This window comes from Crotalus tigris, unplaced genomic scaffold (assembly GCF_016545835.1).
Source record: "Crotalus tigris isolate CLP2741 ecotype Arizona unplaced genomic scaffold, ASM1654583v1 scf7180000024282.1769268, whole genome shotgun sequence".
NCBI lineage: Eukaryota > Metazoa > Chordata > Lepidosauria > Squamata > Viperidae > Crotalus > Crotalus tigris.
The window spans coordinates 29,055-146,601 of NW_024100454.1; the positions used below are offsets into that span (position 1 = coordinate 29,055).

The following is a 117,547-nucleotide window of genomic DNA, read 5'->3' on the forward strand; positions in this document are numbered from 1 at the left end:
CTTACTTTTGTACGCTGTCGTATATATCTTTCAAGGTAAAATACATGGAAAAATTCCATAGTGGGAAAATTGCACTTAGGGTTAGGTCACCATGAACTCATAGATCAAAATGGACATCGCCAAGAAACTCGGAATATTTGGGTACAGTTAGGAGCGTACTTAGTTTTGTAGGCTGCCCTATCTATCTTGCCTGGTAAAATACATGGGAAAATCCCATTGGAGGAAAAGTCCACTTAGGGTTAGGGTTAGGTCACCATGAACTCGTAGAGTAAAATGGACATCGCCAACAAACTCGGAATACTTGGGTATGGTTAGGGGGGCATTTACTTTTATAGGTTGCCCTATCTATCTTTCCTGGCAAAATACATGGGAAAATTACATAGTGAGAAAATTCCACTTAGGGTTAGGGTTAGGTCACCATGAACTCGTAGAGTAAAATGGACATCGCCAACAAACTGGGAATACTTGGGTATGGTTAGGGGGGCATTTACTTTTATAGGCTGCCCTATCTATCTTTCCTGATAAAATACATGGGAAAATTACATCGTGGGAACATTCCCACTTAGGGTTTATCACCATGACTCATAGAGGAAAATGGACATCGCCAAGAAACTCGGAATATTTGGGTACAGTTAGGAGCGTACTTACTTTTGTAGGGTGCCCTATCTATCTTGCCTGGTAAAATACATGGGAAAAATCCCATTTGAAAATTCCACTTAGGGTTAGGGTTAGGTCACCATGAACTCATACAGCAAAATGGACATCACCAACAAACTCGGAATACTTGGGTATGGTTAGGGGGGCATTTACTTTTATAGGTTGCCCTATCTATCTTTCCTGGCAAAATACATGGGAAAATTACATAGTGGGAAAATGCCACTTAGGGTTAGGTCACCATGAACACATTGAGGAAAATGGACATCGCCAAGAAACTCGGAACACTTCGGTATGGTTAGGAGCGTACTTACTTTTGTACGCTGCCCTATCTATCTTTCCAGGTAAAATACATGGGAAAATCCCATTGGAGGAAAATTCCACTTAGGGTTAGGGTTAGGTCACCATGAACTCATAGAACAAAATGGACATCCCCAACAAACTGGGAATACTTGGGTATGGTTAGGGGGGCATTTATTTTTATAGGCTGCCCTATCTATCTTTCCTGGTAAAATACATGGGAAAATTACATAGTGGGAAAATTCCACTTAGGGTTAGGTCACCATGAACTCATAGAGGAAAATGGACATCGCCAGGAAACTCGGAACACTTTGGAATGGTTAGGAGCATACTTACTTTTGTACGCTGCCGTATATAATTTTCCAGGTAAAATACATGGGAAAATTCCATAGTGGGAAAATTCCACTTAGGGTTAGGTCACCATGAACTCATAGATCAAAATGGACATCGCCAACAAACTCGGAATATTTGGATACAGTTAGGAGCGTACTTAATTTTTTAGGCTGCCCTATCTATCTTGCCAGGTAAAATACATGGGAAAATCCCATTGGAGGAAAATTCCACTTAGGGTTAGGGTTAGGTCACCATGAACTCGTACAGTAAAATGGACATCGCCAACAAACTGGGAATACTTGGGTATGGTTAGGGGGGCATTTATTTTTATAGGCTGCCCTATCTATCTTTCCTGGTAAAATACATGGGAAAATTACATAGTGGGAAAATTCCACTTAGGGTTAGGTCACCATGAACTCATAGATCAAAATGGACATCGCCAACAAACTCGGAACATTTGGTACAGTTAGGAGCGTACTTACTTTTGTAGGCTGCCCTATCTATCTTGCCAGGTAAAATACATGGGAAAATCCCATTGGAGGAAAATTCCACTTAGGGTTAGGGTTAGGTCACCATGAACTCGTACAGTAAAATGGACATCGCCAACAAACTGGGAATACTTGGGTATGGTTAGGGGGGCATTTATTTTTATAGGCTGCCCTATCTATCTTTCCTGGTAAAATACATGGGAAAATTACATAGTGGGAAAATTCCACTTAGGGTTAGGTCACCATGAACTCATTGAGCAAAATGGACATCGTCAACAAACCTGGAATATTTGGGTATGGTTAGGAGCGTACTTACTTTTGTAGGCTTCCCTATCTATCTTTCCAGGTAAAATACATGGGAAAATCCCATTGGTGGAAAATTCCACTTAGGGTTAGGGATAGGTCAGCATGAACTCATAGAGCAAAATGGATTTTCCACGTATTTTACCAGGCAAGATAGATAGGGTAGCCTACAAAATAAGTACGCTCCAAACCATACCCAAGTATTCCGAGTTTCTTGGCGATGTCCATTTTGCTCTATGAGTTTATGGTGACATAACCCTAACCCTACGTGGAATTTTCCACCAATGGGATTTTCCCATGTATTTTACCTGGAAAGATAGATAGAGAAGCCTACAAAAGTAAGTACGCTCCTAACCATACCCAAATATTCCAGGTTTGTTGGCGATGTCCATTTTGCTCAATGAGTTCATGGTGACCTAACCCTAAGTGGAATTTTCCCACTATGGAATTTTCCATTGTATTTTACCAGGAAAGATAGATAGGGCAGCCTATAGAGGTTAATGCCCCCCTAACCATACCCAAGTATTCCGAGTTTCTTGGCGATGTCCATTTTGCTCTATGAGTTTATGGTGACCTAACCCTAACCCTAAGTGGAATTTTCCACCAATGGGATTTTCCCATGTATTTTACCAGGAAAGATAGATAGGGCAGCCGACAAAAGTAAATGCCCCCCTTACAATACCCAAGCACTCCAAATTTGTTGGTGATGTCCATTTTGCTCTATGAGTTCATAGTGACCTAACCCTAACTGGAATTTTCCCACAATGTAATTTTCCCCTATATTTTACCTGGAAAGATATATAGGGCAGCGTACAAAAGTAAGTACGCTCCTAACCATACCGAAGTGTTCCGAGTTTCTTGGCGATGTCCATTTTACTATATAAGTTCATGGTGACCTAACCCTAACTAGAATTTTCCCACAATGGAATTTTCCCATGTATTTTTCCAGGAAAGATAGATATGGCCGCCTATAAAAGTAAATGCCCCACTAACCATACCAAGTATTCCGAGTTTGTTGGCGATGTCCATTTCGATCTATGAGTTCAAGGTGACCTAACCCTAACCCTAAGTGGAATTTTCCACCAATGGGATTTTCCCATGTATTTTACCAGGAAAGATAGATTGGGCAGGCTACAAAAGTCAGTGCTCTCCTAACCATACCCAAATATTCCAAGTTTCTTGGCGATGTCCATTTTCATCTATGAGTTCATGGTGACCTAACCCTAACCCTAAGTGGAATTTTCCTCCAATGGGATTTTCCCATGAATTTGACCAGGAAAGTATCCTACAAAAGTAAGTATGCTCCTAACCATAACCAAACACTCCGAGTTTGTTGGCGATGTCCATTTTGCTCTATGAGTTCAAGGTAACCTAACCCTAACCCTAAGTGGAGTTTTCCCACTACGTAATTTTCCCATGTATTTTACCAGGAAAGATTGATAGGGCAGCCTACAAAAGTAAGTACGCTCCTAACCATACCCAAATATTCCAACTTTGTTGGCGATGTCCATTTTGCTCTATGAATTCATGGTGACCTAATCCTAACCCTAAGTGGAATTTTCCCACAATGGAATTTTCCCATGTATTTTACCAGGAAAGATAGATAGGGCAGCCGACAAAAGTAAATGCCCCCCTTACCATACCCAAGCACTCCAAATTTGTTGGCGATGTCCATTTTGCTCTATGAGTTCATGGTGACCTAACCCTAACCCTAAGTGGAATTTTCCCACTATGGAATTTTCCCATGTATTTTACCAGGAAAGATAGATTGGGCAGACTACAAAAGTCAGTGCTCTCCTAACCATACCCAAATATTCCGAGTTTCTTGGCGATGTCCATTTTCCTCTATGAGTTCATGGTGACCTAACCCTAACCCTAAATGGAATTTTCCTCCAATGGGATTTTCCCTTGAATTTGACCAGGAAAGGTAGATAGATTAGCCTACAAAAGTAAGTACGCTCCTAACCATAACCAAGAACTCCGAGTGTGTTGGCGATGTCCATTTTGCTCTATGAGTTCATGGTGACCTAACCCTAACCCTAAGTGGAATTTTCCTCCAATGGGATTTTCCCATGAATTTGACCAGGAAAGATAGATAGAGTAGCCTACAAACGTAAGTACGCTCCGAACCATACTCAAGTATTCCGAGTTTCTTGGCGATGTCCATTTTCCTCTATGAGTTCATGGTGACCTAACCCTACGTGGAATTTTCCCACTATGGAATTTTCCCATGTATTTTATCAGGAAAGATAGATAGGGCAGCCGACAAAAGTCAATTCCCCCGTTACCATACCCAAGCATTCCAAATTTGTTGGCGATGTCCATTTTCCTCTATGAGTTCATGGTGATCTAACCCTAACCCTAATTAGAATTTTCCTCCAATGGGATTTTCCCATGTATTTTACCAGGAAAGATCGATAGGGCAGCCTAGGAAATTAAGTACGCTCCTTACCAAAACCAAACACTCCGGGTTTGTTGGCGATGTCCATTTTGCTGTATGAGTTCATGGTGACCTAACCCTAACCCTAAGTGGAGTTTTCCCACTATGTAATTTTCCAATGTATTTTACCAGGAAAGATCGATAGGGTAAGTACACTCCTAACTATACCCAAGTATTCCAAATTTCTTGGCGATGTCCATATTTCTCTATGAGTTCTTGGTGACCTAACCCTAAGTGGAATTCTCCTCCAAAGGGATTTTCCCATGTATTTTACCAGGAAAGAGTCTATCTATGGGAAAATTCCATAGTGGGAAAATTCCATTAAGGGTTAGGGTTAGGTCACCATGAACTCATAGAGCAAAATGGACATCGCCAACAAATTTGGAGGGTTTGGGTATGGAAAGGGGGGCATTTAATTTTGTACGCTGCCCTATCTATCTTTCCAGGTAAAATACAAGGGAAAATCCCATTGGAGGAAAATTCCACTTAGGGTTAGGGTTAGGTCACCATGAACTCATAGAGCAAAATGGACATCCCCAACAAACTCGGAATACTTGGGTATGGTTAGGGGGGCATTTACTTTTATAGGTTGCCCTATCTATCTTTCATGGTAAAATACATGGGAAAATTCCATAGTGAAAAAATTCCAGTTAAGGATAGGTCACCATGAACTCATAGAGGCAAATGGATATAGCCAAGAAACTCGGAACACTTTGGTATGGTTAGGAGCGTACTTACTTTTGTACGCTGCCGTATATATCTTTCCAGGTAAAATACATGGGAAAATTCCATAGTGGGAAAATTCCACTTAGGGTTAGGTCACCATGAACTCATAGATCAAAATGGACATCGCCAACAAACTCGAAATATTTGGGTACAGTTAGGAGCGTACTTACTTTTGTAGGCTGCCCTATCTATCTTGCCTGGTAAAATACATGGGAAAATCCCATTGGAGGAAAATTTCACTTAGGGTTAGGGTTAGGTCACCATGAACTCATAAAGCAAAATGGACATCACCAAGAAACTCGGAATATTTGGGTATGATTAGGGGGGCATTTACTTTTATAGGCTGCCCTATCTATCTTTCCTGGTAAAATACATGGGAAAATAACATAGTGGGAAAATTCCACTTAGGGTTAGGTCACCATGAACTCATAGAGGAAAATGGACATCGCCAGGAAACTCGGAACACTTCGTTATGGTTAGGAGCGTACTTACTTTTGTACGCTGCCCTACCTATCTTTCCAGGTAAAATACATGGGAAAATGCCATTGGAGGAAAATTCCACTTAGGGTTAGGGTTAGGTCACAATGAACTCATAGAGCAAAATGGACATCCCCAACAAACTCGGAATACTTGGGTATGGTTAGGGGGGCATTTACTTTTATAGGTTGCCCTATCTATCTTTCCTGGTAAAATACATGGGAAAATTCCATAGTGGGAAAATTCCAGTTAGGGTTAGGTCACCATGAACTCATAGAGGCAAATGGACATCGCCAGGAAACTCGGAACACTTTGGTATGGTTAGGAGCATACTTACTTTTGAACGCTGCGCTATCTATCTTTCCAGGTAAAATACATGGGAAAATGCCATTGGAGGAAAATTCCACTTAGGGTTAGGGTTAGGTCACCATGAACTCATACAGCAAAATGGACATCACCAACAAACTCGGAATACTTGGGTATGGTTAGGGGGGCATTTACTTTTATAGGTTGCCCTATCTATCTTTCCTGGCAAAATACATGGGAAAATTACATAGTGGGAAAATGCCACTTAGGGTTAGGTCACCATGAACTCATAGAGGCAAATGGACATCGCCAAGAAACTCGGAACACTTTGGTATGGTTAGGAGCGTACTTACTTTTGTACGCTGCCGTATATATCTTTCCAGGTAAAATACATGGGAAAATTCCATAGTGGGAAAATTCCACTTAGGGTTAGGTCACCATGAACTCATAGATCAAAATGGACATCGCCAACAAACTCGAAATATTTGGGTACAGTTAGGAGCGTACTTACTTTTGTAGGCTGCCCTTTCTATCTTGCCTGGTAAAATACATGGGAAAATGCCATTGGAGGAAAATTCCACTTAGGGTTAGGGTTAGGTCACCATGAACTCGTAGAGTAAAATGGACATCGCCAACAAACTCGGAATACTTGGGTATGGTTAGGGGGGGCATTAACCTTTATAGGCTGCCCTATCCTGGTAAAATACATGGGAAAATTATATAGTGGGAAAATTCCACTTAGGGTTAGGTCATCATGAACTCATAGAGGAAAATGGACATCGCCAAGAAACATGGAACACTTTGGTATGGTTAGGAGCGTACTTACTTTTATACGCTGCCCTATCTATCTTTCCACGTAAAATACATGGGAAAATTACATAGTGGGAAAATTCCACTTAGGGTTAGGTCACCATGAACTCATAGAGCAAAATGGACATCACCAACAAACTCGGAATATTTGGGTATGGTTAGGAGCATACTTACTTTTGTACACTGCCCGATCTATCTTTACAGGTAAAATACATGGGAAAATTACATAGTGGGAAAATTCCACTTAGGGTTAGGGTTAGGTCACCATGAACTCATAGAGCAAAATGGACATCCCCAACAAACTCGGAATATTTGGGTATGGTTAGGAGCGTACTTACTTTTGTAGGCTGCCTTATCTATCTTTCCTGATAAAATACATGGGAAAATTACATAGTGGGAAAATTCCACTTAGGGTTAGGTCACCATGAACTCATAGAGGAAAATGGACATCGCCAAGAAACTCGGAACACTTCAGTATGGTTAGGAGCGTACTTACTTTTGTACGCTGCCCTATCTATCTTTCCTGGTAAAATACATGGGAAAATGCCATTGGAGGAAAATTCCACTTAGGGTTAGGTCATCATGAACTCATAGAGGAAAATGGACATCGCCAAGAAACATGGAACACTTTGGTATGGTTAGGAGCGTACTTACTTTTATACGCTGCCCTATCTATCTTTCCACGTAAAATACATGGGAAAATTACATAGTGGGAAAATTGCACTTAGGGTTAGGTCACCATGAACTCATAGAGCAAAATGGACATCACCAACAAACTCGGAATATTTGGGTATGGTTAGGAGCGTACTTACTTTTGTACACTGCCCGATCTATCTTTCCAGGTAAAATACATGGGAAAATTACATAGTGGGAAAATTCCACTTAGGGTTAGGGTTAGGTCACCATGAACTCATAGAGCAAAATGGACATCCCCAACAAACTCGGAATATTTGGGTATGGTTAGGAGCGTACTTTCTTTTGTAGGCTGCCTTATCTATCTTTCCTGATAAAATACATGGGAAAATTACATAGTGGGAAAATTCTACTTAGGGTTAGGTCACCATGAACTCATAGAGGAAAATGGACATCGCCAAGAAACTCGGAACACTTCGGTATGGTTAGGAGCGTACTTACTTTTGTACGCTGCCCTATCTATCTTTCCTGGTAAAATACATGGGAAAATGCCATTGGAGGAAAATTCCACTTAGGGTTAGGTCATCATGAACTCATAGAGGAAAATGGACATCGCCAAGAAACATGGAACACTTTGGTATGGTTAGGAGCGTACTTACTTTTATACGCTGCCCTATCTATCTTTCCACGTAAAATACATGGGAAAATTACATAGTGGGAAAATTGCACTTAGGGTTAGGTCACCATGAACTCATAGAGCAAAATGGACATCCCCAACAAACTCGGAATACTTGGGTATGGTTAGGGGGGCATTTACTTTTATAGGTTGCCCTATCTATCTTTCCTGGTAAAATACATGCGAAAATTCCATAGTGAAAAAATTCCAGTTAGGGTTAGGTCACCATGAACTTACAGAGCAAAATGGACATCGAGAACAAATTTGGAGTGCTTGGGTATGGTTAGGGGGGCATTTTCTTTTGTAGGTTGCCCTATCTATCTTCCCTGGTAATATACATGGGAAAATCCCACTGGAGGAAAATTCCACTTAGGGTTAGGTCACCATGAACTCATAGAGCAAAATGGACATCGCCAAGAAACTTTGAATACTTAGGTATGGTTAGGAGCGTACTTACTTTTGTAGCCTGCCCTATCTATCTTTTCTGGTAAAATAGATGGGAAAATCCCATTGGAGTAATATTCCACGTACGGTTAGCGTTTGGTTACCATGCACTCATAGAGCAAAATGGACATCGCTAAGAAACTTGGAGTGCTTGGGTATGGTTAGGAGGGCACTTACTTTTCTAGGCTGCGTTAACTGTGTTTCCTGGTAAAATATATGGGAAAATCCAATTGGAAGAAAATTCCACTTAGAGTTAGGGTTAGGTCACCATGAACTGATAGAGCAAAATGGACATCGCCAAGAAACTTTGAATACTTTGGTATGGTTAGGAGCGTACTTACTTTTGTAGCCTGCCCTATCTATCTTTTCTGGTAAAATAGATGGGAAAATCCCATTGGAGTAATATTCCACGTACGGTTAGCGTTAGGTCACCATGAACTCATAGAGCAAAATGGACATCCCCAACAAACTCGGAATATTTGTGTATGGTTAGGAGCGTACTTACTTTTGTAGGCTGCCTTATCTATCTTTCCTGATAAAATACATGGGAAAATTACATAGTGGGAAAATTCCACTTAGGGTTAGGTCACCATGAACTCATAGAGGAAAATGGACATCGCCAAGAAACTCGGAACACTTCGGTATGGTTAGGAGCGTACTTACTTTTGTACGCTGCCCTATCTATCTTTCCTGGTAAAATACATGGGAAAATGCCATTGGAGGAAAATTCCACTTAGGTTTAGGTCATCATGAACTCATAGAGGAAAATGGACATCGCCAAGAAACATGGAACACTTTGGTATGGTTAGGAGCGTACTTACTTTTATACGCTGCCCTATCTATCTTAAAATACATGGGAAAATTACATAGTGGGAAAATTGCACTTAGGGTTAGGTCACCATGAACTCATAGAGCAAAATGGACATCCCCAACAAACTCGGAATATTTGGGTATGGTTAGGAGCGTACTTACTTTTGTAGGCTGCCTTATCTATCTTTCCTGATAAAATACATGGGAAAATTACATAGTGGGAAAATTCTACTTAGGGTTAGGTCACCATGAACTCATAGAGGAAAATGGACATCGCCAAGAAACTCGGAACACTTCAGTATGGTTAGGAGCGTACTTACTTTTGTACGCTGCCCTATCTATCTTTCCTGGTAAAATACATGGGAAAATGCCATTGGGGAAAATTCCACTTAGGGTTAGGTCATCATGAACTCATAGAGGAAAATGGACATCGCCAAGAAACATGGAACACTTTGGTATGGTTAGGAGCGTACTTACTTTTATACGCTGCCATATCTATCTTTCCACGTAAAATACATGGGAATATTACATAGTGGGAAAATTGCACTTAGGGTTAGGTCACCATGAACTCATAGAGCAAAATGGACATCACCAACAAACTCGGAATATTTGGGTATGGTTAGGAGCGTACTTACTTTTGTACACTGCCCGATCTATCTTTCCAGGTAAAATACATGGGAAAATTACATAGTGGGAAAATTCCACTTAGGGTTAGGGTTAGGTCACCATGAACTCATAGAGCAAAATGGACATCCCCAACAAACTCGGAATATTTGGGTATGGTTAGGAGCGTACTTACTTTTGTAGGCTGCCTTATCTATCTTTCCTGATAAAATACATGGGAAAATTACATAGTGGGAAAATTGCACTTAGGGTTAGGTCACCATGAACTCATAGAGGAAAATGGACATCGCCAAGAAACTCGGAACACTTCGGTATGGTTAGGAGCGTACTTACATTTGTACGCTGCCCTATCTATCTTTCCTGGTAAAATACATGGGAAAATGCCATTGGAGGAAAATTCCACTTAGGGTTAGGTCATCATGAACTCATAGAGGAAAATGGACATCGCCAAGAAACATGGAACACTTTGGTATGGTTAGGAGCATACTTACTTTTATACGCTGCCCTATCTATCTTTCCACGTAAAATACATGGGAAAATTACATAGTGGGAAAATTGCACTTAGGGTTAGGTCATCATGAACTCATAGAGCAAAATGGACATCCCCAACAAACTCGGAATACTTGGGTATGGTTAGGGGGGCATTTACTTTTATAGGTTGCCCTATCTATCTTTCCTGGTAAAATACATGCGAAAATTCCATAGTGAAAAAATTCCAGTTAGGGTTAGGTCACCATGAACTTACAGAGCAAAATGGACATCGAGAACAAATTTGGAGTGCTTGGGTATGGTTAGGGGGGCATTTTCTTTTGTAGGTTGCCCTATCTATCTTCCCTGGTAATATACATGGGAAAATCCCACTGGAGGAAAATTCCACTTAGGGTTAGGTCACCATGAACTCATAGAGCAAAATGGACATCGCCAAGAAACTTTGAATACTTAGGTATGGTTAGGAGCGTACTTACTTTTGTAGCCTGCCCTATCTATCTTTTCTGGTAAAATAGATGGGAAAATCCCATTGGAGTAATATTCCACGTACGGTTAGCGTTTGGTTACCATGCACTCATAGAGCAAAATGGACATCGCTAAGAAACTTGGAGTGCTTGGGTATGGTTAGGAGGGCACTTACTTTTCTAGGCTGCGTTAACTGTGTTTCCTGGTAAAATATATGGGAAAATCCAATTGGAAGAAAATTCCACTTAGAGTTAGGGTTAGGTCACCATGAACTGATAGAGCAAAATGGACATCGCCAAGAAACTTTGAATACTTTGGTATGGTTAGGAGCGTACTTACTTTTGTAGCCTGCCCTATCTATCTTTTCTGGTAAAATAGATGGGAAAATCCCATTGGAGTAATATTCCACGTACGGTTAGCGTTAGGTTACCATGCACTCATAGAGCAAAATGGACATCGCCAAGAAACTTGGAGTGCTTGGGTATGGTTAGGGGGGCATTTTCTTTTGTAGGTTGCCCTATCTATCTTTCCTGGTAATATACATGGGAAAATCCCATTGGAGGAAAATTCCACTTAGGGTTAGGTCACCATGAACTCATAGAGCAAAATGGACATCGCCAAGAAACTTTGAATACTTTGGTATGGTTAGGAGCGTACTTACTTTTGTAGCCTGCCCTATCTATCTTTTCTGGTAAAATAGATGGGAAAATCCCATTGGAGTAATATTCCACGTACGGTAGCGTTAGGTTACCATGCACTCATAGAGCAAAATGGACATCGCCAAGAAACTTGGAGTGCTTGGGTATGGTTAGGGGGGCATTTTCTTTTGTAGGTTGCCCTATCTATCTTTCCTGGTAATATACATGGGAAAATCCCATTGGAGGAAAATTCCACTTAGGGTTAGGTCACCATGAACTCATAGAGCAAAATGGACATCGCCAAGAAACTCGGAGTGCTTGGGTATGGTTAGGAGGGCACTTACTTTTCTAGGCTGCGGTAACTGTGTTTCCTGGTAAAATATATGGGAAAATCCAATTGGAGAAAAATTCCATTTAGGGTTAAGTTTAGGTCACCATGAACTCATAGAGCAAAATGGACATCGCCAAGAAACTCGGAGTACTTGGGTATGGTTAGGAGCATACTTACTTTTATAGGCTGCCCTATCTACAGTATCTTTCCTGGTAAAATACATGGAAAAATTCCATAGGAGGAAAATTCCACTTACGACTAGGGTTAGGTCACCATGTACTCATAGAGCGAAATGGACATCGCTAACAAACTCAGAGTGCTTGGGTATGGTTAGGAGGGCACTGACTTTTGTAGCCTGCCTTATCTATGTTTCCTGGTAAAATATATGAGAAAATCTCATTGGAAGAAAATTCCAGTTAGGGTTAGGTCACCATGAACTCATAGAGCAAAATGGACATCACCAAATACCTCAGAATTCTTCAGTCTGGTTAGGAGAGCACTTACTTTTCTAGTCTGCCCTATCTATGTTTTTTGATAAAATAGATGGGAAAATCCCATTGGAGGAAAATTCCACTTAAGTGTAACCTGTAAAGTGAGGCAAAATAAAATGGACAGAATAGAATACAATACAATAGAACATGGCTTAATAGTGGTAACTGCTAGAGGGATCTTGGAGTCCCAGTGGACAATCATTTAAATATGCTGCAGCTACCGAAAAGCCAATGCAATCCTAGGCTTCATTCACAGAAGGATAAAATCAATATCATGTGAAATTTTATTACCACTTTATAATGCCTTGATAAGACCACATTTGGAATATGCATCCTGTTTTGGTCACTACAATATAAAAAAGAGGTTGAGACTGTAGAAAAAGTGCAGAGAAGAGCAAGAGGCTAAAAGATATGAAGAACAGTTGCTGGAATTGGATATGTCTAGTTTAATGAAGAGAAGGATGAGGGGGGACATGATAGCAGTGTTCCAATATCTATACTTGATTATCTTCTACCAAGTATACCCATTCCTGAATAAGGTTTTAAATATCTGAAGATCTGAGATTTACCACCAAGCTCTTATACTAATCTTAACAGCTGGGGAACCACACAGTAGAAAATATGAGGGAAGTTGTCTTCAGAAGGGACTCCCCTGCTAATGTAAGTAATGGAAAGATTAGTGGAAGAGACAATCCTTCTGATAATAAGGCCCTAAAACTATTTACAATGTTAAAGGTCAATGCCATCACCTTAAATTGAGCCCAAGAGTCAATAATCAGCTAGTACAGGTCTTTTACTGTAAGCTTCACAGGATCCCTGTACTTACTGCTGTAAGCAGCCTGGCTGCTGCATTTTCCCCTAATGGCAATTTCCAGGTATTTTTCAAGTCTAACCCCACATAAATTGCACTGCAGTAATAAAGATGGCATAAATTTGACCAACACAGAAAGGATTGCAGCTGGTATTTCAACAAATATGATGCATTATACTGGTACCTCTGCAAATCTAATGGCAGTTGGAGGTCAGGGAACAATCTTCAATTGCAAACCTATCTTGTAGGAGAACAGCCTCTTGATTCAAGAGAGGCTTCACTTCTCTCCCCGAGAACCTATTTTCCTCCTTACCAACAGCACCTTCTTCTTCTCTAAAAGGCAAACTTAACAGACATGTAATATAGGGAGGACTTTATTCCCAGGAGCAGCAAATCAGCAGCAGAGTATGTTCTACATTCAAGATACTTCTATATCCAGTTGACAGAACATCTCCTTTTGGGCTGGTAATATGCTTTCAGTTTTCAAATCTGATCACATAATCCAGTGGAATGTACAAAGACACACTTGTCCCTCTTTTTTAAAATGTAATTTTCCATTTGCTTCACAAGCTGCTTATATACAGTAATCCTTAATGTCAACATCTCTTGGTTGTGTTCAATATTTCTTGTTTTCTTCAATAATGTATTTTTAAGGGGAAATCTGGAAAGGAATTCTGGAGTTGTATGGAGGTCCACTTTAAAACCATTTAGTGCCAGGTATCTTTCTTGAAATTATTCGCTTCATTATAATGTATTTGTTAGGAGAAGACAACCTAGTGTTCTCCAGAACTGTTGGATTTCAATTCCTGTCAGCCCCAGCCAGCATGGCTGATGAAAGGGGTTTATGCAAGTTGAAATAAAAAACTTCTAGAGGACATTGAATTGTTTATCCATGCTATTCTGCATCATTCACAAGTTAAATAGGTAGTGTGTAGACTGGAGGGTTGAAGGTATTTTTGTTGTTCTAGAACTTTTAGTAGCTTGGAGTAGCACACCGAAGAAATGAAATTTTGTATTCTCTACGGAGAAATACCGGTGATTGCCTAATGACATTTCCTAACAATTTTCTGTATTTTCAGAATTGCAGATTGAGATTAATAACATAGAGAATTTGCAAAGATGGTGCTATATGCAAATGTCTTTAAACAAAATACTATAACTCTTTTATTATTTTGCTAAAATAAACTCATGGTCCACCGTTTTGTTCTGTTTCTTCACTGGAGCTATGTAGGGAATGTACATTCATTCAAAACAGCAATGGATACTTGGAATCACAGTTAAAATAGTTTGAGAGTATGTTACTTTGCAAGACTGTTGAAGCTAAGCAGATTTCTGCCTAGACTGAAACTGGGTGGAAGATTACTTGAAGATTAAGATAAAGGTGAAATAAAAAACTTACCATGTCAACCCACAGAGTATAGGAATTTTAAAAGTAGAGTAATGAAGGGGCTCATTAATTCAGTCTTCTCACCTGGAGGCAATTCATGGTTCCTCAAATTATCATTCCTGTCTCTATCTCTTCTCTACTCTAATTTATCTTTGCAAAATAGACATCTTCAACCAGACAGTCTTATATATGTTGGAGTTACAGCTTTCAAAATTCCTTGCCAACGTTGCCAAAAGCTGAGTGGAAATTTGGAAATTTACAGTTCCAAAATAACTGAAGGATATCAGGCTGAGGAAGTTTGCTATAGAATTAATCAGCATTGAAACCAAAATAGTAATACAGAAGGAAACAATTCCAGTTGGAGACAATTGCTTTTTACCATAATTTACTGAAACATAGCTCATTAATGTTTTTCAAATCGATTGAAAGCTATCATGCTACTAAGTAAAGGTCAAACACATGGGCAGGGGCTTTTAAAAGCAGCAAATTCAAATATGCCTCTTAGTGGATAAGTAGATTAAGACATAAGAAGATATACCTGTTAAAGATACAAGATCGGTTCATCAATGATCACTGATTGTATTTTTACTGAATAAAAGGCACAATAAAAAAAATTCTCATCAACAAAGAGAAAATAAAGTAATTAAAGTTTTCGGTTCAGTTCTCAAAGGATAGATCAGCTGGGCATTTATCTTCATATTTACCTTTAACAGTAACCTGAGCACAGCAGGAAGCTCTTCCAGCAGCATTTTCTGCCAAACAAGTATATACTCCATCATCCTCTGGTAAAGCATCTTGAACCGTCAATTTTGCAATTCCATCTTCAAAGTCAGAACATGCATACTGAATTGGTTGATCTACAGAAAAGAGAAGGAAAACCCCCCAAAATTGTTGAAGTTCCCGATTTGCACCCACAAGTGTAATGGAAGAGTTTTAAACTAAATCTGTATTATGCACTATCGTTCACCATTTGATAAAGCATTTACAACAGCTCCAGCAATAAATTATTACAGACACGTAATAACTAGATTTTAAAACAAAAAAGCACAATGTTTTTATACATACATCAGACACTTTGGCAACTGACTAAAACTGAAAGTGATTCTTTCTGAGAATCTTATTGTCTCTTCAACACAATTTATTGTGGAAAAAAAGGATGACATTACCAGAACTCTAGCAAATGGCTACCTCCTATTTAGAACCAATGTGACAGAATAGAGAATTTAAACACTGTCTGCCATCTGTCACATGCTATAATCTCCCAGACATACTGTCAATATTTGCAGCTGATAACTTGAGGATGGAAAAAGAAATGGGAAAATCAGATAAGGCTCTTGTTAAGTCCTTCCAATAATGGCGAATGATGAAGACACATCTTGTAAGGAACAACTCTTTATTTCGTTTTCAGCCAAAACACCAACAACGAGCAAAGGCACACAGGCCTCTTTTTATATGACCAGATCCCCGGACACAATGGCAACAAAACAGGTGCTTTTCACGCCTTGCGCATGCGCGCAAAGCCGGCGCCACTCAGTCTGGTCCCAGGCAGCTTCTGCAATGCCCGGGACCATTGCAACGTCCCGAGCTGCATTTGCAGGCTCAGGACACAACAGCTCTGATACAGAATAAGGACAAAAAATTAAAAGGCTAATAAGACAAAAAAGGCTGATAAGAAAAAATGGAAATGGATAATTTTAGACGGAAGACAAGCAATTTTCTGGATGATTCAGAATCAAATGGATGCCTGTATGCAAAAGAGAGAGAGAGAGAGAGAGAGAGAGAGAGAGAGAGAGAGAGAGAGATGGCATGATGGTGAAAGAGACATTCTACCCAACATAGATGCCCAGAGAGGGAGAAAAGATTCCAAAGTCCAAGACAAAGTTCAAAATGCCAACTATGAGAGATTGCCAGCCAAGGTTTAACTGAAGCCCTATAGGGAATTTAGTAATGGATATAGGGAATTTAGTAATGGCTATAAGAGAATTTAGTAATGTCTATATTGATAGCAACAGCCTAAAATAGGCACATATAGTAATTTTAGGAGAAGCAATGCTATTCTGGGGAATGAAAGAACTAATATTGGAATGGAAAAGCAAATAGACCAAATATCAGTTTGATACACTCTACACTTCTAAAGTAAAAAGCAGCAAAAGTTGTGGGATAGGTTTTTGGCTTTAGTTGAATACCACTTGTCTAAGTTAATCTAGAGAAAGTACATTTTTTTTTACCTTTAAAATAATATGAATATAGACAAATTTTGAGCAGGTTTATAAGTCCCTTGTATGCTTTGTTTTGTATATTGGATCTTAAAAACCTCCTCATAACCAATATATATTTGGAGAGAGACCTAATTTTCTAATAGGCTTTCTGTAATATGATGGGAGCCGGGTCTTTTGAGTGATACTGGATAATTTTATAGCTGGCTGTTTACATAATGATCTCATGAATCTTTATCATTCTGGAAATCATTTATTTCAGCAGATATAGATACAATATGCTGATACAATTAAAATGTAATTTAATTTGAAAATTGGGGAGGGGGAAATCCTTTTCCTTCATGTAGGGAGCCATTTTTGCTTCACAGGAACTTTGAAAAGTCAATTCATTAGATAATGAACATAATACGTCTATCTATTTTCACAAGAAAGAAAGAAAGAAAGAAAGAAAGAAAGAAAGAAAGAAAGAAAGAAAGAAGAGAGGAGAAAGAAAGGATTAGAAAAAGGCAAAGTTGGGAATGTAGGAAAAGAATAACTTCAGACTTTCTTTGCTACAGATATAAAATACATTAACCTCTTACTTTAAGATTAACAACAGTACACAATATTTCTATAATCATGAATAGTTCTAATTGTCAAATCCTAAAATTAGATTTTCCTTTCAGTTTCAAGCAAAAAGTCCAAAAATAATCAAAGTTGTCAGTTTCACCATCTCAGCCAGTTCCATTAACTACTTTGATAGAATTTTCCTAAGGAATTTCTTGAGCTGAAAACACTAAGGGATGATTCTTTCTTTCCATAAACCCTCAACTTGGTTAACAAATTGTTCTTGACATTGTTTATCATGAGCTGCATGCTGTTTTTATTATTTGAAAATGTATATGGAATTATAAGCACAACTAAGGACATAATGTAAAAGTCAGTTTAAGTACAATGGCAACATAACTGAAAGAATTTGAACAAGGAAGGTGCTTCTATCACAAGTAATTTAACATTTACAAGTCAATATAAAATTGTTTCTTGAGATGTCAAGTTGTTGGTGGGTGAGTGAGGATGTGTGGTATGTTGGAGTGCCAATAATTTCTGTGTAGATTTTTTTTTTACGGTTGTTGTGACCCATCCAGGGTTATGTTTCATAAGATGGAGGGGGGGTGGGGATGAGAACTATATAAATAATTTAAATAAGTAAATAAATAATCTAAACATTCCTATATGTGACTGAATAAAATTGAATATATAGGATTACATTAGCAATCTTATATATTTCTTGGAGTTTATTTTGACTATCCTTTTTTTTTTTTTTTGGTTCCTTCAAGTCATTCTTGACCTCTGGCAACTGTCTAGCGGTTCTCTTGCCAACATTTTTGGAAGTGGTTTGCCACTGCTTTCTTACTACGGCTGAGAGACAGTGAAAGGTCAAAAGTCATTTAGATGGCTTCGAGCTGTAAGGGAGGACTAGAACTCGGAATGTCCTGTCTGATGTCTTTAGCCACTTCACCAAACTGGGTCTCTGATTATATACAGGCCTCTACTAAAGTCTATTCCTTCCTGTGGTTCCATGGATCCTGTCTTTGTTTACAAAATTCAAAGCTGTACAGGTATTTAGCATACCATTACCTTATATACTTTTAATCTTGTCTCCTAAACTAGAACATCTAATGGACACTGCCTGGCATAAGTTCAAAGAGATAGTTAAATACTATCTGTGTACTATGGAATCTTCTTTAAAAGTAACTCAAGGTTATTTGAGGCTTGAAAACCACTGGATTCATGTTTGACCCAATATGGAAGTATTCTAAATTGTAAATTCCCAACATCAAGCTACAGCCTTCCAACTGAACAATATCATTTTAGCACAGTATTGTCCTGAGTTGCCACTCACTATGAATGTTGGGTATTAGCAATCAAGAATCAGGAATGCAATTCTCACCTTTACTGTGTAATAGGCAACTATTCTTTCCTGCAATGTAATAATCAATTACTAAATGTTAATAGATTGTTTGAATTCACAAGGATAGTGTAATTACCCAACTTGATTCTTAAATAAAATTGTCCTTCGTGAGAAGCTGCATGAAATCTTAGCATTTGGCTATAGTTTATAAGCTAAACCAAGCCTGTACCAAATGATATATAAACAGCTCTGCATCATGATTAGAAGTGAGAGAGATGAAAGTTATTTGTGAGTGCTTTAACTTGGGAATGAAAGTAACATGTTTATGCCTTGCAGATAAAACACTATGTCCCCTTCATAATTACAAATTCCTAACACTTTCATTAGGCAAAACCATCTTCTCTAGGGTTAGAACTGAAGTGGATTGAAAATTATTTTTTTAAAAAAAATCTTGACTTTTCCTCCAGATCCTTTGAATGAACACAATTCTGAATATGCCATTAAAAAGCCACATTAACATTGCAGGAAAAAAAATCCTGAGATGCACTGAAGCATATAGAGATTGTCTTTGATTTACGACCATAATTGAGCCCAAAATTTGCATTGCTAAGCAAGACAGATAATGAGTTTTGTCCCATTTTACAATCTTTCTTGCCACAATTAAGTGAATCATTGTAGCTGTTAAGTTACTGTAGTAACATGGTTGTAAAGAATCTGGCTTTCCCACTGACTTTGCTTGTCAGAAGATCACAAAGGTGATGACATACTGTTGGACACTGCAGCCGTCATAAATATGACTTAGTTGCCAAGCATCTGAATTTTGGTCAAGTGATCATGCGGATGCTGTAACAGAAGTGTGAAAAATTGTCATAGGTCACTTTTTTCAATGCCATTTCACAGGTAATCCCCAAGGTACGAACGTTCATTTACCGAGTTTTCACAAAAATGAATTTATTCAGGAAGGGTACTTACATTATAGAAATTCAAAATGGTGACCAAAAAGAGGCTTCTGTAGCCATGTGACTTGGATTCAGTCACTGCTGCAAACGGTCACTGTTGAGTCCTTGGCGAAAAGCAGACGCGAGAAGCAGTTGTAGTTCTCAGGTTTCCATTTATTCTGTGTTCAGCTTATAAGTGAAGGCTTCAGCAACGCCCAAAAGCTCCTAGCCTCTTATATAGGCAGTTCCCGGGTCAATGTGTTACTTTTCCCGCACCAGCACCCGCGCATGCGCACAGGCGCTGGCGACAGCCTGTCTGGACCCGGGCAGCTTGCACCTGCCCGGGACTGCCTGCAAACGCCCCGAGCCCGTTTGCAAGGCTCGGGACATAACACCCCTTTCCCCCGGGCTAAGACTACTACCAACATACAATTATTTCTTGATGCAGTGTTCTACTCCCCAGTGCTCCTACTGTTTACTGGCTTTTGTTTGGCCAGCAATGTTATGTAATCCTCTAAGTATTTAGGAGATTTCCTTGCTCTCTGTGACCTTCTCAGCTCTGGGTTTCTGACAGGTGTTCCCTGACTGAGGGGAGACGTGAGCCTGTTCTCCTTATCATGCCTTGGTGCCTTCCAAGGACTGTGCCCAATGCCTGGCCTGCTTGCTCGCCCACCGGGCTCGTCAGGCCAGGGCTTCTGTCACTTTGTGACCTGGTTGACCTGCCTAGCTGTAGGCCCTCGGGCCCCTTGAAGTGATAGCCACTGCTGGGCATCTCTATAGAACCTCCTAGGTCCGTCCAAGACCTGTCAGGAGGCTGTCCAATCCCTAAGCCCCGTTCTGTGTCCGGACTCGTGTGGGTCTCTGTACCTTCCCAAAACTCAGTTACTCCCTGATGTGGGCTAGAGGTGTTGCGGTCGGGACTTGGTTCCTCGACCACCTCCCTGTAAGTTTGACCCCCTGTAGGACTTGGGGTAAGGTCAGGCCAACTCTGGGGATTATGTGCCAGCTCTCTTGCGGGGTATGATTTATTGGGATGCTCCCGGGTATCCTCCCTGACTGGAGTACTGTGCTGTGCAGGTGAATAGTGATTGTACCCCCGGGGTGACTCCCTGGCTGGAGTAGGCGTGAATGCCTGGTAGTTGGATAGGCTCTTAGAATTCCTGTTTGGGGCACTCGCGGAATCTTGGAATGGGCCGTTTGTGGCTCCATGATTGGAGGTGGGCAGCAGCTCGTGCCCCTCCCTTTGCTCTAAAGGGTCCCCCTCCCCCCTGGAAAAGACCCAGGAGTCTCATCTGAAAGGTCCCGCCTAGGGCGGAGTTGGTCGATGTGCCGACGCAGGACATGACCGTTGTCCAGGGCTACCTCGTAGGATAGAGGACCTGTGACCCTGGAAATAGAAGCGGGGACCCATGTATGACCAGGCCCGTAATTGTGAGTCCAAACCGGGGCACCTACAAGTAGTTGTCTAGGTGCCCTAGGATGTGAGGTGGATGAAGGCAGTCTGTCCGGATGCAACCGGTCAAGCTTCGTAGTAAGTTTGCGCCCCCAGCGAAGTTCAGCTGGGGTTCTCCCTGTAGAAGTGGACGGTGTGGTGCGGTAAGAAAGGAGAAAGTCAGCCAACCTGTGATGCCAGTCCCCATAGGTGAGTCTTTTCAAGGCGTCCTTTGTGATGCGGACCATGCGTTCAGCCATACCGTTGGTGGACGGGTGGAAGGGTGCAGACGTGGCATGACGAATCATGTTAGCCTGTAAGAAAGCTTGGAATTCGGAGGAAGTAAATTGAGGCCCGTTGTCAGACACAATGACATCTGGGAGCCCGTATGCAGCAAAAATCCCCCTCAGTACCTGAATAGTCTTTGCAGTGGTGGTGGATGAGACAGGTACAACCTCAAGCCATTTTGAATGACTATCAACGAGGACCAAGAAGAACTGGCCCTGAAAGGGCCCAGCGTAGTCAATGTGCACCCTAGACCATGGGGACTGTGTATCCTCCCATCTATGCACAGGAGCTTGGGGCATCTCTGGGCGAGAGCGCTGGCACAGGTGGCATGCATGCACCTTAGCCTCAATGTCCTTATCTAAACCAGGCCACCACAAGTGGCTGCGCGCAAGGGCCTTCATGCGAACAATGCCAGGATGACCCTCGTGGAGGGACTCTAAGATCCTAGTCCTCATTGAGGTGGGAATGACAACTCTGTTTCCCCAAAGCAGACAACCCTGAGAAGTGGACAACTCGTTCCTTTTGGACCAGAAACTCTGAAACTCAGGACTAGGGCAGTGCTCAGGCCATCCAGACAAAACCCAAGAAAGGACACGTGAAAGTGTGTGATCTGTGCCTGTTTCAGAGGCGACATCCCTTGCATTCAGAGGGGACTCGGGCAAGGCTTGGATGGATAGAATGTTGACAGCTGGTGCAGGGTCAGCTTCTACTACTGGCAGGGGCAATCTACTGAGGCCATCAGCATGGCCCATTTCTTTCCCAGGCTTGTGGAGTAAGGAAAAATCATATGCAGACAGAAAAATAGACCACCTAAGCATTCTAGGGGAAATGATTTGGGGAGTTTGTTTACGTGTGGTAAACAGTCCCAGCAGAGGCTTATGGTCAGTGAAGACCGTGAAATGCCTGCCATACAAGAAATCATGGAATTTTTTAATTCCAGCAACAACAGCCAGAGCCTCCCTGTCTATCTGAGCGTAGTTGCGCTCAGCAGAAGACAGTGTTCTGGAGTAATATGCAACAGGAACCTGAGTTCCATCAGATCTGAGGTGGCTCAGGACAGCTCCTACCCCGTAAGGGGAAGCATCACAAGCGAATGCACACAGGAAGGGACTCATTGAAGTGTGCAAGTACACTGTTAGAAGTGAGTAAGGCCTTGACCTCATTGAAACTAGCCTCATGTGTTTGTGACCATTGCCACACTGCTTGTTTGTCTCTGTGAAGAGGCTCAGCTACACTAGCTTTATGTGGAAGAAAGGAATTGTAGAAATTCAGGAGGCCCAGAAAGGCCTGAAGTTCGGCCTTAGACTTTGGCCTAGGTGCTTCTAAAATGGCAGTTAGTTTGGATTCAGCAGGATGAATCCCAGCAGCATCAATTTTGAATCCCAGAAATTCAGTAGAAGGCACCCCAATTTTGCATTTGTCTCTTTTGAGCTTGAGGCCTGTTTTCCTGAACCTTAACAGAACAGCCCTTAGCCTTTCAGCTAGAATGTGTGTGGAGTCTCCTGCAATTAAGACATCATCAAAGTAGGGGCAAACCCCCGGTATGCCCCGTAGTGTGTTTTCCATTACGCTTTGGAAAATCCCAGGAGCGACATTCACTCCAAACTGTAGCCTTTTTACCTTAAAGGCTCCCCTGTGGGTCACAATAGTCTGAGCTATAGCAGCATCATCATCAACAGGCAGCTGTTGATACGCTTGAGCTAGGTCAAGCTTTGCAAAAACGCGCCCCCCCCTTGAGGGAGGCCAGAATATGACTGACCACAGGAACAGGATAGGCATGTTGCTGCAATGCCTTATTAAGAGTGCATTTGTAGTCAGCACAAATGCGAATGTCCCCATTTGCCTTTAGAGGCGTGACAATGGGGGTCTCCCAAGGGCTGGAATCAACAGGTTCTAGGATTCCCTGTTGGATCAGTTTGTCTAACTCAGTGTCAATTTTACTCTTTAAAGCAAAAGGGACCCTTCTTGCTTTAATTCTAATAGGTGTGACAGTGGGGTCTAGTTTTAAGGACACAGGAGGTCCCTTGAATGTGCCCAGCTGGGGGCTGAAGACATCTGCAAATTCTTTGCAGACTTCCTGTAGGTCGAGTGTTTGTAAGCTGTTGAGCCCCGTGACGTGTATCCCCAAGGCTTCAAACCAATCGAGTCCTATGAGACTCGTTCGTTCACCCCCTACTACTAATATGTCTAGTGGACCTTCAAAATTCTTATACTGTACGTTAAGGGTGGCCTCCCCCTTAACACACACTCTCGAATTTTGAAAGTCTGTTAACACAATGTCTGAAGGCCTTAATTTAGCCTGAGTTCCACTGCCGGAACAAATCTTCCTAAATGTATGTAAGGATATGATTGAAAGGGCAGACCCCGTGTCTAGTTCCATAGTTAATGGAACCCCTTGTAGCTTCACCTTGAGTGACAGCTTTTTCTTGATGGGCTTGTGTGTGCCTGTCCTGAAGATGCTTCTTCGCGAAGCGCAAAAACCTACCCTATTCTGGCTGGGGACCCTGGTACCTTTCAGGCGCAGTTCTTCCTGAGGTTGTACTTTCGTTGGCCCAGACACACAGCTGCAATATGTCCTTGTTTCCCGCACGCCCGGCAGATAGCGGAGCGGAACTTGCAGTCGGTTCTCCTGTGGCGACCTCCACAGCCGATGCACTTGCGGGGAACTGCAGAGCTTCCTTTCTGATTCCCTTCCTTCGTGGGGTGGAGACGGTCGACTTCCTCGTCCGAATCCTCCTCGGAGTTCCCTTGGATGTCCTCTTGGTGCACGGATGCAACATCTGGACTGTTCCTGATCGGCCGCATGTTTTTGACGGCGCCGCCTGCTGCTTCTTCTGCGGTGACCTCTCTTAAGGCATCTTGGAAGGACAATTCTTCTTTGGCGAAAAGCCTCTGTTGTAGATCTCGATGCCTTAAGCCGCACATGAATCGGTCCCTCAGTCGTTCTTCGAGGTCCTTGAACTCGCAGTGCTTGGCCGGCCTTCCTCAATGCGGCGATGTATTCTTTGGCCGACTCTCCGGATCGTTGATCCCTCTGCTCGAAGGTGTGGCGCCATGCGATGACGGACATCTTGGGCTGGAAGTGCTCCTTCAATAGCTTCTTTAGATCTGCGTAGCTGACAGACTCTAATGGGACAGGTGCTGCAAGGTTCTCTGCGATTTCGAAGGCGTCTTGACCGCAGACACAAAGCAGGGTGGCAGCCTTCAAGCTATCTTCCCTCACTTGGTTCACCTTGAGGTAATTTTCCACCCTGGCTACGTAGGACTCCCACCGCTCTGGATGTGAGATGTCGAACTCTGAAAGCCTTCCAACCTTTGCCATTTCAGGAGACCGGTCTATCAGCCAGTCTACCCCCGAATGCGCACTGGATTGGCGGGTAGCTGCCGAGTCAACGCCGTTCCGTCGTTCCGCCGCTCAGGACTCACTTGGGTAAGCTTACACCTCTTTCTTTCCAGGCGATGTAAGGCATCCCACCTTCGTTGCCAGTGTTGAGTCCTTGGCGAAAAGCAGACGCGAGAAGCAGTTGTAGTTCTCAGGTTTCCTTTTATTCTGTGTTCAGCTTACAAGTGAAGGCTTCAGCAACGGCCAAAAGCTCCTAGCCTCTTATATAGGCAGTTCCCGGGTCAATGTGTTACTTTTCCTGCGCCAGCACCCGTGCATGCGCACAGGCGCTGGCGACAGCCTGTCTGGTCCCGGGCAGCTTGCACCTGCCCGGGACTGCCTGCAAACGCCCTGAGCCCGTTTGCAAGGCTCGGGACATAACAGTCACCATTTGAAGTCTCTGACTTGCCTGTGCTGTTTGGGTTACGAATGCAATTTCCTGAAGCCGGCAGGGTTGGGTGTTTGGTTTTTTTTTGTCCCTGGTCACGTGGCCAAACAAGAGCTGATGATTTTTGCAGCCTGCGCCAAGGGAGTGGAGTGCTAGAATTGCTTCTGTGAGTATTTTAAAATAAATTTTTGTTACTCTATAGTTTGCTTGTTTGCAAGCACGTTGGAAACTGCTCTTCTTTTTAGGTACTGTTCTTTGCAAACTATTATGTTTGTAAGTACAGTAGTTTGCAAAGATAAAATTTGCTGGTAGAAATGCTAGCCAGCATCTATAGAAAGCATTCTATAATGTTGTGTTTCCTTGCTTTTATTTTGAAGATTAGCATATATTACTGTAGTTTGTAGGTTTTAAATTTAAATTGCCTCCGGAAGTTGTGGGTGCTCCATCACTGAAAGCTTTTATCAGAAATACTCTCTTGTGAGAGCAGTGGGTTAGACCAGATGGCCTCAAGGTCACTTCCATCTCTGTTACTGTTGCAAACAACAGTTCTGTAAACCCTTCCCCCATCTCCCTCTGGGTGCCTGGCTGGAAACCTTTTAGCTAATTAGTAGCAAGTGGGGTTTTTTTAAAACAGACTAGCAACAAATGTTTTTTTTTAAGCAGTTGCAAATGGAGAGTTCTGCAGCCTGCTTGAGGGCAATTTAGTTCCAGAGCCGAAGGCTGCACCGAAAACAGCTGATAGACAGCCCAGCTGCCAGCAGCAGCAAAATTCTCTCAGTTCAGGCAGTGAGTTAGTTAGTTCCTCCTAACAAATAGGAGGAAATAGTAAGTCAAATCTTTGTTCATTTAACAATCCATTTGATTTGATCAATGAATTTGATTTTAAAAATTTGTAAAATTGAGTCTGATTCATTTGACGAATTTTTTGACTTCCAAGCCTAAAGGGTAGGCTCCATTAGGTTCGTTCCTCAAGGACTGCCTGTAATTTTGAATGTCACTCAACGGATGGTTTTAAATCTGTACTTTTTATAGAAATCCATATAGCTTCTTCAGTAATACTATTAATATGTTGGTGTTCACAGACAAAGAAATATATTGGGTTTAATTGCTTTAAATACAGATAGTCCTTGACTTACAACAGTTCATTTACTGACAACTTATGACCATTTTTCAAACTTATGATCGTTGCAGCATCCCCATGGTCATGTGATCAAAATTCAGACACTTGGCAATTGATTCATATTTATGATGGTCACAGTGTCCTGGGATCATGTGATCCCCTTTTGCAACTTTCTGACAAGCAAAGTCAATGGGGAAGCCAGATTCATTTAACCACCATGTTGCTAACTTACCCCACTGCAGTGATTCACTTAACAACTGTGGCAAGAAAAGTCATAAAATGGGGCAAAATTTACTTAACAAATACCTCACTTAACAATATAAATTTTGGGCTCAATTGTGGTTGTAAGTCAATATAATACCTGTATTACTCCGATCGTTCTAAACCAGTGGTTCTCAACCTGTGGGTCAGGACCCCATTTGGGGTCGAACGACCATTTCATGGGGGTCGCCAAACAAGGCTGTCCGCCATTTTCCCCCCCTTTTCTTTGGCCATGCCCCTGGTACCCAATGATGTATAAGTGGTTGGGGGTCACCACAACATGGGGGACTGTATTATGGCTCGCCGCATTAGAAAGGTTGAGAACCACTGTTCTAAACTCTGAATTCCATATATCCCTGCCATCTGTAAATCAGATTTTAAAAATGCATTTTGATGATAATAAATGCAAAGCAACAACGTAAAGTACAATAATTTATATTATCTATACTGTTGTCTAGAGTTCATATAGTAATCAATTCCCATTGTTTTTATTACAAAATAGAGGAAGAACCAGAATCGACTATGTAACAGCAAAAAACTAAGCCATGGTCAATATGCATAAATTAGTAGGCACAGTTTACCAGTGGCTTAAAAGACGCCAGAGAAGGCCTATACTATGGCAGTTCGAGTCCTAGCACCACATGAGAGTGAACTCCCATCATTTGCCTCTGTTCTTGTTTGAAAGCATGTAAATTCAAGTAGATAAATAGGTGGGAACAATGTTCTGTGTTTCAACATATGCTTTGCGCTGCAGAATGATGTCATGCTGGCCACAAGTCTTCAGACAGCACTGGCTCAGTGGTTTAAAGAAATGGAGATGAGCACTACCTCCTAAAGTTGACTATAACTTTAGCACTGCCTCCTAAAGCTGACTATGACTAGTGGAGTAAAACAACAGGGACATCTTTACCTTTACCTATCTGCAAAAAAGCAATGTGTATGAAGAGTTGCATGCAGGTAACCTCTAGCAGAAACTCCTGCTGAACAAATGGCTATGGAAAAACAAGTACAAATAGTTCCTAATTTTTCACTTTCATTCACAGAGAGCCTGAAGATGAATCGTACATGAAAGGGGATTTTCTTTCCTAACTTCAACAGAATCCCACTCTCATGAATACTGAATGCTTAAGAATTACTATTTTTGACCTTCAGAAAAAAATGAGAAGACTAGAAAAATGTAGCACAAACCTCATTTGGTTGGTAATTAATACATTGTTCAAAATGTAAGCTTATCGCTTGGAAGTCTATATTCTACTGCAATAAAGCCTATTTTCTGGAACCAGGAACATGAAATGTAGCCTTGTCACTAATGCTCCCTGCTGGACAGCTTTTAAAGACCAGCACAGCTGCTGCCTTTTCTCCCTTGTAGATCCGATTTCTCCCAGAAGAAAAAATTAAGATACAGGTAGTCCTGGTTTAGCAACCACAACTCAATTGTTAAGCAAAACGTTGCCCAGTGAAAACTGAGACTTTGCTTAGGAGCTTACTTCAGCTTTCCTTTCCTTTACAGTCCCGTGAGGATTGTAAATGTGAGGATTGGTTGCAAATAAGAAAGTTGTTGAATGAGGACTCCTTGTAACTGAGAATATTAAGGCAATGAAGGTAATTAATCTGTTCTGCTGAGTTCTTCAAAGCCATTCTTAAGTTCATTGACAGGTCAAAGAAAGTAGCCTTTTAGTGAGTCTCAGAACCTGAAAACCATAGAGGAGCATACGAAATCAATCAGTGGCCTGGGATGAAACTATTATGTGGCAAATTTTATTTTAGTTAAAATGTTGGTGAAACCAGACACTGTGGTTTGTAACAAATCATTTATGGCTTAGTAGGAAGTAAAAACTGCTCTGACTGCAGTTTATTCAATAAATTGTAATTTAGCAAACCAAGGGTTAGCGTGATACATAAACCCATATTTTACATGTTCCTGTCAAAAGACGAAGGATTGCAAACCTCTTCTCTCTGCTTGTCTGTTCCAGATCATACATAACAATGAAATAAATTGTCCATTTGTAAAATGTGAGGACAAATTTAGATAATTTGGAACTCATGTGCAGGGACAAATTTTCTGACTGTGACCTTACCGTTAAGGAGCCAGATGACCTGAGGAACAGGTATCCCCTCAACTGAGCACCGAAGGGTAAAATCTTGCCCTTCACTCACGTGGCAGGATTTCAAGACCCGGAGAAAATGGGGAGGTACTTCCTTCACTTTAGGCCCTACAGATCAAAGCAAAAGGCAGTTAATGAAACTCAGTGCTAACAGATGGTCTCAGAATAAGATATGCTAGACCAGTGTTTTCCAAACTTGACAATTTTAAGGCATGTGGACTTCAGCTCCCAGAATTCCACAGCCAGCGTTGCTGGCTGTGGAATTCTGGGAGTTGAAGTCCTCATGCCTTAAAATTGTCAAGTTTGGGAAACACTGTTCTAGACCAATGACAAAATTAATCCTTAAAGACAAAAAAATATGTTTTACTAATGTGGCAGGAACTTAGTGAGCAAAATTAACAAAATTTAATTGCTCCTAGTCAAGAACTTCAGAAATAATTCCTATGAACTGAATTCATTCTAAAAACGAGAATGCAAATTGATATCTATCAATTATTTATCATTCATATTTCTAAATTTGCTTACTTCTTGGTGAATCTAGGCAGCACACAAATTTAAAACCAAAGAAGTAGAACAGAAACAGACATCAAAAAAGGAAGACAATCATCATCCTAGTGAAATAGACATAAAACACATCACAAAAAAACCTCATATCCACCCTAGACCAGTGATGGCGAACCTTTTAGAGACTGAGTGCCCAAACTGCAACCCAAAACCCACTTATGCATCGTTGAGTGCCAGGTGAGTGTGGCCTTTTGGGTGGGTGTGGACAATTGGGTGGGCGTGGCTGCAATGGTAACGGCAGACTGGGTGGGACTAAAAAGTTCAATCAATCAATTCCAACTTTGCAAGATCTTTTTTTCCCATGAGAAGTTGAAATTGACTGATTAAACCCTTTTTTTTTTTTTTTGCACACGGTGGCGGAGGCCTAAAGTGAAAAGGTTTTATAAAACCCAGCTGAAGGCTTAGGACTGGGGCAATGGCGTGCGTGCCCACACAGAGGGCTCTGAGTGCCGCCTCTGGCACCCATGCCGTAGGTTCGCTACCACTGCCCTAGCCCAAAACTTGGGAAAGAGTCACATCTAAAAGAATGTAGTACTGGCATTATTTAGTGTGTTTTATACTACGAAAGACAGTATGTTTTTTTTCAAGATGAAGAAACTATTACGTACCTGGACCTAAGCATACTTTGCAACTAAAAGATGCTTACTTTTCACTGTTAATAGCCAACTGGTTGAAGCTTGGCCTCCAGGATTGAAAGCTTTGCAAGAGTAAAATCCACTATCTTCTGGCTGAGTTTTTTTCAGGCACAAACAATGGACCCCATCTTCTTCATATATCAGGATGCTGTCTCCTGTTTCCAGAAGGGCTCCTTCTTTGAACCATTCAACAGTTGCCTTGGGTTTCCCTGAAACTAGTTCATTACAGGTGGATTAAGCATGGGGATTGTGCTCTAAAATTTATAATTTCACAATGTCCCAGTATCTTTCTTGGCTACCATCAATTCCTAGCTTTGCCTTTTAATGAGCAACCATAGTTTTCACACTGCTAAAAAGTTACTCAACTTTTCAACAAATCAAGATTAGATTTGTATTGTTCATTTTTTATTGGCCAGTGACCAAAAATAAAATTCTTCCTGAAATTTTACAATCATAATTTACACTCACAATCTTACAGTAGTTGCAAAACTATAATATGACATGTTGTTTGGAGGAAGTTGAATTTGAAAATTTTTACAATAAATAATCAAGGCAGAATATTTTCTTGGCTCATCCAACTGATTTTAATCAGCAGACTTAAAAAATATTTAACTAGATCCACAGGACAGTACTGCAGAATGAAATATTTTTTCCAAATTTTCCTTCAGATTTTTTTTTAAAAATGGATGTAAATGAAAAAGCAATATCACATTATTATTCAGTTTTAATTTTCAAAGTTAAAACAAATTGTTATATAACATCAAAATCCACTAGACCAGTGGTTCTCAACCTGTGGGTCGGGACCCCATTTGGGGTCGAATGACCATTTCACGGGGGTCACCAAACCATGCTGTCCGCCATTTTTTTCCTTTTTCCCTAGCTGTCCTACTCCCTCTTATTGGTGGCCACACCCACTTGGGGGTCACCACAACATGGGGAACTGTATTATGGGGTCACGGCATTAGAAAGGTTGAGAATCACTGCACTAGACTGTGCTTGAATTTAATTAAGAGAGTTAATGATATAAAAACATTGAACTCATTGTTCTAAACAGTTGAAACATCTTCCTGTTGTGAATTTGCCATCTCTGTCTAGCGGTCATGTGGTAGCAGGATATTTTTGAATATTCCTCCATGTAAAACAACAAGGACAACATAACCGTAATTTTAAACCAACTCTCTGCTAACTCTCCTAGATTTCTATACAGGTAGTCCTTGAGTTATGACCACAATTGAGTCCAACATTTTTGTTGTTAAGTGAAACATTTGTTAAGTGAGTTTTGCCCCATTTTATGAGCTTTCTTGCCTGCATTTGGTAAGTTAGTAACCCAGTTGTTAAGCGAATCTGGCTTCCCCGTTGACTTTGCTTGTCAGAAGTTTGCAAAAGGGGATCACATGACCCCGGGACACTGCAACCATCATAAATATGAACCAGTTGCCAAGTGTCTGAATTTTGATCATGTGATCATGAGGATGCTGCAAAGGATGTAACTGTGAAAAACAGTCATAAGCAGTGGTGGGATTCAGCCAGTTCGCACCATTTTGGCCGAACCGGTAGCTAATCTTTTGTTGCCCAGGCTCAGAATGGACTTTCAGAAGTCACATTCACACAGAGAACATGGAAAGGGTGTAATGCACGTGATTTTCCCTGTGAAGCGTAAAGTAACACAATCCAGTCTATTCTATTCCCTCGTGCTTCTGCATACATACCCATGTGATAGTAATATGTCTTTTGGATTTCATTATCAAATTCTAAAACTGAAAGCAGGAGCATTATCTAGCCACTTTGACCTGTGTGATCTGATTGTAACATTTTTTTTTCAACTCTTCCATCGGTTTCCTCCAGAGGGGACAACAATATGCTGGGCATCAGAGCTGAACTTGTATACCTTTCTAGGCAGACTGAGTACTATGCCTCTTGCACTTCATCTACTTTTTGCAGAAGACAAAGCCTCATGATGGGAGGTGGTAATGCTGTACAATAGAAACTAATCACACTTACTTTATAGTTACAGTAAGTGTAGTTATTTGTCTATGCTTAAGGGAAGCAAGAGGCCAACCCATATTGCCCATGTTATGTAAAAGCTCTGGCTGGAAACATCTCAGGCCTTGTCAATGGTAAAAAACAAAACAAAAAACCACTTTTGATGAGATGGCCATCCATTTTCTGTTTAAAAACATCCCAGAAAGGAATCAGCAAGTGCTTTCTTACCTCTGCATCTAAATGTAACCTCTTCTCCTTCTAATGCTTCCTGGCTTTGAGGCCGACACTCAAACTGGGGAGGGATTTTCTGAATCTTTATTTCTGCTGCACTCTTCTTTAAGGCAACATGATTTTCCAATTCTTCAGAGGTCAGATTATTTGACTTGGTAGAAAAAGCAGCCTGCCAATCTGCTGCCAGTAATTGCTTTGTTTTTTCTCCATTTGCTTCCTGCTCAAAAGAAACTGCCTTCAATTCTGCCTTTGGTCCAGGCTGTATTTTCACAGAGCGAAGAGTTATAGTGCTTGATGTTTTCTGCAGAACCTGTTGGCTTTTCCTGTCTTCTTTAGCTGGGTCTCTGTTGGGTTCCTTCATTATTTGTTGCAACTGATTCTCTCTGGCTTCTTTGGGTGGAGCAAGCTGAATTTCTCTCTTCACCAATGGCCTTTCTTTGGATTCTAGCAAAACCTCTGTGGTGGTAGATTTGAGGTCTTTAACTACCCCATTGCTAGTGGGTTTTCTGAACTCTGAGGTTTCAATAGCTTTGGTAATAATGGTGGATTTTGTAGAGGCACTGGGTTTTGCTGATGTGCTAAAGGGAAAACATATTCTTAAGCCAAGAGAACAATTTGTAAAAGTAAATTTACTTCTTAAAAACCACTTGCTTAATGTTTGAATGTAGATTTTAGACAGATTATTTGATTTCTGTTCCATGACGTTGTTTCACATCAAAAGTGTATCATATTTTATGTAAAAGGAACAGATTTTTATTTTGACAGGCTACTTCAGTATAAACAAGAAGATCAGGGAATGATGAGGCAAGCCACCATTTATAAGGCCAATGTATATATTACGAGGCAAACCAAATAAAAATTCCACATTTATTCTTCAGTATCTTCAGTAAAAGGAATTTCAGAAAAAAGGCATGAAACATTCAGTTCATTATAAGTTTAATGGGTGATTTTTTTTAAGAAATGGGAACAGAAAACCTCTACAGCAGTATACCGCGCTTTTTTGCCTACTCAGGTAGAGCTGTTCTTGTAATTTTTTTTCTTTACTGACTTGTGTTCCCTAAAGCTTCAGATATGATGGCAGACATTTTAAGGTCATCCTGTGCCATGGTATTCAATGGCAGAGTCACTTCAAATTTTAAAGTAAGTGCTTCAAGATCATCTTGTCCAAGACCCCTTAGATAGCCACTCATCACTATTTCATCAGCCACAGTTGGGAGCTGTGTCTAGCCCTCTCAAAGAGTCACTGTTAACATCCCTTCCACTTCTCTAACATATTCAGTCAGGGAATAGGACCTCAGGTATTCTACTCCAAGCAAGTAATGTCTTATACAATTCAGATCCATCATATTCAGACACATTTTATTCAATTTCACCTATTCCTTCTGCTTTCAAATTTGGACTGTGCATATGTAAAAAAATAACTAGGAACAAGCATTATAAACTTTGCACAAAAGTGAGCACAGCACCTCTTAGCTATGCATTAAAAATGTGTATCTAGTAGACATCTGTATAAGCTTAGAAAATGCTGATGCTTTCAGAGTCATATTTTTTTTGCTGCTTTAATGGTTTGTTAAAGCAGCTGCAGCTTTTTTTCAGGCTTCCAAGAAAGCTCTGATGAGGATCAGAAAAGTGGTGTGCCTTTTTAGGTCTGAAGTACTACTTCTGAAACATGCATAGCTCTATTCCAAATGCATGGACAAATGGTTCACCATTGGCATCAGCTCCCTCACTGCAAAGTTTAAAAGATTTAAAAAAGAACCAAAATTTCAGAAGTCAACTAAATCATAAGATTTCAGTTTTCCCAGTAGAGATCTTAATAGATTGGCTCCTTTTCTATTTTTTGATTATTGTTAACTTTATTTTTTTTTTCTTGGGACTCTGATATTGGGCAAAATCACATAATGGTACTCACCGTCTGAAAGTGATGTAATCCTATACATGCCTTTTTAGATCTACTAATTACATAGTCCCCACCCATTCAAAATCTGAAATACTGTATTACAGGAGCCCCTCTACAACCATATGTCATGTTTGGATATTAAATATTCAATGACATAAATAATTTATTGTCATACAGCAGCAGGTAAGCTGAAGGCTTAAACAACAATAATAACATATCATTGGTTATCTGTATTGTTTTTAAAAGGTTAAAAACCAAGATAAAAGAGGAAGGAATGGAGAATACATACCAAAGAGGTTGAGAATATGCATCCCTTTTTAGAGAACCTGAAATGACAAAAGATTAAAAATAAAATCTAACATTTCAAGCTGAAGTACAAATTGCAGTTTGCCTTAAGGTGGAAGAATTATACTTCCTAATGCTTGGCCTCCTGTTAACTTGTCCCTGAACATAGATATCTGCAGGGAAGGAGAAAACTGCTCAAATGACAGCGCTTGTGTGACAAGGTCATCATGCAAATGGCACAACTTTAACACAAGTACAAAATAGCAGCATTTGTATGATGCCAAAATCATGTATACACAATCATTTTGCTACCATTGCAATTTATAGCAGATGTAGTTTCTAGCCACAAAAAGAGAAGAAGGCAATGATAAACTTAAGAACATGAAAGATAAAGGTATTTCTATTATATCTTCCTTCCTTCTTGTGAAATAATGAAAAAAAGAATATTGATTACTTTAAACATGGATTATATTTCAATAATGAATAATACTGTGAGGTTCAGGTGGAACTTATCTTTTGATCCCGAGTGAATTAAAGACTGATGGCATCTTTGAGGCATGATCAGAAAGCAGAAATTCATGTGATTTAGACATTTGATGTGAGCAAATCAAGGCTAGATGAAACAATTATACTTGGCAAGGTTCAGGTGTACAGAAGAATGGGAAGATGATTGGTAAGGCGGATGAATGAGATCAGGGAACAGAATGAAATATCTTTGAAGTGTTACCATGATTAAAAATGGCAGGGATTTGCTGGAAACAACACAATAGCCACTAATTAAATTGTTGGCATATAACTAACTAGAGAAGGAAATCAAGTGTCTCTGTAGATATATGTTATTTTATTTGATGTGCCTTGACCTTCTGCAATGTTGACTGCTGCCTTTCATCCTTAACCTCCTTAGTTAGGAATTACCTTCTTAGTTTTGATCAGATTTGAGAAGCTCAAACTCACATGAGATCATGATTCAAACCTTTTATCATTACAAAATAAATATTCTGGGTTTTTATTCCTATCACAGATTGGCCTGCTCTTCCCTTTCGATTCCCACTTCTTTCTATTCCAATTTTAATAATCAACACTCAGTTAGTTTACAGTTTGTGGAAGAGTGGGATTTGCTCTCATTTTATACAGTAGTGGTCTTGGTAATTCCTTGATTAGTCTGTTGTTTACTGTTAGCTTGATTGTCTGATTATGTAGCACCAGAAACAGGAATCAGTTTTGAAGTTAATAGGATTACATTGGGCCAGTCTTTTGTATAATCATTTTTATATAGTTAGGGTGAGGATTAATGGGAAAATCTTACTCTTTTATGAACCATAACTCCTTTAAGTATGTGCTAGTTTATGGGAGCAGAAGCAATTAAAAAGAATATCATCATCATCATCATCATCATCATCATCATCATCATCATCACCGATTTCACTCCCAAGATGTCTTCAATTTTTTAAATGTGACTAGGAAGAAGAGAAAGGAGCCTGGATAAAATAAAATGCAACTTTAAAAAAATTAAACCTGACCTGTATGTTTGGACCGTAATTTAGGAGTCACTCTGTAAAAACAGGAGGATGGAAAGAGTTTTGGAGAATAAAAGAAGAACTGGCCCAACTCTTGGAAAACATTTAGTTGGCATGTCTGCATTTTTTCCCTTTTAGTGTTTTAATCATACCTTGAACCATGAGTTCTGCAGTCACAGAAGCCTTCCCAGCATTATTCATCAAGGTACAAGTGTAAATTCCAGCATCAGCCAGCTGAACATTTTGGATTTCCAAAAACTGGATGCCCGCTTTCTCAAACATGTTAAAACGATCATTTTTCTGCACCTGGATTTCATCCTGCATGCATCAAGAAATAAAATGATATGTCTAGATGTATTCGTGAAAAGTGAAAAAAATATCATTTAATTTCATGCTTTATTATTTATTTCACAATGCAGTGCTTTCCTTGCACGTTCATATATTAAAATGCTGCTCAAAAATAAACCACTCCACTGTATACCAGAAACAAAGTAATATTCAAAATATGAGCATTATAGAATTAGTTTCTGAAAGCCAGGTCAGGATCTTCTAAATACTGGATCAAAAGATATTTTTATTTGAATAAAGACTCATCTGAGCCCCACATCCTTGAAGTTAATGTATAAATGTTTACTTCTCCTAGATTTTTGTTGGGCTTCTCAACATTAAAACAGGCAGAGGGAACAATGGAAAATATGTGGTTGAAAGGACTGAAATTTACATTACATTATAATGTTAAATATAATTTTTATAAAATGGGGTACCACTGGTGAATGTCAACAGAGAGATTGCTTAGAATATTTAAAGGCAATTCAAATTTATGTTGGAAATGTGAGCAACAAGGGACATTTTATCATGTTTGGTGGACATATAAAAAACTAGAAAGTTTGATACACTATTTCAGAGAATTACATACACTTTATGTAAAAAGCTAGAAAATACATACACTGGTTCAGAGGATTTTAAAGATTAATATACAATTGAAACTTGAGGTTTTTCTTTTGGGATTGATGGACAAAAGTTGAAAAAAAGGCAAAGAACTTTGTTTTTATATAAGATAACTGCAATGAGATTATTGTATGCAGGGCTTTTTTTCTCATAGAACGTCCAGAATGGAGTTCCAGCACCATTTTTGGATGGAACCTTATAGGGTAAGCAAGGTTGTATGACATGTGTGAATTCCGGCATCTTTTTTTTTTAATAGAAAAAAAGCACTGATTTTATGCAAAAAGATGGATAGAATGGTTGAAGATAATGGAATTTGCAGAGATGGCTCAATTGACTTTGAAAAGATAAAAGACAGTATATTTACTGCTGACTGAAAACCCCTTTGTGCATGAAACAGAATAAAATGAACTTATGATTTATACTTTTGATTAAACATAATGTAGAAAGAAGAGAACTATTACCCAGAGTAAAGAGGTAAATTCATAATTGTACTTAAAACTCCAGTAAAGATTAGAAACTATTTTTAGTTTTCTTGATTTGTTTTTTGTTCTCCTCTTCTTTTCACTTTATATTAGTTTTTATTAGTTTATATCTTTTTAAAAATTATTCAGTAAAATTATGTATTTTACAGACACCCACACACACAAGCCAGCACTGGAGGGCAATGAGTGTGTAATCACGATCTATAAGAATTCCATCTCGCTGACAAGATGTTCCATCCTAATTTCTGCCAATTTGGAGTGCATACTGCTATGCTACCTTTTCCTCTTCCTGAGCTAGATGGGTTACTCAGGGGCATCTCCACTGGACCAACCTAGGTTTCTTGACCAGGGGATATTAAAGACAACTATGATGTAATTAACCATAATCAACTAGAATCTTTTAAGCATTTTGTGATGATCACGGATTTATCTTAATAAGTTTCTGGCCTGTGATTGCAGTATGACATATGTTGGATTTCACTTTCTGTTCAGTGGAACTGGTGATTTGAAGTCTGAGGAGCCTTGCCCGGCTTCATTATCATGGACAAATTAGACACTCAAGAGTTTTATCCAGAGGTTTATCCATAAACTTCAGGTCCCATACTTGAATTCAGGTACCCGATGGATTTGAATGGTTTCTTGAATATGCTTAGGGAAATTTCTGTATCATTATTCGCAATGCCGTTAATGGAAGTGGGCTGGTAGTTGACCCTACCCTACTGTTCTTAAGCGTCCTCTTCCTTCTCACAGAGCCACATCAGCCCCTTCACATAATAGAGAATGAACAGTGATGAAGTGGATATCAGTTATAGCAGAGCACAGAAATTCTCAGGTATAGTCAAATTAAGTGAAGCAAGGCCGACCTGAAAAGTTCACTTCAATTGCAGTGGACATAGAAATAGTACTTTCTTCTCTAAAGCATCTATACTGAACTAGCCAGCACTGCTTTTCCTGACTGTATGATATTTTCCTACCAAGTTGTTGAAAAGAAGGCATTGGGATAATCGATATTGTGATCAATCTACAGTATTCTTTGTGGACAAGGTAATCAAATTTATTTACAGTGTGACATTGGAGCAGATCCCAGAGATGAAACTTTGGCATGTGCTTGTGTTTTTATATATTATTTATTTATTGGCTTGTAGATCCCAGGAATGTGGACAGGGTATGTGGAGAGACCAGAACTAACCAATGCAGGATGGCCTCATTAAAGGATGCCTCATCCTGGGGAGGATGTTCTCTTTTGCTTAGATGCAATAAGATCTTTACTCCTCATTTGAATCAGTGGAACTATAGGACCATTTCAAATGCTGGAAAAGGTAATCAAGAAAATGGTAACTTCACAGCTCCATATACACTCATTTTCCAAATGCATTCCAATGGAATTTTGGCCTGGTCCTCACTTGTATTGCTTCAAAACTATGACACGCATTCTCAAGGGACTTGCATTTGACTCCCAAGTCCCTCAGCATTCAAAAAATCTTTAGAGACAGATTTCTTTTACCAGTATTTTCACTTGCAAATGGTTCTGATAACTACTGTTAATTTTAATAAGTTTAATTTAGCTTCTCATTGCATAGAGATAAGAAATTATCTGATAATTTTATATCATCAGAAGTCAGAAATATTACAGACCACTAAAATTAGAACACTTTGAGATGGCAACATTGACTTGCTGGATTAGGGAAAAAAGTAACTTAGTTCTTCTTAGTAACTGAAGACTTTTTGTACTTGGTGCTGAAAATGGAAAAAAAATGAATTTGTATTTTATGGTTTGATGCTTAAAAAGGGTAGAATATGGAAAGACGGGATCCATGATGAGCCTTAGAAAGAAAGGGGATAAAATATAAATGCATTTGTAACTTTTGTGAAGATCAGAAGCTACTCCTTTATATCTTTCATTTTTCCCTTTCTTTTTTATTTACTTATGAGTTTTCTGTTACTTTATTTTTTCTTTAAATTGTTATCATTTTTATTTGCAAAAACCTTCTTAAGTAAAAATTAAAAATTGAATAAAGTTAGAACACATTGTATGCAAGTCTGTTTTTCAATGTTTCTAAAAGAATACATTCCCATATGCCAAACCACAATTTTACTACTGATGCAAATGGAAAAACTGAAGATTAAAGGATCTATTTTTTCCTAGATACATAGGAAAAGGAAAAATGAGTCATGATTTAAGATCCTCTGAATATACAAATATACTGTAAGCAACTTTAGAAAATCTGAATAGCTGTGAAAACAATTATACCTTGAACCAGATGACCTGAGGCTGAGGTCGCCCTGTTATCTTACAGGAAAATTTACCAGTCTGTCCTTCTCGTACAATAACCCGATTGGGTTTTGTAGCAAATTTGGGTGGACATTCGCCCCAGATGCTTGGCCGTTGTTCTATAGGTAGAAGAGTAGACTGACCCCTTGAATGAAATAATATTATCAGGGATAAATAAAGTAATTGAATATTATTACTGAATCATGCTTCTTAATGAATTTCAGAAAATTGCAGGCAATATGTAATATGGTGCTATTCTAGAAGTGAATTCCACATAGTATCCTGGAGTACAACATGTATCTTCAAGCATTAGAAAACAAAAGCTTGTTCCCCCCCTCCCCCCCATCATTATGAGGAGGCACACATGCCCACATTTGAACAAATAGTAGATTTAGACCTGGTACAATAAGAATATATTTGGTCTTCATGAAAACTCCAAATAATTAAGAAGTAAGGAAACTCTGTACTGTATATAAAACCATGTCAGTGCATGCATCACAGAAGTGCAAGTTCAACAGTTGTACAAGAATGATCTTTACAATACAATTTTTGCATTGAGAATTCTGAATTTAAATAACATTTTACCTCCTGATTTCATCCAATATACAGAAATACAAAACAACAACAACCACAAAATCCATGCTATTTGACAGATCTAACTGCAACGAACCAAATAAGCTTTCTTCTTGGTCTTTTTTTTTTTTCTGAATTCTTGCCCATTCTCTTATCATCATCTGAGTCCATCTCAACTGTGACAGCCTTTGGAAGATTTATGAAAATGTTGTACTAGCATAAATCAGGTAACTTTCTTAAAGCTACCATTAGATTAAGATGAAAAATATCAGAGTTATCCCCCCACCCCCAGGATAAAATGTAGGAAACTTTTCCATTTGAAAGGCTTGGAAAAAATACCTAACCTAGAAGCGTCTTTCTACCTGCAAAAGTATTAAAAGAAAGAAGCCATCATGATCAAAAGCGAAAGAAAAACAGTCCCTGTATTGATAATGTCCCAATAATATCCCAATTGGCTTTGACTTTCACAGAATATTCTCCCCACAAGTAAATAAATTCTAATTAAAGCAGACTCTAATACATCTGTTTTTGTAAGAACTGGAACTTATCTACTGCAGATGATTTGTGACAATTCATCTAAAAACATTAAAAATGCAGTTTAAACAAGGAGCCTGGAAATGACACAACTCTACAGAAAAATCAGAATCTGTTTTGCAAAACTGTAAGGCAACCACTCATTTTAAATAAATATTAAACAGGTTATACTTTTTGATACTAAGGTTCTATCAACTTTGACTAATGATGAAAGGGTTAATAAGGGTGTTGTAGGGGAGAGATAAATGGAATGTATTTTGTTCTAGGTACTATTTGGCTTGGTTAATTTTGGGAATAATTCCAGGCATATTTGCAAAGGAAGGGGGGATGTTCATGATGTTCTAGTCAACTGGTACATTTATAAACTTATGAACATTCCTTTTAAATTTTAAGAAATAAAAGTAATTTAAAAAGTAACACCAAGCAGCTTGTAAAAATCTTGTGATTTGGGAATGAGCAGCTGGGGAACAACATTAGTTTTTATACTTTCTCCATTTTTAAAGATGATTATTAGCATATTGCCATAAATATTTCAGAAGAAGACCTTTTTAAAGAAGATCAGAAAGTGGCCCTTGCTACATGCTGCTATTTATAAGATGAATTAAATTAATAACAGATTTTTGTAATGTTAACCAAGCTCTGCTTATATTTCAGAAATTCAAAGGTCAAATAACCAACACCAGTTCAGTGAGTTCATCATTTAAAACTGTGATAAAAGCCATGAAATAACGAACAGCAATAGAACATTAAATATACACTAAGCAATACTTATTTGGTCTTGCTCATACTAGTTCTCCACCAGTTCTGGTGGACTTTGATTTTTATAAATTCCCAGCCCAAAATATTGTTGGCTAAATTCCACACAATGTCAAGCACAGAAGGTAAGGATTAGGATTAAGAGAAGTCTGGCTCACTTTAATGGCAAATATCACAATCACAAATATTTAGTAGTAAATAATCAACAGTGATGAAAATGAAGCTGGGAATTTCAAGCAAATTTAAAGTCTGCACTGTACAAAACACTTACCCATATGCAAACAAGCTTCTCATCTTCTGCAACGTATTATACTACTAAAAGAAACTTAAACAGTGTAATACAGGGAAACTTAATAATGTGGATTAAGGTAAGGTGATAGTTAGTTAAATATACTAAAAGGAAAAGAAATGATAAAAGTTGGACCACGGATGACTTTTCTCTATTTCTTGCTGTTAAAAAAATAGGTTGATATTATAATCTGTATTTCCTAGTGAAATAATAGTTATGAATCATATTAGAAAATACATGAAATTATTCTTCATGGGGGAAAAGAATAAATAGCAATTCAGCTTCCTGAATATGAATCAGGATCAGACAGTAACCTGGAATGTGGGGTGTAACAACAGTGAATTATAAGCCCAGAAAGCAAGTTTCTATTGGCCACACTAGAGATGTCTAGACTAGATCTAAAAGCAAATTTAAAAAGAAATAAATTGGTGGAACAGATTGCTTACATTATAAATTTGGTTTAAAGTTTTGCCAGCTGAACAAAGTAAGCACAAAAGAGGCCAAATGGCTTACAATCCTTAACAATACTGAATACTGTAAAAAGTAAGATAAACTTGACAGAAATGTACATGAACCTAGGCAAATGAAGCTGAATTTTTTTTTTTAAGTTCAGAGAAACAAGATAATTTGCAAGTGGCTCAGGCAAAGGCCTTCCTGAGTCACAAGAGTATAAGAAGGAGAAGAAATACAACACAATCAGATTTGCAACAGTGATATGAACTCCATTAGGTGGGCCAGACAGAAAAATATACTGACATTGTCATAAGTATATGGTTCCATGAAATGTTTTGAATGCAGCAGAATTATTATGACTAAAGCCAAACAGAAAACCTTGCCTTTTTTAGGTATTTCAAAAGCTGTGCATGTTACAGAATAAATATCTGCTCTAAGTATATAAATGCCACCCAAACTCTTACCCAGAACTTTTGGAACTGGAAGGCAAGTTATATTTCTTCAAAACTTTTCCTAAAAGAAAACAGAAAAATGGTCAGATATAAAAATATTTTATTAGGACTGCAAGTCATTGGGACCCTTTATGGAATTTATGGATTTTTCTATCTCTATATATTGTAACAACATATTTGCCCATTCTTTTTTTAAAAAAAATTACATTATTTGCTTCTCCATTTGCCCATTCTCCACCTGAAAAACACATATAATCAAGTTTTCCTTACTTGTAGCTTACAACAGAGGTGGAGTAATTGCAGGGCAGATGTTTGCTGTGAAGTGCTTTGAGAAGCAGCCCAAGCTACAGCCTTATGCACCCAAATAAGAAACATCTACTGAAAATGTGGTTTTATCTCATTTGACCACACATACAAATAGAACTGCTTGTTTTTTGCTATTTCAAAAACTGCTCATAAGACTTCAGTAAGAAGTGTTTATTTAATTCCAAGCCTGAAGACATATTTGGTTCACCTGCCTGCATCTATTACCTTAATGTATTTAAGATATTTCCATAATACATTCTTATGCTGAAACATCACAACCAAAACTTTTAAGAAACTGTTTCAAGTCAGATGTCAGGATGGAAGGTACTATGTTGTGAGTATGCAGCACCATCTACTGGTTGTGAGCAAGTGAACTTTATGAACTTTAGGTAAATACAGTTGGTGTCTGCAAAATATGGGAGACAGCATAAAAGATTGAAAAACATTAATAAAATGTAATGCAAATGTTTGTAAATAATAATTTATGCTTATCTCAACAAACAATCATAGTGGTTAAGTCTGACATTTGAATCAAAATGTCCTCAGATCAAATTTTCCCTATATATTATGGATTTCTTCTAGAGATGCTTAGGCAAGCAATAAGAGGAAAACAGTGTTCTATCCTTAAAAGCAGGGGTCTTCAAACTTGCTGGCTGAGGAATTCTGGGAGTTGAAATCCACGAGTCATAAAAAGGCAAAACTTGAAGACCCCGGCTTAAAAGTAATTGTTATAAATTACCTAGGTTAACCTGCTTTGAAATACCAAAGTAGTCTTCCCACTTGATATCCTATAGATGAGAATTCTACATAAGAATAGCCCTGCTGGATCAGGTTAAGGTAGACCTTAGGCCAGACATGTCAAACTCACGACGTCACGTGACGTCGTGCAACATATCGGAGCTTTTTTGCCATTGCCGGCAATGGGGTGGGCATGGCTCCGGTATGATGAAACCGGCCTGCGGGCCGGCAGTTTGACACCCCTGCTTTAGGCATACCTCAACTCAGCATTTTGCTCCCAGTCAAATGCCTGTGGATGCTCAGAAGCAGGAGACACTGACATCTCTTGGGACAACTGGTCTTTGGAGGCATGCTTCTTCAAATCTTGGAGGGAAGATTGTGTATTTAGGATAGATGGTATTCAGTTGACTTGTCCTCCGTGAATTAATTCAGTTTCCTTTTAAAGCCTTCAAACTGTCAAATGCAATAGGTTCAAAAGTGTTATCTCTAGATTAGGATGGGGTAACCTATAGCTTTCCCGATATAGAAAATCTAAAGGTCCCAATAGCTCAAGACACTGCAGCCAATCGTGAGGGGTAGTAGTTTTCTGAAATCACAGGTTTATTGTTCCTAATTTATATTGGTGAGATCATTCTTACTACAATGTAGAAAAACAAATGGTAACAGGCACAGACTCATCCTCAGAGTGTTTTATGGCTGAAGGCCTTGTCTCTCAAACTCTCTGCAGCAAGTACACATTTCAGCTTGGGTATTTTCAATTGCTGTGCTCCTTTCTTCCATTGAGTTAGCCAGGGCATTAAAAAAATGGTAGCCAACTGGCATTTTGTCCTTTATTTTCCACATTTGCTTTTGCAATCAGGAAAAATAAATTTGGGATGGAACAAGGGGCATTGCACAGAAAAAAGAGCTTCTGGACTGGAATTTGTGCTAGACTGCTAACATTCTTACCTTCCACTGTCAATTCCACAGTCACCTGGCGAATCCCACCAGCATTTCTGGCCTGACACATATACAGACCACCATCTTCCTCCTTTACCCCTTTAATTATCAAACTGAAAATTCCTCGGATGCTGCAATCTGCTACACAGCGCTCTCCTGTGACAAGGTGCTCATTTCTGTACCATGTGATCTGAGGTTCAGGATTGCCTCTCACCTAAAATAGTTCCATATAGAAATAACCAGAGAGAAGAAATGGGGGGTTGAGGAAGAAAAAAAAAACAGAAAATGTTTTTACCTGAAACAAATGCAGAACACTTTGCAAGCCAGTGGAAAAAAATATTTTCTGAAGTAATGTCTGCTAAACACATACAAATCACCAAGAGCCAAAAGGAAAAAATATGAACAGAAAGAAGAGAATCTACGGATGCATCATGCTGTTAAACTAGCAATATTGATCCAAGAACTTCTTCTGCCTGTTGAGGTTTAAAAGCCAAAATTGAGAAATGTTGAGAAATAGTTTCAGATGATAAATCTATGACCCCATTTTTCAGTCTGGTACGGCAGACCTATAACAGTGTAAATTAAAACAACCATATGCAGGTTGAAAATCACAGCTTATAATTTCCTTTATCAGATGAATTGTCCTTGAAAAGTATTCAAAAACAGCATTGCTCAGACAATTCCATATCAACCAGCTGCAAAATAAAAAGTAAGCGGCAGTCAGTGTAGAAAGTCTAGTCAACAACATTTTTAATGGATGAAAATCAGAATCCCCAGATAAATTTTGTAAATTTAACTATTCTTTTCCCTTTTGGATAGTAATGAATACCATGGAAGGCTAAAACATAGTGGATTCTATTAAGCATTCACATTAATCTGTGCTTGAGGAAAAATTATATTTGAATTGATTTTCAAACATTCATTCAAAGGATATGTATTTTCAACAATGTAAACTGGGAAATAATTTATTTGATATACTGTGCATGTCAATGTTAGAATATGATGAAAGAAATATTAGGAGGCACTCATATTTATATAACTTTACTACTCTTATTAGGAGTACAGTTTTATTATTTGATCAGTGGAGATTAAAATTAAGGGGAGATTTGAAGATATTTTGGCTTTTGCATTATATTTTTCATTTTTTTTAATTGCCAGAATGACTTAATAATGTGGAACTCAGTACAAAGCTATCCAATGACCAAACAACAATACATAATTCCACATGTTCAATGAGAGACTCAAAGAAGCAATAAATATAGGCCTGTCATATGTATCCTATTACCCTGAACTGGACAGTAAGTTAAACAGCTCAAAAATACTTCTCACTATATTTATTCCATTAGTAAATTACTTTGATAGCTTCAAGTCCCATGCCAATGCACAGTTTTCACCTATATTTGTGTTCACTTACTAGTCAACTGAGTGTATCAAAACACAAATATCAAGTAAAATGCAAAGATACAAAGATAGAAAATGAAGTGCCTTCAAATGCAATAATCAGCTTTGCATTCTACTCAATCACTTTAATAAAATGAATTCTCAGCTTTAACTATAAATTTGGCAGACCTACAAGTAAACATAAGTTTACACCCTGGAAGAAATAAGGTAATCTATTGCCAGTATCCCAATAGGCTATTCAGTCAAGTAGTAATTTTACTATTAATGAAGCACGCCATTTGCAATGAAAGAGAATATGTGCAATATTTTTGTCTGACACTCCAGTTATTATTTATTAAATATATATAGCTACCCATCTCACTTGCATGTGACTACGGGTGGTGTGCACAGTTAATATACTTACACAATTTCTTTCTTGCTATGATACTTTCCCATATTTCACCAGAGTATCACATAACTCAAATCTCACTCTGATAGAAACTGTTCTTTGGTACATAGTTTTGTTTTTCCTATTTAAAATTCGTTCTTATTCTTTGCCAAATATTTTAAGGGACTAATATCTGCAAGTGACTTAATATTGATTTGGGCATTACAGGCAGAATATTATGTTTATCATTTTCTTGTCCAGATATTTAACTGAAGTTAAGTATCACACTGATAAACCATACTGCAAGATAACTTTGATAAGTATTTTTACCCAAGCAATGCTATGTGTCATACTAATCTATTTCTTTCAGATAACATTTTGGGTATTCTGTTCAGGATCTATTAAAATAACCCTCCAAAAATAATTAGAAGCTTGATCATAGTTTCTAAGACAAAGCACTATCTACCCAAAACTGCCAATTGTCCCATTCCAAAACTGCAGATGTTCACATAAACTTAAAATTAATTCTTGTAGATATTCTTGGCTCTGTAGAAACATCTGTCATTAATAATATATTCAATAATGGTTGGATGATGGATTTATTAACTAGGTAATATAGAGATTTAACTTTACCTATTTTTATATAAGATTTTAATTGTATGGTATACAGTATGTTCAAGTTGAATTAAGTCCATGCCACTTGATTAATCATGGCTTCAATGAGGAAATTCTATTGATATTGAAAAAGAGCCCTTTCTATATAAACATATGCAAATCAAGCACTGAGACATATTGAATTATCTTCCCTGAACTTCAAGTTTGAGCAAAGGATCATGCTCCCTTCACATATAATCGCCTCCAAGAGAAGTACAATAGCTATGAATATATTTAAGATTGTACTCTAAGGGCACATTCACACACAGAAAAGCATACTCAAGAAGCAACAGCTTTCAAGCATAATTACATTCTATCTGGTAAATGACAGCATTCAGGCCTTCTGTTTACAATCTGATCAAATGAAGAAAAAATTCAGATACATTTTAAATCCACAACTAAAACTATTTTTTTTATCTAACTCTGAGACCAGCAGGTGATTTTTCAGGATCTATATAAAATACATAGACCATGAATTTATGAAAGAAATTGGGTGCTATGGCTCATAAGCACATAGTTAAGAATAGCAGGTATTGTTAGGCAGAAAGTCAAACCATATAAAGTCAAATCACTGCTATTTTTCAAACTCTACAAACCTTTTAAATATCATTCCCAAAGAATACAATTGTCCCAGCAAAAAAGTACTGTACTACATTAGACCTAAAATTGCAGAAGATTCTTTATCATACTTATTGTTTACTTTATAATCTAAATAACAAAACCTTTATTTCAGAACTCAGCAGTTCAGAATTATGAAGCAAATCTTTCAAAATTAATCTCTCATTCACATGGATAGTGAATAGCCCTAAAAAAATCTTGTCCAACTTGGTGCCCTTGAGAAAACTGCAATTTAGCAGGTCTACAGGCTACTACAGAGGGTTTAGTAGATCGGGATTTTCAGTTCTTAGGATTTCAGCCTCAAGAAAATTATTGAAAAATTATCCATTTGGGTTTAGCAAAATTCTTAAATTTAACTGCAGAGTTCACCTGGCAGCCGCAAGAAGGGAAATTTATAGACTTTTCTCTAAAATAGGAATGGAATTAAATAAAGTATTCTAATCATGAAGTAAAATGTACATTCTTTAACTATAAATTCCAGATTTCAATCAAATTTCAGGAAGAACGACAAGTTATATAAAATGACACACCATAGCTGCCGCATGTTTGCCAAGAACAGAAAATGCTGACAAGGCATAGAGAGATTGCCACCAATGTTTTGTCTAGAATCCCAGATGACTTATTAACTAATAACAAAAAGATGAAATCAAATTCATTCTAAACTACTCATGCATTTCAAATAATCAAATGCAAGTTTCAACTATAATACAAACCAATCACATTTTGAAATTCCACATCTGGTGATGTTTAGGTTCTTATCCCATATGCAAACAGTACTAATGAATACATTATTTTGGAATTATCCCAATAATCTATTATGTAAAGACAATAGGCTTCATATTTAGAGCAACCCCCTCCCCACAATGATCCAAAACAGAAAAAAAGGCTAACAATCAAAAAAGCTTTCCAATCAGATGATTTTGACAATTTAACTGAAAACCTTATCTTATACTTAGTTACTTGCAGGCCTTTTCAGAACAGACCAGCACATAAATCCAATCAATCAATAAACAAACTGCATTGGATCAAATACTGTACTTCTATCCTTATCAACAATGTAATGCAGTGCTAAGGTGCTGTACTGGGAACAGGGAGTTGCAAACTTGAGCAAAATGCTCAGTGAGTGTATTTAGGCCAAACACACTTCTCACTTCCCTCTTGCTCTCCATCAATGTGCTACTGAGAACTCGTGAGGAAAATATGATATAATGCAGCAAATAAGTAAATTTCATGACCCTTATCTTTAGGAGCTGTGTTATCTATTTTTCATCCCACAATAAAAAGAAACAATCTTTCAAGCTACAGAGATTTATTAATCAATCTCCTCATCCTTTGATTTTAATCTTCCCAATAATAAGCAATGACAACTTTGCATTATTAAACAAGGCAATACCTGAGAGAAATGACAAGTGGATGTAGACAATAATTATTCTTGTAAAGGGCATTAGGGCGTACAATACTAAAACAATTAAAAGTAATTAAACAACATTATGGAAACTATGGCTTTTCCAAAACAAAAACAAAACAAACACAAAAAATGTTAGTAAGGTAAAGATGAGAAGCTCACACCAGTTTATTATATATACTTGCAACAGAAAACTATTCATGACTGATCTGTAAGAGATAAGTCCTAGTAATAAAAAAGCAGGCAGCAGCTGAAAACCATACTCTTGACAAATATCTTATCCTTGCAAAACTCCAGGACTATTGTACAGAAGTCAGTGCCATCATTTGTCATAACAACATAGTAACTTGAATTCTTTCAGGAATGTACCTTAGTACATACACTTTGAATTATTTCTGCTTAGATAAACTAGAGTTTCAGCATTATTCTCCAAAAGTTTTACCCCTTTTTTAATAGTCGAAAAATTACTACAAGATTAAAATAAATTACAATAAACACCACAGGCACCATATTAGAATGAAGTGGGATACAGTTTCAAGCAATACAATCCAGAAATATCTCTCCATTGTGATGTCTGGCCCACTTAAAAGGATACCACACATTCCTCAGAACTTCCTGATACTGTTTCTACTTCTATATATTGTATTAAAAATCTTCTAAAATGCCTTTATGACTGTTAAAAAATATACTGTGATGTCTCTGTGCTATTTTGTTAATAATGAGCCACTACTGAAATATAATCATTGGTATAATAGGTAGGGTTTCACTCTTTTAGTACTACTTGGTGGCTAACTAAATGGTAATGATTAAGTGGAGACTAACATTTTGCAGGTGAAATTGTATATAGCTGTATAAGTAGGTACTTGAGAGATACATGTGACTTCCACCTAGAATCATACATGCATTTAACCTCCCTGTAAAAGTTTGAGTTCAGTGTTAATGTATAGTTGCTGTAGCTGAGAACTACAACTCATTGTATTCTGCTTCCACACCTGCAGTTTCCAAAAACTTCCCAACCCTCATTAGTGGGATTTCCCAAAGTAATGTTTGTTCTTTTATATGAAGTACATGTATTACACACACATGCACACAACAGCCATTTCCACCACATGCTAATGAGCATTAATGAAACAGACTGTTGTAATTCTTCAGGGATGCACTACGTGCAGCATTTTATAAAAAATGGGGAGAAAACTATAGTTTGAATTGTTAGATGTATTCATAGAACATTGCAGCATATGTGATAATTCAGTTATAGTTACTAAACAATTACAGCCCAACTCTTATAGCACCTCACCATATTACAAAAACATTCATTGTTTATCAATATTCTTATTTATTATAACTCTTTAAAAGTTTCCCTTTACTTGGTAAGATTCTATTCTTACTTCAAATACATTTTTCCATTTAAAAAGAGTTCATTTTTCACACTTCATGCAGGATCCTGGAACTGTTGTGTTACTTTGCATTTGGCATTCTGTCATATTAGACTGGTAAGCCTACTGAGAAAGGATTTGCAAAGAAGGTGCTTTATGGCAACCACCTAACTGTGGTCTCATGACATTTCTCCATATCATATTCATGACTTTTTTTGGTTGTGCGTCTCTGAGTCAGTTTTTTACTCCTGGTGATTGCCTGGACAAATCCCTGTAGTTTTCTTGGCTAAGTTCTTTGGAATTGTTTTGCCAGATGACTTGTGGAAAATATGCAGTGCCTCAGAATGAATATAAAAATTGTGAAAAACAAATACAACCTGTCTTGATGTTCTGCGTCATGTGGCTGAGTTGCATTCAGGCAAGGCCAATCACCTTGACTCTATACTTCAATACAGTGTATTCAAAAAGAACATTCAGACGTCATGCAGGACCTTAGAACTATTGTGCTATCTTGAATTTGGCATTCTGTGGTATCAGACTGGTATGCTTACTGAGACAGGACTTGCAAGGAAGGTGCTCTATGTCAACTACCTATCTGTTGTCTCACAATGTTTCCTTATATTATATTCATGACCTTTTTTGAGTGTGCACCTTTGAGTCAGTTTTTGACTTCTGGCAACTGCCTGGATAAGTCCCTACAATTTTCTTGCCAAGAAAGTGATTTGTCCTTATCTATTTTCTAAAACTGAGAGAGATTGATTGCCAGTTCATCCAGCTGGCTTTGTGCCTAAGGTAGAACTAGAAGTCACAGTTTCCTGGTTTTGTTGTGATTCTGTGCCAGCCAATGGACCTGGCAGCTGAGTCTGGTGAATCAAAGGAGGAGGAGGAGGGACCTGGAGAGCCATCAGAGTCGGAGGAAGGCTCTGATGAGCTCCAGGACTTACAATCTGATGAAGAGCCTGGCCCCTCCACTCGTGCTCAGGCTGAGTCAGATTGTGAGGACTCATAGCTGGAAGACATCATAGACACTCGCAAATGCAGACAGGCAACAAGAGTAGGACAGAGGGAGGCAATGGGTCAGCTCCAAGGGCGAAGGAGAAGGCATTGAGAAGCCATGCCTTGGAGCTGCATAATAAAAAGGGAAGGTGTGGGTGGTGCTGGTTGCTGAAGGCAACCGTTTGCAAAGGACTCAAGTTTCATGGAATCATGTTCTATTTGCCTTGCTTGCGAACAATTCTGTTTGAATCATGCTCTGTTTGCCTTTAGACAATTCTCTGTTTGAATCGTGTTCTATTTGCCTTTGGACAATTCTCCATTTGCATCACGTTTTATTTGTCTTTGCTTTTGGGACATTTTGCAGATCTGTAAATAATAATAAAAGGGGTTTGTTTTTCCTGCATTTCCAGCCTACTTGTTAAAAGAGGGGTTTGTCTTTGTGAGTTAACAAGGACTCACATAGGCTGGGACAGAACAGGTTTCTAGCCAGATGCCTTCACCATTACCGCAAGATAGCTCTTGTGGCCTACATTTTGAGAAATGCAGAGGTAGCTTAAAACAGAAGTCTTTTGGTGTTGCACCAATAGGGGGATGGAGAAGGAAGTACAGGAAAGGAATGAAATACACACTTTTCTTTACATTTTCCAAGAGGGCGATGATATAGTATTAATAACCCAGACCAAGCTAAATCCAAAAAATGCTAGGGAATTCCTGGAAATTTATGTTAAAATATATTTTCATAATGCACCACCCAATAACTTCTTGTGAGAAGACAGCCATTAGATTTGATAAATGAATAAAATATAAATAAATAAAGCTTGGCATTCAGACAAATCAGCCATCAACAGACACAGAGATAACTCACATTTACACTTCATTCAAAAGAGACAAAAAAAGCTAAGAAAAAAAAAACAAAAGAACCAGAACACATCCTTTCCTGCAATCAATAACAGCCTGATAAGCAGGGGTTAACTCCAGGAAAACAATCAAATAGAAAACAATAATCAGGAAACTATTAAGGAGAAAAATCACATCCCTACCAACAGTGGCAGGGTAAGTTACTGTATATAAACTTGGAGAAAACCACCACACTCACTAATATTGATGTTGTTTCCTAATAAGGTAATAAAATGTCTACAGGCAAACAAGCAAGCTCAGAGAGCATCGAGGACTCCACAGCTCAACCCTGAGATAATATATTCTATTCTATTGGATAGTATTAAATAACTTTGTATGTGTGCCTTCAAGTCAGTTTTTTGAGTCCTAGCCACTGCCTGGACCATTCCCTGTAATATTCTTGGCAGCTTTTCAGTAGTGGTTTGCATTGCCTCCTTCCTAGGGCTAAAAGTGATTGCAGGATCCAATCTGGGTCGGTCACAAGGGCCAGCGGTTTAGTCTTCTGAGCTTTTAGACTCATGCTGAGCCCATCCTCAAAGAATTTCTCTCAAAAAGAGAAGTTCCCTGAGGATGGGCTCCAGTGCAAGAGTCCGAAAGCTTGGAAGATGAAACCTCTGATCCCAGTGACCGACCCAGACTGGATCCTGCAACATTATTCCGGGACACATATATTCACCTTCATTTCTGAAAGAGATTGATTGGTCCAAAGTGGCTGGCTCCATGCCTAAGGACTAGAACTCATCGTTTCCTATTTTCTAGCCATATGCCTTAATCACCACATCAAGCTGGCTCTCTAAAGAACCATCACCCCCGCCCCCCCCAAACTTGTACTTATATAGAATGACACTAGGAGTGAAAGGCAAGTCCCAATTCTAAAAACGTAACCATCCCTGCACATGGAAAATGCATTTTTAAACCACTGATGATATTCCCTTAATCAAGATTTAAATAAACCTTAATCAAGATTCTTTATATATTGGCACATCAGACTAGCCTCTTTAGTTTCTTGGGAAATGGGGAACATGGACATCCTAGCAGTCCATCTCTCAACCTAGATTTTATGTATAAGTTCCAAATCTGCTACACGACTTTTTCTTAAAATTACTTTCCTTCATTTTCCAAGAATGTAGAAACATCAATCTTAATTTCTGCTAACACATATTTTAGAAACGTTCAAAGAAGAATTCAGTTTCAATTCAAGATAAATCTGTCTTGAAATAGACAATTTAAACATAATATCTTTATTGGAATTTTGATGAGCCAACATAAAACTTCTAACAAATACATATCCAACTAAAAACCAGAAATACCATTCTCACTATGCCAGACCAAGTTTATGCTTAGCTTTGCAAGGCTGAAATTATTACAATTTTATTTAAGAGCTAGAAAGATTTTAAATGGAAATGGCAGCTGAACACAACTGAAGGAAATACTAGAGATTTCTTTTCTTTTTTTTTTTTTTGACTACAGCTTACCAGGGATACAGTTTGTGGTCTTTTTTAAAGTTGCCACTTGCAAAATAATCATAGCTGTTTGGAAAGCATGATTGCCATGAGCGTTCTGGAATTAGAAACAATATGATTTACTGAGCCATTTATTTATAGTTATCCAGTATCAAAACTTTCAGAACAACTCATAAAGTATAAAACAAGGAACTGTGCCCCTGAAAACAATAAGTTTACTTAGACAAAAGACAGTAATTGCCTATTACAGATCTTCATCTAAAAATTGAAAAAGTCAAATCAGTACCTATTTAACCAATGGCACCTGAAGTGGAGAAAAGGTTATATATGTGTGTATGGAGATAGATATAGATATAGATATTGATAGGGGTAGGTGTAGGGATAGGGGTAGGGATAGGGGTAGAGGTAAAGATAGAGACAGAGACAGAGAGATAGATAGTTTGGATCATACAATCACAGCTGCCATCTTAAAATTTTGATCCCCTCCCTGCAGACATTGTTAACTAAGAAATAGTGTACACATGTCACAGAGAGATGATCTCTAGCAAGTCTGCACAATATGCTGCCAAACAGGCTTGTTATGGCTTGCCATGGGTTGTGGGTTTTTTTTTTTAAAATAAACCACTGACTATGAATGTCACCACCACGAGAAAGGATGTGCTTCCTCCAAGTAGATTTTTGCAACCACTTTGAACAAAAAAAAAAAACATACTGTCAAGCAGCTCCAACACATACAAGTCCTAAACACACTGTCAGCTAGACAGTGCTAACCAGGATTTCCCTGCTTTTCTGAAATAGAAGCAGAAAAAGTTCATAGGTACCTTAGTGAGCCTGATGCTACAATGGGGGGAAAATCTCTATACTTCAATGTATGGAACAGAAAGGGGAAAAATCTACCATATAGGCATTATCTTCTTACCTCATACAAAGAGGCTGTTGACAGTCTCTGGAAAAGTCAAATATAATATGCAGCCTCAGTATAAGGTAAAATTCAGAGCAAGTTAATGTTTTCCATTTCCTGTTAGATATGAAAATAATGCCTGTGTGTAAAGCTGGTTTTGTTCAGCCTGACATCAAATTTATAGAATCAAGCCCATCATCTATGCCAGAAAGAAAAAGATAAATGATGAAAATGGACTGTTTCCAAGCAAAATGCCTCAATGAAATGTAATGTATGATACCATTTCATACTTGCATTCTACATGATAAAAATTAAACTTCAGCTGATCTAAAGATTTTTCCAACGTGCTTTCATTGGAGGAAAGTGATTTTATTTCTCAAATATCTGGGGTATATTTATTTCATTTTCCACAGTGAGCATGAACAATACAGAGAAGAATGCAATAGGTCAGTTTTATGAGCAGGCCTCTTCATATCGATCCTTGTCAAAACAAACCAAAGGACTCAATAAAATTCTAGCTAATAGGCAACTATACGATACATGCTTAATTTTGCTCAAATGAAATACAGTATCAGTACAAGGAAGCACAAATCAATGAATTATGTTGTGTGCTGTTAAAAGAATAATGGAGAACCCTTGGGGCTTGGCATGTTAAGAATTCTGAAAATGCCTAACCTGACTCTGCTAGTGTGTTACCCCTCCTCCCCCTGAACAAAAGAGAAACAATTCTCTATCCCACACACCCAACCCATCTAGGACACCTGAGCAGCAGCACTCAGCGGCAGCCCTGAGGCTGGGCCTGAAGTAGAGGCTGGACCTCAACTTCGATCCTAACATCACCGCAGCCACTCAAAAAGGTTGCCTTGCAGTCCCAGGATCTGCCACACACTGCTTATGTTCACATACTGCTATATTCAGATGCTGTTCTCTTTCTGTTGCTAGACCTCTGCAGCCTAACCAATGTTGTTCCAGGTCACATGAGGCCTTCATTCTTGAAGTGGCTTTGGAGAATGCGACTTTTGCAATTTCTGAAAAACACACAAAAGCATGCCCCATTCTTGCATTATTTTCAGAGGCTCCAGAAGCCCTGCAAAAGCCGTCCTTCTGCAACCTCCACACACAACCAAAATCATGCAAGAACAGGGTGTGCTTTCAAGAATAGCTGCTGCTGGGTGTTGTGAATGCTGGCGTGTTACCCAAAATGTTGTGGTGTGTCACCTTTGATACATGTGTCATAAGTTTGCCATCACAGTCTTAGAATGACTAATCACTGTTTTATCATTTATGCTAACATTGGGAGATAATGAGGTAAAATTGAAATCCTATTGTTTATTTTGTGCAGACATTAGAACTAGTTCAGAATCATTGCTCTCTGAATTGCATAAATTATAGAAAGTTTTGAAATAATGTATTTAGACTCCAAAATGGGTAATAGTATCCAAATAGAAAAAGAAAAATAGCTGAGAATAATTAGGTACACACTGGTTCCTGCATTTTCAGTATCAACAGATTCTATTCTCTTAAAAAACCCAGAACATCATATATGGAAGGCCTGCTGCTTGCTTTCCCCCCCCACAACATTGCTAAAGTATTTTAATTTGGAAGAAAGGAATAAATCAATATTTTTTTTAATGTGCAGAAACAATGTAATATCAAAAGTGTCAAACAGTCAATCTCCACAGGGGCTGGACCTCTGAATACTCTAAAATATCAGCAACTGGATTAAACTGCCTTTGATACATTTCTTGAACATTGGAGTTTTAACTGATAACTGTGGGTGGAGTCTTTTATTACTATTCTCTACAAGAATACTAAGGATAAATCATCAATTAATACTTTTTGCTGGTCTTTGCTGCACCCAGAAGTTACAGGAGTTTATAGGAAAAAGTAAAAAGGAAGGAAAATGCCACTACCTTGCTGCTATAGTCCTTTGGGATTGGGCGGCATATAAATATTTGTAAATAAATAAATAAATAAATAATAAATATTTGAAAAACAAAAGACACCCTGAATCTGATGTCTGGTGATCAGTCTGGAGAAGATTAAGCTTTCAAGACATGTACCAGTTTACAAACGCAAGATGCAAATTGGCCTCCCCAAATAACTGTTTAAAATGGTGTTTAGAATCTTATCATGAATACATTACAGTAAACACAGATGAATGTTAGATGTGAAGAAAAGGATTAGGCCTCAACACAGAAAGTGTGGACAAAGCAAGAAAACACTTCTGCACTATAAAATAGGAATTAGACCTCAGAGAAAACTAAGTTTGGAAATCAGGCAAAGCTTGAGCACGTACAAATTAAAATGCCAGTTGAATTCCTACTCTACATAGCCACTGCACTCAAAAGTCTGGGTAATAATAATGATGATGATGATGATGATGATGATGATGTTGGAAGGGACCTTGGAGGTCATCTAGTCCAACCCCCTGCTCAGGTAGGAAACCCTATACCATTTCGGACAATGGTTGTCCAGTCCCTTCTTAAAAACTTCCAGTGTTGGAGCATTCACCGTTTCTGGAGGTAGGTTAGAATCTTTCCTGCATCCTGAAATACTGCACCCAGATTTTGTTTTTTCCTTCTTCACAGTTAGGTACCATGTCCAGGAAAATTCAGAAAAACTAAAAGCCTCTAGCAAATCTCCTCTTGGTATTTAATTTTAACCATGATGTTAATTTTTTAGAGACAGAAAAGATTCATCTCAGGCCAATTGTAACACATTCAGACTTAGTACTATTTCTAGAAACTTGCATTTCAAGAAGTGCACTTTACACCCACCAATTTTACAATTTTTATACAAGAGGATATATAGGGAAAGGCTACTACATCCTATTCCATACATGTACCTTCAATTAATTTTTATGAATTCAAAGCACTTTTCTTTATAAACACAATGGTTCATTTTGCATTTTAGCACTCCCATAGCCAATTTTTATGTATAGCCTAGAAAGAAGCACTACATATTTTCAATTTAGCTTAAAACAAAAGTGAATTTGTTCAGAAAGATGTGGAGCTTTTCCCCAAATGTAATTAATTTTTTTCTACTTTACAGTCTTTGCTATGAATCTATGTCATTTTCTAAAGCTCCATCATTTTTTTCATCCAAAGTGCTTTACAAGCTTTTTATACATTTAGAAAAGAATAAAGCTTTTCTTACTGAAGTATTCTTATTAGATACTTTTAAAAATTAAAATACAAGATCATCATAATATCATCCTTATTTTCTGTCTTGAAATGCCAACGTTCTTGTTCTTTCTGATTAGATAAATTCCATCGGAAAAAGTTCTTTAAAGGAAATTTATAGTCTAGCCATTATTCGTAAAAATGTTTTTGATTCAAATATACCGGTACTTTAATATTAGTAATATTTATATTGTACAATGAAGGCAAATGACATTAGCAGCCAAAGAAATTTCTGCCTGTATCAAAAATCTATCTTAACTTATCTATTTATGGCTCTCCAGATAACTGAGAAAAAAGTGAGAGAACCATATACATCTTGTTAACATCTGATGGTGCTTAAACAAATCCAGAAAAGGTACCAAGTTTTTGTTTATTGAAATGTGAAGTTTGCTACCAAAATCCTAACACTTTTGAAATAAGGCCTTCAAGTTACATGGCTGAGGCCAAAATAATAGAGTTGTCTTACAATCCACTTTGCATAAATGAGAAAGGAAAAATAGATAACCTAAAACTAAACAAAACAGAAACCATGCCTTGCAAAAAAGTTAGAATCAGACAGAATCAAAATGAAATTTACATTAACTGAACTAATAATGATTAATTCACAATAAAAGAATCAGTTTAGTGTTAACGATTAAGGCACTGTGATAGAAATATATGTCCTGCCCATAGGCAAAAAGCCAGCTGGGTGATTTTGGGCCAGTCATTCTCTCAAATTCCTAAAAAGAAGGCAATGGCAAACCACTTTTCTTGCCAAGAAAACTTCAGAAACTAGTTCAGGAATTTGCAAGGAGTCAACATTAAACCAAAGGCAAATAATAATAACAATAATAACAACATCACTTTTAATACCTATAAAAGTACATATAGCATTCCCCTTGCACACACAGATGACTCTCATACATAAAATACACAGAAACACACTTTCTCCACTGTGTTCAGACTACTAGAGAACAGACTGCATTATTGTATAGTATAGCTCTGCTTACCTGTCCTTCAAACTTTGCAGTGCCTCCAACTGGCACCTGGATATTTCGTGGAGGTAGAATAAATGCTGGTGCTTCTGTTGAAGCTGGAGGTCTTAGAGGAGAGTGGTTTAAAGTCAAGGTGGCTTTGGAGATCTGAGTCGATACCAGTTTGACATCCCCCATGTTAAGACCTTCAGAAACATTTTTTTTAAAAAAAGAAGAGGATGCAAATATGAGCTTAACAAGCACTATTAGAAGTCACTTAAATCTGCAAACTATTACAGATGTGGTTAAAAGTATACCCCACTGAATCGGATGGGACTTTCTTCAGAGAAGAAACCCATGAACATAAATATTTACAAATAAAGTTCCATTTATTTAAGTGGAAACTGAAATCATTAAATTATGATTAGATAAAAGCCCAATAGTAAGATACAGGTAGTCTTTGAGATATGACCATAATGGAACCTGCCTATTACATTTTCATGTTACAATAGTCATTAAGTAAAGCATTTCATCTAATAAAGCCCCACCCCCTGCTTTCCCCAATGAATTGTTAAACTAATGCCCGGGTTGTTAAGTGGAGTATAAAGTGCCTCAGGGGTGGGAGAGGCCCTTGGAGGCCTAGTACAGTCAAAGACCCGCCTGACATGGTCCTTCCAAAGGCGCCGCCATGCCAATTCCTGCCCCTTGGCTCCCCACAGACCTTTTTCCACTCCCACTGGGTCTCTCCAGCCTTAGGCTCGATTCTCAGCCAACTGGGCCAAACAACCTCCCCTCATTTACTTTTTGAAGGGCTACAAGGCCTTCCACAGTCCTGGAATGAATGGCTTTTCTGTGCAGCCACATGATGCAGTTCCAGAAGTAGCTACCATTTTGTACTACCAACAAATGGCAGCCACATTCAGGTTGCCATTCCATGACCCTGGGACAAACTGCTTCATTCTGCTGTCTTAGCAAGATCTGCCTTAGCAAGGTCTGTACATCACTGCAGAAGATTTGCAGCATTGTACAGACCTCATTAAGCCAGAACAATGAAGCAATTTGTCTAGTGGGTGCCGTTTTGTTCCTGTCCATGAGTGAGTGGGAGAAAATGGCAGCCATGTTCACACTGTCACCATGTGGCCAGGGGATAACTGGAATCTTTTTTTTCTCCTTTTTGCACACAAAATTAGCAGTGTCTAAAATCCCAACCACAACTGCATATATACTAGCCTCACATTAACTGTATGTTTAGTTGCATTAAACACAACCTGCTATCAATTTACAATTTGCACTAAATTGAATATTGCATTATTTGAACTTGTATTAACTGTGACTTAGCTGTATACTCTTTGGCAATTCATGCTCTGATATTTATTAAAAGTAAATGCCCAGCAACTCTTTAAATGTTTGAGAAAATGCTTCATTTACTGTAACGTAAGAAAGAAAACCAGTGAACTTTTGATGAGATTAGATATGCTACAATTAACAGGAGGTTAAAGTTAATTATTTATCTTCCTTCATCAATACAAAAGTAAACAACAGAACATTCCTAACATGACTAACAGGTAATTCTAGGTAACTCTCGGCTGATTAAGAGAAGTGTTCGTTATAAGGAGTAAAATATTGTTTAATAGGGACATACTTCTTTATTCAAGCAATTGTTCCTTTTTAATTCTCTGATAAATTAAACCTGGATTACATTAATTGGGTCAAATGATGGGACTATCTTGTAAACTGGGCAATCCATGTTTATTTTACTAAACTGGAGAGGGGCTTCCATTAGTCACCATGTACGAAACCAATGCCAGCCTGCCAAATCACAGGATCAGAAGACTAGCTTTTTTGTGTGATTAATGTTACCTTCTGCATCTACCTGAATTAATGATACCTTCATACAGTTACACTGCTATAAGTCTTCAGGCTTTTCTCCATGCTGCTGGCATATAGGAATATTACATTTCTGTAATTAAAGATATTTCATGCAAACTATTACATAGGAGATATTAGGGGCAGGACAAACATAAAGTTGGATGTTAAAAAAATTGAATAGAACATCTGCCTTAGAGCCTATTGGCAAGGATGAAAAAGACAACAGGATTCAATTTCCAGTTTTCCATGACACCATTATATTCTAAGTAAGAGATTGCTTCCTTTCACTCATCTTACGTTAATTAAAAACAACAGCACAAAAGCAATGTGCATGCCTGAACAGGATACATCATCTATGAACCTATATCCCAGTAATAAATGCATAATGTCTTAAGACCCTGAATGGACAAAATATCTTAAAAGATAAAATACCTGAAATCAGTAATGCACTGCTTTATGAAGGATGGAAAATACAAATCCTCATAGTTTTACATGTAAGGGGATGAGAGTGAAGAAAACATGCCACATTAAGTTTTCCTGAAGTTCTGCCAACCCTAACAAGTCTATTACACCATTTATTACTCACAACTCACAACAGTCACTAGTATTACAAGTGTAATTACTCATCAGTGAAACAAGAATTAATTAAGGATGACTAATGGATTCAAGTCATTTATTCCAAAGCAGGTTTTATTTCATTACTTCATAAGAGGCCCAACGTTTATACTTTTTTGTCAAGAACAAAACATATGGATAGATATATTTAGCATAGCTAAATTAGATGTTATGTTAACAGCCCTCTGAATACTACTCCTGGGATTCCTCATCTTTTGGTTTAGAAAAAGCAGTCATGAGTGATCCTACTGAGTTTGGAACTCCATCACTGGAGAAAGAATAGTCAACCTCTCTCTGTCATTTTTTCCCCCATTATAAATGACTTTCTCAAAACTAGATATGTCTTAGGTATCAAAATGGTTTAAACTGATATTCTTGGGGTTTCATCACTTCCTTCCTCTCCCAGTTCAGTCCTCTTTCTCTTCTGAGTCTGGCCTGAGCCATTCAGATAATTTACCTGTTGAGATTCAGTCTCTTTCCAAGGCAGGGAAGGCACACTGTTTTAGCAATGGAGAGACATAAGGCATTTAACTCATGGTTTTCCAATATCAAGTTGTTTCCTAAATAAGGCTTGTTCTTCTGTCATACAAATACCAGCCTCAAAATTATTTTCTTATTAAAAAAAATTAATACTCCTGACATGTGTTTTTCTCTTTCCCTGTATAATCGTACCTGACATGCAAAAAATACTATTTTAGCTCTCTGTAGCTTTATCCCAAATTTCTTGATATTAAGTCTATTTAAAAATGATCTATGTGAGAGACGACTGACGTTAATCTTGGAAACTTGGTGTTTCCCTTTACTAAAGAGGTTGCCTAGTTTCATGCTCTAGTCTAGACTATGCCAATTGTCTAATGGGAAACTCCATTGACAGCTGAATAGGTTGCTGATATCTTATTTCAACATTAGCAACAAGTGAATATTGTTACTAGCTTGGGTAATGTTGTTATTCAAATGTTACAGAAAATGGGTCAAGTCCTCTGTTCCAGCTCCTCCAGCCTTCTTGTTTTATTCTCTAGGATTTCTACTAGAAAGTTTAGTGGAACTCAAGATTTTTTTCAAGGTTTTCGTCCTCCAATATAAGTTATACAATGTCCAGCAGGCAGCTGAATTTTCTATGGGTATTTTTTTGTCCATTTTTAAAATAGATTTTATTAAAGGTCTTGCAAAGAATATAAAAACTAACACAAACTAATGAAGGAAGGAAGGAAGGAAGGAAGGAAGGAAGGAAGGAAGGAAGGAAGGAAGGAAGGAAGGAAGGAAGGATGAAAAAGTGAAAAAAGAATCAAAAGACAGAGGGGAAAAAAGCTTCCAGTTTTTTCTGCAGAAAGTATAAGTACAATATTGGCTCTCACTCTGTTTACACAATGTCCATGGCTCATATTGGAATGGCTTTGTTTCTTATATTTTTGACAAATGAAGTTGTCTAACAGACCATTCCAATAACAAGCAACAATGATCCCTAGTGGACAACTGTGGCAATAATATCTGGAAATGTGTCTGGTAACAACAATGACACTTTTAGGAGCCTAGACCAGGGGTAAGCAACCTCGGCTCTTTTATGACTCATGGACTTCAACTCCCGGAATTCCTGAGCCAGCTGGCTCAGGAATTCTGGGAGTTGAAGTCCATGAGTCATAAAAGAGCCAAGGTTGCCTACCCCTGGCCTAGACCTAAGTCACATTAAGTTTGCATCATGGTTGTTGTATCATACAATACAATTCATGATTGTGTAAAACCACATGGTATTCATAGCAGTTACTTCATTAAGTCACTGATGCCCTAGTCCAGGGGTAGCTGGCTCAGGAATTCTGGGAGTTGAAGTCCATGAGTCATAAAAGAGCCAAGGTTGCCTAACCCTGCCCTAGTCACATCATAGCTTGACTACTGCAATATGATGCACACGGGGGTACCTTTGAAATCTACTTGGATGGTTTAGAATGCAGCACTGCAGGCAGTGATGGGCATACCTTAATATGACCATGTGACATCTGTGCTTTGAGAACTAAACTACTGGCTAGTATCTTCCAGGTATGACTTGAGGTACTGGTTAGCACTTATATAGCCCAACATGGCACAGGTCAAGGCTATGTAAGGGACCCTGATATCTGCCCAGTCACTATAAGCCAACAAAATTGATGTGTTCCAAATTCCTTCAATTAAGCAGTGCTATTTGTTGGGATGCCGAAAGTATGCCTTCTCTTTTGGGGCACCTACCTTTTGGACTGAGATCACCTTGAAATTTTATGTGTCTCCCACCTATGAATCTTGAAGACCTGGTTGTTCTCCCACATCTTGGATTAAGAGGGTTTTGTTTGATATGATTTTGTCTGTTTTTGTACAATATCTGAATCCCACTTTTTCTTTTGTATCATACTTTCACTATTTAGTATATTATGAGCTATACACTGTTTATTGTAAATTGTGTTATTGTGTTTGTGTAATTAAAGAGAAAGATGGGGTGCTACTATAATGAAGAAAACCACATAAATACATAAACAATACTTAAATTAATAGCAAATTTAAATATACTGGGTGAGATACTGAGCTACTGATAAGAATAATCTGCACCATCTTTTAAAACTCTGTTTAAAAGGTAGTTTAATTTCTCTTCTTTACTGTTCTTCTTTACTGTTCCTTGTTCATGGGATTTTCATTATCAGTTTAACAGCTTTGGGTGAGCATATGCAAGAAAGGAACTCCCTAGTTATATTCAGTATTCTTTTATTCTTAAAATATTGCTATAGAAAGTTTTGGAAACACTCAAAAATAAGTTACAAAGAATAGTATATATTTGTAATAGCCAATCTCAGTTCTAACAAACAATTTTTCTAGAGGAATCAGTAAAAATGGGAGCAACAATAAATCTGACTGCTGTTACTCTGTTTTTACTTTTAAATGGTCATATGTACAGTATTTCCTTTCCAGGATTTTATCTTGAATATTTCTAACACCCTTTCATATAATCTGGAGATCTGCTTTATAGGAAGTACAGCTCAGCATAATAAAATCTATGTTTTATTTATTTGTTTGTTTGTTTGTCTTTGTGCTTGTTTTATAATGGAGAAAGTTGTTTGTGTAAGTATGATTGGTGTTATATAGCACCATGCATCAATGTAGGGGTGGTTAGTACAAAGAAATAGTCATCACGGACCCAGATACATGAAATATCTGTATGAAATGGGTTGTACATAGGTTCTGGATATAAATACCTTGCCTTAATGGGAAGAAAGTATTTAATCTAGATTTTATTATTTTGGCTTCAGCAGAGAGTATCACCTATTTCTGAGCCAAATTCCAGAAATTAAACAAGATCACATTTGATTGGTACAATATATGGACTGAGGATTTCCAGAAAATTCCAAGGTTGTTGGTGAAACTCCTTTATCAGAGCAGACCTTCTGAAGACAATATTTTAACAATTTTGGTGAAAGCAGCATTGCAGGCAAACTGAATCTGTATGCTTTTCCCAACAGAAAAGATCACAGCAGCAGGCTATTGAATTGGAAAGGCTGAGGGACTGTGTGGGAAGATGTTTTTAAGTGATGCATGAAACACCAAGCAGGAGCTGGGAAGAAGAAGATAGAGCAAGCATTTCCTTTGGTGAGAAAACAAATCCCCATCAGCACAACCTATTTGTTGTAAACTTATTTTATTCCTAAAGAGAAAGAGAGAAAAATGCAAAAAGGTTTTCTAAAAACGATGAACCAAAACTTCTGAAAATGCAGCACAGAACAATACTTCCATAAATACAGTGTTGTGCAATTGATAAGAATGCATTCAGAATAAATTTTAGGATTAAGCTAGCTGGTAGACTTCCATCAATTAATTTATTTTGTGTAGCAAAATGCCATTATGTATTTCCATTCAATGTCTCTATTTCAATAAATTAAGTTGTATAAGATGTTTACTTTTAAAAACTTTATGGAACTAATTGTTACTCCTCCCTTTCCACCAACAAAATTTTAAATCTGTTTTATATTTTTCATTCTCCTTCCGGCTGCTAAACGTTATTTTCATGAATGGTCAGGATTTTAGTAAAGCACAACTTCCTAATGGGCTTTAAGCAACAAAAACTAATCCAGATGTTTCCACTAACACTATAGGATAGATGTGAGAGGCGGACTGTTGAGGAACAACATGAATAGGTTTCTTCTTTTGAGATTAGAGAGTGCTTGCACTTAAAGTGGTATATAAGTCTCATAAATAAATAAATTTGAATATTGGACAAGACTTAAGGTTAGCTTTGTACTGATAAAAAAAGGTGCACACAGAATAACAGGATTGGAAATAGAGACCTTGGAGGTTTTCTAGCCCAACCTGCTGCTTAGGCAGGAAACTCTATACCAGACATGTCAAACTCGCGATGTCACGTGACATCGCGCAACATATCGGGGCTTTTTTGCTGTTGCCGGCAATGGGGTGGGTGCGGTCCGATATGATGAAACCAGCCCGTGGGCCGCCAGTTTGACACCCCTGCTCTATACCATTTCAGAAAAATGATTATCCAATCTATTCTTAAAAACCTCCAGTATTGGGAATACCCACAACTTCTGGACACAAATCATTCCATTAATTAATTGCTCCAACAATTAGAACTAGTTGTTCTAATTCCTCCTTGATTCTAGATTGGATCTTTCCTTGATTAGTTTCCATCCATTCCTTCTTGCCCTGCTTTCAGGTTCTTTGGAGAATAGATTGACCCCTCTCTTCATGGTGGCAGCCCTTAGATATTTGAACACTGTTACATAAAATATCATATATATAATTTGCAGCTTTACTAGATTGCTGCTGAATGCAGTTTCCTTTTAAATCTCTGTAATGGACAAAATTTATCATTTATGAAATAACTATAACTGTGGTTTTCCACATGCTGATGTTGTAAATAAATAAATAAAAAGACTACCTGGCTGATGACCACAATTGAGCCCAAAATTTCTGTTGCTAAGTAAGACATTTGTTAAGTGCGTTTTGTCCCATTTTATGACTTTTCTTGCTACAATTGTTAAGTGAATCACTGCAGTTGTTAAATTAGTACCACAGCTATTAAGTGAATCTGGCCTCACCATTTGACTTTGCTTGTCACAAGGTCACAAAAGGGGATCACGTGACCCCGGGACAGTGCAACCGTCATAAATATGAGTCAGTTGCCAAGTATCTGAATTTTGATCATATGACCATGGGGATGCTACAATGATCATAAGTGTAAAAATTGGTCATGTCACTTTTTTTCAGTGTTGTTATAACTTCGAACGGTCAATAAATGAACCGTTTTAAGTCGAGGACTATCTGTAATGCCTGAGTTTTTGTGATTGCACGTCCAATTAAAATTGTTCAGAGATTATTTTCTTTCCAAATAAAAATTCTGTGTCTGAGAGACCCATTATTCCCAATTAAAAGAAAGCAGTCTCTATCAAAGATTATAAAAGCATACTTTCTGCATATTGAACATGGTCATTAGCAGCATACATTAGATTCCTCATATATTTCAAAACTGTTTTCTAACCAAGGAGGAATAGTGAGAATGGATGGGAATAAATAGAAGTAATGAGACATAAAAACAGAGAATTAATCACTGGAGAATTCTTGGGTTCAGTCATCATTAGGCCTGGTTATGTCCTGGTAATAGCTGTCTGCTCCTGAGAGAATCTTGAAAGTATTTGGGTAAAGTTAACAGAATGTGAGTAACCGAAAGCAGCAAGTCAACGAGGACTTTTACGGCTCTACCATAAAAAGTTAAAGAGAAAAGTTTTTTAAAGATGGGATTTTCCTTTTCCTTTGAGGTTTTATGAGCCCAAGTATAAATCTATATTCTGATACTCTGTAAATCATTTGATTATAGGGAAAGCTGAGACAAACACAATACCCCTGTGGTACATACAGTAGAAATTTGTCAGGGCAAGAATGTATTTCGATAATACAAACAACACTCTCTTATGAAGCTATTAGAAGAACTTCTTCACCCAAAACTCCCAAATTTCATTTAGGCAATGATAACACTCAATATTGCAAAATTTAATACTTAAAATGTCCCGATGACTAGAAATAGAGTACAAAACTAGGAAAGGCACTGAAAACAAGCACTGTAAATTATGAATTACCTGCCTGGTTCCAAAAACAATCCTCAAAAATTATACAAATTGCTATAATAAATGAAATGAGCATTGGAGTGTTTACATTCTCATGTATAAAATACTAAAAGCTAAGCATATTTTAAAAATTATAAAAAGCATAAAATGTAGAATCAGACTAAGACTAATTGAACTGAGAGGTTTCCTCATGCACAAATAAAAAAGGCAGAAAATGTTTTCTGTATACTTCCGTAGTCACAAATGGAAATAATTCTGATTACAATGAAATACTTCTGATGCCAAGAAGGAATCCATCATATTACAGAATTTCCAGATCAGATATACAAAAAAACCCTTTTTCTTTAATAGGTATGTAAAGAGAAAAAATGTTTGCATAGGCAGCTTCTTTCATCAAAATACTTTTTTTATCAGACAGTTAAAAGGCCCAGAAGTACTGAAATAAGTCAAACCTGTCATTTCCAATCATATTCCATAACTGGAGATAGCCCTAATAAATAAATCCCAAATCTTTGGCTCTACCCACTTTTGCTCTAGGCGTGCCAACAAAGCCTTAACTGATTTGTCCAGCATGGCCTATAACATTTGTTTGGACAAATTCCAAATTCCATCTTAGCTTTCTTCTTTGTTTCTGGAATAAAATCTGTCCCACTATGCAGAAAACCAAATTCTCTTTGAAATAAGGCATCAAACATGTTAATGTTTTAATCCCTTATTTCAAAGAATTTACGCACAGGGTAAATGTACACAAATCCCTTGTTCACAGGCCACCTGCAGATACAAAACATCTGGGTCTCATTTTGTTTGTTTAAAAATAATACTTCTTTCTGTATCTTCCAGTACATTAGATTCACTTGGAGAGACCCCCATGGCAAGATTGAGTATACTATATTATACAAAAAAACCAAACTGTTTCTTCTGCCTTCTCTATTTCATAAAACTGGTTTTCTTTAAATATTTTATGAAGATTTGGCATTGCTGAATTTAACCAGTTTTAATTCTTTGTTGGTCTTCCAAGATACTGATGAAAACCGTCAAATAGGCAGACTTTATAATGTTGTGAATTATGATTTATAGCTTACTATATTGTTTGGTTTCTCTAATAAACCATGATAATGCAGATTACACCTTTCCATGACCTTCAAACCCATTAACTGAATCATCAGGAAACAATAAAGTATACCTTCTTTGGCTCCCAGCCTAAAATCCATTTCAAATAGTGGAGTCATACCAACATCTTCTTTCTTGGATTAATCTTATTTATTTGCAACTTCTGAAAAATATTCACATATGTGAAAATACACAAAAATCAAACTCGTTTTCACAAAAAATATAAGAGATTTTCAGAAAAACTAATTCTTTCTAGCTTTATACCACCATAACCCTGCAAAAAAAAAAAAAAAAAAAAAAACCCAATCCATGCTCTGTGAAAAATGAAGATCCAAACTACTGCTCAGGCATCTTGGCTAGGTTGCTTCCAACTCCTCAAAAAGATTCCACTCCCCTAAGCTAAGAAGTTCTTAAATAGCTGAGCTCTTCTTATCAACAGGATATGTTTAATATGTAACTTAAGCATAACCATGTATACTTGAAAGATCATTGCTGCTGTCTTTTCCACAGTGGAAAACAGAAGCAATTTTTTCCTTCTGTTCTAACAATCTTTTAAATAAAGAAAATATCAACACATTTCCTCAAGTTTTTAATTTTTGTAATTAAATTAAATAAACTTCTTCCTGGTCAAGTTTTTATTTGTGTCTCAGTTTTCAATCCAACATTTTTCTATTTATCACCATCTTTCTAGAATTGGATTGTAAGGAAGAAAGACTGGATTATCATTCCTCAGTGTTTGTAAAACAATTTATCATTCACTTAGTCTGGCTTGTTCAATCTCATTTTCTGAGTTTAGATAATAAACTGGGGGGGGGAAATACACACACACACAAACAACATACTTGACTAAAATGTGATTGGATAATTGGTACTTCAGTATATGCTGTGTGAACTTAGCGAGTGAAATTTGGTTTCTTGCCTGTCATTATTCTACTCACTCTAAGTTTGCATAGTTTGCAATAAAATCTTCCTTCCTATTCCGCAATAGAACAGAATATATGTTACTCAGAGCTGACTCTGAGCTTGATTGATTGTTTGAAGATGATTCATTATCTGACTAAGTAACATCAACAGTGAAAATGCTGTGAGGTATGCTCTTTCCCTTGCCAGTATTGGTGGGGTGAGATGTTGGCTGTTAGAGAGGATGTATTGTGGTCTTTTTGTTTTCCTTTACTATTTTTATTATCTATGTGTCTGTTGATGCTGATCCAAGCTTCCAGGAATTCTCTAGTGTTTTTAGATTTAGTTTTTTTCATAACTCTCACAATTTTTCAGTTGAAACTATGTTTGTCCATGTGTTGTGAAATTAAGTTTTCACATTTTGGATTACTAGTTGGTGTTCACAGGTGCACTTTTACATTACATGTTGTAAATTGCTCCTGTTTTTCTTCTTGGACTACTGGGTCTTTTGAGTCACTTAAAATGTTTTGGAGAGTTTAATTTGGTCTGTGTGCCGTGGTGATGCTGTATGCAATAATCTACTGAATGTTTTTGAGATTTTATGTATATAGTGTTGCTCTTTACATAGCTTACATCTTGGTTGTGCTGTGGTGGGTTGAGTTGTAAGGCACTTTTTAAATAAAGCTGTGTAGGTATCAATTTTGTTGGAAGATATTGTACTTCATAGATGGTCTCTGTTCTTTTTCTCATGTTCTGAGTTACTGCAGTGCATTTGTCCTCGTCTGAATAATGTTCTCACACACCTCCTGAGAAGGTTGATTGATACTTTGATAATGGAGCACTCGGTTAGGGTGGGTTTTTCAACACACTTGCATTTCCAATTTACTGCCATTTCCTCTATTAATTAGGAGCTCCAGGAAGATTAATGTGTGGTTGTTTTCTTCTCCCCTTGTGAATATTATTGCTCTGAAGTTATTGTTCATTGTTTCATGCATCTTCTCTAATTGCTCCCTTTTTATTATGATAAAGGTATTGTCTACATACCAGATCCATGCTTCTGGCTGCATGTGTGAGAGTGTTGTAGTTTGTAGATGCTGCATTGTGGTCTCTGCTTTGAGTTCTCAGAATATTGATTCCCATGGATATCTGATTTATTGGTTCTTAAATTTTTTGAGGGCTGCTCTGTCATCTGCTTTGACTCTGATTCTGCATTCTTCTAATCTGTGGTATGATTGTCTGCCTTATCTTTTCCTGAACCTCTGTGACAAGTCCTGTTATTTTAAATGCTGCTTCTAAAACAGATTAGAATTGTCTATAGTCTGGATGAGATCTTTCTGAGGGATATTGTGTTTTGTGGTAGATACTGGGTGGTTGGACCATCTATTTGCAGCCTACACCCAGATAGCAAGGATTAACACTAGACTAACAATTAAGCAGAAAACAGTACCCTAATCAAGGAACTATCAGGAGAAAACCACACCTACACAAATACTGGCAGGGCAAGCTTCTGTATATAAACAGGGAGCAAAACTCACATTCATTTACACTGATGATGTTATCTAGTTGAGTAATGAAACATCTGCAAACAACCCATCTCAGAGAATAGCAAGGACTCTCAATATTTTTATTGCTTATCAAAGTATTGTAAAAATCCATGTTAAAAGATATTGGGTGCATAGTGCATCCAGCAGAACGAATTCTAAAAGGGCTGATATGACACTCCTCTGAAAATAAGTTAGTTTCTAAATTATTTTACCAGTATTAACATTATGCTTAATACAACTTTTTCAGGCTAGATGGATTACAATCACCAAACATATAATAGTCAATGTATATATTATCAGAAGCAACTATTTTACTATCAGAGCTGTGCAAATGTTAAAAATAGTTTGGCAGAAGTGCTTTAGAATAGCAGCAGCTCTCTGCTATTCATTAAATAAGCCTATCTTTTCGAGCTTCAGAAAAAAGTTATGAAATTTAAGAATCATGTTATGAATCAACTCCTTAAAGCCGTGGCATCTTGTTTCAAGTTTACATGGAAAAAGACATATGGGTAATCCTCATTTAGCCAGTACAATTGGGATTGGAAACATGGCCATTAAGAGAAGTGGTCATTAAGTGAAACCGTGACTGATCTTACTTCAACTTTCCTTTGCTTTACAGACCTGTGAAGATCATAAATATAAGGACTGAGCACAAAGTTACTTTTTCATCACTGCAAATAGTCATTGGTCAATGGAATTGCTATATAGGGTTTAATGAATAACATACAATAAGTGGTGCACTACTTGCATTCATGTAAACTCCAAAGTACTGTATTTTTCCTTCTATAAGACACATCCTTGTATAAGACGCTCTGGCATGTGACTTCCAAGCTTACAGCAAAAAAAGTCAGCACTGGGAGACGCCTCCCAGCCGGCCCCACCCACCTAACCAGCATCCGGCAGGATGAGCATGCATAGTCAGTTCACAGCAGCAGCCTTCTGACCCTGGTAAACAAACTGATGTGTCAGCAAGGCAAGGGAAGCAAAGGCAGGTTTTAAACTCCCCGCCGTTTCTCCGCGCCAATCAGCTGTTCCAAATCTACTAATACAAAAATAACAATAACAACAACAATAATATGGGAAGTACTCAAAATGCCAAATCCACTCTGAACATCTGATCGACTGTTGATGAACCATAATAATCTCCATAATGTTGGCTGAGACTGCTGAAAATCTCCATAGAATCTCGATTAAAAGTTTCTCAGGCTTGATCTCTGGTGAGCAGGAGAAGATATATCAATCCTTGTTGCTCTGCTTTTCCTCTTACACCAAGATAAATCAAAAGGCTTTAAGCCTTTTACTATTCTAGTGTTCAGTACTTCTAAAAATTTACTTACATCATACCCATTTAGTTAGCTATTAATAATTTGTTTACTGACCTAGCACATTGCAATTTGTAAGCCTTATTTTAGGGTTTAGCATGACTATTAGGGTTACCAGATCTGGGCTGGAAACCCAGATGACCACTAGGTGGCAGCAGTAGAATACAGAAAATTTGTACTCTTTATTGCCATCTATTTGTCATCCAGAATTCAGCAGCCAAAATCCAATAATCCTAAATACAAGGTATGAACACAGACAGTGACCACTTGCTGAGCCATGTGCAAATAGAGGTAAATAGTCGACCTTCTAATATTGTTACTCAATGATACTTTTTAAACTAACTACAGAATATTTGCTCTAAAATAATTATAGTTAGATGAACGACATACGAGAAATAAAGCTGCCTCTCTGCAACTATTGACATGCAACTTAAATAACTTCAGTGAGGTCATGTACGCAGTAATTCATGAAGGAACACTAGAAAGCATGTTTGTCCAAAAGCAGCTAATTCTTAGTTAGTTTCTTTAAAATTAAGTCCTTTGAACTGTGAGATTGCAATGGGCCTACTGAAAGAACTACCTTGATAGAATTTTCTTATAATTTCCAACCCCAAAACAATCAAGCAGCTCAGTCAGAAAGGATCAAAACCCAGAAAGAATGCCAGCAGAGTTCTGCATGATATACTTCCGGTGGAACATGTCATTCATTAGACAAGCCACTTTTATTACAATGGTCAAATGAGACAAGCAAGAAATCCTCCAAATATCCCCGATAGCACCACATCTGTTAAATTCCCATACAAATCTATTTACATATTGTTCAAGTAACTTCTGCCTTTGCACCCAACATTTTAAAACTGCGTGCAGATAATTAAACAAAATCTTTCTTAAAATCACAACAAGAATATAATGTTGATCACGTTAGCCAAAGAGGCTAAGTACTCCCAAAGTTGTACTTCAAATTACAAAAACATTCATAACCTAAGGTAATATTGATTGCAACAGGCATCCCCATTTATAAAGATATCAGTGATGAAATAAAATATTTTAAAATGGCAAAGATTTACAGTAGACTGTTCCTTTCATTAAACTGGGGAGTATGTGTTTGTGAGGGGGATCATCCATTTTTCTACTATGCTGCTTTTCTTCCACGCTAACTTTAAAAAGCAGAGAAGACAGTATGTGTCATATCTATGGACATAAAGAAGGAATTACAAAGTCCTCTCTTAATGTAATAGTGGGCATACAGAAAGCCTGAAACAGGAATAATGAAGGCTCTTCAACAGATGTTGCCTCTATCTAGTCCAGTCAGAAATGTCAATGATACATTAACTTCAGAGAACACATATGTTAGAAGCTATAGATTAATTGCCTTAATTTATTCCTGACAGTACACTGAAAAAGCAAAAAATCATATTTTAATGTTGATTTTAAAGAATGTATTTTAGTTTTAATAAAATGGTCTCAATAAAAATTGTTTAGTTCCCAGTTATAGAACACAGTGCTTCCAGTTCAGCAAACCCCATATATCCACACTTTTTTTCTGGAGAAAATCTAACCCCCTAATAACTTTGTTATAGTTGTGTCATCTGCCTATGAATTTTCCATAGTATGAAGAAACATTTTAATGTACAGAACAACTATCTGTCTTTTTCTTCTTTATCCATATTCTAATTCATCCTCTGTTCTAAAGAACTTAAATTAATTGAATCCATTGGGATTTATGTTATAAAGTCAATTGTTTCTAATACTAAAAGCCATGGCTGTTCTAAAAGTGAAAAATAGTAAATAAAGCAGACAACTTATTCTCAATTATATTTTCAGGGCTGTATATTAAATCAGATCATTCCCTGGCTATGACTATATTCCCATAACATGCTTAACTGAGTCAGCAAGGAAATGTATTAGTGTAGGAATTTAAAAAAAAAAAAGGTTAATTGACCCAGTTAATTAAACCCAAGCAGATTAGATTTAGCCTTTGGTCCAATCTTGCATAAAGTTAAATTCACTCCCCATTAGATGACAGTGAGCTTATCAAACTCTTAAATCCTCCTAAAATTTATACAAAGTCCTAGAGAGGCCCTGTGAAAATGAGCCCACTCTAGGTACTCCTTTTCCTTTTGCCACAAGCAAAAGTAGATGAGAGATGTATCACCCCCTGTCCTCAACTTATATCCCTATTGTACAGTATTGCAGTTCTCTTCCAATCAGACATTCCACTACAAAGAATATTCCACTATAAACACTTTTCTTGCTCCTTTTTTTGTTTTGGCTTGCAGAAAAAGGCCCTATGCTAGAATGGGAGTCAACCCACTTCAACTGATTGTTGGCTGCTTGGTTTTTGAGGCTGTCTTTTTTTTTTTTCTGATTGCCTCTGAAGGCCAGGTAGTGCGAAATATATGCAATTGGTTGGCCACTGTGAGAGCTGGACTAACTGGACCAGGGTCCAATCTAGAAGAACAATGCTTATGTTGCAGTCCCACAAGCAAACCATGTCTGTGAAGTCACTGCAACAATTTGCAGCCACACTAATATTTAGCTCTATGGAAATTTAAAAATTACCAGAGTCTTATGGGAAACTTCTTCATCCAAAGACATACTGTGCCATCGTAAACTGAACCAGTGACACTGTGACCCAAGCTGTTAGCCCTATGGCAGGTTGGCTGCCTGGGTCATTCAGGCCTCAGAAAGCAAGTATCACGGGAATAGGATGATTTTGATGATGATTTTGATCCTTTCCATTTTAAGATACCGCAGAGTGAATCACAGAGGCCTTTTTCAGAAGCATTTTTAAAGCAGGCTCCAAATGTAACAGCACTGCTGATATGAATATTTTTAAGGAACAGACAGACTCTTACAGCTTGCCATTATTTGGTAATATGGCTAACTTCCCATGATCTTCAAGCTATCCATTTACAAAGAATTCACTAGAGTGGTAATGATTTTGAATACTGGAAAAATACATTAAGTTCTTGGAACTAAGCAACGTGTTCATAGATTTTTCTGCTCCTTGGAATCCTTCACTTCTCCGGGAGTTTTAGTATTTAACAGCAGCCGACAATTGCATCATCCTGTTCAGTGGAGAAACAAAATTCACTGGAGAATACTGGAGATAGAAGTATTAATCATCAAAGTTAAATTAAAAGCATTGTATTTTTATCATGTGCCACAGGTTCCATTTTAAATGTTGAGAGGGAACCAAATGCAACTTCTGGAACTCTGCAATTATATACAAATACTTGTGTTTGAAGATGGACAAATCAGATCAGGAAAGAGATTAGATTCCTATCATTACAAAATATATTCAATGCATCTCAAGACATTTTTTTAACAGAAAGTAGTATTTCATGCCAATTATATCTCGAACAAAATCTTGGCTTGATTTTATTGTATTGTTCTACAGTTTGTTTTTTTCTAGCTTCAAATATCATGCTAATCAGAGGGGGGCTCAACTTTTTTTAGTCTGATGAACAGTTTAGAAGTTTCAGAATGTGACTCTCACAAATGACTGTCACTATTGGCACAGCTCTTCACAAAACATCCAATGACAGGAGTTAAGCTAGCAAGATTATGTGTTAAAACCTCGTACCAGCACTTCCTTCAAAGTACTCTATAGCTACCAAGACCATACATTATGTCTTTTATTATAAATGATTTTATTCCAGAAAGTTGTCCTTTAGATTTATTTTTCAAAAACTCACTTTTGTCTTTTATTTTGGTCATTTAATTTTTATCATACAAAGAGTACCATTTAAAGCACAGTTTCCATATTCATATAAAAATATGGAAATTGAATTGTCTATGTAACATGAATTTACATATGTTGTTTGATTTGGGATATTTTTTATTTGAATATGTCTTTTTTCTAAAGTTTTTATTAGTTTTTCTCTTGAATTTTTCTTTGTAAAGCAAAATTATAAACAATATTTTTATCCTTATGAAACTCTTTTAGATTTGCCACTTTTTAGGTTTATTTTTTATTTTTTCCAAGAAAATATGGACACTGTATTTATACTTCTATTTATCACTCACCTTTTAAATGTGTAAATCCATAAAGCATTTACCCATCTTTTTATTTCCAAAGAATACCTATGGAATCTATGTATATAGAAGAACAGAAATAAAAATGTTGGTGAAGGCTAGTATTTCAGATGATAAAAGGATCTAATGTTTTACTAAAACAATTTAAAAATAACACAAAGTGAGGTAGAACATGAAGTGGCCAATGTCAAACAGGGCACAAGGGGAGCCATAGTAGCCCCACAGTCTGCGGCCACAGTAGTAGCAAGTGTGTCATGGTCTAAGCCATACTGTAATGTAGTTTGAGTTTGACTTAGAATGTTATGTTACACCTGTCACTGTAGTTTGTAAATTATGGATAATATTATTGCATTCATCTAGCTGATTGCAGTTTATTCAAGAAATGATTGCTTAACTAATGGATTCACAAACCATACTATGTTTTAACCTGATTTATAAGACAATAAGTCAAGATATCTGGGTTCGTGTAGTATTGTTAAGATACACTATGATTTATAAATTATAACGACATATTCTCCTGATAATTAGAATTAATTGAAGTTCACAGTTTTAGAATTAGACTGAGAGCTACACTAAATGTGGTTCAAATTCATGTAGGATAGATGCTCAATTGGGTTCCTTTTAGGAGCATGGTGGATTGGGTTACTTATACTAAGTCAAAGACGTACATATAGTCTAATTTGATTGAACCTTTCTATATTGTTCTTATTTCTGAAAAATAATGCTGATATTACATTAATAATTTGAAGGTGGACGGTTTTGGATTACACAGAAACAGCTTTCTGACATTTACCTCATGGAGATTGATGTGTACTGCTTATGATGCTGACACATCATTTTGAGCAAAGTTCAGTGGAACAAAACACTTTCACCTGCCATCTTCTCCTTTGTAACCCAGAGCCATAACATTTATAAAACATCAGCTACAAATTGTGTTCAGAAACTCCATACAGGCCACACCACAGTCCTGTTCCCTCAGTCCTTGATTCTTATGTTACGTCTCCTGGCAACATCACAGGTCATTACATGAAAAAGACCAATCGACCTTCTTTTTTTTAAAAAAAACACAATCCAGACAAAAGGAAACATATCTCACAATGAAACAATATGCAGAGTCAAAAATTATCCTTCTTCTGATAGGAATCTTTCGACACAGTAAGATCAAACAGTTTGCAAAACCCTTTGATGGCAATTTAATTCCTTTAAATATGCACAAGGTAATTGGGAACACATTTTAAAATACTTGAGATTATAAAATGGTAGCTCTGCAGCTGGTCAGAATAAATAATGTTGAAATATTTTTCTTATGGGTTTATAATCCAACAGTGTCCTGCCAGTGGAACAGACAAACTCCACTGGCAAATAATTTTTTCCTTCTTCTCTACAATTCATCTTCAAATCTCCAGATCTGCTTGAGAGAGTTCAGGGACACTGTGAAGTATTCTTGGAGACATGGAGAGAAGAAGTGAAATGAGCTTCATGTGCATAATGTTGCATTTAGCCAGGAACAATTCTCCCTTACAAATTAAAATCTCACATTAACACACTAATCTTTACAGGTAGTCCTCAATTTAGGACCACAATTGAGCCCAAATTCTATGTTGCTAAGTGAGAAATTTGTTGTGAATTTTGAGGTAAGTTGGGCTGAGAGTGAGTGACTGGCTGTCACTCTTAGCTTTCTGGCTTTCATGGCTAAAGCAGGACTTGAACTCAAGGTCTTCCACTTTCTAGTCCGGTGCCTTAACCAATAGACTAAACTAGCTCCTTTCCATGCTAAGCACACTCCAAATATGTGGGTTTCAGTTTCCAGAACTGTTAGCAATGGCCACAGTGGCTGGGAAACTTTAGGAGTTGAAGGTCTTAGACTGCTTCCAGGTTGGGAAAGTCCAAAACATTAACATTTCTATTTACATTAACCCTGTTTTATTCGTTCTGAGATCATGGTGTAATGTTCTTCCTTTATAAGAAATTATCAACTGGAATTTAAATATGAAATATTTCCATTGCGATAGTTGGGAGTTTCCAGCATGACAATTGCAAAACCTCTTCTCAAAAAGGCCCATTGCTATTTTAAAACTAATATGGACATTAATTCAAATTAATATGTTAACTAATTAATGGAGATGACTACCGTTACCCACTCTACCTGGCTTTATGGTGAGCGTAACCCTTCATGTCACAGAGGCTTTGATGTACCCAGAGCTTGTATTTTTTCAAGCATGATCTCTGGCGTGTAAGCAAAGTGCAGATTGACCTCAACTCCTCCTGCTGCAGGAGGAGTGGCTTTGTTCTTTTGGAAGAGGACAGGCAATTCTCTAGGGAAAAGGAGAAAAGCAAGAAGCAGGATGCTGGGTCAGAGAGAAGTAGAAAGCTAAGGTCATGCTCCTGTAGCTCCGGGTTAAAAGCAGGAATTCCAGAAAAAGAGAGATTCCAGGTAAAATGAACCAGAGGAAGAATTCAAGGGTCTGGGTTGTTGTTTTTTTCCCCCAAATTTAAATAGATAACTATCTAGTTGGAATTGATATACATTTTATCTTTGTTTTGATCCATGTGCATTGCACCCATTTTATGTTTCTGCATAATTTAAGAGTATTATGTTTTCTGTCAATTTGAACCCAATACTTAGGGAATCAGTGGTATTGATCTCATAAAAACTAGTTTTTCTTTGCAGAGAACAGATCAACACCTTTTCAACTTCTGCTGGAATGCTTATGTTTATTTTTCTATGGTCCTTTGGACCTATTTTTGGTTTTCTTCTGTTCATTTCTACTCATTGGGTATGCAGCCTGGAACAACGCTTACTTTATCTTTTCCAATACTGATTATCTACTGTCTAACATTTAAAATTACAATGGGCTTTTCTAGAATTAAATGTTTTTTAAGAGTTGGGGCAATGACACTGGAATATAAACTGAGAACAAACCCTACAATCAGCCCTAATGATGTTACCTAGTTTGGGTAACAAGATGTCTGCAAGAAAACAACAGAAGGGAGGAAGGAAGGAAGGAAGGAAGGAAGGAAGGAAGGAAGGAAGGAAGGAAGGAAGGAAGGAAGGGAGGGAGGGAGGGAGGGAGGGAGGAAATCAGTCATTTATATTTAAATGAAAATATCTGATGTTTAAAAGTCAGCAAGAAAACCACTCCCTGTAAAATTAGCAGTCATGTGGAAGGCACAAATTAAAGGTCAGGGACAGATAAGCACCTTTCTTTAGGTCTAATTCTGCATCCAATCATGATGATGTGACCTAGGGACTGGGATTATGTTACACTAAGCCTTAGTGTAATTCAATTTGTTGTGGTTTCATGTACTCTCTGAATCCATCACAGTTTATCAACTTATGGGTTAGAATTATGAATGAATCCAGATAGCTGGTGCTTTTCAATAAATTACAGTAAAGCAAATCTCTAAAAATATGTCAGTGTACCCAAGATTTTTAGTGCTCATTTACAATGACTGTATTTATGATAGTCTTTTGGCTACATCTAGAAAATGCAGGAGAAATTCTACCCAAAGGAAACGTGATGGAAATAGATACAAATCATATCTTTAGTGACAATACAGACAAGCCTTGCAGTTTCACATGTAAAAGGAAATCCAAATATGATGGACTTGACTCTGCGTAGAATTAACCTGTTGTTTCCAGGTGAAATCATCAAAGGATTTCAAGTTAGTTATATAAAAAGCAACTTAGAAGGCTGAAGTAATTTGTTATATCACATTCCCCAGAGACATTGGGGAACCAAATACTCCAATTATGGAGGAAATCAGGGTATGAATGGAAGACATGTCCCTGATAGACGAAGATGCCAGGTTAGTTCAAAATGGTACACGAGATGGAAAAGCTAGAGCAGGGGTGTCAAACTCAATTTCATTGAGGGCCGCATCAGCATTGGGGTTGCCCTCGGGGGGCCGGGTGGGTGTGGCCAGTGTGGGTACGGCCTACTGAGTGGGCATGGAGTGGGTGTGGCCTATAGGGTGGGCATGGCCAGCTCTACATCGTTCGCGTCAAGGGTGCCTGTGGGGGCCTGGGCAGGAGTGGGACAGATCTGAGGGTCTCTGGCAGAAGGGGGTGGGACCAGGGCAAGCGCTAAGACATGGTCCATTTCTTCATTCCTCACAAAGGGTGACACCTCCCCACCATGCACCCAGGGGGCAAGACCGATGCGGCAGGGGCTGATTCCTCGCTGTTTCTAGACGGCATTGTGGAGCTAAGACTGAATGTGTTTCAGCATAGATGGCCACCACAAAATTGTACATTGGCTCCTAGCTGGCCTGGGCCAGGCCAAGGCAGCGGGGACCATTCCCTCACTGTTTCCAGGATGGCTTCGCAGGCTGCATGAAATCACTTCACAGGCTGCATCCGGCCCCGGGCTTTGTGTTTGACATGTCTGAGCTAGAGCAACAAGGTAAACTACAACTGCCATGAGAATGCAGATAATTAAACTCTTATTGATCTTTGCCAAGATTCTGGTCAGGAGGGGAACAGCCAAAATGTGTGAGGCATTGCCAAAAGATGAAGAGACACAGATTCGTGCAGAGATGGCCCTCAAGACAAGGGCCATCCCTTTTATCCTGTTAGGTAAACATGAACATAGTGAAAGAGACAAGGAAGATGTGAGAAATACAGTCAATGTTGCCTTGCCTTGACTCTCTTTTGTACAAGAAGGAGGGGAAGGGAAACATTATCAGGCTTCCAAGAGTCTATTAATACAGCCTATATCAGTGGTGTCAAACTTGCAACGTCACGTGACTTGTTGCGACGCATTGTGACTTTTTTGCCATTGCTGGCAATGGAGTGGGTGCTGTTTCACTATGATGCATCTGGCCCTTGGGTCGGCAGTTTGACATCCCTGGCCTATATCAATAAAATAGAGTTCTTCTAACTCTTGTGGTATCTATTTTTCAACATGGCCTACCTCAAATGACTGATGAAAGTTTATCTCATGACTACTATAAGAAGTTAAGCACAGCTTGTTGTTCCATGAAGTACACATATCAGGACTGAAGCTGCCCCAATGCCATTTGTTGGGTATTATCAATTATAAGATTCAGCTTTCATTTGTGAGTAACCGTTCGGGTATCTAAACTGACCAGTTAATATGCTGTCACTTTCAAATATACCGATTGGCAAGATGAAGTTAAAATGACAGACACATCAATATTAAGTCTGTAAAATGTGGTACAAAAGGGGGACCTATATACCTATATACTTTTCAAACTATGAGAAGATGAAGTTTGTTGATGTACCACAATGTTTTGCACCTGAGCTAAGATCGTTAAATGAGAGGGCTTAGCGCAGCTCCTCATCCAGGTGAGAGACATGCAGTGGCAATGAAGGGGGGAAAGAATCATTTCCAGTGACTACAAAATCAGTCATCAATGGGTGAATTCTTTAAATGAGGACGGAAATGAGAGGAGCAGCCCATGTTTAGGGAACAGGTGGTGCTTGTAGAAGGAGCCCTTAAAACAAAACAAAGAACTGAGATCTAAGTTAACAAGATCTAAAGAAATGTTTTGAGTTGGTAGCTAGAAGAAAGGCAGGAGAAAAGAAACTGTTTATAAATACAGAATTGCAATGAAGATGAACTTCTCTCTTCAAGAATTTCTCCCCTTCCAATTTAATCCAGGTTGGATATGTCGCAGATCCTGTCACCCAAAAAATACTGTCTGGCAGGAATTAGAAATGGGGCCTTCTCTGCTATAGCCCCTGTCTTCTAGAATATTCTCCCCTTGGAGATTAGATTTGCCCCAACCCTGTTAGCCTTTTGTGAGGCTTTAAAAATTTGGCTATATAACCGGGCCTGGGGCTCAGAATGTATTAACGGCCTGGTTATTTGGCTTTACTATTAGTTGATTACTCATTCTTGACTAGCTGTTTATATTTTCTGAATGTTTTTACTGTTTTATTGTTTTTGTTTTAACTGTTTTATAATTTTAGAATTGTAAGCAGCCCAGAGTCACTTGATTTCACCGATTCGCCTTTGGACAATTTGGTTAGAACATTACAAAGTTACACAACTGTTACAAGACTAGGCACAATGTTTATTTTCTGGTACTTGTCTGTTTTGGATTATAGTGACAGAAATGCAGCCTAATCATTGAACCTATGAAAAAAAGTTGCAAATACAAGAACTTTTAAGTGCATCAAGAAGTAATAAATCATTACATTTCTACTACTCTGTAGCTTTGTTACATTCCTCTATCTATTCATCAGGATGCTTGTTTGACATCATGGTGGTCAATAACAAGAAAAAAAAATCAGAAAATTACAAACATGCATGAAAACAGATGCTTTTACTTTTATCATTATGACAGGCTGATAGAATAAAAATGATAATAAAAACTATTCATAATCTGCGTATTTCCCAGCTCCCTGACCCATTAGACTTGTAACGTTCAAGAGTAAATCTGTTGCAAAGAAAAAAATTCAGTCTGAGCATCATTTTTTTTATTCAATAAATTTCTATGCCAGCCATCTCACTAATATAGCGACTCTGGGCAGCTATGAGCTTTAGTTATAAGAATGCTTCTAGATACCACATCACACTTAAGCTGGTTCACAAATTACATTAAAACATTACTATTCCAATTAAAACATGCATCTAGAGTAGTGTTTAATAATCTTTTTGCTCTAATGATCCATTCCTACTTTAAGAAATTATGAAGGGCCACAAAAGAGTTTTTATTTATATGGATTATATTTACGGTATCATATTTACTGTGTTAAAAAAACTGATCCACAATGCAAGAATGGATGGTAAAAGTGATGTAGTTGGCAGAGATGGTAAAACTCACTGTCTTAAATACAGAGAAGAATTTATCTACTTTTGTTTTCACCTGGAAATTGATTGTGGATTTTGAGCTTGAAATGGGAAAAAAAATCAAAACTTTGATTTTAGGTTTTGAGAACTAAATTGACTTTGTGGTTTGAAATAATCAGGAATGTAAAGCAAAAGGATGAGATTGTAACTTTTCTTGTACTGTACTGCACTAAAAAAGTTAGAAATCACTACCTTTTTTTCTTTTACCTTGTCTTTTGCACTCTTCTATTTCCTCTCTATTTTTCTTTACTTTTGTTTATATTTGTATTGTATCTTATAATAAACTTTAATAAAGCTTCAAGTAAAAAAACCTGATGCATTCATAGAATATTATTGAATCATGTAAAAATAACAATATCAAACCACTTATATATTAACATAACTAAATATTTTTATGAAATAAATTACTTTTTTTTAAATGAAGAGTGGAATTCTTTTACATTTTTGCAAAAATCTTTAATATTATGAATATAATTTTGATTTCATTGACTCAGAAAGGGTCTTGGGGGACTTCTAGGCATTCTCACTTCAAAAGAAAATGTACTTCCAGACTATTTCTCAGGTGCTAAATAGAATCCAAAGATGTTGTTCCATTCATAGAATAGCAAATGATCACAGAAGAGTTTTTTATGCCTCCTTCCCAGTTCAATACATTATAGTCCATAAAAGTCAGGACTTCGTTAAATCTCTGGAACGTAGCATGGGGGCAAAGAGGACATGGGAAACCAAGATAAATCATTTTTGTCCTTTTACCTTAGCAGAAGGATTTGCTAATAAAATCTATTGAACAAGAGTAGAAGCATTGTATTCCATCCATTAAATGGAATAAACTGTAAAGGCTAAAAGAACTAACCATACTGCATCTTACATGAAAAGCAGGAGGGATGCATGAAAAACTCAACTGGTGTCACCCATGATTCACAGATCATATACTTTTCCACCTCTGTACAACAGAAATGCATAACAAGTTTATAAAATAATTCACAAATAGCATTGGTTTTCTGAAAAGTATGAATGACAAGATGAACTATTTACTTATCCACATACATATATCCACTTGAAGACACCTAACAAGCAAATAACAATAAACTCAGCTTTCCATTTTCTCTCTCACACATACACACACACATTATTTAAGATTGGAGGTTGTTATAGAGGATGTATTCAATGCTCTGTTAAGCCTCTGTTTGAACAATGTTGCTATGGAAGCAAATCACTGATGCCCTGCACTTTTATCAACACTTCTCTATTTAAATCTTCTTCTTGAATTTTCAACAAAGCTATTCACTGAACCTTACCTAATCTAAGATTCTGTTCAGATTCTCTCTCTTCTTCCCTAAATAGTCAAAAGGCATTTTCCCACCATTAGTTCTACAGTTGTGACACACATTCATGTAAAATTTGTTCCTTGTCTTTTCAGATCTTAAGAGCATTAGAACTTATATTCCTATTTCACATTAAAAATGGCAGTATTCTGAATGTAAATTCATTCTTCAACAGCTGGCATTTCTATTTCTATTCTCCAAAGGACTAGAAACACATTTATTTCATAAGTATATGTCTACACTGTTTAAAAACTTCTAGCTGATGTGTTTATTTTCTTCCTCCAATTCAGTCAAAAGCTTCCTTGTCCAAAATAAATTCAATCCTGAGACGGTAAAATGTAAAACACTATTTGGTTTCATGGATATGTTGGCCTGAAATGCTCACTTATCCACAGAACAAAACAATTTGAATTGCAATTGGTAGAAGGGAAGGAAAAGCTATCACTTGGGTTGGCACTGAAGGACCAGGAAAAGAACTAGAAATAGATCCTGGCATATAGAGAAATTAAAGACAAAGGAACAGAATAAATTATGTATTGTACAGCAAGGCTTTTCAACCAGTGGTACGGGTACCACCTGTGGTACATTGGCACCTGGCAAGTGATACGCAACCATCCTAGAAAAGTGGTAGCAGGGGAGGGGAATGAGCTGAACCGGTGGTAGCACTGCACAAGCCTGAGCGAGAGATGGCTGGAGCTGCAGGGCTGTCAGGGCTCAGCGGAAGTGCCAGGATCAGTGCTTCTTCAGGGGTGTCAGGGCTCAGTGGAAGCGCCAGGATCAGCGCAAGGCTCCAGCTGGAGCTCGGTGCTGATCCTGGCGCTTCTGTTGAGCCCAGAAGAAGCGCCGATCAGCTGGAATGTTGCAGCATCTCCAGAGTCTTGTGATTTACTTTCAGACACTTGGCAACTGATTCATATTTATAACGGTCACAGTGACCCAGGGTCATGTGAAGTGACCAAAACCTGCTGCAACCACGCAGCAGATGGGGGGAATAAAAACCAAACACCCCCCACCCCACCCCTGCTGCCAATCCTCAACAGAAATGTTCACAACAACAAAAACCTCGGACAGGAGGAAGAGCACCGCCGGCTGTGGGTTGGGGGCACTTTTTTCAGTGCCATTGTAACTTTGAACTGTCACTAAGCGAACTGTTGTAAGTCGAGGACTTCCTGTATTTCATCACTTTTTTTCCTTTTGGGGGGGTGTCATCAAGTTTTTGACACCTTGCTAGGCGACTGGTGGTACTCGGATATTGCCATATCCTAAAAGTGGTACAATGGGTGAAAAGGTTAAAAAGCCCTGTTGTACAGTACCATTACATGAGTTAAGAAGACAAGAACAGAAAGACGGGTGAGTGACCTGATAGCAGAGGAATTAAGTACCTGAGGCAAGGAGCTAATCACAAGCTTTGCAGGGAAAGACTTTTACTCTTTGTAGGTGACACAGAAGACAGTTATGTTTATCAGCTAGTTGAAAGAATTTAGGGTCTGCCACTAGTGCAACATTATGACCTATCAAGTGAAAATTAGCAAGATGATTTCATTGAATCTACTCATTAATTCAGCTCAATTCTTCAATTACTGTACAGGTTTCTAATTTTTGTGAAGATCATGGTTCCTTACACGAGAAAGAGTTTATGCAGCTCATAACTGGCTGACCAACTACACTCAATGTGTAGTTGTCAATGGAACTACATCTACATGGAGGGAAGTATGCAATGGGTACCCCAAGATTCTATTCTAGGCTAACACAGTGCTAGGCTGCATTAACAGAGGGATAGAATCAAGACCATGTGAAGTGTTAATACCACTTTATAATGCCTTGGTAAGGCCACACTTGGAGTACTGCATCCAGTTTTGGTCACCATGATGTAAAAAAGATGTTGAGACTCTAGAAAGAGTACAGAGAAAAGCAACAAAGATGATTAGGGGACTGGAGGCTAAAACATATAAGGAACGGTTGCTGGACTTGGGTATATCTAGTTTAATGAAGAGAAGGACGAGAGGTGACATGATAGCAGTCTTCCAATATTTAAGGGGCTGCTACAAAGAAGAGGGTGAAGCTCTTCTTCAAAGCACCTCAAGGCAGGACAAGAAGCAATGGATGGAAACTAATCAAGGAGAGAAGCAACTGTTTCATGTGGAATAAGTAAATATAATACATTATTATGCAAAGCCATGTTGAGAGAGATAGAGAGATACAATAGAGATGAATGATAGAGCTGCATATAAGGTAAACATAACACCTATAACAGCAACCTAGAACTAAGAAATTTCTTGACAGTTAGAGTGATTAATTAGTAGAACAACTTGCCTCCAGAAGTTGTGCGTGCTTCAACACTGGAAGTTTTTAAGAAGAGATTGGACAACCATTTGTCTGAAATGGTATAGGGTTTCCTGCCTAAGCAGGGGGTTGGACTAGAAGACTTCCAAGATCCCTTCCAACTCTATTATTCTAATTCTAATTCTAATTACAGAATTATCACTATAGTATCACTAGAATGGTATATTACCAATCTAACTTAAATTTGGGATTCTTTCATTTTATTAGACTAATAGCTAGTCTATATTTTCACAAATAAATATAAGCAGGTTTCTTGTGTCTTTTAATAATTTATTTCAACAATAAATTAAATATGTAATTATTTAAATCATTATTACCCAATTATACAAAATAAAGTATTTTTTGTCAGAAGATAAAAGTAACAAAAATGGGTAATAAAATGGCTGCAAGAAAACAATCAGGTTCCAAGAGCATAAAGGACTCCACTGTTCAATCTTGAGCTACATAAAAACACCTTATGAAGTTCTATGCTTCAAAAGAGATTTTGAGGGGAAAAGAGATTTACAAGAGGAAAAGATTGGCCATTCAAGTTTCCATCTCCCTTTTTTGCAAGAGAGAATTCTAAAATTATATCCTATAGCAAATACATTCTAAAGGCTTAGGAAACATAAAGGAAATAAAAAGAAAACACTGGATACTTACACATTTAAATAAAGCATTGATGAAATCCCTCCTTATTTAAGAGAATGCCAGAATAAAATTAGTAGGATTTTCATTTGATCATACTATTATTAAACCCCTATATTTTGTTTTGTGGGGTTAACCCAAGGTCCTTTTACATTCAGAGACAGCAAAGCAATCCATTAATATAAAATGAGCTTTTGTTAGTCATTATCAAATGAAATCATGTTGACTTTTATCAATCATTTCCAAAGAGAAATAACAGGGGAAGCAAACATACATTTCAAACTAAGCTTAAAATAAGCTTTACTAAATAAGAATGACTAGCCAATCATGTGGTTTGGCTTAGCTGCCATTACTACATTTCTAAACATGTTAGCTAAGTGGATTCTGGATTCTGCATAACATCCATTGCCACCCCTCTACCACATGTTTGGTGTTCATTCCATCTTCAACACAACGTATTCCCCCATTTCAACCCACAGACACTCAAGTTTTGCATGCTTTTCTTTTTTATATATATATAAAAACACTAGAAACCTTTCCTATATATTTAAAATGAAAATTGAGCTTTTCACATTTTCATTATAAACCTGGCAGCTTTGGGCCTAAAAAGAAAGAAACCAACCCTATAATCATTTTTGATTCTTGCTGTTAAAATAAACCTTAGAAGAGTTGGCTTCTCTGCACTCCACTAGTACATGCCTTACTACGGGTTGAAGCTAAATATTCACTAAGCTTGCTGAAAAATAAAGAGGCATTACGTCTCTATTTATTAGAATTATGGCATCTGTGTTATGAAATTATGCAACTGCAAGGATTTCCAATATATGTTAGCCATCTATAGAAGTTAAAACTACTGATTTTTAGCATGGCAACTTCCACAATTTTAATTGGTTTGTGGAGTTACCTTTTAATAAGCCACTATATTAATTCTTCACTGTTTTACATTCCACAGACAAGTAGTCTTAGGTGTTATAACTCTATCATAGCAGATTGGTATTGAAGCCTAGACCAGCACATTAATCAAGCTGTCACTAGAGTTTGAAGGGCTGAAGACAGTTTCAAGAAAGGGAAAGAAAAGAAGGATAAGGTAATCACAGTCAGTTCCTAAAGTCTACTTTGGCTTTAAATGAGAAAAATCTATCTCACAGAAAGAGAAACCAATTATCTATCAAAGTGGTAGGCTTTTCTTTATTGGATCTCTGCTGCCTATGATCCTTCAATTTAGATTCCTATTTTATATTTAAAATTAAATCTGATGTAGAATTCAGTTTAAACTGGAAGCCATTCCTCATAACTCTAATTTCCTACATATTAATACATGGATTTGTACCATATCCAAAATTTTTGTGTTTTTCAATGCATAGACTACACATTTCAATTTTACAGGGTATCTAAATTAAAACAAGTCCTTTAATAATATGGGCTCAATATATTTCAGCATATCATCAGTTAGTGATTTATACTGTGTTGACCATGGATCTTGACAACTATGTATCAGCTTAAAGCTTAAAAGTGATTTTTAGATTTTTGAAGCATAACATATTCGATTATTCATAATTAATGACATGCTGGGGAAATGTAATCTCTATGATATTTTAAATCCCTTGTTTATTCATTCTCTTTTATGCCTTTACTTTTTTTTTAGATCTGTTTATATCTTTTTTTTAAATGTCCAGTAATAAAAGGCAAAAAGTCATTAATAATTTGGATTCCCATGTTGAGCAGGGCATTGGACTGAATACCTGAATGGAGTCCTCCAACTTTATGATTCTGTAAAACTTATTAAAGTATTTCAGCTTGATTCATTGTTTAAAAGCAATACAGCTGGTCCTTGACTTAGACCACAATTGGGACTGGAACTTCCATCACTAAGCAATGTGGTCATTAAGTGAGTTATGCCTGATTTTACCACCTTTTGGCCACAATTGTTAAGTGAATCATGCCATCATCATTAAGCCAAATCTGGCTTCCCCTATTGTTTGCAAATGACAATCACATGATCCTGGGACATTGCCATCTTTGTAAATAAACACTGATTGCTAAATGCCTGTATTTCAATCACACAACTGCTGGGGATACCGCAGTGGTGACATATATGAGGACTGGCTGTAAGTCACTTTTTTTCAGCACTGTGTAACTCTGAACAGTTGTTAAACCAATGTTTTAATTCGAGGTGTGTGTATAATTTACATCTCTAAATCCTTACTTGTTCATTGTTTCTTGTGTTACTATGTTAGTTTCTATACAATAAGGCTTCCAACATAAGTTTTTCAGTGACACAGATATTTGTGATGCTATAAAAACAGACCATTAAAAAAAGATAGAACTTAGCAAAGTATGATGTAAAAGAGTTATGAAAGACTGCTGATTGCAAAGGGAAGATCCTTGACCTGGTTTGTGTTACTGACAGTGCTGATGATCAGTAAATGAACAACTTTGTTCATATCTTCACATGTTCCCATAGGACAGCTGCTATTTCACAGTTTTGAAATCCTTGCTTAAAAAGATCCAGATCAGACCTTGAGCGAACTGTCAGCAAATTCCATGCTCTAATCAAAGTTGTCTTCCAATAAGGTTGTGCCTCTGGTGCCACTAAATAAGTGGCTCCTGTGGAAGCAGGAACTTTTGAAATTTTTGGCAAAGTGCTGAGTATCATTATTTATAACTGTCAGATCATGAAAAGATTTGTTTCCCTACAAAGCAGAGCTGCTAGCAAGAATAAGTTACCTGACAGTGTCAATAATTCACCCAAATTAGCAAATAATAACTGGAGATACAGGAAAATATGAGGTCTTACCTCCTCACTGTTACTGTAAGAACTCACTAATTGGCTGAATTATGTCAAATTACTCAAATTATATATTTTGAAGCTGTTGTCTTACATATGCACAAACCCAATCATCATTTTTCCCTAATGAAATTCCACTATGACCAACTGCTCATCCTATCCTATTTTCTTGCATATTCAGAATCCCAATTTAAATTAGTGAGCAAATACATAAATAAACAAGTACTTTAAAAAAATCCTGTATAGCATGAATATTCTATATTGGTCTTAAAGTCATTTGAAGTATTACTTTCCGTCACTAAGTACATATCCTAATTTTTTATCCCCCGTTTCTACTGTTCAAACAGGTGCTGGAGACTATCCAAGACACTGCAAAACCTATTTCCCAAAGCAAAAGTGAACAATATGAACAATAATCTCTCTCCCAACCCTCTTTCAGCTCTCTCTTTAAAAAAAAAAAAAAGAGAGAGAGATGGGGCAGAATTTCAAATTACTGATGTTTCTTATAATGCCAATTATGAACCTTCCAAATGAGCCTCTCCCTATTTTAAGTGGTCCTGGAAGGAGGGTGATTTTTAGTAGGAAATTATTCATATTAATAGTACTGTATATTCTAGACAGGGACTCCTCAGTTATTGCAAATAAATTTGGCCTTTTTAAACACATATTGTATTTTAGCATTTAACAATCTTTCACATACCTCTTGAAAGTTGTATTGAGTGAGATAACGGTAGTGTAGAATCTGCTGTAATGATTCTAAACAAGCATGTTGTCACCTCAACTCTTCAAATACAAAGTGAATGAGCCCTTGGGTTAAAAATATTCAAGAAACGTAAACATAAGACTCCACTTCATATCAGAAAGTATTTTAAGAAGAAGCACAGAGAAACCAAATGCATACTTTATGTGGCTATTTTATTCTTGCAACCCAGTTGGGTAAGATATAATCCCAAGCACCTTTAGCTGATACAATATAATCAAACCAGAAATCAAATTGCACATATATTTAGACATTGGCACATATTTCAAATGATACGTCAAGTTCTCTAGCAACACAGTTATAGAGTGTGGGCTAAATGACCATAGCCGAAGAGTCCACTTCCACATAGAACTGGTGATGTTCAACATTTCCATCAATGATTTTGATGAGGAAGTTGAGGGGATGCCTAACAAGTTTTCACATGGCACAAAACTGAGAGAAGTGGCTAACTCTATGTAAAGGAATGTAGAGGGCAGAGGAAATGGCCTTGAGGGACAGGAAGAAAAGCTACTGCCAAGATAACGGTTGGGTGGAGAAACTAGAGACTGGGACAGAACTGTAACCTGAGACAGTATCTCAGACAAAACCTTTATAATTCTTACAAAGATAAAGGGAGGAAAGATGAGCCACATTCAAACTTGCAAGATTTTAATAAAGGAAAATATTTGTAGCTCAGGGTTGAAATGAGGGGTCCTTGGTGCTTCCTAAGCTTGGTTTTCTTGTAGACATTTCATTACCCAAACTAGGTAACATGCTGAGCTTGCATGATGTCATCTAGTTTGGGTAATGAAACGTCTTAAAAGAAAACAGCCAAGCTGAGGGAGTACCAAGGACACCTCATCACAAGATTCTGTCATACTGTCTGTTATACTTTACAGTAATAGTAGTATTGGCCAACAAGACATTGGTTTCCTATAGTCTGGGCTTGAAGGTCTGACATGGGAAGACAGAAGATTTAAAAAGACTGGCTTGAGCAATGGGCTGAAATGAATAGGGAGATAAGTAAAATTCTGCATCTCGGAAGGAAATCTGAAAGGTTAAAAAACAGGAAGAGGAATACTTGATTTGGCTGTATCATGTGTGAAAAGCATCTGAGTGATCTGGTTGACCACAAGTTACATATGAGACAGTAATATGATGCAGCTCCTGGCCGCAGAAATTAATTGTTCTACTTTATTTCTGCTTTAGTAAGATCCCATTTATTTTAATGACTCAATTTTTTTTTTTAAAAAAGAGAGAGAATTTGGACCAAGTTCAAAAGATAGTGAAAAGTCTAGAAAATAACTCCTATGAAAAATAGTAGAAGGAACTCGGTATGTTTAACCTGCAATAAAGAACAATATCCAGGCAAGTTTGATTGAACATTATTGTAAAAGACTTGACCAAGTTCTGACTCCATTTTTTCTTATAGAAACTGCTAGAAAATATCCTTTGATCCTTTACGCTGATCTGATTAATTTAGAATTAAATAAAATCCAAGCAGACTTACAAATACTGCACAATGTTTGTTCGGCATCTTTTCTCAGAGGACTAGACAAAATAAGCTTGTTAACTGGGTTTAGGTTTTATCACAACATGATTCATTGTGTGAAGTTAGCTAAACTTTCAGCGTGACTGGATCTGCTTGGATTTAATTTAACCTCCATTTTCATGTTTCCCTAACATATGACTTCCCAGGCTAACCCACTTAAGTGTGACTTGGGAATAGGATCCATGCACACTCAGAACTTTCCTGTTTATGCATCCCAAGTCACCTTCACACTGATTATAAACTTAATAAAACTTTGATTTTACAGACACCCATTTGCTAGACATAGGATTCCATAGACAAAATTTAGTTTGTGCTTCATCTCCAAATAACAAAGTGGGTGTTTCTGAAGCAGTCCAGACCGCTAAAGAAATTGACAAAATTTGCATCAATTTACATAATTTAGATAAATTCACATCTATTTAAAATAAATAGGGACATTGTGTAATTTTGTATTTAATGGACACCTCTCCCATTAAGGTTTTTTTACTTCAATTGCAGGCATACTAACTTAGAACCACACACTCCTTCTGGGATCAGATGACTATTTTTCAGCTACTGGCAAGTTTACTTTTTTTTATTTATTTGATTTTTATCCTGCTTTTTTTGTTTATAAACAAGTCAAGGTGGCAAACATGCCTAATAGCCCTTCCATCTCCTATTTTCCCCGAATACTCTGCAGGTTTTTCATGCCTAAGATGGCACAAGAACTCACGGTCTCTTGGTTCCTGAGCGAACACCTTAAGCACTAGACCTTTGTGATTCTTATTCCGAGAGAAGGTCGCCATGCTGGACTAAATCATGATTAAAATAAACAACAGCCAGTATGTTTAGAATATCACCCGGTTTAATTAAGTAATGCCCCTAAAGATTCTAGAACAGGGGTTCTCAACCTTGGCAACTTTAAGACTTGTGGACTTCAACTCCCAGAATTCCTCAGCCTATTCCTCAGCAAAGCTGGCTGAGGAATTCTGGGAGTTGAAGTCCACAAGTCTTAAAGTTGCCAAGGTTGAGAACCCCTGTTCTAGAACCTCTGAACCCAGACCTTTATATTGCTTAGCCATGACTAAAAAAGATACTGATTTCAGAATCCCTTATTAAGAAGAAAAGTGTAGTCAAATATTAAAGGTACTAAACTAAGGTATCCTTCAGATCAATGTATGAATACTTGGTAATTTCACAGTTTACATCCAGATAATTTTCTTGATGCCAACACAAAAACCATTATCTCTATGTGGTGGTGTTTTTATTTTCACTCTAACCCACCGTGGGATTTTCTTGTGGTTTCTCCTCAAGCACTAGCCAGTTCTGATCCTGCTTAACTTCAGTATCAGCTAATACCCACTACCGAGCCTTAAGTCATCTGGAAACGGGCTGTGGAAGTGGTGGGAAAGTGCATGCACGCGTGCTCCATTTGTCTGAATGGCAGGCGGGCGTGCCTGCTGCACACATGTATGCATTCCCCCTCTCTGCCGGATGGCAAAATTTGGAGAACTCTGAGCTAAGGCCAAATAAACACACAATTCCTGAATCTTATCAGAACCTTTGCCTCCGCTGTATCCTACCTACAGCATTGCTGCAAAAGAATGCAATGTTTCACAAAGATACAAGTGGCAAGTTGGATGAGTTCTTGAGCAACTAACCACTATTTGATCATTCCCAGATGGCCATTTACATTTTATCACATGCCTGAACCAAACAGGTTGCAAAACAGTGACTTATTTGTCAGCTTTATCACTGGTGTAACAATATTAGAGGGAGCAGCAGCCCCATTACCACTTCTTTCTGTCCAGAATAACACTATATGTATTTGCTTATAAATATAATGGCCCCCAAAGCTAACAATAATTACAAATAGGAGCTTGCACACAGTTAAACAAGAGACCTTTAAAATACAGGAAAAAAATAGAAATAACTACAGTATAACTACAGTACTCAAAGTCACATGGTGCAGAAAGTGGTAATATCCTAGCTAAGCTTTTATTTTTGTGTATATTTCTTAGCTTTTAAAATTGTTTGTATTCCACCTTTATGTTGATTTAACATCCTATGTTAAAAAGATGTCAGGGCAACAATAGTTGGAAAGTGCCACAATTAGAACATCACTTCAGTTAGTCATCGGCATACAACAGTTCATTTAGTGACCATTCAAAGTTACAAGGGCACTGAAAAAAAGGACTTATGACCTTTTTCACACATATGACCATTGCAGCATCCCCTTTTGCAACCGTCTGACAAAGTCAATTGGAAAGCCAGATTCATTTAACAACCACGTTACTAACTTAACAGCTGCAGTGATTCACTTAAGAACTGTGACATGAAAGGAGGACTACCTGTATAACAAAGGGCCTATCTTTGGCTCTACTAAAACAAGATGCAACAGCCAATCCAACTGTTGCAAGTCAAGAGTCAAGCTAAATTGAAAGATAGGGACATATTTTTTTAATGTAAAGTTAAAAAACATCTTGGGCTACTTTTGTATGGGACTTTTAAAAAAAAAAAATCTACTGCCAGATGTTTAACATAAGTCTTCCTAAACTTGTTATCCTCACAGTCACCAGACTTCCACTCCTTTTATCTCCCAGACAGCACAACCATAGGTCAATCTTTTTCAAATCTTTGTATTTGTTTTCAGAATTCTTAGTAATTGCCACGCAGCTAAGGGAATTCTGGAACTGAAGTTCAGATATCTGGAAGTTGTTCAATTTGAGGAAGGCCGACACAAATTATACTGATTCAATCTAGTTCAATGCATTTGGGAACACCCGGTTGTGAAGACTGTGTTTATGATGTTTCTTTGCCCCCTTTTGCATAACTTCCTAATGAAAAATATCTTTGTAACAATAATAGGTAATGCATCCTTCTAAGCATTGCAGTTTCATATTAAAAGGCTCCATGAACGGATGACTATTTGACCAGACACTTTAACTTAGGGGCCTTGCTGACTCATTGATAAGCCACACATATATATTGGTTCTTCTCTGTGTATGAGAAACCAGCAGATGTAGTTAGTTTGTACTGTGCCATCCCAGCACTTAAGCAATAATTAAGTAAACTATGGCTCAATTAATTGTCTGAGAAAATCTGAAGCTTGGATAAAATGCAAAGGGGAAGGGTGAGAAATGGCATTGCCTGCATGCACACACACACACACACACACACACATTCCCAAAGGTGTTTTGCATTTGTGAGAATAAGGTCTGTGCTTGGGAAGAAACAAAAAACAAGAGCCTGAAGAAGAATTGTGTGCATGGAGCTGGTGTTGATTAAAAATGACTGGGGGAGAAGGGGGATGACATTTCTTATCAAAAACAAATGCTTCTGGCATCTGCTGGGTGGGGAAATCCGGCTACCGAGGCTCCACGCGCTCTGCTGTTTAGCATCACCCTCGGCGCTGCCCTTCAAAGAAGTAGCAATTGGAGAAGCTCGTCCAGAGAGGATTCTCACACCGAGGCAGGAACTCGGTGATCCTTTCAGAAGGGGAGGGAAATCTGGTAATCGTAACATAAGTTGCATTTCGCGAGGAAAAAGAGGAGGCGGAACACTGACCTTCGATCCAGAGATTTCTGACAACAAAGCCAAAGGCTCCCACCACAATTCCCCGCAAGGTTTCAAACCCCTGGCTGCCTTATTAAGCGCAAACCACCTTTCCAAGGTAATTCGCAGGTGGCACTCGCGATCTGTTGCATCACCAAGCCGGTAACCAAGTCAAGCAAACGCGAAAGGGGCGGGGGCATGTGAGAACCCGGCTGCCCGCTTGGCCGAAGCCAATTCAGCACCCACCTTCCTCTTGCCTGGGTTGGCAGACGGTCTCCTAGTCAGGATTGCGGGAAAATATATTTTGGGATGAGCAGCTGTTGTAGGATTCGAGCTGCTGGAAGTTAAAACGCCGTCTGCGAAAGCGATTCTCGGGCCCATTTACCTCAGAGGAAGTCCCACTCCAAAGGGACTTCAGGCGCCCTCGCAAGACCGCAGCCCGAAGCGCAACCCTGCGCTTCTTCATTCATTCCCACGGGGCTCCGTGGGACTTACTCTTAAGTAGGTCTGCACCGGAATACCTCTTGAGGATTGAAGCAGACCTCCTGAGGAGAGGCGCATACGTACCCAGAAACGCGGTCTGCAACGTGGAAAGAGCCGCGTTGCTTTTAGGAACCTGCTGCTCCTGCGTGTTTAATCTTTTTCCAAATCCCGCTGTCTCTCCCCGAGGCATTGAGGACAAATTAGCCGCAGGAGCTAAATCGAGAAAAGTAAGCCCGGCGCCTTAAGCTGAGAGAAAGGAAGGAAGGAGGGAGGGAGAGAGAGAGAGAGAGAGACTCACCGCGATCTCTCCGGCGCTGCTAAGCAAGTTAGAAACTCCCGCCGGATTTCAAGCTCTCTTTGCTCGCGAAGTTTCTCAGCGACGCTTTCCAAACTCTCCCACCCCCCGGCCCCTTGTAATCCCCCCCGGGTTGTCCTTTAGAAAACGCGGCCGGGCTGTGGCCGATACCTGCGAAACCTTATTAGGAAATGTTTGTCGGAGTTTTGAGCCCAGGCGGGAAACCGGGTTTTGAGCGAGGGCATGTGTGGTGGTAACGGCGGCGGCGGCAAAAGCAAGCAGCCGCCTCCGGCGCGGACCGCTTGCAGTTTTGACAACAAACGCTGGTGACCTGGAGCCAGCGAGAGGGGAAGAATCAGCCTCGAGGCGGGAAGGGATGGGCTGGCTGTGCAGAGAGGGGAGGGAGACCAATGTGGTGGCCTGGTGGGGAGGGGGGGGGAGAAAACAGCTACGGTCGCTACGGAAAACAACCCTCCACAGTTATGCAACTGTTCGGGGGGGGGGGTCGCTTCAGAAATTGAAGACTCCGGAGTCAATGAGGACAGGGGTTCCCTGGTCTAACCAGGTTATGCTTTACTCCCTTAACCCTATGTTCTTGGCTCACACAGCAAACTTTGAACCATGAGATGGGGGAGCAGATTTCCTCTCTGAGGTGGTGGCATCATCCCAAATGAGCTGTCTTTTTTTTTCCCCCAGGTGTGTTTTCTGGCTGCCAAAATCTTGCCCATTCCTGTTTCGATGTATTTTTTCACTTGGGTGGCTGGTTGTGTCTTCACATCAGGACAGACAGGTGTTATTTATTTAGATTTGGAAGGCGGCTTATAGAGTTAATAGGACAAACACCTCCACAAAATTATATAGGGGCTCAACAAAAGTCAGCCCTTTGAGGCAGTCGAGACAAGAAACAGCAACCATGAGTACTAACACTGTCTTCTTTGGAAGGTTGCAGTAATGTAATTTTTCATGTCTGAAAGTACCTCCTCCCCTCCCTTATTTTTATTCTCCTGAAAAGTAGGGACGATCCCTTCTGAAATGCTCTCTCTACCCTCTGCCCTCCCCTCTGACTCCGTTTTTTTGTTTATCAGATTGTGGTCTAGGCTGCAGCTCTTCCTCCTGTCTCTCAAAATCATTCCCACATATAATTAAAACAACAAGCAACCTAATCCAAACTTGCAGGCAAAGCTACATTTTCAAAGCCTTTTGGAACCTTTGTAGGGTGGGAACTGTGCATTTCTCCATGGGGACAGCATCCAGAGGTCAGACACTTCGATAGAGAAGACATGCTTTTGGGGTCCCATTAGATGACATTGTTTAATTGACCCAGGAGCATCTGTATTTTACTTGATCTTGTGGAGACCACTGGAGACAGGTGATCTCCCTCAAATATCATCATTCATCATCATCTTAGCCATTGTCTGTCCACTGCAGGATGAAAGCCTCTTCCACATGTTTCCAATCAATGTTGTCCTGAGTTTTCTTTTGCCCCTTGGGCCTATAATACTCTTAGGTCTCTTTCGTGGAAGCTTTTTATCAAGTGGGATCCATTCTATGACTGCCTGGGTCCACCTGCCATCCATTCTTGCTATGTGACCAGCACATTTCCATTTCAATTCTTTTATTCTCTTGATATCGGATACAGTACTTTTGTTTTTTCTCTAATCCATGTGCAGGTCTTTCTATCTTGTCTTGTAATGCTGAGCATGTATCTTTCCATAGCTCTTTGCTCCATTCGTAACTTTTGTATCGATTGTGAGGTTAGTGTCCATGTTTCCCCAGCATATTTTAGAGCAGGTAGCACATACTGATGAAAAACTTTTCAGGTATAGGGGGAGGTTTTTCTTGAAAATTATGCTTAGCTTGCTGAATGCCTGCCAACCACATTTAATATGCCACTCAATTTCCTTTATTGTACCACCTTCCATTGAGATCCATTGGCAAAGGTATATGTAGTGGTCTACTACGTCTCATCCTTCTCCTTTGGTGAATTTATTAAACATAACCTGCTCTTTTTCAGGTTTATTTTTAAGCCAAATGGTTCTCCTGCTTTGTACAGCTCTTGTATGTGTCTTTGTAGCTCTTCTGGGTCTTGTGAGAAGAGAACAACATCATGTCTAAATCTTAAGTGATTTAAATAGGTGCCATTGATTTTCATTCCAACTTTTACCCAGTTTAGTTTGCGAATTACTGCTTCAAGATAATAATTATCCCTCAAATAATTAGGGCATATGTCACAAAAAAGCTCTATAGGTGATAACCAGCCCCTTGAATTACACTCAGAAGCCAACTAGCAACCAGTGCAATTTGTAGAGCAGTCATAATATATAGGCATATTAAGATGTGCCCATTGTCATCCCACTATTTTAGACCATCTGTACTTTCTGGGTGATCTTCAAGGGCAGCCCATGCAGACTGCATTGCAGTAATCCAATCATAAGATGACTAGGGCATGAGTGATTCTCTAAAGGGCCTCTAGGTTGAGGGCAGGCTGCAACTCGTACACAAGATAGATCTGTGCAAAGGCCTTCCTGGCCACAGCTGTCATCTTCTTTTCAAGTAGTAGTTATGAGACCAGGAGGACACCGCCCCAAGTTGTGTACTAGTCTCAAATGGGGAAGTCATCTAAAACCAAAGGAGAAGAAATGCTAGATCCAGAAGGACCCAAACAGGCACAGCCTACTTTGGCTATTCTTCCATATCCAGACCCAAACAGCCTCTAGACACTGGGTCAGGACATCTACAGCACTTCCTGAATGATCTGAGTTAAAATGAACAATTGGTATCATTTGCATGGTGATAACACTGGACCCTAAACCAAAAGATGACCTCACACATGTAGATTCTGTGTAGATGTTAAACAGGAGGGACAAAAGCTTTAAACTGTGAACTTTCTCCCACAATCCCATCAACATTAATTGGATCTGACCATAGAGGAAGGAGAAGAATCATCACAATACAGTGCCTTCCAGGCCCAAACCCTGTAGTTCAGGCATGTCAAACTGCCGGCCCGTGGGCCAGATGCGTCACACCGAAACCGCACCCACCCCATTGCTGGCAATGGGGAAAAAGTTGTGATACATTGCATGACATCATGTGACATCACAAGTTTGACATGCCTACTGTAGTTATTCCAGAAGATTGACAATATCTGAAACCAATGAGAGATGAAGTAGCACAAGAGTGATACACTATCCCCCACCCCAGCTTTGCCGAAAGCCATCAACAAAGGTTATGATTACAAAGAAAGCTATTTCATTTCTGGAGTGAACATTGTGGATGTAGTTCTATATTTCAGAATAAAATTGGATAAGAAAAGGAAGGGGTGACCATGTGTTTCTCACATTCCATCAAAAGCATCTTCCTACAAAACTATTGAAGTGTGGGCTATCTCTTCCTAATCTTTCCTCCATTTTTACTCATATTGCAAGTGAATGACATCAATAGACAATACAGCTAAGGACAAATACTGGAAACCTTAAACACAAGAGACATTGTAGCATGTACTGACAATCTTTTGACTAGTATATCTTTAATGTAAGCTCATGCAAACAGTTAACTCAGGAGAAGATAATTTTTCCTTTGATAAAGGAATGTTTATGTTCACATGGCTACATTAAACATAATCTATTATCTTAGGTTGTACAACACATTCTGAACCATAAACTAACCACATGGGCTGGATTTCCACAGCATGCTAGGCTAAAATATGATTGGTTGATTTGTGTAGTCTATGAATTCAGAAAATGACACTCTTGTTTGTTACAGATATATTGCACATAATGGCCTTGATACTTTTATACAATCTGAGACAGAGAGAATCTTGAATCTATCTTAGACCTGTTTCAGAAGGCTGAAAGTGACTGAGCCCTCAGGAAAGAAAAGACAAATATATTTGTTATAAAAATACATTTAAGTTTTAAAATACATGTGTTGTATCTCCTGTCTGCTTTCTCTTGTCTATTAACAATTGCAAAAATAATGTGTAGTATTATACGTAACATCAGCCTTTCTATTGGCCTTCAAGAGGATGTGTGAATGGAACATTCCCTGGTTGTGTTATCAAAATACCTTAAGTCATCTACAAGCCACATTTTAAGTCTAATATGTTGTTAGATTGGAAGGCTTTCTTAGAGGGGGGGGGGTTAAGTCTAAAGAAAATATTACATTCACTTTTTTGTTTGCCTTTTTTAAAAAAATGGCAAAACAAATAGGTGTCCCCAAAATTTGAAGGGCATTAACTTTAGTGAACTGAAACACACTTCCTACAGTAGTTTTAAAGGGCTGATACAAAAAAAACAAAAACAAAAAAAAACCCATATGAATTGAGACTCTGCCCCAGAGGACAACAGGCCATTCAAATTAAAGCTCATGTCCTGCTATACTGCATCATCTATAAGGACTCACGGACTCAATTTATAACACCTTACCTAATAAAATATCTGGGGAATACAGATCTCTTCTATGTACAACTACTGTTATTGGATCATTAAGAAGTAGTTTATCTGAATGTGGCCAGATTCTGTTATTGTGTATGGAAAATTAGACTCTTAACTGCCCAATGATAATTCACCACCAACTGTAATGTATTATTTTGTCTGCCTTTTTTTTTTTTTTTGCACAGTCATCTGGCTGAATGTGTGATGTTCTTAACCACCACCACCACAAAAAAAGTCATGAAATCAGATGTAGTCACATGATCTGCTTAACAACTGGCATATGTTACAACTGTAATTTCAAGCTCAATTATGGTTGTAAGTTGAGGACTACTTGTATGCTAATGTCACATATTTGAGGCAGGTCAACCTTTATGCTAGATTGTAGTCATAACTCCAAATTATGCTAGGGGTAAGGGGGATGTCTTTAATGACACTTGAGCCCCAGCTGGTACTCATCCTGTCCTCTGGGTCATCATAGTTCTCTATTTTCCTCATTTGTTACTGTTGATGCAAAGCCCTGTGAGTTGTATATTTAGCATTTTATTTCAATGCTGTGACACACAAACACACACACACATATATAAACAGCACTCAGTTCTCTTGGAACTGTATCTCCTTCCATATTCTATTTCTTTCCCAAAATACATTTATATTGGCAGTGACCGCAGTTTGCTTACGTTTACCAAAATGGTATCATTCCATTGTAGGAACATTTTAACGTACAGTATCTTACAGTTTATGTATTTATTTTTTCTCCATTACTTAGCCTCAATTCTAGCCAAGTATAAGTGACATCCCATCTTTGTGACAAATATATAGTATACAGTATAAGGAAATAGTATAGTATACAGTATATAGTATACAGTATAAGGAAATAACATGAACAATTCTGATGCACCAGAAAGCACTCTGCCAAATCAAGCAAACACCACCTGCGCTTCATTTCCCAAAGACTTCGTTTTAAAGTTGAAGAATCTTTATTCATCTTCTCCTTTGATTTTAGACAAAGAAAAATGTAGGAAATTCACAGTTCTTTTGTCCGTCCTTCCTTCCTTCCTTCCTTCCTTCCTTCCTTCCTTCCTTCCTTCCTTCCTTCCTTCCTTCCTTCTTTCCTTCCTTCCCTGCCTCCTTAGCAGGCTTGCACCACAATTTTCCCTATATTTTTAAGGCTGCATTCTTCTCCCGAATTGCCTCACTGTTGAGAAAACTAAAGTTTTGGATTTATTAGATCTACCAGAGAGGGGAAAAAAATATACTAAGATCTATTGTGAGCTGCTTTCCTGCATGGTTTTGGAGTGCATGGGCAGTTAACTGATAATTTTTTAAAGTAATTTCTACTTAATGATAAATGATAAACACAAATGATAAAAATACATAAAAGGCTTTCAATTTCACTTTCCTGCAATTAAAGCATTAAACAGTAATGTACTAGATCACTTGGTAAACACAGCAGATACTGTATTCTTTAATGATTCCGTGTAAAGCAGTCTCATTTGGAAAATATAAACAGAAGCAAAAGTGAAAATTCCCAGGAAAAGGAGAGAATCCTAGTGGAAGACAAAGTCCTTAATGGTGCATTAGTGTAATGCTGAATCATAGCTTTATATTATGTCTGAAAGCCTAATGTCTCAGAAAGAAATCAGTCCACGTACCTTGAAAAAGTAGCAAATTCTATTATAGATAAGTATGTTGCATGACCTTGTACAATTTTATGCCTGTGTCAGTCTTAAAGAACAAAATCAGCCTGTCCCATTTCGGCAGTGCTTGTATGAAAATGTGTGGGCTCTTTGGGAAATAAAAGTATCTTTCACTCAGCTGGGATACCCACTCTATAGAATTCCCCTTTCAGCCTCTTAAACATTACGAAGAGGCCTCCCTGTGAAGTGTTTTGTTCCACAGCCAAAGCCTGCATCTCATTCTGATCGGGTGCACCAGTTTCTTCTCTTCCTTTGAAAAACAACATGCAGAACTGAGCAGCCTCTAAGATGTTATCATTTTGTCACTTTTTTGAAACAAGCATACATACACTCCATGCATGCACATTCATCAGAGTGCTATTCCATTTTGGAGTAAGTACAGAAATGAAACAAATAAATAGTAAACCAAAGAAATTAAAGGCAAGAAATTAGAAAAGAAATGGAAATACCTACCTTAATATATCAAGGTTTATACCAAAACTATTTGCTATACTTCTCTGTATGTTCTTGCAAACCATGCTTACTCCTGTAACATCTGCCTACTGAACTTATACATGGCCTTTTGTTCTTTAAACTTCTTACTTCTCTCTTTCTGAAGATTTAATCAACTGCACTTATTCAAATGTTCTTGGTTTTTCCTTTCACTCAATTCACTCACTATTTCTTTACAGATGCCTTGAGATTTGATCCTCATTCAGTTTTGTACTTCTTTTATACTGATCAGTCACTTTTGTATTCAGTCATACTTATCCTATTCCTTGCTCAGTGTGACTAACTTTTCCTTTTATTCCCACATGATTTACTTATTTACTTCTGTCGTAAAGTACTCTTGTCACATTGAGCAACCAAATGTCAACTCCAAATATTTGCAAAACATGGCTTTAGTCAAGCTTGTTTATTCTTTCTTTCTTTCTTTCTCTCTCTCTCTCTCTCTCTCTTTCTCTTTTTCTCTTTCTCTCTTTCCTTTCCTTCCTCTACATTTAATCTCCCTTTAGGTACAATTTAGGTACAAATTTCCTTTAGGTACAACTAAAGAAAAACCCAGGGGAAAATAAAACCAACAAAAAGTAGAAATAAATTATAAATGAGCATCAACATTTCAGTACTACTTTCAGCAAAAAGTCTATAAGTGGTTACCTGAACTTTACAGAAATATGTCTTATTTAACTTTGGTCAAACAAACCAACCTTATATTCTTTCCTTTTACTTGTAACAATCCTGATATTTAATTCCCTCAGAAATTGTGATAGGATTGATTCTCTCTTCAGTTTTTCTTTTTCCCATCTGAAAGGCTCCTTTGAGGATTCTTGTTCTTCTCCAGCTTATACTATTCAGCAGAAAAAAAGGAGAAATTGCTATATATTGTCTACTTTTCTGTAACATATTTGTTGTGAAGTTAAGGAACTCACACACTTCTCTTTGCAAGCCTTTAATGGAGGCTTGTGGCGCACTTGTCATTTAGACCCAGAACAGATATCTACTGATTCGTGAATTATAAGCCATCAAGTTGATGTGAAGGCACAGTGACCATGTAGATCAATTTTGTCTGTGATGATCTATCCCGAACCTGTTCTTTTAGTCTTCCAACAGGAGCAGGGAAGACCAGAATCCAGTCTTTAGCTCCAGTTTTCAAACCCACAAAATGACTCCTTTCAGGTCTAGATAACACGGTCAACTGGAAATCTGAATGAAAAGATGCGCATGTAGAATGTGTTCTCATTAACTGAACTTTTCAACTGAGCAGTTTATGAGAATGCCCCTCTGTTTACTTACCTCTTATCACGTAATTACTTTTCTCCCAAAGGAAAAGGGCAAAATTATGTCCCCCTTTTCAAATCAATGTTAAATTTCAAGTGTTGCTGGACCTTAACTCTTTTTTGCTTAACTAGAGCTGGTGTTTTTTTTTTGTTTGTTTTGTTTTGTTTTGTTTTCCAGGTGGCAGACTCCTAGCATTACAGTCAGGAATCACAGTGCAGCTATTCTTCGTCTCTTTCATTGATTTTTTTTCTGAAAAGAGACAGGAAGGGAACAAACAGAGGACAAATTAGGCAGAACTCCTTGTAACATTCTTTGAATAAGAGGGGCATTTTGCAATAACAGCCTCATTTGGAAAATCCATTGTTTGACTCAAAATTGAGAGAGAGAATGCAAAAGTTCCAATTTTGGCACACACAAAAAAATGCTCTTTAGAACCTCAGGCCCAAAGAATGTTGGGGGCTAAAGGACCTGCCACTTCCCAGGACTATGTATAACTTGTCAGCCACAAAAATTTGCATTTCCACACTTTTGCATATGGGTTGAGCTTAGCAAGCTCCAGTCATGACAATGATAATAATAGTGGCTTTGTACATTTGCTCCTGCCAAGAGCATGATCACCAGGTTTTGAATATAGCTATTATTGCTTTGATTCACATACCTAAAATGTTAGAGCCATGGATTGGGACAAAGTGATAAAATGTTGGGAGCTGGTCCATACTTAAAAGCAGAGGAAAACAGATTGCTACAGTTAGCACTGGAGAGCCAGTAATTTTTCCATGGAGGTGCTTAATGCTGCTTTCTTTTAATAGGTTTGATGTTGTTCCAGGCTGATCTACAGTTTACTGAGAATGTAGAACTGCTAAATAGAGAACCTTTGGGATCTGCTTTTTTAAAAAACAACAACAAACAAAACACCAATTAATTCTACAGCCTGCATTCAATTGGAATTTAACCTTTAAAAATGTTTAAATTGAGCCAGGATTATTCTTCTCAGGATTACACCATTTCTTATAGTTGCCATTAAACCATTATCTTTCAACAGCCACTACTACTCAGTTTATACTTAAGACAAAGCAACAGAAAATATGGGGACTTGTGGCTTTAATAATCTTTAGTTGCATCCCTTGCTGCCAGGAAGTAAAGGGAACTGAGACATGTGTAGGTTTCAAATACTTGGGGGGATGTTTTCTTGCAATATAATTCAGGGTTGGTCAATGGAATATCAGCTGCCGCAGTCATTTTTAAAACTATACACAAATCAGCATCACCAAATTCAGCCAAATTGTGACCAATCTGTTTAAAACAGAGTTTTGCAAATTTAAGAACTTTAGGATATGTTGTGCTCAGGCTGGCTGAGAAATTTTAGAAGTTGAAGTCCACACATTTTAAAGTTGCAAGTTTGAAAAACACTGATCTAAAGCCTCTGTTCCAACCCATAATTAGTTCTCAGAACCAAGTGACAAATTTAACAAGAAACATTTAATTTCTGGGGTAACAGTTTTTTTTGTTTGTTTGTTTGTTTTTAGGGAGGTAAGCCCTTTAGGAGGCTTCACACACTGAGTTTGGGAAACAAACAAACCTTATCTTATTCCATTAACTCCATTCTGAAAATATCAGCCCTATAATCCATTCCCTTTCTAGCTTGAAATGAATCCTGCTTTTGGCTGGATTGTTTATATTTAGTTGGGAATATACAGGAAAACCAGTAGCTCTGCAACCAGTTGCCCAAAGAGGAAAGGGTGATCATCTTAATAATCAGATTGATCAGCATAAATTTTGTGGGATATTGTTTATGGGTCTGGAGAGTTTCTAGGCTTTTTAGGCTTTTCATTAAAAAAGAAACCATCTCAATAATGAACAAGCAAAGAAAGATCTAGAATGATGCAAATCTGTTTTAAAAGCAGATGGTTTTGTTAATTTAAAACTTGTTTGTGATAATTTATAGAAATTACAGCTTGTAGTAATACCACTATGGCTTCCGCAAGAAACCATAATTTAAAATGGCTTTGTTCAGGTTTCAGAGATTGAGGAAAAATGAAAAGAGAAGGGCCTCTGATAGCAAACAGTTCCCCATTTCTGGACAATGAATTCAGAACTTGGAAAAGTGTATTTGATAGAAGTGAAATAGCCTCCATAGATCCAAAGCACAGTTAACAGAGTCCTTAAGACCCACAGAAGCCTGAATATTATACTGTATTAATACAAAATGTGAAACCCTTTCTAGTCTCTGTTTAATGCATATAAAAATAAAGTGTTAATTAATTCTGCAGTCTGAGCAACTTGTTACTATGTATTCAAGCTTAAAGGAGAATTTAACTCAATTCCTCTTTGGTATGATCCCTGCCTTACTTCTTTTAAGCCTTACCACCTGCTCACGTTAAAGTGCTTAAGTGCATAAGTAAAATGAAAAAAATCTTTCTCTAGATCTGTCATTCACATTGCAGGTTTTGCTTTTTAGCTTTTACTTGGCTATTGCTTTTGTGCAAGCTCATATTTTGATATTAGCACTTCTGGGGAAAAAGGTCACTTAACAGTTGTGTTCACACAGTTTATTTATGTATGGTTAACTGAACCACACTTAGCAAAATAACCCAATTCCCTATGTCTGTATGACACACTGACCCATCAACCTGCTCCACAGGATAAGTTAATCACGGAATTGGAAGATATTTAAATGCCATTGGGTCCAGACTCCTGTTTAATACAGGAATCTGGTCTGTGAATCATTACATCCTCTTTTTTCCATTTTTTGAAATACGGGCAACATTTACTCACCGTCGGTTGTATGTACCAGGATTTCTCAAAACTTCAGAATTTCAATTAAATAATCAGAGTTCCTTTCTTTAAAGCTACACTTCATGTGGTTTTACAGATTTAAACTCATTCAGAATAGACTTCCATTATCATGTTTTAAATGGATAGAACTGAAAGTTACCAATTCTATCCATTTATCCTGCTCTTAACAATTTCTTGTAGAACACATATTTTTGTTGGAGAGGCCTACAACAAAATAGTAGTGTAGCTCTGTCTTTTCTTTGTTACTGATTTGGATTTTGCCATCTTCGCTGAGTAGCGGGTACACAGGTAGTCCTCGACTTACAACCACAATTTAGCCCAAAATTTCTGTTGCTGTGAGACATTTGTTAAGCAGGTTTTGTCCCATTTTGCAACTTTTCTTGCCGCAATTATTAAGTGAATCACTGTAATTATTAAATTAATAATGTGGTTAAGTGAATCTGGCTTTCCCATTGACTTTGCTTGTCAGAAGGTCACAAAAGTGGATCACATAAACCTGGAACACCACAATCTTCATAAATATGAGTCAGTTGCCAAATGTCTGAATTTTGATCACATGACCAGGGGATGCTGCAATAGTCATAAGTGTGAAAAAATGGTCATAAATCACTTTTTTCAGTGCCGTTGTAACTTTGAATCATCATTAAATGAACTATTGTAAGACAAGGATTACCTGTACTGATTATTGTCTACTTCTTTTATTCTGAACATATTTGAAGGTCATTTTGTCAAAGCCAACCACAGAATCCAGAGCTTCTGTAGAATGATACAATTTATGTTGTGACCTCACCCAAGCAATAGCCCTCATGTATTTGTGTGCAACAGTGGCACACACAAAGGGCCTAGGCCTACATTCATTTCATCATTTGCCCCCTTGCTCTTGTTCTGCTTTTGTTCTTCAACCTCAGCTCATTCTGAACATTGGTTTTCTGTGCTTCTTCTACAGTTCCAGATAACTTATCTGTATTCATCCTTTCTCTTCATTCAAATGGCCTCTTCTGCTGTTTTATATTCCTTTTCTTATTGGAATTGTTTGCAATAGTGCCTTTAATGTTTGCTTTTTTTAAGGAGCCTCCACTCCAATGGTGGGATTCAAATATGTAAACAACCAGTTCTCTGTGTGGATGCTGCTTCCAGAAGTCCATTCTGGGCCTGGGTAACAAAAAATTAGTTACCGGTTCTGCCGAACTGGTATGAAGTGGCTGAATCCCATCACTGCCCCACTCATCTTATTTTTTGCCATAAAGTCATCTTATTGTTCTGACTTTATTAAAAGGTACTTTTTGAAATCCAAGATAATGCACACAATCACTTGTTGCTAAACTTCTTCTTCAACTAAGTCTTATTGTTATTAAACAAACTTTCTCAACTGGAATACCAGGGAACTTACGGTTCCATGCAGGTCAGGTTTGAAAAAATGTCAACATAGTTTACAAATAGCTCATGTTGTAAGCTGTAAATATAATAACTTTTATGCAGGAGTTCCTGAAATACTATTTCTTCCAGAGTTAAAAACAAAGTTGAAAAAGGCTGATATAGCATCAGAAATAGTTAATTCTTTTAAATCTGCATCCCCTGAAGAAGGAAGTTATCTGCAAGACAAACCTAGAATTTCCTGTAAAGACCATGCTTCTTTATTCTCAACAGTAATTTGAGTCCTTAGTACTATAATCATTAATACTATAAACTTTTTGAAAGGCTTGCAATTTGCTTTTGGAAACCACCTTCTGAATCTTCACCTTGATTGGCTAGGAAAAAACCAGCAACAATGGTGATTAATTAATTCATCCACTTAACCCAGATGCTTCCTGCAATATCTTAAAGTTTATTCACTGAGTTTTAACAGCTGTGGATTTAATATACTGTGTAACTTGTTCTACTGCTTCTGTTCCTTTTAAATTATTTTCTTTGACTTTTACATTCCAAACTTTAGAATCTTCCACTAGGTCTCCATTATATTAATTACTTTATATTTGCCTTCCTGTACTAAGAATTCCAGCTCTCTTGTTTAATTTCTGAAACACTAAACATTAACATGTGGAGAACAAAAATCTTGATGAGTCAATATACATTTTAACGGTTTTTTTTAAATGAGTGTAATTGTCTCCATTACTGCAACATGCCCATTACCTACTACAATACAGGTAGTCCTTGACTTACAATAGTTCATTTATTAACCATTCAAAGTTACAACAGCACTGAAAAATGTCACTTATGACTGTTTTTCATAGTTACTACCTTTTTAACATCCCCATGATCATGTGATCAAAATTCAGATGCTTGGCAAAAGAGTTCATATTCATGACCTTTGCTGTGTCCCAAGGTCATGTGATCACCTTTTGCGACTGTCTCACAAAGTCAATGGGGAAGCCAGATTTGCTTAATCAGGTAACTAACTTATCAATTGCAGTGATTCACTTAACAACTGTGGCAAGAAAAGTCATAAAGTGGGGCAAAACCTCACTTAACAAATGTTTCATTTAAGAACATAAATTTTGGGGTCAATTGTGGCTGTAAGTCAAGGTCTACCTGTACCCAAGCTTTATCTTAGCTTTTCAGTTAAGGATTTTCATCTTAGTTAAAGATTCATTGAAAGGTCTCCTGATAAAGCTCTCCATATGTCAGCTGAGCCATTTTTCACCAGCCTTCATGAGGTGTTTATTCTGGGCCAGGAGTCCATAATAATTCAGACAATGAATCCAAATCCCAAATCCTGTCAACATGATTTACATAACCAACCCTCCACTCTTCTTCTTTCCCTTGTCCTCCTTTATAAATGAAGATCATCCTTCAAGTTTCTTGAGCTTCCTTCCTGGCTCTGCAAAATCTATGGTGATCCAGTTGGGGTTTACAATATTTTTTGTCCTTCTGTGGATTATCAGAAAGGAATAAATGTGTATGGACTTGATCATCCTTGGCTGTCATATCCCGATCCATGCTCCAGGCAGACAGCAGGCTTCATAAGCACATGGGCAAGCCTGATCAGCACTCATTATATCAGTTCTTATATAGTACTCACATATAGCAGCGAGTCACTACCTTTGGGTTGCCTATTTGCAGGGCACAGCTGTTTTCCCTGAGTTCTATAGGATTCAGTTGTCTTCTGTCCTATATTGTATCTTTTTGTTCCACCCAAGGCTCAGAGCCAGTCTCTTCTGCAGAACACACGGAACCACAAATTAACCCAGCTACATTTTAACTTAGAACATCCTGCAAACCCGTCTACCGATTCCAGGCAACTGCTCATGGTGCACACATAGACCTGCTCTTCCTAATAGACTGTTCAGCATCTGCTGCCTGGGATGCTTATACTTCACTTTGCATAAGAATAAGAACACTAGATAGGAAGAAAACTAATTTTATATGCATGTATATAATATGTGCACATATCCTGTATAAACACACACACACACACACACACACACACACACACACACACACACACACACAGGCTGCTATGGTAAAATAGCACAGTGCTCCTGAAATAACTCGATCTATATGAAAGTTATTTCAGGAGCAGTTGGCTACAATAACCTAACAGCCTGATTGTGGTTTAGTGAGACTGCTGAAAGAAAAATGGTTTGAGAACATTAGTAAATGTATTCCTTTTTAAGGTGATGTCACAAGCTGTAAATGGAGTTTTTGGTTGAAATTGGGGACAGCTGTAACAACTACAAATATTTATTAGCATAGGGCTATTGATCCTCCCCACTAGTCTCAAGCTTTGTAGAGGTAGCAAGCAAAATGAAAGGAGAAGGAAGAATTACATGGGAGAAGTGTATTAAAATTGCTTTATGGCTGACTGTTTTACTTTATTGGGTAAGGTATTGTTTTGTGTGTGTTTTGTAAATTTGTAAATGTATCTCACTTTGTATCTAGAGTATAAAATCTTGCAAACTTTTTTTTCACTTTTGGGGACCAATTTCTCAAATCTGTTATGTGTTATAATAGTACAGTTATTAGCTATAATAGGATAACTGGAAATATATTAGTTTGGAAAATAAACTTAATAAGACTGTGGTTGTGCTTGCACAACATGCTAAATCATAAAGCAGTGTTTCTAAACCACAATGGCAAAACTGAGTTTTTTTCAACTTGCATAATTTAGCAATTAAAACTTTTTGTAAGGCCACAAGTTTTCCAAGGTGTAAGTTAATTAAATATTTTAAAGGAAATTACATTTTTCACTAAACATAACTGAATTTTAATTTAAAATGCTTTAATTTAAATGTTTGCTTCCTTTTCCTGTAACTCTATACTGTTTAACCATACTTTTTTATCCCTAGATTAAGTAATATATAATGGCTTGCTTTACTTTGCACTAAACATGTGGTTTGTTTCTTCTTTCTGAATTTGTATGTTGTATATACACAGCTGTGTTTTTTTTAATAAACCCTGTTTAAATTGGTATAGTGTAATGCTTAAATCAGTTTTCATTTTACAAACAGTTGGTGGCTTTGCTATGAATCTCATAGAATATTTTCTTAGAAAGTTCCATAAATTTCTGCTTTTTTACAGCTATTTTTCAGAATTATATTTTTCTTTAAGAATATAGTAGTTTGTTTTCTTCTACACTATTGATTTATGTGTGAAATTCTAAATATTCCTCCTGAAACTTTTAAAAAAAGAGCCTGAAATTTGTTATATCATGGATTGTTTAATGTATACTGAATAAGCCATGAACCACATTATGGATTAGAAACCAAACAAGCCACATAATGACCTAGTTTGATGTTTTAAACCTAGTCTTGGTCAGAAAGGATTAACTTTGCTATGAGCAAATGTGCAAGTAACAGTGAAAATTTTTATCTATACTTCTTTCCCTTGCATGACTTTAAACATCCAGGTTACAAATAGTTTGAAATTAATTTGACTAAAATATATTTGCCTTCATGAAGAATAATCTCTAGCTATTTTTCATAATTATGCATTAACCTCCCAAATTCTAGGTTGCTGGAGTTGTTTTAATAACCACAGGTGTGTGTGTTCAAGTGAAACTCCATTATGCTTTTGTGGTACTGAAGGAAGCTGCTTCAGGAGTAGCTGTGACCGTAACAGTCATTGGTGTGTTTATCATCATTCTGTCTGGCTTTGGAGCAATTGCTTTATTCAGATCGAACAAAGCCATGATCAAATTGGTAAGTGCTATTCAAGTATTAAATTAAATGCAATACAGAACGTGTGTACAGTTAATCATGATTTGTTTAAGGCATCTCAATGTGGTTAAGATTGAACTTCAATTTTCTTTGAAGTTGCTAGATGCCATAAGCAATATCTCCTTAAGTTCTGATTCTTTCACAGATCAGCTCTTAAGGTGGGACTGGACTAAACCTATTGCAGTCCTGAGCTCATATACATGGAAACATGAAACTGTATCTTTGTGTCAAGAAATTAAGCTAGAAATTCTGTATATGTAATTTGTCCATTATTGAGTAGTGGTAGTAAACCAGCGTTAATATATTTTCATTTGAATTGCCTGTAAAAATTGCTCTATTTCATAAGAAGCTTCAATTTTGTTAGATGGTTATATGCCATTTAAATTCCAGTTCTGTTAATGCATTGGGGGAAAACTCTCTGATTATGGTGCTTGTTGATTTTAGTGCTAATATGTCCCAAAATATGTTGGCTTGGAAATGTAGGCATATAAAACAGTCACTATATAACCAGAGCCAAGATTTTACCATGTATGGTGCTGGTGGCTTGACTTGGACACAATCAGCCTCTCAGTTTCAACTCTTTCTAATGGTGACTTCATCACTCTGACCTATCTGAGAAGATAAGTGACAGCAATAATGGATGAATGTTGAGTTTGGCTTTGTAGTTGTCCCAAAGTGAGGTTGACATACCAGGCAGGCTAAGAATTGGATCTCTGAATAAGAGAGTCAAGGATGGATTACAAGGGTAAAAATAACAGTGCTGTGTTCTAAAAAGCAATTTGATAAATCGCTGGCTTTTAAACTAAACATCTCTCTCTCTCTCCCTCTCCTTCCTCTCACTAGTTCACAGGCTTACTCGTGTTGCTCTTGATCACCGAAATTCTGGTTGTTGCCACTGCCTACGCATGCAGAGTAAAGGTGAGAATTGGGAGAGGAGGTTTCTGGTTCAAAGCACAAGTCTTATCTTGAAACTGAAAAGGAGGCAAAACCTTTTGCTTCTTGAGGTGTGCATTCCCAAGAAGAATGGAGAATTGCCGTAATGGGAACAAATTCTTGATTTCTGCTAGCTTATGTCCAGCACAAATTCAGGACTTTGCCATTTCCTTAACAAGGGGTACTTTATTTTGTCTTCTCTTTCACTCCAAAATATAGAAATGGAAAGAGAGGAAGTGGGAAACAAGATTTATGCAAACAGTGGTTACCTGGTAGCTTAATATTGTATGATGCAGCTACTTCCCAAATCACTCTGCCAGAGTGGAGCAGTGCAATGGAGCAGCGCTTGACCTGATGTGTAATATTTAATTGATAATAGTTCAATGCTCAAAAATGCAAAATAGAATCTGGGGGGGGGGCAGTGTAGGTTGGCTGCTTTTTCCTAAACAGTTAAGTAGCCCAATTTGAAAAACAATTGATTAGAACAAGCTACCTTACAAGGAACATCACTGCCAATCGTATCAGGATGGTGTTCATAACCAAACGTTATGAACACCTTTTATTGGCAGATACTTTATTTATTTGATTTCAGAGAAAGCAATAACCTTCTCTTCAAAATAATTAGTAAGAATTGGTTAATCTAAAATATAAAAGGCTTTTCATTGCTATTAGCAGTACAATTTAGTAAACTCTAATATGTCAGTTGGATTCACAGCAAACAATTTAGGGTGGATTATAAGCATACAAAATATTTTGAAAAGGCCATGTTCTGAATGTTCTAGAATCCCCCCTTTCTTTCCTACCCAGCAGCTGAGAAAAGGGGGGGGGGTAAAGTGATATTTAATATTTAATTTTAAAAATATGTTTAACTCAGACTTCCCCAATACTAGAGTATTAAAATCACAAATGTTTGGGGAGGCAGAACAGGAGAATAATAATTCTCTGTTATCTATTAAATCAACTTGCCTCAGCTTAAACTTCCAATACAACCTATGGAATAGTAATTTGTTTATCCTATATCGCCACAGCTACACCAGACCGTATCCAACGATTTCATGAAGATTCTGAACAAGTATAATAAGAATCAGCAGATCACCAAGGGGGTGGATATTCTCCAGGCAGAGGTAAAGAATCTTTTTTTCCCCTTTTTTCTTTTTTTGTACCCTAATTTAAGACAAAAAAAAAATGATAGCAGTGAATTTGCACGAGAGGGACAGCTATAGAAATTAAATACTGTTTTTTGTAAATAGGCTCAAACCTTTAGAATCGGTGCTGCTGCTGCTTCAGTTTTGTTGTTTTACAATTTAAAAGTCTGAACTACAGGCTTTGATTAGAGTGCTGATATGTATTCAGAGGCAAGGTTTATAGAATCCACTGGGCTGAACTGGGGCTAACTAGTATATGGCTCACTGCCCTTGGTCTCAAAGCATGCTTTCCAACTCAGTTAAAGGTTCAATATATTATGCAGTCAGGTGATTACTGGGTAATGTTCAAATAGAATCGCTCCAGGTAAATCACCTCTCTGGATTTTTTTTTTCATGCCTGTAGAAATGTGGAAAAAAAGACATGGGCATCCCCAGATTGAATCTGACCTCTGTTGTCTCTAAGAAAATGTATTTTCCCCATTTTTTTTTTTAAAAAGGAAATGACAGTTTTCCAGAACTGCAAAACCTTCTTGAATTCTATCCAAGATGACTGTTCCCCATTTTTCTACTATGGATGTCTAGATTATTTACTTATCTGTTGTTGAGGCCATGTAAACCAATATTTTAATGATTCCAGAAGACACTGTAAGTATTTAGTGAAGATGACACCTTTCTTGTAGGAAAACTTGGAATGGTTTACAGTTCCAACAATTAACATTAGTAGGGAAACAAAGGAAACTACCTTCTATGATCTGCGTTGATTCCCTCATGTCTTCATCTTACCACCGTGAAGAACTTTGAGAATGACGTATGGCTAGACCAGGGGTAGGCAACTTTGGCTCTTTTATGACTCATGGACTTCAACTCCCAGAATTCCTGAGCCAGCATGGGAGTTGAAGTCCACAAGTCATAAAAGAGCCAAGGTTACCTACCCCTGGGCTAGACTGCGAGCAGAAAATCTGTAGATTTAGTTAAGAAAGTCTCATGAGACCCTGCATTCTCTGTTACCAACTCTCACACTTTCCTCCGTATTGTAGTTTCAGTGTTGTGGCGCGGAGAACTATACAGACTGGCAAAACACAACCTTTGGACTGCTCTCCTCATCTGTCCCCAAAAGCTGCTGCAAAATACCTGTGGAAAGCTGTGTTACTGATCTAAATGAAGATACAGTTGGCATTAATCAGGAGGTAAAACTCCATATTGTCATCATTCCTTTTGTTAAGGGAAGGATGCATTTGAATCTAAAGTACTTTTAAGTTGGTTACAGTTCTTACTGGGAATAGATTGGTAAATGGATTAAGGAATCTTGGCATTCAGGATGATTCCTTCCTAGTCGCTACATCTATATAATAATGATAGAATCTAACTCATGACATACTGTATCTTAGTTTTAAGGGGGTTCCTTTGCTAACTCTCCCACACTCTGATTAGAACCAAACATTGAGGAAGGAGTACAATCACTGTAAAACTATTCCCTCAATCCCAAAGTAAGCATAACTTCTAACATTTATAGTCTATGCCTGTAGGTTCTCCCTCATTCTCCCTCTAAGCTCTTTAAGCCGAATTTAGTTTGATTAGCTTTTAAGAAACATCCATTAGAATTATTAGAATGCATTTCCCCCCTTCTTTCTCAGGGCTGTCTTCTAAAACTGAAGAGCTGGACTGAAAGAAACATTTCTGCATTTGGAGGACTTGCAGTTCTTATAGTATTTGGTCAGGTACGCGTAAAAGGCTTAAATAAAGGATTACAGTAACAGCATTTGGTGCTTGGTTGGAAAGACAAATCAGAATGCCCAGATTTTTAAAGTAAAAAAAAAAAAAAGGGGGGGGGGCTGATCAGTTACATTTGGGATCCTTAACACAATTTCTCTTCTACAGTAGCTCTATTGCTTTCACTAAAGCTTAGAGCTAAATGGAGCTAATGCCATCTAACTGGAATGATCTATTTCATTTTCCTACTCTCCACGTTGTCAGAATTAAATCACTTTCTGCATGTTCTGTACTTTCTCGTCAGGTAACTGGGATCCTGCTTTGCTATATTCTGCTGAAAATAATGAACGAAGACTATGACAACATTGAACAGGCTTAAGAATCCAGTATTGTTTGAACAAGCTTAAGAAGCCAGTATTCATTTTGTGGCTGCAAAATTGAATTGAAATTGAAATACAATGTTGTTTTTTTCTTTTTGCTTTGCCAAATATGAAGTGCACCAAATAAAATGTTCTAAAGTACAATTGTTGCATTGCTATTATTCTTCACTCCTATTATCATGGCCCCTCTGGATTCTGCCATGTTAAGAAAGGCAATCTGTAAATATTTACATTGCTAAAATGTTGAGATCCTACTTCACCTAGTTGTTGTTGTTAATTGCGAAGTCGTGTCCGACCCATCGCGACCCCATGGACAACGTTCCTCCAGGTCTTCCTGTCCTCTACCATCTTCTGGTCTTCCTGTCGTCTACCATCTTCACATCTACTGCTCCAGCCATCTCATTCTCTGTCGTCCCATTCTTCTATTGCCCTCAATCTTTCCCAGCATTAGGCCCTTCTCCAGTGAGTCCTTCCTTCTCATTAGGTGGCCAAAGTATTTGAGTTTCAACTTCAGCATCTGGCCTTCTAAAGAGCAGTCGGGGTTGATCTCTTCTAGGACTGACCGGTTTGAACGCCTTGCAGTCCAAGGGAATTGCAGGAGTCTTCTCCAGCACCATAGTTCAAAGGCCTCAATTCTTTGGCGCTCAGCCTTTCTTATGGTCCAACTTCCACAGCCATACATTGCAACTGGGAAAACCATGGCCTGGACTATATACACTTTTGTTGGCAGGGTGATGTTTCTGCTTTTTACAATGCTGTCTAGGTTTGCCATAGCTTTCCTCCCGAGGAGCAAGCATATTTTAATTTCTTGG

General features: G+C 37.8%; 2 protein-coding genes across 8 annotated transcripts; one reads left to right on the forward strand and one right to left on the reverse strand.

Moving 5' to 3' along the window:
- Positions 1–14,757: 14,757 nt before the first annotated feature.
- Positions 14,758–97,092, reverse strand: MYLK (myosin light chain kinase). 6 transcript variants are annotated; one of them, XM_039323793.1, is made up of 12 exons: positions 95,962–96,167; positions 90,825–90,931; positions 58,767–58,936; positions 44,524–44,728; positions 42,544–42,592; positions 39,454–39,619; positions 35,925–36,090; positions 34,260–34,296; positions 32,068–32,648; positions 29,868–30,071; positions 28,631–28,765; positions 14,759–15,493 (listed from the first exon to the last, which is right to left on the reverse strand). In XM_039323793.1, exons 3-12 carry the CDS (start codon positions 58,926–58,928, stop codon positions 15,294–15,296), a joined length of 1,905 nt encoding a protein of 634 aa, XP_039179727.1. In that variant the 5' UTR covers positions 58,929–58,936; positions 90,825–90,931; positions 95,962–96,167; the 3' UTR covers positions 14,759–15,293. The 6 variants fall into 6 exon arrangements, with proteins under 6 accessions (XP_039179722.1, XP_039179727.1, XP_039179725.1 ...); XM_039323788.1 differs by lacking the exons at positions 90,825–90,931; positions 95,962–96,167 and adding an exon at positions 96,517–96,665 and having other exon boundaries at positions 14,758–15,493; XM_039323791.1 differs by lacking the exons at positions 90,825–90,931; positions 95,962–96,167 and adding an exon at positions 96,196–96,468.
- On the forward strand, positions 95,431–116,868 carry LOC120299213 (CD63 antigen-like). 2 transcript variants are annotated; one of them, XM_039323795.1, is made up of 7 exons: positions 95,431–96,067; positions 112,361–112,549; positions 113,411–113,485; positions 114,529–114,624; positions 115,683–115,832; positions 116,280–116,363; positions 116,660–116,868. In XM_039323795.1, exons 1-7 carry the CDS (start codon positions 95,663–95,665, stop codon positions 116,732–116,734), a joined length of 1,074 nt encoding a protein of 357 aa, XP_039179729.1. In that variant the 5' UTR covers positions 95,431–95,662; the 3' UTR covers positions 116,735–116,868. The 2 variants fall into 2 exon arrangements, with proteins under 2 accessions (XP_039179729.1, XP_039179730.1); XM_039323796.1 differs by lacking the exon at positions 95,431–96,067 and adding an exon at positions 111,136–111,230.
- Positions 116,869–117,547: the final 679 nt, after the last annotated feature.

What these genes read in the sequence shown, in the direction of transcription:
- LOC120299213 (XM_039323795.1), top strand. Translation starts at nt 95,663, where the DNA reads ATGGAGCTGGTGTTGATTAAAAATGACTGGGGGAGAAGGGGGATGACA. An exon ending in CCTACGCATGCAGAGTAAAG is followed by an intron (nt 113,486 to 114,528) that starts GTGAGAATTGGG and finishes ATATCGCCACAG; the next exon opens with CTACACCAGACCGTATCCAA. An exon ending in TTCTTATAGTATTTGGTCAG is followed by an intron (nt 116,364 to 116,659) that starts GTACGCGTAAAA and finishes CTTTCTCGTCAG; the next exon opens with GTAACTGGGATCCTGCTTTG.
- MYLK (XM_039323788.1), bottom strand. Translation starts at nt 96,622, where the DNA reads ATGCCTCGGGGAGAGACAGCGGGATTTGGAAAAAGATTAAACACGCAG. An exon ending in TGTGGAATTGACAGTGGAAG is followed by an intron (nt 42,593 to 44,523) that starts GTAAGAATGTTA and finishes GTTTTCTTTTAG; the next exon opens with GAAAAGTTTTGAAGAAATAT. An exon ending in TCCAGTTCCAAAAGTTCTGG is followed by an intron (nt 39,620 to 42,543) that starts GTAAGAGTTTGG and finishes ATTTCATTCAAG; the next exon opens with GGGTCAGTCTACTCTTCTAC.